Here is a 136584-nt window from a genome sequence, read left to right as displayed (position 1 = left end):
CGCCCCTGGGGAGGGCGGTAGGGCACTGGAGGAGGCTCCTGTTCGGCTAATCGGGTCTTGTAGAGCTAAGGTTGGTGAAACTCTGCACCTTCTATAACAAAGCAATCCCAAAGCTTCGTTTTGGAAGAGTGGATGTCTAGAAATGGACAACAAAAAACATCCAAAATGAAAGGTAACCATTGGAAGTGAAAAGATATTTCTAAACAAGGTTTGAAATAGAAGAAAGAACACAAACTTCACATTACCTAAAAAATAACTAGAAGGCTTCCCTGGTGGCGCAGTGGTTAAAGAATTTGCCCACCAATGCGAAGGACACAGGTTCAAGCCCTGGTCCGGGAAGATCCCACGTGCCGCGGAGTAACTAAGCCCGTGCGCTACAACTACTGAGCCTGCGTTCCAGAGCCCGCGAGCCACAACTACTGAACCCACATGCCACAACTACTGAAGTCCATGTGGCTAGAGCCCGTGCTCCGCAACAAGAGAAGCCACTGCAATGAGAAGCCTGCTCACCGCAATGAAGAGTAGCCCCCGCTTGCCGCAGCTAGAGAAAGCCTGTGCACAGCCAAAAATAAAAATAAATAAAATTTAAAAAACCCAGATCATCTTCAAAAATGCAAAGCAAGAAAAGAGACATTAAAAATATATATAAATAAATAAATGCCCGTGACGCCAGGGCACACCTGCACAGTCACTGTCCAGCCCCAAACATCGGCAGGACACAGTGACCCACAGTGGTCATCTTAGTCCCATTCCGTTAGCCATCCATAGGGCTACACGCATGGGCTCAGGATGTAGTTGTGGCCAGTTGGGCAGGGGGGATCTTCAGAGGGCCCCTGGGAGAGCCCCACAGGAGGAGTAGTTTGTAACTTTTAGTTAAGGAAATAATGCAGGGAAACTAAATACTAGGGGAAAGAAGACAAAATTATATGCAAATGACATGATTGCATAATTTAAAATCCCAAGAAATTCAACCAAAAAGAAACCCTATTAGAACTAATTAGATAATTTGGTAAGCTAGCTAGTGTTAAGCTACGTTATGGACTGAATTTTCTCCACCTTCCAAATTCCTATGTTGAATCCCTAACCTCCAATGTGATAGGATTTGGAGGTGGGGCTTTTGGGCGGTGATGAGGGTTAGATGAGGTCATGAGGATGGGGACCCCATGATGGGATTAGTGTCCTTGTAAGAGAAAAAGACACCAGGGAATTCCCTGGCAGTCCAGTGGTTAGGACTCCCTGCTTTCACTGCCGGGGGCCTGGGTTCGACCCCTCGTCAGGGAACTAAGATCCCACAAGCTGAGTGGCATGGCCAAAAAAAAAGAAAGAGAGACACCAGAGTTTGCTTTCTTAGCCACGTGAGGACACAGTGAGAAGGTGTCCATCTGCAAACCAGGAAGAGAGTCTTTACAAGGAGCTGAATAAGTTGGCACCTTGATCCTGGACTTAGCCTCCCGCACTGTGAGAAGATAAATTTCTCTCCACGGCAGTACACGGTAAGTGCCGATGGGCTCTGACTTACGCTTTTATACTGATCGACACTTTGCAACTATGAGCCAGATAGGCAATCGATGCGAACGTGAACACCCAGGTTTTCGAGTTGGGAGGAAAGTTGGGCTCTGTTCTGAGCCTCTGCAAGTTCCAGAGGAGGGCCTGGCCATCTGGAGTGTCACCGGCTTGCCCAAGACCCAGTGGCCGGAGAGAAGCCAGGACCCTTGCAGCGTCCAGCACCTTCTCTGCACACAGCCCGTTTCCTGGTAGGGACTGACCGTGGGGAATGCCCCGGGTGAGCCAAAAATGCCATCAGGAGGAGGAGGTGGGACAGAGAAACCTAGAGAAAGCAGCTGATTCTAGAAAATTCCCACCTGGCCTGGATTGGGCCATTTTGACGGCTGCCTCGTCCCCAGGAGGTGCTGAAGAATTTGGGTCTGGGGTCTTTTGGTTCCGTGCTAAGTGTTGAATGACTTGGTGAAAAGTGGCGGCACTTCTGTCGACCTTCTCTCTGGTCCCAAGTCTCAATTAGGGACAGTGCTGACACTGTTTATTTACAGTTGCATTTTTTCAGAATGAGGGGCAGAGGAGTCAGGCTCTGGAGGCACGGGATTGGCAAAGAATTCCTTGACTCCTGTATTCGCTCACTGTTGTGGCATGCTAAGATTTTGGAGTTTTGGTGTGCGCCTGTACTTACAGGGTACGCAACATAAATTGAAGAATAAATAACCGTAAAGCCCGAAGGGAGCATGATATACTGCTGTGTGCAAGCCGCTTGTCTGTGACAAATGGCGTACCAGGCACCGCGGGACCACAGGAAGCCTTAATCAATGGAGGTAATAGCCACCAATGCATCAGCCGTGCGGGTGTCACTGAGGGACCGACGCTGGAGAAGAATCAACGGAACGTGAAAAAGGAATTGTTTGTAAATACAATCAACAATTTTGTGTTCATGAGAAAGCCATTCATCATTCGGAAACCACCTTTAGTAAAAGATGCGCCTGGCTCCTCCGTGAGACGGGCCATCAATCCCACCCAAGTCACGGGGCCAGCTCAGGGCTGTCAAAGGCCCAGGGAACAGACACACATGTTTATTCTTATTTGAAGGCAAGTTGACAGTCATTTGGGGAAAAAAAAAAAAAAAAAGAGCCACTGAGAGCATTGGCTGCAGAGGGCACCTGGAAAAGCCACCTGGGAGCAGAGAGAGTGCCTTAGAAGAGTCTCCTTCAGGGCGCCCAGCCCAGGGCCCTGGTGGGAGGGGCTCTGTGGGCCCTGAATACCCACCACACTCTGGACCCTTCCCAAGCCACGTCTGTGCTCTCGCCCCTCCTGGACGCAGAGGTGCACGTGGGGAGGGAGGGAGAGGTCTGTCTCCAAGCAAGGACGGTGGCTTCTGGGGAAACGGCACTTTTCGGGAATGAGGTCCAAGGAAAAGGGGTGGGTACAAATCATTGTCCTTATAAGTTTGGCATCGTGGCCTGGCTCCATGGACATTTTTCTGGCCACTTTGGGGAACTAGCTTTATCCTTTGAACAGTGCGAGGTGAGGATGCCCAGGGCTCCCCAGAGCGTGGTGTTTACTGGTCTGATCCCTGGCAGACGGCTGAAGGCACCTGCATGTTCTCCCCCACTGAGGCCTCCCCACGACCTTCTGCAGAAAATCCTGCTGCCGAAGGACCACCCTGGGCTCTGGAGGAGTGGAGGCCAGGTGAGGCCAGGTGGGGAGCGGGCTGCAGGCAGGGCCACGTGTGGAGGGGCAGTCATGGGCAGACAGCTTGGCAGTTCATGGCAGTGCCAGGAAGAGGAGGAGCAGCTGGGCCAGATGCCCCCCAGAAACCTGGGGACGGACACTGTCCGAGGAGCACCCGTGAATGAGGCATCATCCCACATTGCTGATGGTCAGCGGGATAAGGCCAGGGAAGGTGGTGGTGGGTGTTGGAGACCTTGCTGGGGGCCATCTCAGTGGGGTGTGGGGACAGAAGGCTGCCTTAACGGGGATCAAAAGTGAGCCAGAGGACGGGAAGTGGACACACGTCTGGGGAGTTCTGCTCGGCAGGGGGCGGGGGGCAGAGAACTGGTGGGACACGTGCCTGTGGGGTCAGGGGAGGGCTGAGAGCCTTCAACAGAGGTTCGAACAGTCCAACCACAGCGACAGGAGGAGGCAGAGGGATGGCAGACACAGGCAGGGCACACGTGGGGCTGGGAGGATGCGGACACTCCCTGTGCGCTGTTTCTATGTGTCGATGACATAGGGAGCAAGGCCCCCGCTGAGAGTGGGCCGAGGAGGGGTGCTGGAGGTCACAGGAGGCAAGGAGGAGGATGGCTAAGGACAGGGGGGGTGGGGCTCCCTGGTGGGGCGGGGGCCCCAGCTGGCGTGTGGCTGCCCGGAAGGCAGAGGGCTCGGTTTCACCGGGGTTTAAGGGGGTGAGAGGGCGCAGGCAGCCGAGTGACGCTTTGCACACTCAGCCTCACTGATGGGCTGTGACACCTAAGAGAAGGAAAACACCCGTCATTCCAAGGACTCATTCGTGACCCAATCCAGAAAGATTCAGATTCTGGAGGGCGGTAACTCTGATGTCACAACTGAATACCTTGTTGTCAGACGGTTTTGGATATAAGTTATAAAGTGTTTTTTTTTTTTTTCTTCGTGGTACGCGGGCCTCCCACCGCCGCGGCCCCTCCCGCCGCGGAGCACAGGCTCCGGACGCACAGGCCCAGCGGCCACGGCCCACGGGCCCAGCCGCTCCGCGGCATGCGGGATCCCCCCGGACCGGGGCACGAACTCGCGCCCCCCGCACCGGCAGGCGGACTCCCAACCACTGCGCCACCAGGGAAGCCCTATAAAGTGTTTTTGACACCTGCCCAGTCAGTCAACTGACAACAAGGCTCTTACCCCCAATCTGGGACCACCTAGACATAGCTAACCTCGAAAATATATATCATTGGAAAATATGCATCCTTTATTTACCAAGCAAAAAAGAGGCATAATTCAGTGGAACCAAAGCTTCCTTTTCCCTGAAAACCTGTTTCTATTTTCCACGTATGACTAATTTTTAATCTCAGTGACTGAGCGGTAATGCCATTGTCACTGATGCTGACAATGGGGTTTTTAAAGAAGCATATGATGGATGTTGCCTTCATGGTATCCTTTTTTGGTTATCGTTCCGTGGCGTTCTGAATAAAATGAGTTCAGCCTCCGTGGGGCTCTAGCAAATCCAGGCGCAATTGTAGATTAGATGCCATCTTTATGCAAAGCTTCCGCAGCACACACTGGGCTGGCAGTGAGAGGCCGTCGACACGACAGAAGGCTTCCGTCTGGCCATTATTCACCAAAGCAGGAAAACAGCCATTTACCTAACGTCCATTTGTTAAGAAGGCAGGAAAATGGCATCTTTAATAACGTCAAACAAAAGCACCATAACTTATAAAACAACAACCAAATTGTAAAGTAAGGAGCATGTTTGTAATAGCCTCCTCTGTTTTCACCAGAGGTATGTTTTTAGGCGGTTTTCCTGTGATGGGGTTTTAGGGTCAGAGGACAGCCCCACCCACGCAACCATGCAAACTGGAACCCTGGGTGTCATCCTCAACTCCTCTTGTCCCCACCTCCATCATCCTCCGCTGGCCGACCTCATTGCCGTCTCCCAGGAAACCAGGCACTGCGTCTCCCACAGGCCTCTCTGCCCCAAGAACTGTCCTGCCCACTAAGGCTCACTCATCCCTCTAAATGCAATGGGAGCACGCTGTCTTTCCTAACCTGACAGTCCCCGCCCCCCCTCCGCCTGCACCATCACATCCACGCCCCGCCGGTCCTTCCCCAATCCCAGCCCGCGCACGCAGGTGCACGTGCACGCTCACACATGCAAGCTCACACACCTGGGCCAAGATCTCCCGCGGGGCCCTTGACCCTGGGCTGCCCCCTCGTCGCTCCTACCCACCCTGCCAGGGCCCAGCTCTGCGCCCCCCACCTCCCGCGCCGCCTGCGACTGGGAGTTCGCGCCCCAGACCCCCAGCTGCCTTGCCGCGCAGGAGCCCCGCCCCACGCTTGCGCCTCCTCCCTTCCCGGCGGCCCCCGCGGCGCCGAGGCGCGGCACGTGGTGGTGGCGGCGCCGCGCACGCGCGGACATGACGGCAGGAGATGGGGTGTCGGTAGACAGTGCGCTCGCTGCGGAGCCCGAGGCTTCGAGGAGCCGCAGGTGGGACTTCCGGAACGCGCGGCGGGTGGGGCCCGGAGGGGGACGTTTTCCCCAGTCTCCCCTTCTCCAGGGGGACGTTTTCCCCAGTCTCCCCTTCTCCGCACGATCCAGCGTGGCCCGCGGGGCCTCCTGTGCCTGACCAGCTCCCTAGGAAATGGGCGTGGACCGGCGCGGACGCACGCAAATCCCTCGGTGCCCGGGCTCCAGTCCCCGCCGGAGGCCGCCCTGGAACCCAAATATCCGCCTTAGGGCCTGAGTTGCCCTCATCGTGGAGCCGCCCGCCCCATTGCCTGAGTTCTGATCTGCCTTCTTTGTCTTTACCACCTGCTGGCGTTCATCTCGTTAACACCACGAGTTTACAGCTTTCTTTTCCTTTTCCTTTTGGTCTGATGCATCTAAAGCCGTAAGTACTCAGCTGGAATTGGCAAACAGGCTATTTTCAGTGCAGCTGTTGCCTGCCTTCAAGATAGTTAATTGTGACGTTTCAAAATGTAAAGAAGATGATACATAAAACGCGGCAAAATGCTCAGGACCTGTTAACTGAAGCTGTTCTTTTTTTTTTTTTTTGCGGTATGCGGGCCTCTCACTGCTGTGGCCTCTCGCGTTGCGGAGCACAGGCTCCGGACACGCAGGCTCAGCGGCCATGGCTCACGGGCCCAGCCGCTCCGCGGCATGTGGGATCCTCCCGGACCGGGGCACGAACCCGTGTCCCCTGCAACGGCAGGCGGACTCTCAACCACTGCGCCACCAGGGAAGCCCTGAAGCTGTTCTTGGAGATTGTTTCTGTAGTAATGAGGTCAAGAATGACACGCATCTCCTGGCGCGCCTGTTCTATAGAGACCTTGTGAACGGTGGGCCTTTGCTCTTCTCTTAGTCGTGGGTTGATGTGAGTTAGCTGTTGACCTGTTTTAGATGTAGACTCAGCCAGTGGGACCACCAGCCACAGGCATGACAGGCCATAGAATGTCCCTGCACATGGGCCCAGGCTCACCTCCTTTCCACCTGACCTGCTCCTTACCTGGGGTCCTCTTTGGTGCATCTCAGCTCTGTTTTCTCACAGTTGGAGACACGCGATTACAGGGAAAGAAGAGGCTATGGGAGATGGTCAAATGTCCGATTTGAAGCCATTCTCGGTGAAGGGTGAGGTTGCCCTCACAAGGTAACTGAATGTTTTTGGGAAGAAGCGGCCTTTGCTTAGTGGATTGTGATTTTTATTAACGAGCTGGCTCATCTCTTGAAATGCCCTAGTCTAATTGACCCCATCCCTGCACTAGTGGAAAATGGGATGGGAAGAGTGTGTGCGCACAGACATGGCCCAGGTGGTGTCGAGCAAGGAGTCTGGTGTCAGGCTGGAGAGGGAGAGGGCGGGGTGATCCTATCGCTTTTCTGTGCAGTTTGTATTTCTTCAAGCCAGAGACATCGTTTCAATGTTGGCTTTACATTTCCTCCCTTGGGATTTGCATTAAAATTTGTTTTTCATTAAAGGAAGAGGGAGAATACTGACCAGATGAACCTAGAAAACCCGAAGAAACAGAGAGTGAAGGAGCCAAACCAAAAACATCAGGGAAGATGTGGGAAAGACCAGGTTTGAATCTTTCATTTACTGTTAATGTCCTGTTTTTAAACTTAACGGGCTTCAGTAAGTTAAATTCTTCATTTTTTTAAATCTGTAAGCCTTTCTTAGTCTCTCTGGCATTTTGATAGTTTTAAAAATGTACACTTTGTGTGTAAAGTACATTTATTTCTAATTTCGGAAGGTGCGCTGCTTTGTGTTGTGCCTGGGCCTTGGAATCAGTTCTGGGAGGGGTGGGTTTGGTTACGCATTACTCAGAATCCTTTGAGTGGCTGCCACCCTCTTGCTGAGTTCTAAGGACACGGAAGCTGCCGGCTGGGGGCGTCGTGGTGTCCTGGACCTAACTTGCTCACTTCCTGAGGGTCACGTTTGCTCTTCCCGGGGGCCACTTCAGGACACATTGGTGGCGGTCTCTTTAGTGTTTTAACAGAAGTTCTAACCACTACTGCAACATGGAAATGTTCTCAGTAAAACTTTCTGTCTTCTTGTGACTCGTAGCAGTGCCTGAAGGAAGAAAGTACGTTCTCCATTTCAGAAGATATCAGGTAGGGTTTGTTCTGTGTCCCTTTCCTCTGTGCAGGAGGTGAGGTAGGGTGGTGAGGATGCAGCAGTGGGAGGGGCAGCGACATCACCTTCAGTCCTGAGTCCGGCCTTGGCATTGGAATTGGGACCTGCACTCCCTGTTTTTATCCAGTCTTTGCTCTCACTTGAGCAGAAGTGAAGAATCTGGTAGAACCACAGAACGATTGGTAATGGGAGCTGCTGGCTGCCGCGCAGGAAATCAGTCTTTTGCGCGTTCTGTGAAGGCCTTCTGTGAAGGCCGAGGACTGGCCCCCTTCATCTGCTGTCGGTCCTCTCTTTTGTGGTTTTTGTTTTATCAATAAATAAAGGATCTTGTCAGAAATAATTGTAAACTAGGTAACAATCAACGTAACCACATCTTTTTCAAAGAATAGAACCAAAAATTGTTTAAAAGGCATTAGGCATATGGTTGTCTCTGACCTTTCTTTACCTCTCCTGTTTTCTACCACTTTCTTGTCTCAGAGGACAGTATAAATAGCTCTCTTTGTCCAGTAGAACAAAGAAAAAACCTGATGGAAAAAAACCGTGGTAGGTTTTGCTTTTGGAAACTTTGGTGTTGGAAACACGTGTGGCTTGATGACAGGATTTGCGTATCAGTTCATGGTGAAAGGAGTCCAGGCTTCAGAATCAGGCAGTTGAAGCTGTTGTTCTAAATAGTATTTCCAGTTTTGAGTGAAGCACCTGGCCTCGGAGTACAGGAGTAGTTTAACTTGATGTTTTCTCTGAGTCATGTCAAATCATGTTTATTAGTTTCCCGTAATCGGGTGGGGGGGAGTGGGGTGGGGGGAGGGTGGGCCCCTCCCTTTTCTGGCTGCCGTTTGCTCCCTCCCTCCCTCCCTGCTGGACCCCCGCTGTGAGTAGTGGATGAACTTCTGAGCAGGCCCCTGGGTATGCAGCTCACACACCATCGACGTGGGGATCGTTATGGTGAAGCGTCTCAGATGTTAAATGTTGCTGAAATTTTACAGAACTGCTTGGCCAGACAGACAGAAACGTGTGCGACCTAGGTCTAGCTTGTGGGCCTCATCGTGCGGCCCCCGTGCTGTGAACAGAGGCAGGATTTCTCCTGTGCCTGGTGTTCTGTCCCAACTCTTCTTTTTCTCTCATGGAAAATGTCAGAACTTTTGGGAAACTTTCCTTTTGTGTTTGTTTTTGTTGTGATATTCATATAATGTAAAATTCATCATTTTAACCATTTCAGAGTGTACAGTTCCTTGGTACTAAGGACATTCACAATCTTGGGCAGCTATCAGCACGATCTAATTCCAGAATTTTTTCATCACCTCAAAGGGAAACCCCATACCCCTCATTTCCCTCTTCCCCCAGCCCCTGACGACCTCTCATCAGCCTTTTATTTCTACGAATTGGCTTGTCCTGGGTATGTTGTACAAGTGGGTCATACAATATTTGTCCTTTTGTGTCCGGCTTCTTTCACTTAACATATTTTCAAGATTCATCCACATTGTAGCACGTATCAGCACTTCATTTTTATTTATGTAAAAAATGATTTATTTATTTTTGGCTGTGTTGGGTCTCCGTTGCTGCGTGCAGGCTTTCTCTGGTTGTGGCGAGCGGGGGCTGCTCTTTGTAGCAGTGCGTGGACTTCTCATTGCGGTGGCTTCTCTTGTTGCAGAGCACGGGCTCTAGGTGCGCAGGCTTCAGTAGTTGCGGCGTGCAGGCTCAGTAGCTGTGGCTCGCGGGCTCTAGAGCGCAGGCTCGGTAGTTGTGGCACACGGGCTTTGTTGCTCCACTGCACGTGGGATCTTCCCGGACCAGGGCTCGAACCTGTGTCCCCTGCATCGACAGGCGGATTCTTAACCAGTGTGCCACCAGGGAAGCCACAGCACTTCATTTTTATGGCTGAAAATATTTTACTGTTTGAGTGTAGCGCCTTTTGCTTATCCGTTCATCTGTTGATGGACGTTTTGGGTTGCTTCCACCTTTGGGCTCCTGTCAGTATTGCTGCTGTGAACATTCCCTCACAGTGTTTGTGTGAACGCCTAGGAGTGGAGCTGCTGTGTCTCGTGGTAGCTGTGAGCCGCGCTCGGGCACTGCCGCACTGCTTCCCGGGGCGGCTCCACAATTTGACATTCCCACCAGCAGCGTACGAGGAGCTTGAGTTCTCCACACGCCTGCCAGCACTTGTTATTGTCCATCTTTTCGCTGTCGCCGTCCTAGTGGGTGTGAAGTTGGTCAGTCGCCTGGTCGCGGGCCTCCCTTGCCCTCCGTAAGCCAGTGCCCGGCCCCCCAGGGCCTGTCCCCGTGGCGGTGTTTGGCTGGCGGCTGCAGGGGCTGCCCCGCGCTCCTGCTCGGGCCTGTTGTGTCTGATCTCTCTGTTTAGTTTGGGTTTTGTTTCTGAATGTGTTTCTCGCAATTACTGCTTCTTCAAGGCTACTCTTGAAGGACCGTTTTTCTAAATTGATGATTTCCTGGCAGTCGTAGTTTTTTTTTTTTAATTTTTAATTTTTTTGGCTGCGCAGCACGCAGGATCCTAGGTCCCCAAGCAGGGATGGAACCCGCGTCCCCTGCATTGGAAGCGTGGAGCCTTAACCATGGACCACCAGGGACGTCCCGTGGCAGTCACAGTATTGACAGGGGCCGGGGGTGGGCAGAGGTGGACCTGGTGGGTGACAGGGCTGGCTGTGCCATCCGCTCTTTCTGCAGCCCCCGCGGGTCTCCTGTCGGCAGGACGTGTGCCAGGGGTGCTTTTGCAGCTGCCAGCAGCTCCTTAGTGTCAGACTGGAGTTGCGCTCATTCGCCCCCGCCCGCAGATGTCCTGTGAATATGCTCATGTTCACCAAACATGTTGTGAAAAATAGAGAGTCCACTGGAAAGACTGGAGACTCTGTAGTCTGTAATGTAGGTTATTTATCTGTTTTCAAAACGGTAGGCTTCCTAAGTGAGCAGCAGATTTATGCATTTACGTATGGTTTTGTGTTCCAGATCTGCACAGACCGCCAAGCCTGTGAGGACGCGTAACAGTGCAAAGCTTTGCAAGAAACAAGGCCAGGTGACGTCTTCAGGGGTGATTCTCGTGGGCAGCTTTCTAGGCGCTCGTGCTTGCGTGTTTATTCTTGCAAGTGTAAGAAGACAGTGAATGGGGATTTCCCTGGCAGTCCAGTGGTTAAGACTCCATGCTTCCACTGCAGGGGGCACGAGTTCCATCCCTGGTACCGTGCGGCATGGGCAAAAAAAAGACAATGAATGACCTTACTGTCTGACTTGTCTGACTTTCTTTCTTTTTTTAAAAAAATACTTATTTTATTTATTTATTTTTTATGGCTGTGTCAGGTCTTAGTTGTGGCACGCAGGATCTTTTGCTGCAGTGCACGGCTTCTCTCTAGTTGTGGCATGTGGGATCCAGAGCACGTGGGCTCTGTAGTTTATGGCACACAGGCTCTAGTTGAAGCGCATGAGCTCAGTAGTTGTGGCACGTGGCATTAGTTGCCCCGTGGCATGTGGGATCTGAGTTCCCCGACCAGGGATTAAACCCGTGTCCTGTGCATTGGACAGCGGATTCTTTACCACTGGACCACCAGGCAGATCCCCTGTCTGATTCCTAATAGGAATGTATTGTGAAATGAGTCTGTGGAGCCTGGGTGGGGGAAGTGGCATTGGAATAGCTGCTCCTCCTGTGCCCTTTCCCAGTGGGGTTTGTGCCCGGGGGCAGTGCACTGCCCTGGGTTCCACTTCTGACAAGGGCCAGGAGGGCTGAGACACAGAAGCTATTTTCTGAAGCTCCTTTGGAGGCAGTAGAGGCGCACAGTCTGGATTTGTTGCTCCTCTGATGGAAGCCTCTGTGGGGAAGGGCAGGGCAGGATGTGGTGAGTAAAGCAGTCACTGGGGTCTGTGACCTGGGTGGGTGCTGCCTGTGGGGTGTGGCCCACTCACAGTGTGCTCTCTCTCCTGCACAAGGTTCCGAGGCTACAAGGCCCTGGGGACGAGAGGAAGATGGCCCTTGGTGATCTCCAGGTGTCCTCTGAGGATGGGGCACTGCAGGCTGTGCCCAGCGGCCAGGATGGTGGGAAGGCTGTGTGGCCCAGCACCCTGGGAGAGGGAGACAAGGAGCAAGTGGACGCAAGCCAGGGAAAGGATGGGGTGAAAGTGAAAAGCAAACAGAAAAAAGAAAAGGAGAACATATCGGAAGAGCAAAGGCGGGAAGGGCTTAAGGAGAAAGGTGCTGGGAGACAGACCAAGGCTTCGAAGCTGGAGGAGGGCAGCGGGGACTGGAGGGGTGCATGTGGCCACAGCAGGAGGGCGCCTGCGGAGAGGGGGCGCGGGCCCAGCGGGGAGGCGGTGCATGGAGGCGATGGGGACGCGGGAGCCGAGAGAGCCGCAGGGAAGACGCGCAGGCGGAGGTGGGGGGGGGGGACGACGACGTCCACGACGGGGCAGCTAGTCTACACCGAAAAGGTGGGAGAGTTGGTGGGGAGGAAGCAGCTACGAGGGAATGTCGAGGAGGGGAAAGACATGTGGGCTGGAGAAACTAAGAAGAAAATGAAAAATGTGGTGCTGGTAACGAGTCCGCATCAGAGACTGTGGTTTCCAGAAAAGTCAAAAAAAGGAAGAAGGACAGCGTGGGCGGAGCAGGGGCTCCGGAAGCAAAGGAACAGAGACAAGGGGATGGGGAGCTGGGGGGGGATGGGCGGGCGGAGAGGGCCATCAGGTGTGGACTGGGCCGCCCCGGGAAGGACGTACGGTGGGAGAAGCGACGGAGAGAGGAGATAAGTCGGTGTGGCCTGGAGCAGGGCAGAGGCCAAGAGGAGGAGCCGGTCGGTGCAACGTCCCGAGGGAGAGACAGGAAAAGGGACCACGAGGCCACCAAAGGGCCGGAGGAGGAGGGAGAAGGCAGGTGGAGATGGTAAGCCCGCGCCGGCCCCGCCCCCGCCCCGCCCCCACTGCCCATCACCACCCCCTGCAGGCCGTGCCCCGCCGCTCACCCGGTCACCACCCCTGTAGCCCCGCCCCGGGCTCACGGCCCGCCTCTGTCCCACCCCCACCCGCGGTCTCTCACGCCCACGTGTGGGCATAAAGAGAAGGTGGCTGTAAGTGCTGGCTTTTGCTGCGGCTGTGGGCCTGTCGGGGAGGCGTGGTGGGTAACGCCAAAATATTGTAGGGCAGGGGCAGCTTTGAAACGTAGGTGTTACCGGGTGCTAGTGAGAACCAGCGTCCGTGATGCACTTGGCTCTGTGTCTCCATTGCTTTTGGCCAGTCCTTGGCGAGGTAGGTGCTGTTATCTCCACTTACCAGGTTAGGAAACTGAGGTACAGAGAGGTTAAGCAACTTGGCCGTGGTCACAGGGACACTAAGCAGAGGAGCACACATTGGACACCGCCGTCTTAACCATTTCTCCTGGGCCGTCTAGCCTGCAGCCACCAGCCGCGTGTGGCTGTGAGCTCCTGAGATGTGGCTGGTCCCGGTGGGGACATGCTGTGGGTGTAGAGTTCATGCTGACTTCAAATAGTAGGAAAAAGAATGTGAACTCATTTTTTATATTGATCACACATTGTAGTGACAATATTTTAAATATTTTGGTTGAAATTAAGTATATTGCAAAAAATCAAATCGGTTTAAAATTCACTTGTGGCTTGTGTCACATTTCTGCTGGTCAGTGCTGTTTCACACCTTGTGAAGGGGTGCAGCAGAGACCACAGGTGGGGCTGCCAGCTTTGGGATCAGAACGGTCTTTATTGGTATCAGATCCTGCTTTCAGCAACGATATGATTCTGGGGAAATTAGATTTTCTGAGCCTCTTTTTTCTTGTATGTGAAATGGGGTGCTCTTTGTGGAGTTGCTAGTATGAGGAGACATGTGAAGGCTTATGAAGTGGGTGGGTGTGAAGTGGCCTCTCATTGTGGGTTTGATTTGGATTTCCCGGATGGGTAAGGATGTTGAGCATCTTTTGTGCTTATTGACTGTTTGTATATCTTTGGAGAAACGTCTGATCAGTTTCTTTGTCTATTTTTTTTTTAGTTGGGTTATTTGTCTTTTTATTGTTGAGATGTAAGTTTTCTTTATATATTCTAAACGCTAGATTCACCAGATACATGATTTGCAAACATTTTTTCCCTTCCTGTGGATTGCCTTCTCATTTTCTTGATGGTGTCCTTTAAAGCACAAAAGGTTTGAAATTTTGATGAGTCCACTTTAGCTGTTTTATTTTTCCTTTCTTGTACTTTTTTAAAAAAAATTGTTTTATTTTTGGCTGTGTTCAGTCCTTGTTGCTGTGTGTGGGCTTTCTCTAGGTATGGCGAACGGGGTCTACTCTTCGTTGTGGTGTGCTGGCTTCTCATTGCAGTGGCTTCTGTTGTTGCAGAGCACGGGCTCTAGGCTCACGGGCTTCAGTAGTTGCGGCATGTGGGCTCAGTAGTTGTGGCATGTGGGCTCAGTTGCTCTGCAGCATGTGGGATCTTCCCAGACCAGGGATCAAACCTGTGTCCCTTGCATTGGCAGGCGGATTCTTAACCGCTGCACCACCAGGGAAGTCCCTGTTAAATCAGAATGTGAGTCCTCTAACCTTGTTTTTCTCTTTCAAGATTGTTCCGGTTATTCTGGATAGCTTGTATTTCCATGTGAATTTTAGGATTGTTGTCAGTTTCTGCAAAGAAGCCAACCTTTTGATGGGGATAAGGTTTTTCTGTGGATCTCTTTGGGGAATATTGCCATCTTAGCAAAATGAGTCTTCCAGTCCATGAATATGGGATGACTTTCCATTTACTTAGAGCTTCTTTGATTTCTTTTGACATGTTTTGTAGTTTAAAGTGTACAAATACTTTACTTCTTCGGTTAAGTTCACTCCTAGCTATTTTCATTTTTCGGTGCTACTGTAAATGGAGTTGTTTTGTAATTTTGTCAGGTAATTCACTGCAGGTGTAAAGAAAGAAAACCAATTTTTGTATATTGATCTTGTACCCTGCGACTTTGCTGAATTAATTTATTAGCCCTAATAATTTTTTGTTGTTGTAGAATCTGGTGGGTTTTCTATACACAAGATCCTGCCATCTGCAAATAAAGACAGTTTACTTCTTCCTCTCAAATTTGGATGCCTTTTACGTCGCTTTCTTGCCCGTGTGCTCTGGCTAGAACCTCCAGGACCGTGTTGAATAGCAGTGTCCAGTTCTGACCTTGGGGCCATGGCACCTTTGAGTATGATGTAGCTGTGGGGTCTTCAGCTGCTCTGTCTCAGGTTGAGGAGGGTCCCTCCATCCTAGTTTGTTGAGTGTGGCTTTTTGCTTTTATCGTGAAAGGGTGTTGGGTTTTTTTGTCAGATGCTTTTTCTGCATCTCTTTAGAGATTTTACGGTTTTTGTCCCGCCACATTCCCGTTTACAAAATTGCAGTCTGAATTTAAAACACAGTGGCCTCAGCATTCTGTGGAAGGAACAGTGGGCCTGGACTAGAATGTACTTCCTAATTTTAGAAGGATTATAAGAGAGAATACGTGCAAGGCCTCTAAGCACACTCGGCAGAAGGTGGGCCTTAAGGAGTACCGGCTGCTGCAGTCCTAGTGCATATGTCTAGCCAGCAGATGCGCGGCTTATTCCAGAACGGCGATGACCAGCACCATGGCCCGCCTGGGTGCTGAGATCCAGCCCTGGCAGCCATGCAGCTGTGCGCCAGTGCCTCGGCCCCCAGGTGTCAGCGGGGACTGCGGAGTTGGTGGGGGTTGGCGAGGACGTGGGCTTGTCTCTGCTGCATTCCTCTGGCGGCGGGAGGCGCGGCAGACGTGCCTGGGCCGCTGTGTACTCTCTGCGTGGGCACTGACAGGGGTGCACCTGTCCACTTCCCACAGTCCCTAAGCCGCATCTTACAGATGCAGGGGAGTTGGACACCTGCCCAAGGCTGACAAATGGTGGAGCCCTGTCCACTGCTGGCTCAGGGCCCACGGATGGGCATTGTGGCCTGCTCCAGACCGGGACTGGCCCTGGAGGGCTAGCAGCTGGATCGTGCTGCCCAGGGTGGAAGTGCGGGTCAAACCCAGGGACAGTGAGTGTGGGAGGGAGGGCTCAGCTGCACAGGGGTGAGAGGTAGTAAGGGGCTGGTCTGCAGTGATTGTGTTACAGGACTTGCAGGAGGCCGCGTGGGCCTGGATGGAGGCGCCCCTGGTGTTTGCACATCGTATCCTTGCACCGCTTCACTTGTCAGGCCCTCTGACAGCGTGGAAGCGCCCCTCTTCCATGTGTGGCCTGGTGTGCTGGGCGAGCGTGTGATCACAGAGGACCCACCAGGTGCCCTCGGGAGCTGGGGGGCGGAGGGAGGTGGGCAAGCGCTAAAGCCCTGTGCCGGCCCCTCGCGCAGCTCCCAGGCGGCCTTCCGGGAGGAGCCTCGGGCCGGTCATGGGCCAGAGCTTCGGGACGGAGGGGTCGGCGGGACTGGACTTGAATCGAGGGCCTGTCCGCAGTATCAGGAGGCAGGCCTGAGAGCACAGGGAAGCGGGCGGAGGAGCAAGGCGGGGACAAGGGACCGGGCGGAACCACCCTGTGCCGGCCCAGTGCCACTGTGCAGCCTGCAGGAGGCCAGCGCGGTCCTCGTTCATCCACCAAGTCCAAGTGCGCCGGGGCGGGGTGGGGCCGGCCCGAAGATGAGGGGCAGGGCAGGTGCTCCGGGCCTTTGCACATGGGGGGCAGGTTCTCGCTCCCGGGGCTTAAGAGGGCAAACGCAGGGTGCGCCCCGATGCCCCCCACAAGGCCCCCAGACCCGGCGGAGGGTCGTCAGCTGAGTCCAGTAAGGTGGCCGAAGACCCTGGGCGGGGGCTCCGGAAGGGCGCATCCGTGCTCCTCCCAGACATCTGACCGCTGCATTCGGGCGGGATGGGAGTGCAGGGGGAGCGCATGTTGCTCTTCGGTTTCCCCAAAGGGGATCTGAGACCACAGACGCAGCACGTGCCCCGTCTCACGCCTGCTCCCCTGGGGGCCCCCATTTGGGAGTTTCTTCCCCCACTGTTGTTTTGTTTTGGTAAGTTCTGTTGCTCATGTAGCTGGCCTGGCCTAAGCGCCGTAGTGTTTGGATTTGAACTTGATGTGTGTGTGGTCTCACACTGGCCTCTCATTCCATGTTGGATTCTCACTTCCTCCATTTCCAGGAGCTTTGGTCCACTCATTCTGTGCACGGGCACATAGCCCGCGATCAGTTCCCCTTGGTGGCTTTTGTGCTGCGACCTGAGGCTTGCCTCTGCCCACAGCGCTCCCAAGCTCTTTCCTGCGGGATGTGGGCAGAGGCCCTGTGGTCACATGGCGGGTGAGTTGTGGCGGGTGTGGAATAGCGGGAGGGAGGTGGGGATCTCCTGTGCGTGAAATGCCACCTTTCCAAAGAGCAGGCTGGGTTCACACCCTCACGGGGCTGCGCTCAGGGTTCCTGTTGGAGTTCTGACGTCATTAACTGAGTGCTTCCAGATGGCGTCTCACCGCGGTCTAACTGGTCCCCTTCTGTGACCTAAGTCCTATCGGTACTTCCACTTTACTGCCAGGGGCCAGAGATTTGCCATGATCACGGAGTCCCGTCTGCCTCTGGGGGCTCGGGCCCTGCTGGTGGGGGTGGGAGGGACGGTGTCCTGGGAACAGAGGGGTCAGGCCCAAGTGTGGAGCTGGGTTGCAGTGGCCGCTTCGCTGGTGCACCTTCACTAGATGCATTCCAAAAAGAGCTGCAAATTACAGTCGCACAAGATTGGGAAAGTAGGTTGGAGCCAGACCTGGGGACTCTGGGGTGGCCCTGAAGGGACCCAGCTGGGGGAGCCTCTCTGCCCCTTTTCCTCCAGGTCAGGGAGGTGTGCTTGTCTAACAAGAGGCGTGGTCTGAGGTCAGGCAGGGTCAGTCCCCGCACCCCTAGGGGGATGACCCCTCCTGTTCCTTACCTAGCTCAGCTGGGAGGTGGTCACGGGGCGTCCAGAGGGATGTGCGGGGAGGACCTGTGCTCAGGTGTGGCGTGAGAGTCGGAACCGTCTCGTGTGTCCTCCAGGTGGGAAGAGGAGAAGGAGGGCCCAGGCGGCGTGAAGTGGATGCGGCTGGAGCACAGAGGCCCATGGTTCGCACCCCCATATGAGCCGCTTCCTGAGGGAGTTTGCTTCTACTATGATGGTGAGGACTGCATGGGTGACTCAAGTGACTGTGGCCAGGGACCTGCTTCTGCACCTGGTAACTGGCGGCCACCCAGGCCTGCTCCGTTGGTGGCTCTCCCACTGGGGTCTGGGCTGACTCGTGCACCTGGGAGACACTGGCCCTTCGCTCAGGAGCCAGGCTAGGCTGCTTCCAAGTCTGCAGGCTGCTTCCAAGCCTGCAGTTCAGAGGCTCCCTGAGACATCAGGGGGGCCCTCCCACGTGCAGCCTGGCACCCTCTCAGAACTGCCGTGCTTGCGGGGGCGGGGTCTGCACATCCAGTGCCCGATGAACCAGGCGGTGTCCTTGAACTCGCCCAGCTTGGTTCTGCCACCCCTGCCTTCCTGCTGTGCTGGCCCACGTGGGCCTGCATCCAGAAGGACCTTCTGGGGGAGGGCCTGAGTCTCTGGGTCCCTGGGTGCTTGGAGCAAGCGGCCTGCGGGCTCCCAGCTGTTACCGTGGGCATGTGCTGACTGGCCCGACCCCTCACTGCCCCTCCCCTGGGCCCTGGCCCTCTTCCTCTCCACCCCTCTGGTTAGGAGCGTCTGCTTAGTTGTTTTTTTTGTTGTTTATTCTTTTGGCTGTGTTGCTGCACGTGGGCTTTTCTCTAGTTGCAGCAAGTGGGGCTTCTCTTATTGCGGAGCACGGGCTCTAGGCGCGTGGGCTTCAGTAGTTGCAGCGCGCGGGCTCTGGAGCACGGGCTCAGTAGTTGTGGCGCATGGGCTTAGCTGCTCTGCGGCCTGTGGGATCTTCCTGGACCGGGGCTCGAACCCGTGTCCCGTGCATTGGCAGGTGGATTCTTAACAACTGCGCCACCAGGGAAGCCCCTTCTGCTTAGTTTTGTGCTGCTAGTTTGACCTGTTTCCCCCCATTTTCTGCATCTCTGCTAGGGTAAGCCTTCTGAAGGTGGCCCTCCGCCTCTCCTGGGTCAGACCAGGCCCTCGGCAGGGCGTGCGTGGGCACTGCACACAGGCCAGCCTTGGTCGCTGGCAAGTCGTCCCGGCTCCTGCCAGGCGCTGCCACAGGGAGGCCTTTGTGGACGGCAGGAAGGACTGCCTCCCCTCCTTCCCCTCCTCTCTCGCTGGGGCTCTTGTAGTGCTTGTCTCCTTGGGGGATCTGGTGACCCCGTGGGCTCCTGCTGGGTCACACGTGCCTGTCCCTGGGGGACACTCGGCCAGCACACACAGCCACGCTTTTTCTTTGTTCACCGCGACTCCATCGACGTGGGTGTTGGTTTAGAATCTGGTTTTCCGAGCTAGACTAGATTCCGTGACTGTCAGAGCCCGTCCTGTGCCTCGTGGGCACCTGGGCGGCCCAGCCTTGGGGAGGGGGCGCTCACAGGGCAGGAGCTGAGCCCCTCGGGCTTTGGCTGCTCAGCTAGTTCTCTGTCCTCCCGAGAAGCTGGTTTTGGGAAGAATTGTGCTGTTTTATCCCAAGTGCCTTATGCTTACTATCAAAGTAACGTATATTTGTTTTTCCAACGTTTGTGATAAAAATCTTCAAACATACACAACAGTTGAGAGAACTCCGTGGTGAAGCCCCCGCCGGCCTTCGCGCTGCTCTGCTGCCTCCCTGCCGTCCACTGAGCCGTCTCTCATACTGATTCTTGGAGTAAAATGTCGGAAGTCATTGGGCAGACGGGAGGGTGTTTAAAAGGTTGCAGCTGCTACAGTTATTCACATCTTTCTGCTTCGGAGCCCTAACTTTTGTCTTACTTTTACGTTACGTGGCGATGTGTGTCCTAAAACTTCTCGTGTTTTTCTATTTTTTTTTTTACGGTACGCGGGCCTCTCACTGTTGTGGCCTCTCCCGTTGCGGAGCACAGGCTCCGGACGCGCAGGCTCAGCGGCCATGGCTCACGGGCCCAGCCGCTCCGCGGCATGTGGGATCCTCCCGGACCGGAGCAGGAACCCGCGTCCCCTGCATCGGCAGGCGGACTCCCCACCACTGTGCCACCAGGGAAGCCCCTTCTCGTGTTTTTCAACTGTAAATTTCCATGTAAGCGTAGCAGCAAAATAAATCATTAAAGCAGTGTAAACGTGGGCGATTCTGGCCGTTGACGCCTCTACAGAGGCCTGGCCTGTGCTCCAGGATGCTTAAGCCACACCCGTGCGTGGCTGTGCTCGTCTTCTTAAATTTAGAGCCTTCTCCTGAACTAAAAACGCCGGCTATGTTACGATACAATACAACGTGTGTAACCAAGCGTGACTTAAGGGGCAGGACGTTGTGGGTCGGCTCCCTAAATCAGTGTATCTTCCGGCGTCTCCAGGGAAGCCCATGGAGTTGAGCTTAGCAGCTGAGGAGGTTGCCACGTTTTATGGGAAGATGCTGGATCATGAATAAACAACTTCTTTAGCGACTGGCGGAAGGTACGCGCTGCGCGGCCGCGGGCTCTTGGTGTCGGCCTGCTGCTGTTAGGCGCTTGCCCACCCTCACTTCTCTCCAGTGGCTGGAAGGCCAGGCAGAGCCGAGCTTGGAATCCCTAGGAAAGGGAGGTTGCGGGGTGCCAGGAGTGGCATTTTCTGGCCCCTAGGAAACAGAGATGCTCGTTGGCAAGCTATCTGAAGATAAGGTGCTAGTTGCTTTTTCTTTTTCATTAAAAAAACCACAACTGGGTTCTGTGCGCACCTGCACTCATCTTGGCTATACCTGTGGACCCGCCCTCAGAAAGCGCACCCCAGACCCCTTCCGGCTGCTCTGGGCAGGACACCAGCGCCGCGTGTGTCCCCTTCCCGGCTGGCGGGCACCTGGGTTCTGCCGCAGGGTGTGGTGCGGTCTCACACCTATCCCTGTAGGGACCTGGGGGTTGGTGGGGCTGTGGGCTGTGTGTGTGTGTGGCTGGACTGGGGACCACCAAGCACGTGTGTGCTCCACCGCGCGGGGGGCGGTGGGCCGACTTCCCTGGTGGTGAGCGAGGGGCCCCTAGTGCCATGCACGGTCCACGCAGCAGCCAGAGGGGGCGGTTCTTCAGATGCGGCCACGTGGCCCAACTCCGAAGGCCGCTAGGAGGAAGCACTGGGGCCTCAGCTCCCCGCCTGTCCACCTGCACACCTGGGCCACCTGCCTGAAAAGGCTCTCTTTGGGGGACAACTGAAGAGGCTGCTGGTCGGGGTGGCCTTGGCGTCTTTGCCCAGAGTCTGCTCCTCCCGCTTCTGGGATGTTAGCGTTCCCTGTGGAGTGGGACCCCTGCCGCGGTGGGGGAGGGTCCCCGCTGCCCCTGTGACCGTTGCCTGTTGGATGTTGAGAACACGTGTCTGATTTGGGGGCAGGAAATGACAGCAGAAGAGAGGACAGTAATCAAGCACCTGGACAAGTGTGACTTCACGGAAATCCACGGATACTTTGTGGACAAGAACGCCGCCGGGAAGGCCCTGCCCGAGGAGGAGAAGCAGGTCGGGCTGCTCGGGGGTCAGTCTGGCGTGGGCCCCTGGGGCGTGGCGTGGGAGGCTGCTGGTATGCAGAAGACGACCCCTCCTCTCACAAAAGCCGTTCCTGTGTGATTCTTCTAGACGAGACCCCAACAGGGTGTGGTGAAGGGGCCTCTGATTCCGCTCCATTATTCTCAGACACTTTTGAGGTACGTGCCCCTAAACACATTTAAAAAGTGCTCCGTCCACCCAGAGCACGGGGGACAGTGACCCCACCGTGTGAACTAGTGGCTCCGTAGTTCATGCTCCGTGGTGACAGTGGACCAGCACAGCTGCAGCCGGGAGCTGGGGGGCGGGCGCCCCGCCCTGCGCTCGGCCCGCCTGCCTCGCTGGGCCTTGCGGGGTCCCGCAGCAGTGAAGGGGCTCTGACGAGTCTTGTGCACCCGGCAGACGTGGGCACCAGTCTCGTCCTGTCTTCACCACTGATGCTACACGCTGTTCTATGAACGCAGGAGCTCAAAAAGGAGGCGAAAAAACTTCAGCAAGAGTTTGCCTACTGTATCTTAGACGGGCACCGAGAGAAGGTCGGCAGTTTCAAGACCGAGCCCCCTGGGTTGTTCCGGGGCCGCGGCGACCACCCCAAGATGGGGATGCTGAAGAGGAGGGTCCTGCCGGAGGACGTGACCATCAGCTGCAGCAGGTGCGCGCGGGGCGGGGGTGGTGGCGGTGGTGGTGTTTGGTCCTGCCTCTCACCCGGGGGAGTGGGGCCCGATGCAGGGTGTGTCTCCGTCACTCCAGGCTCTGTGGGCCGGGCGGGAGGGCACCTTCCCCACAGATGGACGCTCTGCGGCAGCCCACGTGCTGTTTGCTGAACCAGCTCTTGTCACTCTGCCCCCTGCTTGAGGTTTCACTCCGCCAAGAAAGCGTGTCCGTGTCCTTCCAACACAGTTTTCCGCAGTTCAGGTGATCGAGATGGTCTGGTAACACGTGAGCGTTTGGAACTTGCGGGCCACGCTCCAGCAGGAGCTTCTGTCCCTCCGCTGCGTGGGCCGCGGCCGAGCCGGGTCGGCAGAAGCATCCTGGGAGCCCGGGCCCATCAGGAGCCCAGCGGCGGCTTGTGTCCCGTGGGGCTGCTCAGCTGGCAACGTGTGTGGCCTTGGGGGTGGCCGTCCCGGTTCACGTGTGGGAGCAGCAGCTCTGAGTGAGCCCCTCACACGCCTGGCGACACAGAGGCCGCGCCGCGAGGGTGTGGCCTGGGCGAGGAGGCGCCTGCAGTGCCGGCGCAGTCGCAGGGGGCGGCGGCGTTTGGCCGGTGTTTCAGGGAGCAGGGTCTCGCATTGTCGGGTTTGGGTCACTCTCCTGCTGCAGGGACTCCGAAGTACCCGAGCCTCCGGTAGGTCACCGGCGGAAGGAGGTGCGGTGCGACCGCACGGTCACGTGGCTGGCGGCGTGGACAGAGAACGTGCAGAGCTCCGTCAAGTACATCATGTTGAACCCCAGCTCCGAGCTGAAGGTGAACTGGCTCTGACCTGCCGCCCCCAGCTGGGCCGGGCCGCTTTGGCCGGGAGTCCCTGAGGTCGTGGGCGTTAGCGGGCCAGTTCTGAAGTGATACCGTGTCCAGCGGCCATTTGTCTTCAAAAGCAAGGGCTTTAGAGTCACACTGTCTTTAAATTTCGCTGAGTTTGGAGTCTGCTCCGCGGCCCTGAGCCGAGCGGGTGAGAGCGGGCCCGGGCGGGGGGGGGGTCGGCGTTGCCTGTTTGAAGGGATCTCCGGGGTTTTCTCTGCTACTCGCTCCCTTCGTTAGGGGCAGAGAGACTGGGAGAAGTATGAAGTGGCTTGGCGCTTGAAAGGAGTTGCGGGCGAGATCCGTTCTCAGTACCGGGCCGACTGGAAGTCCCAAGAAATGAAGGCGAGACCATGCACCGCAGCCCTTTATTTCATCGACAAGGTGCGGATGGTTCCAGCTTTCCCGCCTGCTCTTCACAGAGGCTCCAGTGGGTCGCAAAGACCTGGTTGGACGGGCAGCTGGGGGCACCGTGGGGCTTGTGTGTCCTGAGCCGGAGCCTCGGGCAGGTGGAGGGGTGGGTGTGTGCCTGAGTGCGTACGTGTGTGCGCCCGTCTGTACGTTGTGCGCCTGAGGGGCGTGTCCGTCTGTGCCGCTGTGTGTGTGCACCACGCCCGCTGCGAGCCGGGCATGAGAAGGAGGAGGGCGAGACGGCTGACACGGTGGGCTGCTGCTCCCTGCGCGTGGAACGCATCCAGCTGCACCCAGAGGCCGATGGCTGCCCGTACGTCGTGGAATTCGACTTCCTGGGAAAGGACTCAATCCGCTACTACAACAAAGTGCCGGTGAGCGCCTGGTGTGGGCGGTGGGTCGTGCCCCACGCTCGCCCCTGAGATCTGGGCGCTGTCTTTCGGGGGGCATGAGGGGGAGGGCGCAGGGCCACGAGGCCCATTTTCCTGTCCCGTCAGGCTTGGTGGCAAGGCCGAACGCCCGTAGGCTGAACTGGACCTGCCCTCCAAGGCGCCAGCGCCGCCACTACCCTCCTGGTGGGTTAGGGTGGCATTCTAGAGGCCAGGATTCCGAGAGCAGGGTGTTGGCAGGGCCGTGCGCCCTCTGCGGCTCTGGAGGGAAACCTTCCAGGCCCCCTGGCGTCTGGAGGTGCCCGTGCATCCTGGCGCGTTGGCTCGAGGCTGCGGCAGTGCAGCTCTGCCTCCGTTGTCCCCGTGCGTCTGTCTCTCTTCTTGTGAGGACACGGTCCTGTTGGAGTTGCCCCCCCACACTGTGACCTCGTCTTGACTCATTGCATCTGCAAAGACCCTATTTGTGAAAAAGGTCACGTTTTGAAGTTTTGGGAAGGACGTGAATTTGCGGGGGACATTGTTCACCCCAACGCACCTGGGAAGGGTGTTCTGGCCGCTGGGCATGCAGCTCGCTGTGGTCACTCTGGCGGTGTCCCCGGTCTCCCCTCTGTGAACGATGAGCTTCAGGGGTTGAGCCTGCTGGCTGACGGCCATGCCCACAGCGCCTGGCCTCGCCCCTGCCGATGGAGGGACGGATGAAGCTGGGGGGGGGGCGTGGGGGGTTAAGTCTCTGGTTTGCAGAGGGCTCTGATGGGAAATCAGGATTTCCACTCCTTCTGGAGTGACAAGCCCTAGAGTGTCAGTCGCCCTGGCCTCTGTCCGGGTAGGCCCCGTGTCACAGCAACGAGAGCAGACCCAACACTGACCACCTGCAACTTACACACACCTTACACGCAGACATGGCTGCCCGAACACAGAACGGGAAGTCTGGGAAGACCGTCGAGGGTGACGGAGAAACACCCACTCGGGAGGGGCTGCACAGCGTGCCCAGGCATCTGAAATCTGTTCCAGGGCATGAGTTGGTGGGAGCCGCAGGTGAGGAAAGGGGGAGGCTTTCCTTGGGGCAGGAGAAGGGGTTTTAGTAACAAGATAATCACCACATGTCTCAGTTCTGGCCGCCCTGATAGAGTTCCTGGCCTTGGCACCTCGTTAACAGTGTTTCCGTCTCCTGGTCTGGAGGCTGGAGTCGGGGGCTGTGAGCCGGTGAGGCCCCTTCCCGGCGTGGCCACGCTTTCTCACTGTCCTCACGTGGCAGAGGGCGAGGGAGCGCTGGGACCACTTTCCTAAGGCACTAGCCCAGTCAGGAGTCGCGGTGCCGAGAGCGGGGGCTGTTCCGGTCACTCTGGAGCTGGGCACCTGGCGTCCAGCCCCGTGGGGCACACACACAGCTGCACGGAGAGACAGGCCCAGGCTGACACAAGCCGGGAGGACGTTTGCGCTCCCTTAGAAGGACGGAAAGGAAAGGGAGGGTGGAGGGAAATTGGACAAAGGGACCTTGAAGGTCCTCTGAGGCGCTGTGGTGTCAGACGAGTCTGACTGTGGACGTGGGGTCACCTGGAGGGACCCGGCGTGGGTGACGGAGGAAGGAGCCAGGGTGTGCGTTGTGAGGGGACGGCGCCAGCCTCGCGACGGACAGCAGCCTGGACACGTGGCCTGTGACCCTGCGGTGGTGCTGACTGCTCCCTGGGAGAAACCCAGTCTGCTGGTCTCCCAGGTCTGCTGCACAGCTGGCCCTTCGCGCCCCTCATTTACCTCCATCTCCTTGGCCCCAGGAGGCTTCTTCCTGCCCGGGGCACGAGGGGGTCTTTGTAAAGGCTTCTTCTCTCTGCCGCAGGTGTACGAGAATCTGTAGCTGTTCGTGGAGAACAAAGGCCCTGGGGATGAGCTTTTTGATAGACTGACCGTAAGCCTGGGGGGCTCAGAGCAGTGCTGATGGGGTGACCCAGGGCTGCAGCGCAGCTCGGCCTGTCTGCGTCCAGAAGGGCCAGGCTGACGCCACGGGGCGAGCGCGAGCGCCGACTGGCATGTTCTCTTGCACGAGAAGGCTGAGGGCCGTCTGTCTAACCACCAGCTTCCTTCCACCCAAAGGTGTGGGGGGGGGCGGGAAGAGTGCTATGAAACTGTCCCCAAAGGAGACCACGTTTTGAGACCCACCTTCTTCCCCGTGTTCAGATCGCCAGTCTGAACAGGCACCTGCAGGACTTGATGGATGGCCTGACGGCCAAGGTGTTCCGGACCTGCAACGCCAGCCTCACCCTGCAGGCCAGCTGAGAGCACTGACCAGAGGTGAGGGTCCCTGGTGTGGGGACAGGGCGCCCGCTCGTGGGCTGGTGCCCGGCTGCTGGGTTGGTACGGGATGCCTCGTGGCCGGTGTCCAGGGCAGAGTGGAGCTCCCCTGGCCTGCGGGGACGGGTCAGGGATGTGCAGGTCCCCAGGCCGAGCCATCCCTGCGGGGCCACCCGCATGGTCAGGGCCCTGCCCAGTCTCCGCTCCTCGGCAGAGTCGGTTTTGAAGCGCCTGTCCAGCTCTGCGTGTCCCCCCGTTGTGTGCGGGAACCCTCTTCCTGCCACTCCCACCCCCAGGGGGGCTCCTGGACGTGGGCCCGATGCTCTCGGGGGGGATCTGGGGAGGCCTCCTCTCTGCCTCTGTTGGGAGGCCCTTGGACTAGGTGCGGACCCTGAGTCCTGTCCTGTGAGGTCCTTCCTCGGGGCGGCAGCGGCTGTTGTCCTGTGGCTGCCGCTGCGTAACAGGCTCCTGTTTTTAGCTGAAGACAGCGTAGCCGCTAAGATTCTGTCTTACAACCGAGCAAATCGGGCCGTTGCCGTTCTCTGCAACCATCAGCGGGCAACTCCCAAGACCTTCGAGAAGTCGATACAGACGCTTCGGTCGAAGGCGCGCGGCGGGCACGGCGGGAGGGCCTCTGGGGCGACTGCGCGGCTCCCCTCCTCTTCCCTCCCTGGGAGCGCACGGCCCTCGGAGGGGCTTGGGCACATCAGGGCTGCCCGGGGCCAGGTGCTGGCCAGGAGGGAGAACCGGCTAAGGGAGGGCCAGAGGCCATCCTGCACGGCCTTCTGGTGTGGAAGGGCCTCTAGCCCAGGAGGGAGGTCAGCAGAGCAAGGGGGCCGGGTCTGGCTGGAGCAGGTGGTATGTCTGGGGCCGCTTGGCCTCACCCTGTCCCCTGGCCACAGAGTGACCAGTCAGGACCAGCGCTCCAGCACCCTGAATGGGCAGACGGGTACCCAGGGGACCTGGTCAGCTGGGCCCTTTCAGGGCATAGGGCCTGCAGGCTGTGGACGGAGGCCCCTGGGGCTGGACCAGGGTGGGCAGGAGCAGCCCTGACTGGGCCCCTCTTCTTTGCAGATAGAGGCGAAGAAGAAGCAGGTGGCGAGGCCAAGGCAGAGCTGAAGGAGGCAAGGGCCGAGCACAAATGCAGAGGGGACGGCAGGTCCAAGAGGCAAGTGTCCGGAGGCCTCGGCCCATCCAAGTCGTGGGGTTGGCAGTGAGCCTGCTTTTGTCTTCACCAGTTCTCTGGTTTTCTTTTCAATCGTATTTTCTGATTCAAAAGATACAAACTATATTGGCGCCAAAACGTGAAGCAGTGCGGAAGTGCGGGAGGAGAAGCGCCTGTCCTCGGGCCCCCGAGCTCCGGGCCACGTGGTTCTCTCCTTCAGAGGCTCTCGGCTCTGGGCTGCGGGCGAGCGGTTCCGGCTCGTTCACAGAGCTGCGCAGCCATCGTCACCGTACATTTTAGAGCGTTTCCACTGCTGCAAACAAACCCCATCCCCTCCCCCAGCCCCTGGACATTCGCACAAATGGAATCCCACCATCTGTGGACCTTGTCTGGCTTTTTTCGTTCAGCGTAATGTTGCTGAGGGCCACCCGCGTTGCAGCCCGTCAGTGCTTCAGTCGCCGAATATTCCGTGTGTGGCCAGACCACGTTTTGCTGTCCATGTGTCTGGACGTTTGGGTGTTCCCGCTGTGTGGCTTTCATCGTAGAATCGTCGGGTTACTCTGTAGCGCCGAGGTTTTACGAAAGCGCGCTCACGCTCTCACTGGCCGCACTCTGGGGCCCAGTTTCTCCACACCCTGGCTGGCACTGTTCTCGTCTTCCCTCGCTTTGGTTACAGTCCGGCGGATGTGGGTTTGCTTTGCGCTTCGCCGCTGGCTGACGACGTGTGAGGCTCTGTTCTCTGCTTACTGGGCGTTTGTGTGTGGTCTTTGGAGAAATGTCTGTTCAGTCCTTTTTCCGTTTTTCAGTTGAGTTCTTTGGTTTTTTTTACTGTTGAGTTATAAGAGCTCATTATTCACTCCAGATACGAGTACCTTTTCAAATATATGATTTTTTTTTTTTTTTGGCCGCGCCACGTGGCATGCGGAACTTCCCCAACCAGGGATTGAACCTGTGCCCCCTGCAGTGGAAGCGTGGAGTCCTAACCACTGGACCACCAGGAAAGTCCTCAAATACATGATTTGAAAAGGCTCTCTCCCATTCTGTGTGTTGTCTTTTTACTTTCTTGGTAGGGTGCTTTGAAGCGCAAAAATCTTGATAAGTCTAGTTTCCGTTGCTTATTCTTTAGGTATCACGTCTAATAAGGCTTTGCCTGACCCGAGGTCATAAAGATGCATTTCTAGGTTTTCTTGTAAGAGTTTTATAGTTTCAGTGTTTGCATTTAGCTAGTTGATCCATTTTGAGTTATTTTTTGTACATGGTGTGAGGTAAGGATTCCACTTCCTTTTTGCTTATGTGGACCCGGTTTTCCCAGCTCCACTCCCACCAGCTGAATGGTCTTGACACCTTGTGGAAGATCAGCTGATGGCAGGTGTTTCTGGGCTCCGTTCTGTTCACGTTCATCTGTCTGTCTGTCTTCCTGCCAGTACCACTCAGTCTTGATGCCTGTAAGTTTGAAATCAGGAAGTGTGAGCTCTGGTTTGGTTTTCTCATTAAAGATTGTTTGGCTATTCAGGGTCCCTTGAAAATCCAGATGAATTTGAGGGTTGGCTGGTCACTTTCTGCAGGGAAGTCAGCCTGGGTTTTGATTGGGGTGCGGAGCCGCTGGAGGTCCGTTTGGGAAGTACCGCCTTCTTAACAAGGCCAAGCCTTCCAGCCTGTGAGCCCTGGGATGTCTCTTTAGATGCATTGTTCTTCTTTCATTTCGTTTAGCAAAGTTTTGGAGGACGAGTTTTGCACTTTTGGGGGTTAAGTTTATTTGAAAGTGTTTTATTTTCGTTGCTGTTGTAAATGGAATTGTTTCTTCATTTCACTTTTGGGTGGTTCCCTGCTGGCTTTGTTGCATGTCCCCGAGCCCACCCACAGGTTCAGTGATTCACCAGGAGGACTTCCAGGACTCGGCACTGAGCTGAGATCCCTCACAGTGTCAGGACACATGGACGGTTCTCAGGCCCGCGGGACGCTGCACACGACTCATTCCCACTCCCTGGGCTCAGAGCCAGCGCTTCTGCCCTCCTCCCCAGGGACCAGGATCTCAGGAGTGTTCCCCTTGTTGTTACAAAATCATGTTCGTGGTCAGTCATCATAACTTTGCATTGCTTTCTTTCCCAGACCTTTCATCTGGGTTCTGTGCACAAGGGGCAGAAGTGTTGCCACAGAGAAACATTTGCATGCATCTGGGCCAGAAAGACACACCACATCCAGGCGCTGGCGGGACAGACGCTGGATTTTTCACAGAGGTTCTCATGTTCATGTAACGTCTACGTGTGTACGGCTGTGTCCTCCTGCTGATCCAGTGAGCAGCGGAGACAAGATGGGCTGCATCTGGGGGTCCACCTGCCCCACTGGGCTGAGTGCCGGGGCAGCCCCCTCCCCTGCTACGAGCTCCCCTTACCTGGAGAGTCTCAGGTGGAGCGCTGTGGCGTCCCTGGGAGGTGCACCCCCGCCCCCCACTGGTACACATGCAGGATCACAGCCTGGGCCGTGGGCAGTCTCTGCGCCAGAGACACACGGCCCGGCGCCCTTGATTTCTGACTGCCCCGCCAGAAAAACGGGCCTTTTCCTGGGGGCATCTGCAGGTGGCCCCAAGGTCCAGCCAGCAGCTATGTCTGCATGGTTAGGGTCCCACGAAGGGATGTCCTAAATCTGCCAAAACCCTGGGGTCTGAGGTCCAGTCCTGGAGCCTCCGTCCCACTCGCTCTCCTGCTGCAGACGGTGCTGGGTTTCTGCCTAGAGTCAGGCCCAGGCAGCAAGACCCGAGATTCCCAGCAGACCGGTCGCTTTGCTGCAGCAGCAAAGTGGAGACGCCGCAAGTCCAAGTCACAAGGCTTCCCTGAGCCCTCAGTCGCTTGTCCATCCGGAGGTTAGAAGTTGATCTGCTCCAAAGGGCACGCATCAGGCCAGGTCACCAGCCTGGGTCCCATCTCACGAGAGCTCGTTAGAAATCCACCAGCTCTCCAGACTCCAGGACGTGTCTCCCTCTCGGGAGAACCCCCTTCCTCACGTGGACTCCTTCCCCAGAGATGTCAATAGGCAACTCAGAGTAAGAAACCATCGTTTATGGAGATGTGTTTGCTGCACTCAGAGTTTGGATTCTAACCCTCCCACAGGCTGCAGAGCACGGCTGTTGAGTCCCCTTGACACTTTTCCTGCGCATCCTTTCTGATTGGGACGATTTCTCTGGCATTTATGAAGTTACACGGATTTTCCTTCTTCTTTTGGCCGTGCCGTGCGGTGTGTGGGATCTTAGTTCCCCGACCAGTGGAAGTGTGGAGTCTTAACCACTGGACCGCCAGGGAAGTTCCAGCCATTTTACATTTTGTGTCAGCTTTTTACTCTGCGTCCAGATGCGGTAGCCACAAAATACAGAGCCATTGCAAGAACTGTACTGTTTTTCTTTTTCTTTCTTTTTAATATTAATTAATTTGTTTAGGCTGCTCCGGGTCTTAGTTGTGGTACGTGGGATCTTCATTGCGGCACGCAGACTCTTAGTTGCGGCACGCATGCGGGATCTAGTTCCCTGACCAGGGATGGAACCGGGCCCCCTGCAATTGGGAGCACAGAGTCTTACGCACTGGACAACTAGGGAAGTCCCTGTCCTGCTTTTTCTTACTGCTAATTTTTTCAGATCCCTAGCAGGTAAACCTTTACAGGGTTAACGTTACAGCTGCCTGGGAAGATCCCAGCTGGAATGGCGGTTGGGGAGGGAGAGGGGAGAGCAGCAGTCTTTTCTAAAACTTTGTTCCAGGCTTTTCTGCTTGGAGGGGAGAGCCGTGTAAACTTGTAACATTTTTGGCCGATCCAGAGCTCAGTTTTGGGAATCTTTGGGTCCTTTCTCCCACCTGGAGAACAGAAGCCCAGGCATCACCTGAGCTGTATTTTCGCCCCTCACTTCAGCCGTGGTGGTCAAAAGCAGCCTGAGGATCTGAGCCCAGTCAGCTGGGGTTGGACCTGTCATCTCCAGGCTCGCCTTCTCACAGCAGCTCTCCTGCTGTTGCACACTGGGCGAGACTCTGGGCCACTCAGGGGCCAAGGGCGTGTCCTGCCCCAGCCCTTCGTCCTTCCTTTCCAGAACAGAGCTCGTGCCGTGTTTCATGGGTCAGAGTGCCAGCGAGTCCCACTTTCCCGCTGACTCCCCAGACCCCCTGTAGGTTCCGTGATTCCGTAGGACTCACAGGACCCTGCACGGTCACGGCTGGTTAGGGAGGCAGGCGCCCTCTCGACATCCAGCCTCGTAGGCAGGCCTTTCTCTCCAGGGTTGATCGGGCCTGCTGTGTTGACTCGTCCTCTGCAGACCACACAGAAGTAGAGTTGATGCGTGTGGGCTGGCCTCACGCCCTGCACCCCACTGAACTCGCCTGTTAGCCTTAGCAGTTGCTTGGCGGATCCCTTCGGGTTTGAGATCACGTCGTCCTCAAGCAGACAGTTTGCGTCTTCCTTTCCAGCCCGGACACCTTTTACTTCTTCGTCTGCCTGGTGCTCTGGCTGGAACCTCCAGCGCAGGTTGAGGACAGGTGGTGTGTGTGGACCCCTCGTCTTGTTGCCACCGCACGGGCCGAGCTCTGACTGCTGAGGAGGACGTCAGCTGTGGGTTTTCTTAGGTGCTTTTATCAAGGTGAGGACATGCCCTTCTGTTGCTTTTGTCGAGGTTTGTTTTTTTCCTGGAACGTGCTGGATTTTGTCCGATGATTTTTCTGTATCTGTTGAGACGATGCTGTGTTGCACTAGTTGGATTTCGGGTGTCACGTTCTTGCATCCCAGGGATAAATCCTGTTCGCTCGTGGTGCAGAATCTCTTATGCGTCCTGGATTAGGCTTGCTGTTGTCGTGACGAGGGTTTTTGCTTCTGTATTTACACTGGATAATGGTGTGTGGCTTTCCAGTGACGTCTTTGGTTCAGTGTCAGGGTGACGCTGGTCTCGGAGGGACATGGGAAGCGGTCTCTCCTCTTCTGTTTTGTGAAAGTTTGTGAAGAGTTGGAGTTAATTCTTCTTTAACCATTTGGTAGAATTCACCAGTGAACGCCTCTGGGCTTGGGCTGTTCTTTGTGGGAAGTTTTAAAATTGCTGAGTGATCGCTTTGCCTGTGTTCCCCGTCGCGTCAGCACTGGTGGCATGTCTCCCGGGAGCTGGTCTGCCCCACCAGGACACGGTCGTCTGTGGTTTCCCTCATCTTCCTGGTTTCTAGCGGGGTGCCCCCTTTTATTCGCAGCTGCTGTGGCTGTGAAAGCATGAAAGATTCCTCAGGTGCAGGCAGGTGCTTCTTAGTCGTGGGGTGAGTGTGTGAGAAAGTCTGGCCATTAGACCGAAGGGCATTCGTGTTCAGAGGCAGCTGCTGGGAAGGGAAGCCTCCTGTGCCTTCCGGGAGGACTCGCGTGCGCCCCCCGCCCCTCCGCTCTTGGTGGCACCAGCAGCCGCCTGCCGTTTGCCGCTGGCGCCCTGGCGTTCGGTTGGTGCCCTGCTGGCCACTGCAGAGCGGTGCCTGGGGCTGCGGCCCACCCTTGTGCACAGCCTGGGGAGAGACCCCGCCTCACACGCTCCGCTGTAGTGTCTGTCGGGGCCGCTCAGCCTCTGAGAGCGGCGTTTCCTCCACCCGCGGTCCTTCCACACGTGTCCAGGTGGGTTCGGAGCCGGAGTTCCCGGAACAAGGACTGGGGTCGAAGTTCACGTGCACGTGGATGTCGTGGCTGTGCCTGTCCCGTGTCCTCTGCAGGGTGCCCTGTCTGGCGTCTCGGGAAGGGCGTGTGGAGGGTGAAAGGAGGGTCCTGCCTTGATAAATCCGCTTTTCTCTAAGGCAGTGAGGTCAGGACTGAGCATCTTTCACAGGTGTGGAAAGGCTTTTGTATCTGATTCTGTCCTTTGCCCCCTTTCTGTTTGCCTGTGGCCTTTGGGCGCTTCCTGTGAGGTCAGGTCTGGATGGATGGTACCTGCTTCGTGCCCAGGGAGTTCCAGCCTCCGGGGGCTCCCCCGTCACTGGGCTCGCCTGGCCTGAGTGGGGCTGGGGGGTACCAGCATGGGGGCTTGTGCCCCTCCTTCTCTCGCCAGCTTCCTGGAGAAGAGGGGACGGCTGCTGGAGAGACTGCAGGAGCAGCTCAGGAGACTGAGCATGCAGGCCGCAGACGAGGAGGAGAGCAAGCAGGTGGCCCTGGGCACATCCAAGCTCAACTGCCTGGACCCCCGGATCAGTGTCGCCTGGTGCGTGGGCCCAGGCCGCCGCGCCCACTCGTGGCCTCGAGGAGGGGACCGGACCCCTGAGTGGCCCCAGTTCAGTCCCTTTGGCCCTGTGGTCAGCACAGGTCCTTCCTGTGATGGGACCCGACTGGCTGGTGTGTTTAATGCTGAGTCCTGGGTCACTGGTCCTCTCTGCCCGAGAGCTCTGGGGCAGTGGAAGGCTGGGGTGGGACCCCAAGCCGCATACCAGCCACAGAGAGCCCAGCCTGCCCACTGGGGGTGGGGTGACTGGGTCGCCTGTGTGCCCTGTAAGCGTCCCCTGAGCACCCCGCTCGGAGGACAGCTGGGCTGCACTGGGGGACACGGCCTCCTCCCTGCTGCCCTGGGCTGGTGGCCGTGCTGTGGGTGCTGTGCCCAGGAGGAGCAGGTTGGGTCGCCTGGTGTCCTGACCTCTGTCCCGCTCCTCCCAAGAACCCCGGTCTCCTCTTGGCAGGTGTAAGAGGTTTGGGGTGCCCGTGGAGAAGATCTACAACAAGACACAGAGGGAGAAGTTCGCCTGGGCTCTCGACATGGCAGGCGAAGACTTTGAATTCTAAATGAGCGTCTCTGTGCCTCGTCGGGACTTATTTTTTTTCACCATTAAAGCGGATTGGGGAATTTTGTACAAAGTAGTGTCATCACACAGAAGGTGGCTGATGCCCGGCCGGGTGCTTTCAAGTGTCCCCTCCCCCATCAGGTGTCCCCTGGCCTGGCTGGGAGCTGGCGTGGCAGCGTGCCTGGTCCCAGGCCGTGACTTGGGGAGGGCCCGACTGTCCCGTAGAGGCCTATGCCTCCCCACTCCCAAACTCTGCCCCAGCACCGGGCAGGGACCCCCTGAGACACGCTGCACCTGTTACCTCAACAGATGGGATGGCGGGGGCCCTGAGTGCCCATTGAGCCTGTCTCTCCCTGGTGGGTGGGCGGAGTCCACGTGTCCCCGAGAGAGCAGCTGGCAGCACGTGGGGCTGTCCTGAGTTCCAGGCCAGCAGGAGCTGGGGTGTCTGTGCCCTCAGGCCACCTGGTGCGGTGCACAGGCCCTCAGGGGCTGGTTTTGGAGTCACAGGGAAAGATCTCGGGTGGGTGTGTGGCACTCAGTGGCCAGGGACGTATGGGTGTGGCTGACGATGGATGGGAGTGTCACTGATGTGGGGTGGGAGGGACACCCCTGCCGCAGCCAGGCCTGTGGTCTGCCTGCAGGCTCCTGGAGCTGGAGGTGGGCAGGGGCTGGGAGGTGTCTTTCTTCACGTTCTAGGTTTGGGGGGGCAGGTAATTTTTCTTTGTAGTTTATACGTCTCTGGCTCAAGAGGCATCTCATCTACACCCAGACCAGGTGCAACTCACCAGAGCAGAGCCTTTGGGGGGGACTCCGGGTGCCTGGGGGCGGGCATGTTTCGTGTGGAAGGAAGAGTAAGCAAGCGTGGCTGCAGTGTGGAGTAGAAAGCTCAGTGGCCCCGAGTCTGCAGATCCTTGTCGCTCCCGGGGGCTCCCTGGGCCCTCGCCACTGTCTGCAGTGGACTCCCTGCAGGCCCCACCCACCCCTGTCTCCCAGCTCCTAGTGTGTTAGGGGGTCTTCTTTTTGTGGCCTCCTGAAAAAAAACGTTTCATGAACAGCAGTGAAAAAATTTCAGTTTGCATGTCTGAAAATACTGTCATCCGACTGTCACACTGGACTCACGACTCCATACGTGTAAACTTACAGGTTGCAAATTATTTTCAGTTGTAACTTTCAAAGCATTGTTCCGTTGTCTTCCGACTTGGGACGTGCTGTTGGGAAGTTCCCCGGGATCTGATGCCCAGTGCTCCGTGGGATCTGCCGTCTGGCCTGCCGCCTCTGAGGTCTGCGTCACTGATCCTCGTGTGTTCTCCACGTCGAGACTCCGCGTCATTTTCCTTTGTTGTTTGTGGAGGGACTGGGAGGGGCTTTCGCTCTGGTGATTCATGTCTCTTAGTTCTGGGGTAAAGTTAAGATTATTTCTCTGATAATTTCATTCTCACCATTTTGTTTCCTTTTCTTCCCCCTAGAACGCCTGTTAGTCTTAATCTTTCTGTCTTATCATCCACCTCCTTGTCTTTTTATTCTTTTAAAAAGATTTTCTCAACTTTACCTCTCAACCGTCTTACTAATTTTTAAAAAAATATTTATTTTTATTTGGTTGCACCCGATCTTAGTTGCAGCTCGAGGGCTCCTTAGTTGCAGCATGCGTGTGGGATCTCGTTCCCTGACCAGGGACCGAACCCGGGCCCCCTGCATTGGGAGCACAGAGACTTAACCACTGCGCCACTAGGGAAGTCCCCTAATTTGTGTGTGTGTGTGTGTGTGTGTGTTTTAGATTTATTTATTTATTTATTTAAGTTGTATTTTTGGCTGCGTCGGGTCTTGGTTGTGGCATGCGGGATCTTTCATTGTGGCGTGCGGGCTCTTCGTTGTGGTGCACGGGTTTCTCTCTAGTTGTGGCGTGTGGGTTTTTTCTTCTCTGGTTGTGGTGCACAGGCTGCAGGGTGTGTGGGCTCTGTAGCTTGTGGCATATGGGCTCTAGTTGAGGCGCATGAGCTCAGTAGTTGTGGCGTGTAGGCTTAGTTGCCTCGCAGCATGTGGGATCTTAGTTCCCCGACCAGGGATCGAACCCACGTCCCCTGCATTAGAAGGCAGATTCTTTACCACTGGACCACCGGGGAAGTCCCCCCTAATATGTTTTTAATTTTGCTTATCACATGTTTTTAAGATTTGTTTCCTTATTTTGAATCGTTCCTTTTAAAATACTATTCTGTTCTCTCTTTTTTTTTTTCCTGCAGTGCACAGCATGCGGAATCTTAGTTCCTCGACCAGGAATTGAACCTGTGCCACCTGCGGTGGAAGCATGGAGTCCTAACCACTGGACCACCAAGTAAGTCCCCTATTCTGTTCTCTTTTAGTGGACACAGTTCCTTCTTGATCTCGTTGAAGTTACTACCTACCATCTCGCTCACCTTTTCTACGTTTCTTGCACTATCTCTGTTTCCTCTGAGTTTGTAAAAAGCTCCTTTTCTGGTTTGACCTCGCATGCGCATCGAGAACCTCCTCAGCTGTCTGGTGCTGGCCTTCCATCCATGGGGACGGGGTGGGGGCGTTCTGAACCCAGGGGAGCCTTGCTGCCTCTGGAGCAGCTGAATGTGGTTGCCACTGAGGTTGGTCTTTATGGCAGGACTTTGGTGTTTCTCTGAGATGGTTCCTGTTCTCTGGTGAGGACCCTGCAGACCCGCCGTCTCCAGTCACGGAGCCTTCCCAGAACTTCGCACAGCAAACTGGCGGGCGTCTCACCTCCGGAGGCCCCTTGGCCCCTTGGTGGACTCCTGCCTCTGCCTACTTTATCTTCACAGGTACTGTGGTTCTTAGTTACAGGCTCCTCCTGCCAACCTTACTGTTTTAACTGGACATTGCATCTAGTTAGGTTTACCGTGATTAGGAACCTATTTGGGTGATTTCTGCCATCTTACTCTGATTAGTTTTTTTCAGATTTTTCTTTTCCTATTTATTTTTTAGTTGATATAGTAAGTTTTTGTTCATTTTAAATTATTGCATTTTTTTCTATTGGACTGGAAACATATACACCGTTTATATTTAGTAATTAAGCTTAAAGTATGCTATGCATATTTAAAGTCTAAAATTAAAGTGTGTTACAGCCCTTCCCAACAAAGGAGGATCTTAGGAAGTCCCTTCTGCACCCGTGCAGGGCCCAGTGGACGTCCTCACACACAGTGTGGGTTTACACTCACATCGATCTTCTTCTTTGCTCCAATTCCATCTTGTATCGAAGGCTGTCATTCTGAAATCATTTTCTTTTTCTTTTTTTTTTGTGGTATGCGGGTCTCTCACTGTTGTGGCCTCTCCCGTTGCGGAACACAGGCTCTGGACACACAGGCTCAGTGGCCATGGGCCCAGCCACTCTGTGGCATGTGGGATCTTCCCGGACTGGGGCACGAACCCGTGTCCCCTGCATCGGCAGGCGGACTCTCAACCACTGTGCCACCAGGGAAGCCCTGAAATAATTTTCTTTTTGTAGTACAAATTTTAGAAGTCCTTTCAGTGAAAATTGCTTAATGAAGAACTGCCTCAGATTTTACTTATTTATATTTTACTTTACTTTTATATATTAATATCTTTTATATTATATCATATAATTATATATAATATATATCATATTATATATAATAATATATAATCATATATTTTATATATTATATATTAATATAACTTTTATACTATTTTATATTATATAATTATATATCATATTATATATAATATATAATTATATATAATATATTATATACAATCATATATAATACATATTATATAATTTATGTATTATATATTAATATAACTTTTATATATTAATTCACTTATTTATAAATTACTTATTTATAAATGCCTTATCTATAAAAAATAATTTTGCTGGGCGTGCAGTTCTAGATGGACAGGTATTTTCTCTCAACGCACTGAAGACACGAATCCACTGTCTTCTGTCTCTTACTGTTGCCTTGAGCAGTGTGATAGTGTGACTGTGATGGTGGTGATGGCGTGACTGTGATTGCTGGTGATGGCGTCTTTCTCTGGCTCCTCAAGGTCTTCGTCTTGCTGGTCTGTGTTCTCATTGTGTTGTGTCCAGGTGTGGATTTCTTTTTATTTGTGCTGTTGCATATCATTATACTTCCTGCATCTGTGAATTTATGTTTTTCATTAAATACAGAGAAGCCTTGCTGGAACACCGTGAGTGGGGTGTAAACTGCAGAGTCACAGTACTGTGATTGTGACACAGGGGCCACCAGAAGTTGCGGAAGTCCATCCAAGCAGTCAGGCCCTCCATTCTCAGCTGTAGGTTGGCACGACTTGTTGGCAGTTGTCCACTCTGGCTTAAACACTGAAGATATTGATTCTGGGTCTTGAGAATGGCTGGAACTTCCAGGACATAGATAACAATTTCAACAATCTCTCCTTTAATTGATTGTTTCATTGGCCTGATTTTACGGGGAGACTGGTTGAGGTTAAAACTGGGGATGCAGACACTCATCTTCACCAGATGGGGTTGGCTGTTGTTTCTCTGCCTGGATGGCCTGTGGGAGAGGATCTGCATGCTCACGGGGGTCAGTGTAGGGTTTTGCTGTATCTCCTCTCCTTCACTCTCTCCTCCTGGGATTCTTGTCACATCTATGTCAGACCTTATTATCTTCTACAGATCTTTGAACATTTCCTTCATGTTCCCCATCTCCTCGTCCCTGTGGTATTCTGGGCCTCCCTGCATGTTTCTTCCACTACACTAATGCTTTCTTCAGCTGTGTCTAATCTGCTACTTAACCTACCCATTGAATTCTATTTCAGTGATTATAATTTTCATTTCTAAAAGTTCTACTTTAAAAGCCTGCCTTTTCATGAGTGGTAGTCTCTTACTGCTTTCTTGTCACTGTGTCTGTCTTCTTTTTTATTCCTTTTTTAAAATTGAAGTATTGTTGATTTACAATGCTGTGTTTATTTCTGGTGTATAGCAAAATGATTTACATTATATATATATATATATACACACATATATATTTTTTCATATTATTTTTCATTAGTTTATTACAAGATATTGAATACAGTTCCCTCTGCTACACAGTAGGACCTTGTTGTTTATTTTATATATAGTGGTGTGTATGTTAATCCCAAACTCCTAATTTAACTCCCCAACTTCGGTAACCATAAGTTTGTTTTCTATGTCTGTGAGTCTATTTCTGTTTTGTAAATAAGTTCATTTGTATTATTATTTTTTTTTTAGATTCCACATGTAAGTGATATCATATGGTATTTGGCTTTCTCTTCCTGACTTACTTCACTTAGTATGATAATCTCTAGGTTCACCCATGTTGCTGCAAATGACATTATCTCATTCTCTTTTATGGCTGAGTAATACTCCATTGTGTATGTGTGCATATATACACGTAGATATATATATTCGTTTGGCCAAAAAGTTTATTTGGATGTATGGAAGAACCTGAATGAACTTTTTGGCCAACCTAATACCACATCTTCTTTATCCATTCACCTGCTGATGGACATTTAGGTTGCTTCGATGTCTTAGCTATTGTGAATAGTGCTGTTATGAACATTGGGATGCATGTATCCTTTGGAATTAGTTTTCTCCAGATATATGCCCAGGAGTGGGATTTCTGGATCATATGGTAACTCTATTTTTAGTTTTTAAAGGAACTTCCATACTGTTTTCCACAGTAAGGAAGCCAATTTATAGGCCCACCAACAGTGTAGGAGGGTTCCCTTTTCTCCACACCCTCTTCAGTATTTATTATTTGTAGACTTTTTGATGATGGTCATTCTGACCAGTGTGAGGTATTACCTCATGGTAGTTTTGATTTGCATTTCTCTAATATAATTAGCGACGTTGAGCATCTTTTCATGTGCCTGTTGACCATTTGTGTGTCTTCTTTGGAGAAATGTCTGTTGAGGTCTTCTGCCCATTTTTTGATTGAGTTGTTTATTTTTTCTGTTAATTGAGTTGGATGAGCTGTTTGTATATTTTGGAAATTAAGCCCTTGTCAGTCACAACATTTGCAAATATTTTCTCCCATTCCATAGGTTGTCTTTTTGTTTTGTTTATGGTTTCCTTTGCTGCTCTTTCAAGCTTTTACATTTGATTAGGTCCCATTTGTTTATTTTTGCTTTTATTTCTTTTGCTTTGGGAGACCTAAGAAAACGTTGCTATGATTTATGTCAGAATGTTTTGCCTGTGTTTTCTTCTAGGAGTTTTATGTTGTCATGTCTTATATGTCTTTAAGCCATTTTGAGTTTATTTTTGTGTATAGTGTGAGGGAGTGTTCTAACTTCATTGATTTACATGCAGCCGTCCAACTTTCCCAACACCACTTGCTGAAGAGACTGTCTTTTCTACATTGCATATTTCTGCCTCCCTTGTCGAAGATTAACTGATGGTAAGTGTGTGGGTTTATTCCTGGGCTCTCTATTCTGGTGATCCGTATGTCTGTTTTTGTGCCAATACCATGTTGTTTGATTACTGTAGCTTTGTAGTATTGTCTGAAGTCTGGGAGGGTTATGCCTCCTGTTTTGTTCTTTTTCCTCAGGACTGCTTTGGCAATTCTGGTCGTTCATGGTTCCGTATAAATTTTAGGATTACTTATTCTAGTTCTGTGAAAAAACGTCATGGGTAATTTGATAGGGATCACATTAAATCTGTAGATTGCTTTGGGTAGTATGGTCATTTTAATAACATTAATTTTTCCAATCCAACAGCCTGTCTTTCCATTTTAAATCATCTTCAGTTTCCTTTACCAATGTTTCATAGTTCTCAGCATATGAGTCTTTCACCTCCTTGGTCAGGTGTGTTCCTAAGTATTTTTGTTTATTTTTTTGATGCGATCTTAAAAGGGATTTTTTTTTTTTTTTTTACTTTCCCTTTCCAATATGTCATTGTTAGTGTAAAGCAACAGGTTCCTGTATGTTGATATTGTATTCTGCTACCCTGCTGAATTTATGAGTTCTAGTAGTTTTTGTGTGGACCCTTTAGGGCTTTCTATATACAGTATCATGTCATCTGCATATAATGACAATTTTATCTCTTCCCTTGTAATCTGGGTCTTTTATTTCTTTTTCTTGTCTGACTGCTGTGGCGAGGACTTCCAGTACTGTCTATGTTGAACAGAAATGGTGACAGCGGGCATCCTTGTCTTGTCCAGATCTTAGCGGGAAGGTGTCTGGTTTTTCAAACACTTCATGTGTAACTACTCTCTTGCCTGCATTATCTGGCAATTTCAGTATCTGCAGTTTTTGTGGTTTTGTATCTGTTCTTTGTTGACTTTGTAGACCCCCAGTCAATGAGACTCACCTTCCTGTGTACTTGGTGATTTCTGTAAGCTCACTGCTTTGATCTCATGATCAGGGACACTACAGGGTCTAAGTAGGAAAAATTTTCCTCCAAAGAGCTACCTGCGAGGCACAAACCTGGGCCCTGGCTTAGCATGGGAGCTCCAGGCTTAGCTTTCCACGTTACCTTGGCCCAACAGCTGTGGTGCCTGAATGCACTCTGTGGGCAACTCTGCCCCTACAGGCTGCGCAACCCTGTAGCCTAAGCTCACACCATAAATGAAACAAGGTGCCAACAAGAGCCCTAGAACTGAGCTACTGTTTTGGAAGTCCCAGCCAGCTACAGGACCCAAATAATTCAGTCAGTAGTTAACTAGAGCAGACAGTTCCCACAAAGTGGCACCAAACCACAGCTTGACTAGGACGGATTTGGGTCCTGCAGCTGGACCCCCGGGACTTGTGGCCAGGTGACTGCTCAGATTTGTCTTAGTCATTACAGTAAACTTTCAATAACATGACCTCACTCAATTTGTTACAGCCGTTTTATGACATGTACAGAGTATCATCCCCAACAAAGACACCTGTCGCTTCCTATCTGGCAAATAGCATTTGTAGGTATCTGTAACACTACCGTACTGTGATATGAAATATCAGATCATGAGCAGTGAGCTCACCTAGACTACTGTTTTACATACACTTTTTGTCTGATCTCCCAGCTACGAACTGGAAGGTCCTATGGGTAAGCACACTTCTCATGCTCTTCACAGTCCGCTAGTGTGCCCTTACCTTTGCTTTGTACACATTTAATCCATCTGCTCAGGAATCCCCTCCCCTGGGTGTTCATCCCCGTTTTCCCCTTGCCCCAGTCTTGTTTCCTGCCCTCCTGTGTCACTAGTTCCCTCTATATACTTCTGTTATTGGACTTTTACCTACAGTCCTTGAATGCAGCTAGCACAGTGGCTTTGTGTTTCCTACAACAGTGGCGTAGAGCCTGGACAGCTAAGTGCTTAGGAAATGTCTGTTGGAAGCACAAACATCTTAAACTTGTTTTATCTTATACTACCTTCCTAAGCCTGAGAAGAGTTCTGTATACTCCGAAATGGCATGAAAACAAGTGAATCAATCAGTACCTCCTCCTTCCGACCAAGCCTATGGTCTCTCCTCTATGCCTATCTATCTTTCATAAACTCCCCTGCATATTTCATGTACTTATTTTTTTGTGGAGTGCACATCCTGTATCCGGGGCTGTGCTAAAATAATTTTAGCTACAGGGGCTCATACTTTGATAAAAGACACAGACATAAGCATATAGCTTTGATACAGGGTAGAAAGTGATTCTTGACTTCTCAAAAGAGCTATGAAACTGAAAAAAAAAACACGAAAGAACCCCCCAAAACCTACTGATACATGGATAAACCTCAAAAAACATTAAGCAAAGGGAAAAAGACATAAAAGAGTATAAATTATATCACTATTTATATAACATTCTAGAACAAACAAAACTATAGTGACAGAAACGAGATCACTGGTTGCCTCTCAGGATGAGGGGCTGACTTGAAGGGGCATAAGGAGACTTTCTGGGGTGATGGAAATAGTCTACATCTTCAGAGTGTGGTGGTTGTAAAGGTCAAAGCACATTGTACTGTTGAAACTCATAAAACCAAACACTTAAGATTTATGTGTTCCACTATATGTAAATTATACTTCAGGAAAAAACCCAGTGCTGTGAAAATGAAATAAATTAACTTCCGAGGCACACGTTGCCATCACGTCTCCTTCCCCAAGGCTCCTCTTTCCTTTCCAGTGCTCCTGGCAAGGCGGCGGCAGACAAACTGCAGGCCTCCACGGGCAGGCTTGGAGACCAGCAAGACAGTTTTATCCTCTTCCTGTGGGGCAAAGTACACAAAGCTGGGGGAGTGGGCAAAAAGTGAAGGGTGTTGTACCCACACTCCAATCTTCTTTACTCAATTTTCCACTCCATGTTCACCCCCCAACAGGCTCACTCCGTGCCGTGAACTCGCTGGTGCTGGATAAGATGAAAGCTCAGGCGGAAGGCCCTGCCACACCTGGCACAGTGGAAAGGCTTCTCCCCAGTGTGGATCCTCTGGTGCCGGAAGAAGCCCGACAGGGCCCTGAAGGCGCGGCCACACTCGCCGCACTCGTAGGGCTTCTCCCCGGTGTGGATGCGCTGGTGCTCACTGAGGAAGGAGCTGCGGCTGAAGGCGCGCCCACACTCCTGGCAGGCGTAGGGCTTCTCCCCAGTGTGGACCCGCTGGTGCTGAATGAGGTTGGAGCTCTGGCTGAAGGCTTTCCCACACTCTTTGCATTCGTAAGGATTCTCTCCGTGGTGAATTCTCTGGTGTCGGACGACATTTGAGCTATGGATGAAGGTTTTCCCGCACTCGCTGCACTCATACAGCCGCTCGCCAGTGTGAATTCTCTGGTGCTTAATGGCATCTGACCTCTGACTGAAGGACCTGCCACACTCAGCACATTCGTAGGGCTTCTCTCCCGTGTGGATTCTCTGGTGTCTGATGAGGTTGAAGCTCTGGCTGAAGGCCTTCCCACACTCCTTACAAACGTAAGGCCTCTCCCCGTTGTGAATGCGCTGGTGCCTGACGACGTGGGAGCTGTGGATGAAGGCCTTCCCGCAGTCGCTGCACTCATAGGGTTTCTCCCCAGAGTGAATGCTCTGGTGTTTCACCACATCTGAATAGCATTTGAAGCTCCTGTCGCAGGTGCTGCATCGGTAAGGCCGTCCTTTCCAGTGGCCTCTCCTATCGGCTGTGGAGGCTGCATTCAGGGTGACCTCTGACCTGGACACACTGTCCTCATGGCCATTCTGCCCTCCAGTTTCCTCATAAACAACTGGTCCCCGAGGGGAACCTTTGGGCCTCTCTCCAGCTTCCTCATTCCCACAAGGGTCTGGAAACCGCAGTGTCCGGGGAGGCCCCTGTAACAGTCCTGGCACAGCCTGTCCACGGCGCCCCCCTTCTTCTAAGGTTGCCTGTCGTAGCATCAGCCCTGGGCTCTGAGCCCCTTGCTCAGCCACCAAAGCAGCGTAGCAGGAAGCCGGGCCGCCACTCGGTGCCTGTGCTAGGAAAGCTGGAAAAGGGGGAGAGATGCACAACTTAGAACTCTGCTGACGACACACGGATGGCACGGGAGAGCCACGTGATGATAGGGAACAGTAAGACGCCAGTGGGCAGCAGAAACCCATTATCCCGCCTGTCCTCCTCCTGCCCAGCTCTCCTCCCCGACTTCTAACACCTGTGGTTGCAGGAATGGACAAGGGACTGGGGGAGAGCTAATCAGCAGGCTTCCCTGTGACTCCAGAAAAGGCCCAAGCCTCTAACCGCAGTCTGCCTGGTCTCACGAGTCGGGGGAGACAGACCCCCCAGGCTCTGGTGACACCCTGGTACAGCCTCATGGCCTGGAATGCAGAGAGAAGTGGTTGGCAGCAGAGCAGGCACGTGTGGCCATGTTTGAAAACACTTCCGGTGTCACAGTGGGCAAGGGGCACTCCTGGCACCTAGTGGGGAAAAGCCAGGGAGGCCGCCCCCAACAGAGGCACCTCCAGCCCAAGTGCCCAGAAGGCAGAACCTGGGCTGCCAGACGTCCTAACCAAGAAGCTCAGTCCCCTGGCACAGATGCTGGTCACCACTCTGACACTGGGGCCCAGCCCTCAGCCTCACCTCCCTTCAGGCCGTACATCTCATACTATATGCTCAGGCCAGCAACCCAGACAGGGTGCTTTCTCTTTATTCCTTTTCTGAATGGGATGTTTTTGGTAACCTGGTTTTTCCTCCACACATGGTGTGTATGGTAGCATTTGCTAAAATCTAGCCCCAAATTGTGAGACTGTAGAGTGCTGTCTGGGCCAGATCTGGTCAGGAGTAGGGTCAGACAAGGGAGGGAGACAGTGGCCTGGAAGTACTGGGCCTGAAGGGTGGCTCCATGGCTGCACCTCTGGGTCATCCCCAACTCACACCCTGAGGGATGAGGTGCAGGGACACGGTGGCTGAACCACCCGACACGGGGGTTCTGTGACTTCCTGGGAGAGCAGTTCCAGGTGTGTTTGGGGAGCCACGGTCATGTTCTCCCCAGGCTCCCACTGCTGAACCAGAACCTTAGGGTAGAGTATGATGGGGAAAAGCTTGAAATGGCATGTGTCTTTGCCAAGGGAAGATGGCCTGGTTGTTAGCACAGGTCATGTGACAATTCAACAACAGCAACAACAGGCAACTGAATATGAGCCCTCCCCCAAATGTGGCCTGAAATCTTCAGAACAGAGGGGCCTGGAGCCCGAGAGGGAGGTGGCCAGTGGGCGGGAGGCCAGCCAGATTGTCATCCACCACACACTTCCTGGTCACCAACCCTGAGCCTAGGCCAGTTGACACTGCTGGGCCCTGGTGAGACAAAGCCAAGAATTAATACTCTTGTTCCTCAAAGCTGGAGGCATAACCCTCCCAGACTTCAGACAATACTACAAAGCTACAGTAATCAGAATAGCACGGTACCTACCTAGGGAGACAAAAGACCTGTATGCAGAAAACTATAAGACACTGATGAAAGAAATTAAAGATGATACAAACAGATGGAGAGAGATACCATGTTCTTGGATTGGAAGAATCAATACTGTGAAAATGACTATACTACCCAAAGCAATCTACAGATTGAATGCAATCCCTATCAAATCACCAATGGCATTTTTTACAGAACCAGAACAAAAAATCCTAAAATTTGTATGGAGACACAAAAGACCCCGAATAGCCAAAGCAGTCTTGAGGGAAAAAATCGAAGCTGGAGGAATCAGACTCTACTACAAAGCTACAGTAATCAAGGGACAGTAAGGTACTGGCACAGAAACAGAAATACAGATCAACGGAACAGGATAGAGAGCCCAGAGAGAAACCCACGCACCTACGGTCACCTCATCTATGACAAAGGAGGCAAGGGTATACAATGGAGAAAAAGCCTCTTCAATAAATGGTGCTGGGAAAACTGGACAGCTACATGTAAAATAATGAAATCAGAACACTCCCTAACACCATACATGAAAATAAACTAAAAATGGATTAGAGACCTAAACGTAAGACCAGATGCTATAAAACTCTTAGAGGAAGACATAGGAAGAACACTCTTTGACATAAATCACAGCAAGATCTTTTTCGATCCACCTCCTAGAGTAATGGAAATAAAAACAAAGATAAACAGATGGGACCTAATGAAACTTAAAAGATTTTGCAAAGCAAAGGAAACTACAAACAAGACGAAAAGACAACTCTCAAAATATTTGCAAATGAATCAACGGACAAAGGATTAATCTCCAAAATACATAAACAGCTCATGCAGCTCAATATTAAAAAAACAAACAACCCAATCCAAAAATGGGCAGAAAACCTAAATAGACATTTCTCTAAAGAAGACATACAGATGGCCAAGAAGCACATGAAAAGCTGCTCAACATCACTAATTATTAGAGAAATGCAAATCAAAACTACAATGAGGTATCCCCTCACACCAGTCAGAATGGCCATCATCAAAAAATCTAGAAACAATAAATGCTGGAGAAGGTGTGGAGAAAAGGGAACGCTCTTGCACTGTTGGTGGGAATATAAATTGATACAGCCACTATGGAGAACAGTATGGAGGTTCCTTAAAAACTAAAAATAGAACTACCATATGACCCAGCAGTCCCACTACTGGGCATATACCCAGAGAAAACCATAATTCAAAAAGACACATGCACCCCAATGTTCACTGCAGCACTACTTATAATAGCCAGGTCATGGAAGCAACCTAAGAGCCCATCGACAGACAAATGGATAAAGAAGATGTGGCCCATATATACAATGGAATATTACTCAGCCATAAAAAGGAGCGAAATTGGGTCATTTGTAGAGATGTGGATGGATCTAGAGACTGTCATACAGAGTGAAGTAAGTCAGAAAAAGAAAAACAAATATCGTATATTAACGCATGTATGTGGAACCTAGAAAAATGGTACAGATGAACCGGTTTGCAGGGCAGAAATAGAGACACAGATGTAGAGAACAAACGTATGGACCCAAGGGGGGAAAGCGGTGGTGGGGGTGCGGGGAGGGTTGTGGGATGAATTGGGAGATTGGAATTGACATGTATACACTGATGTGTATAAAATGGATAACTAATAACCTGCTGTATCAAAAAATACATAAAATTCAAAAAAACCCCACAAAAACCCAGCATGGTATTTGCACAAAAACAGACATATGGATCAATGGAACAGAACAGAGAGCCCAGAAATAAACACACACACCTATGGTCAATTAATCTTAGACAAAGGAGGCAAGAATACAATGGTGAAAAGACAGTCCCTTCAGCCAAGTGGTGCTGAGAAAGCTGGAGAGCCACATGGAAGTCAATGAAGTTAGAACACTCCCTCACACTACACACAAAAATAAACTCAAAATGGCTTAAAGACTTAAACATAAGACAGGACACCATAAAACTCCTAGAACAGAACATAGGCAAAACCTTCTCTGACATAAATTGTAGCAATGTTTTCTTAGGTCAGTCTCCAAAAGCAAAAGAAATAAAAGCAAAAATAAACAAATGGGACCTAATCAAACTTAAAAGCTTTTGCACAGCAAAGGAAACCATAAACAAAACAAAAAGACAACCTATGGAATGGGAGAAAATATTCGCAAACATTGCGACTGACAAGGGCTTAATTTTCAAAATATACAAACAGCTTATCCAACTCAATAACAAAAAAACAACTCAATCAAAAAAATGGGCAGAAGACCTAAACAGACATTTTTCCAAAGACATACAGATGGCCAACAGGCACATGAAAAGATGCTCAACATTGCTAATTAGAGAAATGCAAATCAAAACTACAATGAGGTACCACCTCACACTGGTCAAAATGACCATCATCAAAAAGTCTGCAAATAATAAATGCTGGAGAGGGTGTGGAGAAAAGGGAACCCTCCTACACTGTTTGTGGGGATGTAAATTGGTGCAGCCACTATGGAGAACAGTATGGAGGTTCCTTAAAAAACTAAAAATAGAATTACCATATGACCCAGCAATCCCACTCCTGGGCATACATCCAGAAAAAACTCTAATTCGAAAGGATACATGCACCCCAGTGTTCATAGCAGCACTATTCACAATAGCCAAGACGCGGAAGCACCCTAAATGTCCATCAATAGATGAATAGATATGGTACATATATATATAATGGAATACTACTCAGCCATAAAAAGAATGAAATAATGCCATTTGCAGCAACATGCAGCAACAGATTATCATATTAAGTGAAGTCAGTCAGACAAAGACAAATATCACATAATATCACTTATATGTGGAATCTAAAAAAATGATACAGGGGCTTCCCGGCTGGCACAGTGGTTAAGAATCTGCCTGCCAATGCAGGGGACACGGGTTCGAGCCCCTGGTCTGGGAAGATCACACATGCCGCGGAGCAACTAAGCCCGTGTGCCACAACTACTGAGCCTGCACTCTAGAGCCCACGAGCCACAACTACTGAGCCCAAGTGCCACAACTATTGAAGCCTGCGTGCCTGGAGCCCGTGCTCCAAAACAAAGAGAAGCCACTGCAATGAGAAGCCCGCGCGCTGCAACGAAGAGTAGCCCCTCTTCCCTGGTGACGCAGTGGTTGAGAGTCCGCCTGCCGATGCAGGGGACACGGGTTCGTGCCCCGGTCCGGGAAGATCCCACATGCCAAGGAGCGGCTGGGCCCGTGAGCCATGGCCGCTGAGCCTGCGCGTCCGGAGCCTGTGCTCCGCAATGGGAGAGGCCACAACAGCGAGAGCCCCGCGTACCGCAAAAAAAAAAAAAAGAGTAGCCCCTGCTTGCCGCAACCAGAGCAAAGCCTGCGCGCAGCAACGAAGACCCAATGCAGCCAAAATAATTTTTAAAATAAAATAAATAAAAATATGGGGCTTCCCTGGTGGTGCAGTGGTCGAGAGTCCGCCTGCCGATGCAGGGGACATGGGTTCGTACCCCGGTCCGGGAAGATCCCACATGCCGCGGAGCGGCTGGGCCCGTGAGCCATGGCCGCTGAGCCTGCGCGTCCGGAGCCTGTGCTCCGCAACGGGAGAAGCCACAACAGTGACAGGTCCGCGTACCGCAAAAATAAATAAATAAATAAATAAAATTAAATTAAAAAAAATGATACAAATGAACTTATTTACAAAACAGAAAGACACACAGAAAACAAACTTATGTTTACCAAAGGGGAAAGGGAGCGGAGGGAGGCATAAATTAGGGGTTTGGGATCAGCAGCTACACACTGCTATATATAAAACAGGTAAACAACAAGATCCTACTGTACAGCACATGGAACTATATTCATTATCTTGTAATAACCTATAATGGAAAAGAACACGAAAAGGAACATGTACATATAACTGAATCACTTTGCTGTACACTTGAAAGTAACACAACACGGTAAGTCAACTATAATTTAAAAAATAAAATTCTTGTTCTCAGAGGTCTCCAGGTGGGGGGACCAGAGAAAGAGAGAGCAGGGTATAGAGTGTGTCCAGGAGAACAAAGGAGGGAGGGGCTGAGGGAGCACAGCAGGCATGGAGGTGGGGAGCTGTGATGGTTAGAAGCTGTGATGGTTAGTAGCAGCCAGGCAGATGGACTTGGGAGCCCCGATTCCTAAGCTGTCCCCACGTCCCTGACCCCAGGATGGCCCTCTGGGCCTGCCTGCCTCCCTCACCTGTGCACGTGTCCATCAGGGTCGCCTCTCTGGGGCGTTCTGTGGACTCAGGCTGGGGCTCTGCTTGCTGCTTCCCGCAGAAACACCAGTAGTAGGACACCTGCCTGGGAGAAAGAGAAAGGAAGGGTGGGGGTGAGGTCAGAGTGCCTTCAGAGAAGGGAGGCTCAGAGCCTGCCCAGAGGGCCCTGAAGGAGCCACCTCACTATAAAACAAGGTCTGAATAAGCAAACATCCCAGAAACTAGTGTTCCACGGGACACCCTCTGGGAACTGTCTAGGCCATGCTGGCTCCCCCACCCCCGCCCCCCAGCAGATCAGGAGCAGAGATAGATGTGGCAGCACCTGTTACCTGCCCACTGTGGTCTCAGCTCCACCAGGAACCAACGAGCACCTTTAGTCAGTCCTCGGATGTGTGGAAAAATTTCTATGCATTTATATTTTTTCTTGATAATGACAAAAGATCTGAATATAAATATATAAAACCAAAAAAGTAACGATCTGAATGGCGCAATTCTGGATTGAGGAACGCTTTTGCTAAGCTTGCCACCAAAGGTAAAGTGTGACAGATCTAACTACACAAGGATATTTACTGTCAAAAACAAAAAGAAAAAAAAAAAAACGGAGGGATATTTGCAACACAAAGATTCATATCTTCAATATCTAAAAACCCACTATATGTACATGAAAAAGCACGAAAAATCTAGTTAAAGTTATGGACAGGTAACCAGCAGAAGAAAATAAACAAGTAGCTGGGACCTCCCTGGTGGTCCAGTGGTTAAGGAACCGCCTTCCAGTGCAGGGGACACGGGTTCCATCCCTGATCGGGGAACTAAGATCCCACATGCCACGGAGCAGCTAAGCCCGAGCGCCACAAGTACGGAGCCATGCACTCCGGAGCCCATGCGCCCGCAACCAGAAAAGCCCAGGTGCCACAACGAGGGAACCGCGTGCCTCAGCGGAAGTTCCCCCAAGCCACAACTGAGACCCGACGCAGCCTAAAATAAGTAAATATTAAAAAAAACAATAAGGCTTAAAAACAGTGGCACCTTATGAGCATACAGACAATTAGGGGAAACAGGCACCTTCATACACCGCTGGAAGAAGAAAAAGTGCACTGGACGGCGGGTAATTCGATGATTTACAAAGGCCTTAAAATTAAACTGTGATTTCACTTCAGGGAACTGTCTGAGGCTGTCCCGGGGCCTTCACACTGGTCGTCACAATGGGCGGGGAAGGCTGTCCCCGGGGCCGTCACACGGCGGGAGTAGGGCCGCCCCTCGCTTCCGCTCTCCTCCCGGATGTGAGCCCTTTCGCAGGGAGAGCCCAGGACAGATAAGGGCCCCATGCCCCGTAGGGACGGCCCGTCCTTGCGCCCATATTTCTACTTCCCTCGCGGGCGCAGCCCATCGTCTGCCAACCCCTGCCCAAGCCCCGGTCCGCCACCACTTACCCGGAGCCCCCGCCGCCCGCCGGAAGCGCCGCCTCCCTCTCCCGGGCGGCTCGGGCACTTCCGGTGACGTTCTAGGGCGCCGGAGGACCCGCACTCAGCTGCCCTGGAGGCCGCGGGGTGGGGGTGGGGGTGGGGGTGGGGGTGGGGGTGGGCCTGCCTTCGCGAGCTATGCGCGGATTTCCTAGCTTCGCATGCAAGACCCTCGGTTGCTGTCCGGCCACCTTCACACCGACCGCTCCCGCCCCTGCAGGGCTTCACTTCCCGCACCTCTGGGACGCCTCCCGGACCCCCGCCCCGGGCCGCGTGGCCTCCACCAGGTCCAGGCCTGTGGTCCGGGGAGTAAGCCGGGTTAGGTGACCTTGCTGACTGCGGAATAAGCGAATGCACGGACGCATGAAGTCAGCGCCCGTGGAGAAAGGGGGGAGGGGAGGGCGCCCCGAGCCTGCCCGGCCTGGGCGCCAGAGCCTCACAGCGGCTGGTCCTCCGCAGGTGGATCCCCCTCCTAAGCCGGGGGCAGCGCAGTAATCCCCTTCCTCCCGCGCGTCGGGCCGCTGCGCCACATTCTCCGGGTTTCCCTCACCGCTGGTTTTCAGTGACCACACACTTAAGGGCTTGAAGCATCATGCGTTTATGATCTCACGGCTTCCTTGTGTTGCACGAGTCCGGGCACAGCCTGGCCGGTCCTGGGCTGGGGTCTCTCCTAGGCTGCAGGCAAGGTGTTGGCCACGACTGGGGTCTCCCCTGGGGTCTCACGTGGCGGTGGGCAGGATTCAGTTCCCAAGGTCGGGAGTTCTCTGGGCTCCACACGTGACGTGGGGCTGCAGGCTTCCCACAGGAACGGTGGCCTTGGGGTCCTCTGCAGAGTGGGTACTCTTGTGTTTAATCCCGGCTGAGGAACCTTCACAGCGTCTGCCTTAAACACGTGTCGTGGGGCTTAGGCGACGAATGTCCTGTCCCCAGCCCATTGCTGAGTTGTCTCTCCGTGCTCTGGGCACTTTCCTGTAGATGACTCCTGTGGTCTCTCCTCAGCCACCTCATTCTAACCTGCTTCCAGAAACCCCACAGCCCAGAGAGCCCTTGAAGTGACTCCCTGCTCCCTGACAATGTCCCTCCGCAAGAGTCTCCTCCTACGGAGGTCGCCGCGCTGGCGCCCACCCCGGGTTCTTAGCCCAGACAGAAGCTCGGGTGCAGACTAGCACCCTCACAGCTGGGCTGGGCCTTTGATGGTGGCCCAGTGCCCGGATGGCAGCAGACCTTACCTCCATCAGCTTCCACCCACCTGTCCAGTGTCACCTCTTCCTCCAGCTCCCCCCAACTGTGAAACCAGTCACCGCTCCCTGAACACGCCAGGCTCGTTCTCGCCTCCCTCTGAGCTTTGCCCATTCCCTTCCCTTTCCGCATCACTGGACACAGGTCGCACCTCTCCAGCTGGAATCCTGCAACCACGTGTCCTCTGGGCGTCACGTGGAGGGACATGGTGTCCACGGGCTCTTCACTGGCTAGTGACCATTTTGATCACACGGTCAGTGTCCTCTGGTTTTTTGACCATGTGGGCACCATTTTCCCCTTGCAAGTAATAAATCATCTCGGGAGAAAAGAAAGGCTGAGGAACTGCTCCACACTATAGATTCCTCAGGAGACACAGTGACCACAGGCAGGCTAGGATCCCAGAATGGATGCTGGGTTGGAGGGAAAATGCCACGAGCACAACGAGAAGGCTTGCTTTGTTGAGCATTGTATCAATGTCCAATTACCTGGATTTGGTACCTGCACTGTGGTTTTGTAAGAGAATGTCGTTGAATATAGGAAATACACACTAAAGGGTTACGGTACCAAGAGACATAATGGATGCAATCCATTCTAAAAAGATTCGGGGAAGAAATCTGTATAGATATAAAAAAACTAAAAGGTACATTTCTGCCATGTGGTGTGAACTAGTGTGATTTCTTTCTACTTTTCCCATTTCCCAAATTTTCTATGACATATTCTGTTTATATAATAGGGAAAACGGGCTTTGTCAAAAGTTTTCTCAAAAAGTGAAATCTTGACAAACAGCAGTCACTGATGATCTTGTAAAACACGGAGAAAGCCTGTTTTGTTTTTAAGCCCCAAAGCAGATCATAAATTGCATACTGAGTTTGTTTTCCGATGGTGCAGATGAGGCCAACAACCACACCCCAGGACGCAGGTGGCGAAAGGTTTTTTCCTCCAGATGTTCCCACGTGTCCCAGTTTCCTATCACGCACGTGTCGCTTCTACAACCAGGTGCCCGGAGGGAGCTTTCTTGTTCAGAGGCTACGACGACGGCTTCCTCATGGGACACACACTGGCTTTTCTTTTCCGAAAGGTTCAGGGGTGCATCTGGGGGCCTGTGGCTTGCTTCTGCTCGGGACCCCTTCCTTCTGGGAATGCTCCTCTCCCTCTCTTCCCCTAGATCACTCTGGAACCCCCACCACCCGCTTCTCCAGGAGCTGGGGCGAGAGAGGGCGCTGTACTCTGCAGCCCGGGCTGAGATGGTGTCAGATCTGGGGAAGGCAGGTCAGCGGTTGGAGCCCGAGGCCACATGGGGCCTGCAGAGATGAGAGGCAGGGAGGGGCCAGAGACCTCTCTGACAGCCTAGAAAATCCAGATTCCTGGGGGTCCTGAAGCAGCTCCTTAATCCTGCGTGCTGCCCGAGACAGTGCCGAGGGGCTTCTGTCGCTTGCTTTGTTCATGGGTAGTGGACCAGGCCCTGGCCGGTGCCCAGAGGGCCGGACAGGCTTCAGTGGTGCCAGGGCTGAACTCAGGCTGGCCTGAGGCCCCAAGCGCGCATGTGGTCTGTCCCTCCGCTAACAGCCCCAGGGGGACGGTGCAGATGCCACTCAGTCTGCCTGCTCCCAGCCACACTCTCCTTGAACAGCCCTGCACTGTGTTCATCTCCTCTTCTGGTATTAACCCCCAGAGAGGCTGTGTTTCTAGAGGAAGGAGCTGGGACATGGAGAAGGCAATCACCACACCTCATTCAGTCAAGCCTGACTGCGCTGTGCTGACAGATGGGCACTGAATCTCCCCGCTGGAAGCCAGGGCTCCCTGTTCACCACTGGTCAGCGGCTCTGCTCTGCCCGTTTTCCCCCATCCAGGGCCAACAAAACAGGTGCCACTGGAATGCTGCTGCTGGTCGCTGCGGGTGCAGGACAGAAAGGTGGACGAAGCCCGCTGGGTCTTCCCAGTTCCCTTTTACTGCCCTGAGCAGCTGGGGAGAGATGAAGGGCCGAGCACAGTGGACAGGTCTTCCAGCGGGCGGCTGGGTGGCAGCAGCAGGGCCAGGAGGGGAGGAACCAGGTAGTCTGGACCCCCACCAACAGCCTAAACAGTTTTCTCTTTGGGACCAAAACCAGCTTCAGAATGCAAGAGCTGATGCCGGAGTAGCCCTGAGCTTCCTCAGTACCTGCAACCTGCAAGCCGCAACCTTCCCAACTCTGGACTCCCCGCCATCCCCGGGGCCCCTCTGGAGCCTCTCCCGCAATCCCGCCCAAACGGGGCTCCCCGCACCAGTCTCCTGCCAGCCCACCCTATGTGTTGAGGCTTTTCACTGCAGAGGCATCAGTAAACGCTGAGTACATGCCCACCACGCACTGCATTTATTTGTAACAAATTATAAAAATCATAAAGCACACATAAAAATTAAAACATCTTAAAAAGATGATCTAGGGACTTCCCAGGTAGTCCAGTCGTTAAGACTGCGCACTTCCAGTGCAGGGGGCCTAGGTTCGATCTTTGGTCAGGGAACTAGATCCTGCATGCCGCAACTAAGAGCCGGAAAGCCGCAACTAAAGATCTCCCGTGCAGAAACAAAAAGATCCCCCACGAGGCAACTAAGATCCCGTGTGCTGCAACTAAGACATGGCGCAGCCAAATAAGTAAATAAATAAATAAATATTAAAAAAAAAATGATCCAAAAACTAGAAATAAGCTTGCCGACGCATCACAAGGGAAAACCTCCAGTATCGTGAGGGCTACTCTTAGCAAAAGCAACACTCCGAAAACGCCAGCCCGACTTCCGCTCCTGAACATTCGCTCCCACAAGCCACGAGGCAGTCGAGGGGACTCACCTGAGCGCAGGCATCCGGAGAGCCACTGCGGCCACTTCCCACGAACGTTATCCATGTCCGGGCCTGTGCTCTAGCCTCTTCTCACGGAACCACAACCAGAGAAAACACCCGCTAGTCTCGAAGCACCACAACCAGAGAAAACACCCACTAAGCTCGAAGCTCCAAACTCTTGAATGGTCTTCTGCTCCTGCAGGGTCGGGCGCCCCCTCGCGGCGCCCCGCCCCTCGCGGCGCCCCGCCCCTCGCGGCGCCCCGCCCCTCGCGGCGCCCCGCCCCTCGCGGCGCCCCGCCCCTCGCGGCGCCCCGCCCCTCGCGGCGCCCCGCCCCTCGCGGCGCCCCGCCCCTCGCGGCGCCCCGCCCCTCGCGGCGCCCCGCCCCTCGCGGCGCCCCGCCCCTCGCGGCGCCCCGCCCCTCGCGGCGCCCCGCCCCTCGCGGCGCCCCGCCCCTCGCGGCGCCCCGCCCCTCGCGGCGCCCCGCCCCTCGCGGCGCCCCGCCCCTCGCGGCGCCCCGCCCCTCGCGGCGCCCCGCCCCTCGCGGCGCCCCGCCCCTCGCGGCGCCCCGCCCCTCGCGGCGCCCCGCCCCTCGCGGCGCCCCGCCCCTCGCGGCGCCCCGCCCCTCGCGGCGCCCCGCCCCTCGCGGCGCCCCGCCCCTCGCGGCGCCCCGCCCCTCGCGGCGCCCCGCCCCTCGCGGCGCCCCGCCCCTCGCGGCGCCCCGCCCCTCGCGGCGCCCCGCCCCTCGCGGCGCCCCGCCCCTCGCGGCGCCCCGCCCCTCGCGGCGCCCCGCCCCTCGCGGCGCCCCGCCCCTCGCGGCGCCCCGCCCCTCGCGGCGCCCCGCCCCTCGCGGCGCCCCGCCCCTCGCGGCGCCCCGCCCCTCGCGGCGCCCCGCCCCTCGCGGCGCCCGGCGCCCCGCGAGGCCCGCGCGTGCCCTGGCCTCAGAGCGCAAAGTGCTCGCTGCCAAGTGTCGGTTAACCCTGTGCATTTCTATGAAAGGGACAAGACTGTTTCGGGTCGGGGATAAGTACCCGTAGTACAAGCCCGCAAATATTTCGTTCAGGACATGTGTTCGTTCGTACATGTCTTTTGGGCATATTAATCCTATTTTTAAAATAACCCTTAACATGCAAGTCCGTTGGTCGCCTGACAGCTGTACACCATCTTCCCTAGTGCCTGAGCTCTCCTGTAGGCCTCGGCCAGGGCTACCATTAGGGGGACCACGGGGCGCTCAGGCCCTACATTTCCCTTCGTGTCTGTCAGCAGCAAAGCCGCTAGGTCTCCCAGGAAGAGAAAGGGCGTGGCCCCTTGCGTCGACCTTCTGTCCCGCCCGCGACCGGGACTCTGTTCGCACTTGTTTCCCTGGGCGGCCCTGGGGCGGCGAGGGCTGGGGGAGCGTGCGGGCGAGCGCCGGCATCTTAACTGGGGTGCAGGGGCCACCTTCAGCGATGGTCCGCGTGCTGCTCTCCCCGCGCCCCCAGCAGCGCGCGGCAGGCATCCATGGTGTCCACAGCGCCCTCTAGTGGAAGGCCGGCTTGGCGCGGCACAGGCCCCGGTGGACCCCTGCGGTCCCAGTCAGCGGAAAGGGTTCTCCCGGGTGAGGACGCGCTGGTGCCAGAAACAGCCCGACAGGGCCCTGCAGGCGCGGCCGCGCTCGCTGCACTGGTAGGCCTTCTCCCCGGTGTGGACCCGCTGGTGCTGAACGAGGCTGGAGCTCTGGCTGAAGGCCTGACCGCACTGCTGACACGCAAGGGGCTTCTTGCTGTTGTGGAACCGCAGGTGCTGCATGAAGTGAGAGCTCTGCACGAAGGCCTTCCCGCAGTGGCCGCACGCGTAGGGCTTCTCGCCAGTGTGGACCCGCTGGTGCTTCACCAGGTCCGACTTGCGGCACTGGGGAGGCTTTTCCCTGCTTGGAGGCTGCCACTGCTCCAGGATGTGGGCCCCTCACGGGGAGGCCTCGGGGCGCACGGCCCGGTGCAGTGCTGCTTCGCCCGCCGGGGCTCCCCACGCCTGCCGGATTCTGAGTGGCTCCTCCAGCTGGGTCGCAGCTACCCGGGCTCCCTCCTGCGCGGTCTTCCTGGCGGGTCACCAGGCTGGCTTCCTCGGGACTTGCCTGGTGCACACAGGCCTTGTGTGGCAGCCCTGCCCGCCCCTGTGAACCCCGATGGCTTCTGCACGGCCCGGCAGGTCCCTGCACCTGTGGCCCGGACCTTAGAACCTTTGTCCCCGGGACACCCTGCGGTTCTGCCCCGGAATCTGCTCCTCACTCTGAACTCCGTCCTCATGGTCTGAAACCAGAAAGGGAGGCAGCAAATGACACCAGACTCTGAACCAGAGCATGCAGAGACTTCGACAAAGGCCGCATCATCTCATTTAAATCAGCGGGGCGGGAACAAGGAAATTAGGCCCTCTGTCTGGGATGGGGTTATGCAGGGATCAAGGTCAGGGAGCAGAAGGGTGTTAGAAGGACACAAACTCCCAAAACACTCTTAACGAAAAAGAAATCTGGGAGCGCTCCTAACCACTTCCAGTTTGGTGCTCTCTGATTCCAAACGATTTTTGCTCAAATAAACTCTTAAAGTTAAGACAAAATTTTAAAAAAAGAAAAGAATTCTGTTAAAACCTGTCCTCCTTGAGGACTAGCCTTCCATTTCCCCTGAGATCCGGGGCCTCGCTGATCCCTGTGGCAAGGCAGCAGCCCTTGGGGGGGGGGCGCTGGGAACAGCCCGAGGAGGCTGCACACTTAATGACAGATGTTAAGGTCAGGATCTGTGGCCCAAGGGACAAAGACTGGGGCTCGAGAGGGGTGTACCATGTCCCTGGGTCCCCGCCTCCGGAAGAGGAGAACCTGGCCCGGTCCCCTCGGCAGGCAGAGTGGGGGTGAGGTCACAGCGGGTGACAGCGCTGCCATCGGTGAGATGAGGATTCGTGCTGATCCGTGGAGAGGTCCTGGGGAAAACACACCCCAGCTGTGCAGATGGGGCCGTGCCCAGAGCCAGATGCTCTCCCCAAGGGCACATTGGCCTGGACTTAGCAAGGTCCACCTGGACACTCCAGGATGAGCTTCTCTGAAAGGGAAACCCGGGCTTTCCCGGGATTTTCAAATCTTCCAGCGGACTCCCTAAAATAAGGAGTGGGAGAAGCATGGTTTGGGAACCTGGCCTGTGGCCGTCCAGGCCCTGGGCCCAGCAGGCCGGGGGCGCCCTCCTCTCGCACGGACGAAGCTCGGGCGCCGGGGGTCGAGGCCGCCGGCCAGGGTACCGAGAGCGGCGGGGGGCGCGGCTGGCTGGTTGTGCTGACGGCGGGAGGGAAGGCCTGAGGGAGCCGGGCGCGACGCCGCGTCCCCCGCCGGCCCGGCTGCAGGGCCCAGCGACCAGCACCGCGGGGCCTCTCACCCACCGCTTCCCGGGCCCCGGCGGGAGAGCCGGAAGCGCGCGCCGCGCCCACAGGGAGCCCCGCCCCGCGCCGCCGGCACTTCCGGGAGCTCTAGGAAGCTCAGGGGACCCTCTCGGGGGTCCCCGCGGGGGGACTCGCCCAGGGGAGCGGCCGGGGGAAGGGCTCCTGGGCCGGAGTTCCGGGTTGAGGCTCGGGGGACCCGGAGAGCCTCAGGGCCGTGGACCTGCGCCCGGAGGCGTGCGCGCGTCCCTGGAGCTGTCCGAGGTGCTGGGCTGCACCGCCGATGGGGCCTCGGAGAAGTCGGCGAGGCAGAGACCTTGGGAGGGAAAGAGCAAGGGGACGCGGCGTGTAGGGCCAGGAAGGCCGTAGGAAGGGCTCTGGGGAGCAATGACGCACGCTGGCTTGGACTGAGGTGAGAACATTACCGTCCATTGCTAAGGCAAGTCCACAAACCCTGCGACCAGCTGAGGGAACTGAGTGCTTAGAAAAGAACCGCAGCGGGTAGATGGACCCTGGCCTGACCACTACCTTCAGATCCTGAGGGTTCTTCCTACCAGTGAGTACAGCCAGGCTACGACAGGCCCAGAGGGCAGAGCTGGGAGCAGCGGGCGGTGAGAGGGCAGATCCTGGCGCAAGGCAGAGCTGTCCAGCAGTTCGGGTTGCCTCTCCAGGTGGTGTCTGAGTGGGGCTTGGACCACTGCCTATGCAGATGCACCTGCTTTGAGGGACTAGATGATACCGGAGGTTCCCAAGCCTGGCACACTGTCAACTTCACTGGGGGTGTCAGAACTAAATCCGGATTCCCTGACTCCACCCCAGGCCTACTGAATCTGTCTTCCCTGGTGTGGGGCCTGGGAATCTGTGTTTTTCAGCAAACTCTGCCCCCAGGAGGAGCCTCTGATACTCTTTCCTCAGGGGTCTGGGTCCGGCATAACCGCTCCTTCAGCTCAGAGACCCCTGAAGAACAGTTTGTCTCACTTTCCCTAGTGGAGTTGGAAAAGTCTGGCCAGATCTGATTTAGCCTGCAGCCTTGGGTTTAAAAGATAAAGTCAGGGGATCTGACCATTGATACACTTGGGTGACCCCAGTGACTGTTTAACCGTGCATCAGTGCACAGGCCGCCACCGCGCTGCGCACCGAGGACAGAGTTGGGTGTGACGTGCTGTGTGGAAAAGCAGCCTCCTAGATGGGCACATGCACAGCCCAGAGCAGGTGCTCAGAAAGGGTTTACTGAATGAATGGGATGGAAATAAATAAGCGTAATAAACTATCATGAGGGAGGATGTGTATTTTCCAGGTGGGAAGTGGATGTTAACTTCTGCTTCTGGCCTGTGCTCTGCTGGTTCTTCACATGATGGTCTAATTTAGCGCTCACAGAACCTTGTGATGTATTCCATAGAATCACTATCGCCAATTTACCGATGCAGCTTAGAGAGGATACGGACCTTGCCCAGGTGGCATAGAAATGAGCGGCAGAGCTGGGCTACGAAGTAGAGGGAGTGTCCTTAGAAGCTGGATGTGGGGAGAGCCGCCTTCCTGCCCACCTGCTTGGAGCACACGGCACAGGGCAGATGAGTCCATAGACCACGTCTTGGCTTCCACCTCTGGGCCATCATTAATCTGGGGTCTCTCAAAGTCCGAAACCCTTGGGATACTGAGGTAGCCCGATATGGAATGTTGCATAGCAACTGAAAAAGACAAGCGCGTGGACAATACTGGTGTTGAAAACGTGTGCAGAGGACCTTATGGTTCTGTTTGCTCATCCCAGCATCCTGCAGCCAGCCATGGGTGTGACCTTGAATCAGGCTGAATGACAATCTCTGGGCCACCTCCCTGATTACAGCCCTTGGCCCAGGGACGGACAGCAAGTGCACGAGAGAGCCCAGCAGGAACCAGCAGAGCCCTTCCCTGGGACGCTTCCCTTACCGTTCTAGTGGTGAAAATAGATACGAATGGGTCTGGGGCTGCTTTGAGCTCTGCTCTGCGTCACGGGGAGAGAGCACATCCGTATCAGGAGGAATGAGGCCAACCCTGTGGCATTAAGTACAGTCTTATCCTTGCTTGAGACGGTTAATTCTATGCGTCAACTGGACGGGGCCACAGGGCGTCTAGATATTTGGTCAAACGTTATTCTGAGTGAGATCAACATCTGAGGCAGCAGACTGAGTAAAGCAGGTTGTTCTCCCTAACGTGGGTGGGCCCCAGCCAATCAGCTGAACGACTGAATAGGACAAAAAGACAAAGTAATACGGAACTCCTGTCTGACTGTTGAGCTGGGGCGTCAGTCTCACTCTACCTTTGGACTTGGACTGAAACACTGGCTTTCCTTGGGTCCTGGGCCTGCCGGTTTTCAGACTGGAACTATGCCATCGGCGCTCCTGGGTCTCCAGCATCCTGACTGCAGGTCTCAGAACTTCTCAGCCTCCATAATCTCGTGAGCCAATTCCTAAGAATACCTACCTACCTATCTATCTATCTCTCCAATTGAGTCTGTTTCTCTGGAGAGCCCTAATACATCTTTTTCTTTTTCCTAATTAGAAAACAAATTTGGAGACTAATAGCTTGTCCAACCTTACACTTCAGTGTAGAGTTGGGCTTTAAGTTTCAAAGTCGATTCTCTTAACCATCATGCCACACTGCTTATATCATGTAAAAATAAAACTCATGTAAAAATAAAACCCCTTGTATCCAACTGAAAAGTGTCCACATTTAGGCCCAGCTTTGTCGTTATTTCCCGACTCACAGGCACACGCAGCCCGCTCCGCGCCGCACAGAGCCCGAGATGGACTGTCAGCTCCTGGACCCTCTTCCCTGTGCGGGGCCCTGGGAGCTCCTCACAGGGCCACCTTTCTTTAGGGCTCAAGCTCCTATAGGGCTTTTATTTACTTCTAGGGCCGAAAGGAGATACTGCCCCTACACAGGTGACCACTTCCTGGGCTCTGAAACGCACAGGGACCGCTTTCCTGGTGCCTCACTCTGTCTCCCTCAATGTTTACACTCGCCGTGGCCGGCCCTGGCCCCAGGTGGCTTTATGCTGAGGCTGTCCCTTAACAGTGTTCCTGACCTGTCCCTGGTTGTCGACAGAGCCTTTCCAGGAGCCCCTTTTATGGGTTTTTGCTGTGTGCCTGGTGGCGTGCAAAGGATTCTATGGCCATCCTCCCAATCACCCTGTGCGGTGCCAACAGACGGCTGCCCCTATTTCCAGAGGAGGAAACAGGCTCTGTGAGGGACAGTAAGTGCCTGGGCTGGCATCAGGGCAGCCTGGGCAACCCTAACCCTGGTCTCCCGGAGACCAGTGGGTCACTTCAGGGAACAGCATGAGGCTGGCTGGAGCCGAGGACACGGGCCCGGGGGGGAGGGAGCGCAGCCCATGGGGTTGGAGATAACAGGGTCAGCGGGAGGCGAGGGACAGTGGCCGCTGAGCTAGAGACACTCGCAACCAGGGCTGGATAGAGGCTCCAGAGCAGGCCGGGGCACAGAGCTGGAACCGGAGGATGACCATGGCGGGGGAGGAGGGGCGTGACGCCTGTGCCGGACACGAGGCAGGAGGACAGTGCAGAGACTCCGGGCTGTACCCACGTCCCAGGAGCGGTCAGGGGTCGAGAACCATAACGTCCTGTGCAGCCAGATACTGATAAACCTGGGCAGCCACAACGGGCAGAGAAGATGCCCTGAGGAGTCCTTGTCTCGGTCCTGCCGGGCGTTCAGCGTTCCCAGGAAGTGCTGAATGCATCAGACGGAACCCTCGAGAGAGAACCGGTCCCAAGCCGGCAAATGCAAATGCCATTCAGCCCATCTCGGCGGGCCGCACGCGACAAGGGAGGACACAGAGCCTTTGCTGAGAGTTCACCTCCTGGCACCGAGGAGCTGCAGCTGGGGGCGGTTGATTCCACGCTCCCCTCCTCTGGGCAGCCTTCCTAGCTTGCACGCCTGCTGCTCAGTGGCCTGGGAGCTCCCGCCCTGTCCCTGTCCCGTCACCGAGGGTCTGCCGGGCCACCTCCAGGACAGTCTAGGACAGTGTGGAGGACCGCCAGGCTCTGCTCTGGGGCTGCCCGCTAAGTCCGGTTGTGGTGCAGGTATCCGAGTCCAGCCTTGGTGCTGAGGCTGCAGGATGACACTTCTGGAGCACAGGCTGAGCCACCGCTCCCCGGAAAGCCCTGGGGGCTCTGCTCGCCCGCTCCGCGGTCTGGCTGCCCAAGGTGGAAGCTTCACGATACCCAATAGCCACGTGGTATTAGGGACAGGGGGCTGGGGAGAAGGCAGATGTCCCTCATCTTCCAGGGTGTCACAGTGCACCAGCAAAGACGACTCAAGGAGGTGTTCTGACCCTCGTGGGGCAGTCCAAAGCGCTTGATGGCCTCGGGGCCCTGGGAGTGTAGCCTGGAGAGGCGGGGCAGCCCAACCACAGGGCTCTCCATTGGGGTCACTGGGAAAGAGGATGTGGAGGTGAGGCGGAGTTATACCCTGGAGAGGGGCCGGGCAACTCCTCCGTGTGTGGTGCAGGCGGCAGGGGTGGGGGTCCAAAAGCTGTCCAGGAAGGAGCAGGCAGGAAGGCAGACAGAAGGCGCCCCACCCAGCTGGGCTCTCCCCTTTACCACAGGGGCTGGGGAGCTACAGGGCAGTCATGGCAGATCTGAAGCCGGCTACAGCCAATGCCCAGCTGCAGTCGCCCAGACCTGTCAAGCGGGGAACCCCCTGGGGCCCCGGCTTCCTGGGGCTGGAGGCAGCTATGAAGGCTGGGCAGGGCCACCTTCCACTGAAGCCCGCTGGCCTCAGGCAGCCACCAGTAGGTGCAGAGGCAGGGTGAGAAGGCAAACAGAGCAGATCCGAGGGCTTGCTGCAGAGAGAACATGCCACACACATTCTCCCAGATGCATGAGGAAACCAAACCGCCAGAGACTACAGCCCAGGGGGAGAGCGGGCAGCCCGGGCCCCCCCACCCCAATCTGGAAACCACCCGTCCTGGGGTGCCTGACCCCGCCCTGGCTATGGCTCTGGTAAGTCACGACGCCCGCAGGCCTCGGCCGCTAGGGCACGCGGTGGGCTCTGCCGACAGGAGCCCTCAGGGATGGGGGGCAGCCACGTGGCCTTCCTCCCGCGTCCATCAAGTACACAGACTTTATTCGGGACACGCACGAGATGCCGGCTGCGCCAGCCAGGAGGCGCGAAGGCAGGAGCCCTCCGCGGGAACTCGCCTCGACCTCAGGCTGCTGACGCGCGGCCCCGCGCCCGCTACTCCCGGTAGTGCACCCTCTGGTGCTGGATGAGCTGGGAGCTCTGGCCGAAGGCTTTGCCGCAGGCGCCGCAGGCGAAGGGCTTCTCGCCCGTGTGGGTCCGCAGGTGCCGGAAGAAGTGCGAGCGGCCGCGGAAGGCCTTGCCGCAGTCGGGGCACTCGTAGGGCTTCTCGCCCGTGTGGATGCGCTGGTGCTCGATGAGCACCGAGCTCCAGATGAAGGCCTTGCCGCACTGGCTGCAGGCGTACGGCTTCTCGCCCGTGTGCAGCCGCTGGTGCCGCACCAGGTTGGAGCTCTGGCTGAAGGCCTGGCCGCACTCGCCGCACTCGTACGGCTTCTCGCCGTTGTGGATGCGCAGGTGCTGCGTGAAGTGCGAGCTGTGGCTGAAGGCGCGGCCGCACTGGCCGCACTCGTAGGGCTTCTCGCCCGTGTGGATGCGGTGGTGCTGGATGAAGCCCGACCAGCCGCGGAAGCGCTTGCCGCACTCGTGGCAGGCGTAGGGCTTCTCGCCCGTGTGGATGCGCTGGTGCTTCAGCAGCAGCGAGTTGTACTGGAAGCTCTTCCCGCAGGCCTCACACCTGTGCGGCTTCCCGCCCCGCGGGCCACTCTGCCGGGCCCCGAGGCCCGAGCCCCGGCCGAGGCTGCCCGCCAGCTCGTCGGCGCGCCCCGGGCCGCCCTCTGTCCCCGAGGCTCCCTGCAGCCCGAGCGGCCCACGCCAGGTGCCTCTCTTCTGGGGGCGGGGCCCGGCCCCCGGCGGCTGGCCTAACGGCCGCTCCAGGCTGCACTCCTGCCCCAAGCTGTCCCCACACCTGGGTCTATGGGGAAGGCTCCTCAGAAGGGTCCTGAGCACCCGCGTGTCCTGGTCCACCTCATCTTCAGGATTGTGCGGCTGGGGAGACGACGGGGCCTGCTCGCGCTCCAACTCGGGATCTGAGAAACGGGAGAGGCGGAGAGCACTCAGCCGCCCACCAGGCTGTCCGTCCGCGGGGACCCCCGCCCCGTTCCAGATGACAGCACCAGGGTGAGAACACACAGGGTGCGCGCGCATGTGGAAGGGGGAAGCCTGACAGGAGATTCAGACTCAGAGCCAAGCAGAAAAGCCCCTGATCCTGAGGACGCTGCCCACACGGCCCCGGAGCTGCTCCACGGATCCCCAGAGAACACCCCAAGGGCTTCTCTAGGGTAGAGAGGCGGGGGGTGGGGTGGGGAGGGAGAGAAACGAGGAGCTGAGGGCCTGGATGAGCGAAGCCCCAGGGGAAGGGGGTGGGGACCAGAGCTCGATTTAGGGGACAAGTGGAGGTCAAGGGCAGTACACAGGGGTGCCAGGACGACGCCCCGATTGCTGGCCAGTGTTGCCAAGTCGGACACTCTAGCCGGACAGGCAGGTGGATATGGGGGTCTGCGCTGCTCTCACAGCCCAGAAAGTGTCAGCAACAAGACCGGGACTGAACGTGGGGAGGGGCTGTGGGGGACAGAAGTGAGCGCTGAGCCAGGGACAAGTGGGGCCCCGGGGCCTGGCAGCGGTGGTGGGCGCTGCACAGAGCCTGGAGTGCAGCAGCCGCAGGTAAACGCGCTTCTGGGCGGGGCCCCGCGGCAGGTTCCGCTTGCTCACCTGGCCAGCAGGTGTCTCTGCCAGCCTGGACCTCCTCCACGTCCCGGAGATCGTCCTCCTGTGGTGGCTGGGAGAGCACCTCAGGGCTGCAGCCGGGGAAGCCTGAGGGTCACAGCGGGGCTGGGGCTCATCTCCCCCTCCTCTAGAACGGGTTGTACCCCCCAAGACACCTCGTTGCCCTCTGGAGGCTCGCTGAGTGGGACAGAACACATCTACCTGGGCCCTCGTCCTGGCTACCAAGAGCTGATTTGTGTCCTCGACTGTGAGGGGAGTGAGGCCAGGCCTCCTGTGGGACATGGGGCAGGGAAGGGACCCCGGACTCCCTGACGGCTGCGTGTGAGCAGGGTCCAGGGGCACCACACACCGCAGGGCTTGGACATCCTCCCCGACCAGTTGTCGGCTATTTCCACACCTGGACACCCCCAGACCCTGCTGGGGGGCGGAGCAAGGCTGTTGGCTCCATCCCTGCAGGTCCCTGGGGGTCCCCACCCAAACCAGCTTGCCCAGAACTCTGGAGACCATTTTCCTGGCGTGGGATCAAAGGCTCGGAGAGGGAGATAAGGTGACTGACTCCCTCACACAGGCCTGGCCATCGAGGCTTCTTTTTTTGCACCCCTCATCCCCTAAAGAAACATACTCCAAGGGACTGTCTTCTAGGGAGCCACTGCTCACACAGCTCGACCCCTAGCCTCAAGCACTGCTGCCCGAGTCCCGACCCAAGCACCAGGGTGCAGGAGCCCCAGCGCCCAGTGAGCTGCCTGCCCGCAGTGACGGTGCAGGGAGGCAAGTACCATGTTGATGGCCGTGGAGGTGAAGCTGGGCCTCGTGGCGGTGGCAGGCTCCAGGTGTCTCCGGTGACTCGAAAGTGACAGTGGACAGGACATGAGGGGGCTCCTGACTGTCCCCCAGGGCTGCCATCTTCCCCCAAGGCCTGCTGGAGGAGTGCACACCTGGGAGCCGGGGAAACGAAAACCACGGCGAGATGAGGGGGTCAGAGGGATGTGCGGGGTGGGGCCGATCAGCCACAGGTGAGCTGGAGGCTCCTCCCCTGGGGGAGGGACTAAACGCCAAGAGGTAACCTGTGGGGCCCACAGTGCGAGGCCACCGGGGCCCCTGGTGTGTTAGTTCTACCATGTGCACAGCACCAGCGCACCCACACGAACTGAACCCAAGCTCTCCCCCCAGCAATGCCTGCAATGTCCTCCCAACCCAAGGCCTTGCCCATGGAGAGAAGCAAAGCTGGTTCTCCCGGAAAAACCTCCCCCATCACAGCTGGGGGCCGCTGGTCCTGGGGAGAGCAAAAAACTGACTTTGCCTGCAGGAGCAGGAACGTCCTAGGTTAGATCTTAACGAGACATTTCCAGAGAGGAAAACCCCCCTCAGAGGCCGCAGGCTGGGACCCCTCACATCCCAGCCCCGCCTAGGGTTCTCCGAGCCTCCTCTGGGGTCAAAGATACTTTTCTTTAGTCTGGTTTGCAGGAATAGCTTGGTCTAAAATGAGGATTTTTCTTTCACACTTCCATGAAGTAGGAGGCCTTATCTGGGAGTGAAAAGGGGCAGAGGAAGGACGAAAGGTAATGTACATCCAATAACGGTGCTGGCAGTACCTGCTTCAAGGAAGCAGGGAGGCAGACGCCACAGGGCTCCTCACCAGTGGGGGCCTCCTGGGTCAGCCCCCGACCTCAGCCCCTGAAGATGGGAAGGATCACCCACAGCCAGGTAAGTGGACACACGGTGGGTCTGCAGTCCTGACATCTGGGTATGCCACATTTTAAATATCTGGGAAAGGGCACGGTCACCCCTAGCCGGGCTCTGAGGGGAGGTGGCGGTCACGAAGGGACGCCAGTGCAAACGTCTACGCTGCTCCAACAGGCTGAAGGCAGAGGGGACACAAACGGCACCGGCCCAGGAGCAAACCCTCCACCCCGCCTCCCAGCTTGGAGCCTGTGCGCCGCCGGAAAGAGCCCGAACTCGGGGCGCTTGGCAGCGGAGAGCAGGGTGCCCCGGCTGAGTCCGGCCACGGACCTCGGGCCAGGGGCAGCTCTGAGCCTCTTTTCCATCTGCAAAGTGGGCATCACCACAGCTCCCGTCCCTGGGGTTCCGGGCGCGTGGGGAGGCGCCCCGCAAACGGACACCCGCGATCGTCAGGGGCCAGTGTGCCCCCTGCGTCCCGCCGTCCGCGCCCCCCACGCCCGGCCGAGGCCAAGGTCTCGGCGGCTGCGGGGACAACGCGCGAGCGCGGGCTGGGCCGAGGGTGCCCCGCAGCCGCCACCACCGCCGCCCGGCGCCCACTCACCTTCCGATCGGGAGGTGGCCGCCAGTCCGCCCGCCGGCCGGAAGTGCTCCCGCGCCCCGCCCGCCCGGCCTCGCGCACTTCCGGGACGCTCTAGGTCCCCGGCGGACCGGTGCCTTGGTGACCTCGGGGGCTATGGGCGGGGCAAGAGGACACCTCGGGGTTCAGGCAGGAGGGAGACGGGCAGATAGCAGGGGAGAGGAGGGGGGTTGTGATGGAAATGCACACAACCTAATTCTCCTTGGATGTGTCCTCCCCGATGGTGGACAGACCTGAGGGGTTCTAATTACTCCCCTGGAGACTTTTAGCCAATCACCATTTTTCTTCCCACCTCTGCCCCACTGTCAGGGTTACCCGCGCCCCCATCCCCAGGCCCTGCCAGCCTTCTCAGCTTGGACGTGCACCTTGTCAAGTGTGTAGGCTTCTGCCGAAAGCTGCTTCTCCTCATTTTCCAGCTTCTGAAGCCTCCAGCCGACAGCGCTTACTCTTCTCTCTCCGGCCTCGTGAATCTCCTCTTTGGCCCTTCGCCTAAGTCACGGATCTAACTCGGGTCCCCACCCTCAGCATCCTGGGCTCTTTAGGACGCTGAACAGCTTCCCTGCCCCCCGCAACTGACAACAGTACCTCCCCTCAGTGGGGACAACCAAAAAAATGTCCCCAGGTGTTGCCAACGTCCGCTCCTGAGGGCAGAATCGCCCCTCGTGAGAACATCTGCTCTAACAGAGGCAAAGTGAGCAGGGGCACAGAGGGGAGGACTGACAGAGCGCGTCAGAGCTCAGGACCTGAACGGGGTGCTGACAGGGTCTGGGGGCAGGCAAGGTCACGTCACACTGTAGGCATGAAGCAACGACAGGGCCTAACTTTGTTTCCCAGGTAAAAATGTCCCCTGCTTTTTGAAAGTTCTCTTTACACCACTTTGCTTTTACAAGAGACCTACATTAGTACCTGGTTTCCAACAAAGCCAAACAGGATTTTAGCTTTTTTTGAATAAAGGCAAAAAGTGAAAACAGCGCTCAGCATTTGTTCTGCAGCAGCTGCAACCGAGGCAGCGAGAGCGGCCCCTGCCGAGCTCCTGTGGGACTGCACTCAGCACCAAGCTGCCAGGGCTGCGAGCCGCGTCTGGGGGCGTCTGCGCTTCGTCTCGATTTGCCTTGTGCGCCGTGAGCAACACGTGTCCTAACAAGGTAACTAAGTGCCTCTTCGCTTTATGCCATTTCGGCCTTGGAAGGTGTCACAGGAACGCTCTGCTTTTGGATAGCAGGGGAACCTGTATCCAGGCTCAGAGAGGGGGTGTCTATTGAGGGACACGGTATTTTGCTGAAGCAAGGGGTCATGCCCATCCTAAGTTAGCACATTCCTTTTCTGATTTGTGTGTTGGTCTCTTACAAGCTTGGTTAAGATGAGGCGGCCCCCAAGAGACACATCCAGAGGCAGTGACCAGCTGGGCCTCTGGCTCTGCAGGCCTGGGCCAGACCTTGAGCTGGGAGATGGTCTCTCCCTTGAGGCAGTGCCACCTCCCTGGGGACTCTTGACTGTGGGGAGAGCAGCTGAATGCAGTGAACAGGTCAGAACAGATGTTTATTGTAGGAGAAAACAAGATCCAGAGGCAGCAGGACAAGGAAGCACTGACGGATGCCCAGGGCATCTGGGAAGAAACGTGGGGACCAGCGCAACAGCCGTCTGGGTTAAGAGAACACTGCGTGAAAAGCAAGCCCCGGGAAAGCGAGGAGAGAACAAAAGAGAACATCTACCCCAAATGTAGACCACACTTGCTTTCCACGGACTGAAGGATGTGAAAATATAATCAAGTAAAAGTTCAACAAATTTGACTAGTTGGAAAGTTGCATTTCTAGGACTAAAAATAACAGTCAGAAACACTAGACTGGGGAAAGCATCCGCCCCAGCACAGGCCCAAGGCCACCCGCTGTGCACAGGCGTTTGTAGCCCATGGCCACCTCGGTCCACCAGGGGGGCATGAGAAGAGCAGCACCCCCAGTGCTGAAGCTCTCCAGGAAACAAACACGCAGTAACACCAAGAGGCAGGACACTAAAGGCAAACAGGACCAGGATGCTGCGTGGGTGAGGCTGCGGGGACACAGGCCACGTGGGCCCACAGGGAGCTCGCAGGTTGTGTCGGACGTACCTGACACCGGGGCCTCCCAGTGCCGAGATCGCTGTGGGCAGTGGGGCCGGGGCGCCGGGAGCTCATCCCGAGGGACGGCTGTCCTCAGGCCTTGGAAATCCCCGTCCGTGGAGTCCGCAGCGTCAGCCTCGCCCTGTGGCTGGGCCTGGATCCTGTAGGGGCTCTGGTCAAGGGGAGGACCTCCGGCTCCCGGCTTTGCTGACAGGTGGCTGGAGTTTGTGCGCAAGCAGCCAGGAGGCAGTGAACTCCGAGCTCGGGGCAGGGGTCCTTGAAGACACCGGCTGCCTCTCAGAGCACAGCCCTGACCCCAGGCAGTGGATCCCGGGTCACTCCCGCCCTGTCCCCCGCCATTTCCCTCTCTGGTCCCAACACTGCTTCCGTGGGCCTCAAGACACCCCCTTTACCCCGCCATCTTAGCTCACTGAAAACCCCACCCTCACCGTGACCTCTGGCTGTGCTGCTCCAGAGCAAATGCCCAAGTGCCCCAGCACCAGGGGCTTCCACGGCAAGCAGGGCGACTCGGAGCCCTGGCCTTGCCCCCAGGGCCCAGGCCAGCCCAGTGTCACTCTGCAGCGCGTCTTGGTGTCTAGCTCACCGGCAGAAGAAAGGAATGATCACATCTCGGTGCCCAAAATGGGGACAGACATGAGCGGCCATTAGAAATGAAGCCCAGGTGACATGCTGGTGCCCAGAGCCTCCCCAGGGGTGCAGTGGACCTGGCGAGGGCGACCTGGGCTGAAGCCCATCGGCCCCGCCTGCTCCGTGGCCCGCACCGCCAGCTGCCCTCAGAGCACAGGGTCTGGCACGAAGGACCACAGACGTCACGTCCCCGGGACATCCGCAGGTGTCCCCACGTCCGTTCAAGGTCCTCTGTGCCTTCGCTCTGACGCCAGGTCATGCCGTCCCAGCGCCCTCCGTGCTGGCCCCGGCAGCGGGGAGCCTGCGCGGTAACTCAGGTGCCTGACGTGTTTCTGCGGTCGCTGCTTTAACCGTTCTCCTGTGTTCAGTGGGGAGGGGACACCCTGAAGGGCGTTTGCCGGGACAAGCTCCGAGGCCAAGGAGGTTCTGACTTGGCCTGCAGCTCTTTCCTCCTGGAGCCTGTCCTACAGCACTCCTGGCTGAGGGGGAGGGGCTGAGCGCCTCAGAATCTCGAGACGTCTCCCTGCGGTTGCTTCCCCTCTTCATCTCACTGCCTTCACACGGCCTATCAGACGGAACACTTCCCTCCACCTCCACCTGACCCGACGGCAGGCACTGCCCGAGGGTGGAGTGTCTGCTGCCCGGCCACCTGCCCTGCGGTGACAATGCCTGCCCTGTAGTGACAGCGCCCGCGCTGCAGTGACAGCCCTCCGCGCCGTGTCCCCGCACGCCCCTCCTGCAGCCTAGCATGTGGACCGCAGGGGTGTCCTTTCTTACCACGGCCTTTCTCTTCCCTTCCTTCTTGATCTCTGTTCCTCCCTGGAGCTCAGGAACGTGGAAGTTTTGCTAGTTGTGAGGTTCTTTTTCACGCATATTTCATCAGGAACTTCTTGCTTTGGGGCGGATCTGCTTTCACAGCCGAAAAAGGACAGAAATACCTTTTGAATAAATAAAGAAGCGCAATTATCACCTGGTTGATAATTGGGAAATGATCAACAGTTGGGCAATGCCAACGGTGTGAATGAGGCCAGGCTCTGGGCACATGGACACGCGGAGGCTGGTACTTGGTGGGGATAACGGCCACAGGGGCTGGAGGAGAGCAAGGTGGGGAAGGGGGCGCGGGCTGTGGCTCAACCCATGTAACCCACCCTGGGTGGTAACAAGATTTCAAGGAAAGTGCTTCAAAACTTGGGACTTCCCTGGTGGCACAGTGGTTAAGAATGTGCCTGCCAATACAGGAAATACGGGTTCAAGCCCTGGTCCGGGAAGGTCCACGTGAATATTAATAGTGATGGCAGAAACTCTGTACTGCTTGTTTTCAAAGAGAATGCCGTTTAACATTTAACCTTAAGGTTTAATTTGCTATAGACTGTTTTGTTCTTTGATTTTTATTTTATATTGGAGTATAGTTGATTTACAATGTTGTGTTCGTTTCAGGTGTACAGCAAAGTGATTCAGTTATACATACATATATGTGTGGGTATATATATATATTCTTTTTCAGTTTCTCTTCCCATATAGGTCATTACAGAGTATTGAGTAGAGTTCCCTGTGCTCTACAGTATGTCCTTGTCAATTATCAATTTTTATATATAGTAGTGTGTATATGTTAATTCCAACCTCCTAATTTATCCCCCCCCCACCTTTCCCCTTTGGTAACCGTAAGTTTGTTTCCTAAGTCTGTGAGTCTATTTTTGCTTTGTACATAAGTTCATTTGTATCATTTTCTTTTAAGATTCCACAAATAAGTGATATTATATGATACCTGTCTTTCTCTTTCTGACTTACTTCACTTAGTATGATAATCTCTAGGTCCATCCATGTTGCTGCAAATGGCATTATTTCATTCTTTTTTATGGCTAATAGTCCATTGTATATATATATACCACATCTCCTTTACCTTTTCCTCTGTCAATGGACATTTAGGTTGCTTCCATGTCTTGGCTATTGTAAATAATGCTGCAATGAATATTGGGGTGCATGTATCTTTTGAAATTATGGTTTTCTCTGGATATATGCCCCATAGTGGGATTGCTGGGTCGTATGGTAGTTCTATTTGTAGTTTTTTAAGGAGCCTCCATGCTGTTCTCCATAGTGGCTGCACCAATTTACGTTCCCACCAACAGTGCAGGAGGGTTCACTTTTCTCCACACCCTCTCCAGCATTTATTATTTGTAGACTTTTTGATCATGGCCATTCTGACCAGTGTGAGGTGAAACCTCATTGTAGTTTTCATTTGCATTTCTCTAATAATTGGTGATGTTAAGCATTTTTCATCTGCTTTTTGGCCATCTGTATGTCTTCTTTGGATAAATGGCTATTTAGGTCTTCTGTCCTTTTTTTTTTTTTTTTTTTTTTTGCTGTACGCGGGCCTCTCACTGTTGTGGCCTCTCCCGTTGCGGAGCACAGGCTCCGGACATGCAGGCTCAGCGGCCATGGCTCATGGGCCCAGCCGCTCCACGGCATGTGGGATCTTCCCGGACTGGGGCACGAACCCGTGTCCCCTGCATTGGTAGGCGGACTCTCAACCACTGCGCCACCAGGGAAGCCCTGTCCATTTTTTTTTATTGGGTTTTTTGATATTGAGCCACATGAGCTGTTTCTATATTTTGGAGATTAATTCCTTGTCAGTTGCATCGTTTGCAAATATTTTCTCCCATTCTGTGGGTTGTCTTTTTGTTTTGTTTATGGTTTCCTTTGCTGTGCAAAAGCTTTTACATTTGATTAGGTCCCATTTGTTTATTCTTGTTTTTATTTTCATTACTGTAGGTGGATTCAAAAACATCTTGCTGCAGTTTATGTCAAAGAGCGTTCTGCCTATGTTTTCTTCTAAGAGTTTTATAGTATCCGATCTTACATTTAGGTCTTTAATCTATTTTGAGTTTATTTTTGTATATTGTATTAGAAAATGTTCTAATTACATTCTTTTACATGTAGCTGTCCAGTTTTCCCAGAACCACTTATTGAAGAGACTGTCTTTTCTCCATTGTATGTTCCTGCCTCCTTTGCATTGATTAATTGACCATAGGTGCGTAGGTTTATCTCTAGGCTTCTATCTTGTTCCATTGATCTATAAGTCTGTCTTTGTGCCAGTACCATACTGTTTTGATGACTGTAGCTCTGTAGTATAGTCTGAAGTCAGGGAGCCTGATTCCTCCAGCTCTGTTTTTCTTTCTCAAGATTGCTTTGGCTATTCAGGGTCTTTTGTGTTTCCATACAAATTTTAAGGTTTTTTTGTTCTAGATCTGCAAAAAATGCCATTGGTAATTTGATAGGGATTGCCTTGAATTTGTAGATTGCCTTGGGGAGTATAGTCATTTTGACAATATTGATTCTTCCAGTCCAATAACATGGTATATCTTTCCATCTGTTTGTGTCAGTTTTGATTTCTTTCATCAGCATCTTGTAGTTTTTGGAGTACAGGTCTTTCACCTCCTTAGGTAGGTTTATTCCTAGGTATTTTATTCTTTTTGATATGTAGGCAATGGGACTGTTTCCTTAATTTCTCTTTCTGATCTTTTGTTGTTATAGAAATGCAACAGATTTCTATGTATTAATTTTTTATTGTGCAACTTTACCAAATTCATTGATGAGTTCTAGCAGTTTTCTGGTGGCATCTTTAGGATTTTCATGTATAGTATCATGTCATCTGCAGACAGTGACATTTTTACTTATTCTTTTACAATTTGGATCCCTTTTATTTCTTTTTCTTCTCTGATTGCCGTGGCTAGGACTTCCAAAACTATGTTGAATAAAAGTGGCCAGCGTGGACATCCTGTCTTGTTCCTGGTCTTAGAGGCAATGCTTTCAGCTTTTCACCACTAAGTATGATGTTAGCTGTGGGTTTGTCATATATGGCCTTTATTAAGTTGAGGTATGTTCCCTCTGTGCTCACTTTCTGGAGAGTTTTCTTTTTTTTTTTAAAATCATAAATGGGTGCTGAATATTATCAAAAGCTTTTTGTGAATCTATTGAGATGACCATATGGTTTTTATTCTTCAGTTTGTTAATGTCGTGTATCACACTGATTGATTTGCGAATATTGAAAAAGCCTTGCATCCCTGGGATAAATCCTACTTGATCATGGTGTATGACCCTTTTAATGTATTGTTGGATTTGGTTTGCTAGTTATTTTGTTGAGGATTTTTGCATAATATCAGTGATATTGCCTGTAATTTTCTTTTTTAGTGGTATCTTTGTCTTGTTTTAGTATCAGGGTAATGGTGGCCTCATAGAACAAATTTGGAAGTGTTCTTTCCTCTGCAATTTATGTCGTCTATGCATCTCTGAATTTATGTTATCTATGAAAGCAATCTGTCTGGTTAGAGGATTCTTCAGGCTATTTCCTCGAGTTGGCTTCAGTAACTCATCTTTCTTCTATAACCCACTTCATTTCAGTTCTCACATCTCTTGGTTCGACAGTTTATCCTTCTAATCTCTGATGTATCTGCCATTATCCTCCCCTTCTCACTCCTAATGGAGCTCTCCTTCTCACTCCTAAAGGAGCTCCTTTGCTCCTTCCTTCTCTCTTTCTGGATTCCACTGCCAGGGAATGTCAATTTTCATAGTCCTGTCAGAGCACCAACTTTTATTAAAAATGCTCTCCATTCCCATTAGTCATATTAATTTCTATAATTTATTGCCTCCATTCTACTCTGAGTTTATTCTGTTGGCCTTTTTTCACTTTTAAAGTTGGATGCTTAGCTTGTTGATTTCCAGCTCTTCTGCTGGTCACATAAGGCTACAAATTTCCGTTTGGCTTTAGTTACACCAGAATTTCTGGCAAGTTGTATTTTCATTATCATCCAGGTTTAAGTATTTTATAACTTTCATTATATATATATATTTTTTCATTATATATTTTTCTTCTCTCTTTTAAAAAATTTATTTATTCTTGGCTGTGTTGGGTCTTCGTTGCTGTGTGCAGGCTTTCTCTAGCTGCAGTGAGCGGGGGCTACTCTTTGTTGCGGTGCGCGGGCTTCCCATTGTGGTGGCTTCTCTTGTTGCAGAGCACAGGGGGCTTCAGTAGTTGTGGTGCGTGGGCTCAGTAGTTGTGGCTCATGGGCTCTAGACAGAGGTTCAGCAGTTGTGGTGCACGGACTTACTGCTCCGTGGCATGTGGGATCTTCCCAGACCAGGGCTCAAACCCATGTCCCCTGCATTGGCAGGTGGATTCTTAACCACTGCGCCACCAGGGAAGCCTATGTTTTTCTTCTTTGACTCAGGCTACTTAGAAGGTTTTCTTTTTCTGGAATTTGGGTTTCATTTGAAGAGCAATAGAAAAAAAACCCAAAAAACAAAAAACCCATCAAAACAGATTTATCTGAAAGATTTGGGTTCAGTGCTTGGTGGTGATGTGGTGTCATAATGGTTAACTCAGAAGAAATGGGAAATGAGCCTGTCTGTCTGAACCAAAATGACAGGAGGCAAAAAAGACAGTGGACTGATTTTAGTTTGATTGTGTGATTTATTTTCTCATGTCTCTCTTGTTTTCCTGGTTGATTTCATTCTCCTGAGAGAGGGACTGACGGCTGTCTGCTTGCACAGCCGCCTCTCATGCCTGTGGAAAAATGTCCCCTCACTAAGGACACTAACACGTGACTGGAGCTGACAGTGGCTGAACTGGGGGTCAGCATGGCACTGAGGTCACACACAGTCACTGACCAGGCTGAGCACTGTCAATGCCTCCAAGTCATCTCTGAGGAACCATAGGCACAAGGAGGTGAAGGACGGGCCCAAGGTCCCACATCTCCAAGGCACGAGGGTCGAGTCAGTAACCCCTGGCTCCAAAGCCTACACTCTTTGCCACCTGCTTCCTCTCTAGAACTCGAAGACACCAAATTAGAATGCTTCTTCTCTCCCATCAAATTGGCGAGATTAAAACCCACCTGCTACCTGTGCACTGCTGGGGCACTTATGCAGCACAACCTGGGGGAAGGTAATTTGCCAGAATGATCTCCCCGTCAGCTCATTTCTGGCAACCCGTCCTGTTGGCCCTAAATGTGGAGATGTTTACTGCCTTGTTTTTATTGACCTAAACTGGAAACAGCCTACATGCCTTTGTTAGGAGAAGGTTAAGTCAACTTTTTATTTAATGGATCATTACGCAGCCACAAAAAATGCTTCCCATTGGTATTAACGTGGAAACATAATAACATAGAAAATGAGAATTTTTCTATAGTACATGTGATGTGTTGTAATTTACGGTACATTTATACAATATTTTATATATAACAATATATCCATCATGGTATATTATAAACCATCATAAATAAAAACCAAACCAAACCGAAGCAGACGCAGACACCCCTGGAACGTGTCACATACCCTTCATCTGAAACTGGCCAAATCCGGCCCACCGCCTGCTTCTGTAAATAAAGGCTTATTGGCCGTTCCTGTGCTGTAATTGCTATTGCATGTCATGGCTGAGCTGAGTTGTGGCAGAGACCTTATGGCTACAAAGCCAAGAACAGTTATTATCTGTCCCTTAACAGAAAATGTCTGTCAACCTGCCAATCTGCATTGTTGTTATTGCTTCTTTGCTCAGCCTTTGAGAGCAAACTGCAGATGTCATGACCCTGTGGCCCTTAAGACCTCAGCACGCATCTTTCATGACAAGAACGTTGTCTGGGATGGCTGCAGGCCATCAAACCAGGGAGCTTTGACACTGATGTGCCCCCCCACCTCCCCTGTGGACAGTCTAGACCCAACGTTTGCCAAATGTCCCAGTGACCTCCTTTATAGCAACCTTTCCCCATCCAGGATCACAGGTGTGTTTTCCCTGAGCCAGCCCCTGGCACCTGTTTGAACAACTTTGCCTCATCACATCTCCAGTTCCGGGACTGTGAGAGCAGGATCACAGGTCACACCTGGGGCCTGCCTGTCGGGGTAGGAGGAGGGCCTGCCGAGCTGTGAAGCAGAGGTGCGAGCTCAGGTAGAGCTGTTATAACGTCATAGCTTTTAGAAAGAACGAGAGTTAAAATCTTAACCTGGAGGGATGTTTCCACTGGGAGCACTCTCTCCTGTCTCCTGATGGAGGGGCCCCCAAGATCAAGGCCATTATTAGTTTTATGGGTCTAAAGAGCTGAAAATGTAGGTGTCAGCATTTTCCTGATAAAAAGCCCTATTACTACCTGGATAACAGTCACCTCGCCCCTCTTATACTGTGCTGGAATTCTGGGACAAACCACACCCTCGCCCAGGAGAACATGGAGGCCCAGCCAGACCACTCTTGGAGGGAAACCAAGGGCAGGCACAGCATGTGGATGTGAAGCGGGTAGGATGGAAGCTGGGGGCCAAGCACAGAGAAGTGGAACTAACCTGAACGGAGAGCTGGCCCTGGGGGTCAGGCCCACCGTCTTGTGTCTGAAAGGCCGCATGGCAGGCAAAGGCTGCATCCAAGCTGCCGTCAACATCCCGGGGCCTCACACGGCCAGGGCAGGAAGCGCCCACAGTGGCAGCATTTAGTGTCCTGAGTGGTCCACCTGGTGAGTCAAGGCTGCTCAGCTGGGATGATGGCTGATGTGGGAGGACACACAGAGAGCCCAGTTCCTGGGAGCAGGGGCCAAGTTCAAGGAATGGTTCTCCAGAGAGGAGGGAAGGCAGAGGACAAAGCACAGCACCGCCACCACAGCCAGCCAGGGGGACACTGGGGTCCCCAGTGCTCACTGCGGAAGCACTGCCATCCAGCTCAGGGCCACAGGCCTCCTGCCGGGCTGCATGGAGATGGACTTGGGACCCAGTGGGCCAAAGGTCTGCAGCACAGTCTTCAAAGGAGCCGGTGGGAGGGCCGAAGCCAGCATGGGAGTCACAGGCAGAGGTGGCAGTGAGAGGTGCTGACTGTGCTCGGGTCTGAAGCCTGTCCCCTGGACAGCAGTTTGTACACTCGCCTCCCTGGTGCCACAGCTGCGAGGAGCTGCCTTGTTATCATGATGTCTTGCCCTGGAGATTCTCTAGACCAGAAAGGTCTCTGGCCACACCGGTGTTTGGTGACCTGGCTGGGGCGGTTTTCCTGGTGACGGCAGGACCCCCAGCCCGATCAGACGCCAGGGAGGAGGAGCCCCAGGCAGGCCTGCCAGGACAGTTTTCACGGGCACAAAGCTCTGAGTCTGGATGGCTTCCCCACACTCAGTGCTTCTTCCGTGGGTGACGTTTCCGATGGCGAATAAGACATGAGCTGTAGGCAAAGGTTTTCCCACATTCCTTACATTCGTACGGCTTCTCTCCAGTGTGGGTTTTCTGATGTTTTAGGAGATTTGAGCCACAGTTAAAGGCTTTGCCGCACTCACTGCACTTAAAGGGCTTTTCTCCGGTGTGAATTCTCCGGTGCTTGGTCACGTCGGAGCTGTGCCTGAATGTCTTCCCGCACTGGGTGCACTGGAAGGGCTTCTCTCCAGTGTGGACTCTCTGGTGGCGAACGTGATCCGTCTTGTGCTTGAAGACGCGCCCACATTCGCTGCATTCGTAGGGCTTCTTCCTCTGGAAGGGAGTGAACACAGGAACCCCCTCAAAGTCATCTTTAAATGTAGCACTAAAGGCCTCAAACATGTGTTCCTCGTCCTCATGACTCAGGCTGGGTTCCTTACTGTGCTTTTTGGCCAAAGTGGATCTCTGGTTTGGCTTCTTTTTCCTAGATGCTTTATCTTCCTTGGGAGTGTCCTTCTGAACACGCACTTCTTCCTCTGGGGTCTGTGCCTTCTTTTTTTTGCCTGTGGGCTTTTCCATCTTTCTTGTCCCCAGGAGAGAGGAAGCCGGCAAGGGCCAAGGAGAATGACCAGCAGCAAAATTCTCCAGCCTTACAAATTTCCTTGTAACTCCACTTCTTCAGAAAGGTCTTGCTTTGGACACAACACTGTATTTTCCCAAGCTGGTAACTGCAGTTCTGGAACAGAAACTCTGCAACAAAGAGAAGAGCACCAACAACCCTTCTGAGGCTGGAGAGAAACAAGACCACGAACATTAGATTAAACGAGTGTTTGGGAGGAACACAGCCATGAGGTCTTCGAGTGCTGAGTTATGAAGGGGCAGATGGGCAGGGAAGGGGTGGGGGAGGCATGGGAACATGGCCCCATTCCCTTCCCTGCTCACGTATCCCACCTGGACATCTAACGAGTCTCAGGCTGGACATGACCAAACAGAGCACTTATTTCCCAGAAACCCACCCCCCACAACCTCACTGTTCCCAGTTTTCCTCATCTCAGTAGACGGCATCATCGTTTACTCAGTTGCTAACTGAGGAATTCTTTTTTTCTTTAATAAATTAATTAATTTATTTTTGGCTGCGTTGGGTCTTTGTTGCTGCGTGCGGGCTTTCTCTAGTTGTGGCGAGCGGGGGCTACTCTTCGTTGCGGTGCACGGGCTTCTCACTGAAGTGGCTTCTCTTGTGGTGGAGCACAGGCTCTAAGCGCACGGGCTTCAGTAGTTTTGGAATGTAGGCTCAGTAGTTGTGGTGCATGGGCTTCATTGCTCTGCGGTATGTGGGATCTTCCCGGACCAGGGCTCGAACCCGTGTCCCCTGCATTGGCAGGCAGATTCTTAATCACTGCGCCACCAGGGAAGTCCCAACCAAGGAATTCTTATTCCTCTGCCAGGGGCCAGCATCTCCACACCTGCGTCCAGTAGGACTCATGTGTACCATGGACCAACGACTGCCGCGTGGTCCCCAAACTGGAGTTTTCCCAGCCCTTTACTTGCTCCTTCTCCACTTCTTGTATTTGGGGCCAGACAACGTGCTTTTGGAGTTACAGGCTGTGGGAGCCACATGTGACCCTCATGGAAGGTACCTCCCATCACTTGGAGCCTGGATTCTGAGCTGGATGAAACTCGCTCCCACCCTCATCCCAGCCCTCCCCTGGGTCCATCCTCCACAGAGCAGCCAGTGAACCCCCATCACATCTCTGCCCAAATCCCCACTGGCTCCCCTCACACTGCTGCCCCTGTGCTTCCCCCCCGCCCCAGCCATCCTTAGGTTTGCCACACATTCCTTCCTGCCTCAGCACCTGGGTGCTCCTAGAAACAGGTCCTGAGAGGAGGTGTTGGTGGTGCTGGCCCCTCACTCATTCAGAGCTCTGCTCTGAGGGCCCTTCTCAGGCAGTCCTCCCTGACCCCACTCCCTGGTTCCCTTACCCGGCTCCCATTCTCCTTGTGGCACTTAACTGGAGCCAACTCATCCACTGAAGGCCAAAACCCCAGGGAACAATCAACTACGATCTTGCTTGCATTGTCTAAAAAATCTGACATTCTCTGTCTCTAATCCCATCTAAAAGAATTCCAACTTCACCACGAGTTCAAACAGGAATCAGTCGGTTCCAGTGGTAGGTGCTTGTAGAAGCGTCACCAGCATGGCTCACGTCTCATTGGTTAAGAACCTTCATCTATTGCTTTTCTGTATTATTTCTGAGTTTTGTTGACCTGCCTCTTCCCTCAGCGCTAACTAATGCAATTCCAGGATAAAGCCTTGACAAACTTCAGGCTCTTTAACTGCTAGCAAAAGAAATCCTCCACAAGATTAGGAGAAAACACTTTCCAAAGAAAGCAGATCGTGTTCTGAGTCCTCAAGTCATCCCTGAGAAGACCTCCCATGACCTGTGCTGGTCGCCCGATCTACTGGGAGGTCCATCTCCTGACAGGCTGTCTCACCCTAAAACGTGGTGCTCTGGGTGATAATGTCCCAAGTGACATACGTTTTGAGGTACAAATGCTTTGAATTCCCTTTAAGTTAAAGGGGGTACTTGGGCTTTCACCCACTCTCCCATGCACAGAGGCAACGCATAAAATGACTGGACAGGTTTCCCAACTTGACAAGAGTTTGAGAGTCTGGTTTCTTCTAAACGAAAATGCTTAGATACACCTGACTTGGATTCAGGTAAACGTCATCCTCTGAAGGCTCTATTGGAGGTAGCTTCTGGGAGGTAGCATCAGGTGAGAGCCAGAACTGAGGGTGATGGAAGGCCATCTAGGCTGAGGGAAGCATGCACAAATATGGGAGCATCTCTGCCGGGGAGGTAGGCGGAACCAGGGCAGAGGATCACGGCCCCAGTCAGCCAGGCTGGAGTTTGAGCTCAGGTGTAGGAAACAGATGAGAACCAAGAACCAACAGGAAAGTGATATCAGCCCTCTGGCCCACGGCTCCCCAGGGAAGGCGCAAACTCAGCTTGGCTCTGTGCTGACCCACTTGATGGAGAGGGGTGGTCCTTGAACCCCCTGAACCCGACAACTGCCGGCTGTGCTCCAAGAACTGTGCCCCCACCAGGACTCCTGTCACTCCCGTGTGGCTTGTCACTGACGTGGCAGTCTCCCGACGAGCCGAGGGCTCTTCAGGGCAAGGATCGTGTCTTTTTCATCCTTGAATCCCTAGTTACTTGGCTGTAGCCTGCACATACTGCTGCTCAGGAAACATTCTAGATAATCGTCTTGTCTGCCTAACTCAAGCTGGCAGGTGCTTAATGGCAGAGACTGGACGTACTCACTTCTCTAAGTCCCGTGCACACCAAGGAATAAAATATTTAATTATTAAAAGCGGCGTAGACCTGAGGTCATTGTCTTGGTCTTTTCGTTCTAAAGGCCGGGGTGCTGGTACCTGCTGTGCGACTCCAGTGTAGCTCCTTCACTCTCTGTGGCAGGCCTCTTGTAACATGAAGCTTTGGGTATCCCCCTGCAGCAGGATACTCCGTGGTAACCTCACTTGTCCTCAGAAGCCGGGGTCTAAGGGAGAGACTGGATTACTAGTGGTGGGAGATCCAAGGGCAAACGTGCACCCAAGCAGTGTGTGGGCCCGCAGCGGTGTCGAAGCCAAGGAGAGGGCGCCGCCTGACAGAGCCTCGCCAGCCTTGGGTCCGGGGACTCCACCTCGATCCGCACGGAGCTGGTCTTCGAGCCTCGCCCTCCTCCCCGCGGCGCCCAGGAGCCTAGAAAGGAGTGCCGTTGCTCTGGGCAGGGGGCCCACGCGACGCCAGAGGGACGCAGTGAATTCCTGCATGGAGGCTGGGGCGGGCGCGCCCCTCGCAGGGTCCCCGGGCCAGGAGGGACGCCTCGTCCCCGAGCCCCGCCGCTCTCCAGCTGCCCAGCGCCGGGAAGCCGCACAGCCGAGCAACCCCGCCCATGCGCCGGCCGGAAGGGCCCGCCTCTGGCCCCGTCCCTTCCGGCGTCGCTCTAGGAGGCGAGGGCCCGGGCCTCTCTGTGGTGCTCCCGGGAGGGCTCCGCCCCTCAGCTGGTTTCCCGTTTCAGGCGATCCCCGCTGGCCCACCCGCCCGCTCGCCTTCGGTGCCCGCAGGAAGAGCCCGCTCCCAGCCGGCCGTTTCCGGTGCCGCTCTAGGTGGCGAGGCCCCAGCATCTCGGTGGTGCACCACGGTGGACTCCGCCCCCGAGCCACCTCCTCCCACTCCGCTGGGGTCCCACACGCCCCCTCACGCAGCCACCCTCCCATTAGCTGCACCTCAGTCCCCTCTGCGCCCGTTCCCTTACTCTTGTGCCCCCTTCCTCCTGTACTCCATCACTCACTTCAGCCCCCCTCACTCCCCCCGCACCCCCTTCCTTCTTCTTGTGGCTCCCCCCACTCACCCCAGCCCCCTCCCTCACGCGTGCCCTCCCCGCCAGCCACCTGTTTGAGTTCCTTAGAGGCAGCAGGCACGCTGTGGCATGCGTTCAGTTGCACTGGCCACTCCCTCTGCCTGGGACACTTGTCCCCAGCTGTCTGGTTGGCTAACTCGCACTTCCATCTACTGAGAGCTCACCTCCTAGAGGGGACCCCTGACCACTGACTACCCTGTGTGTATTAGTTTCCTGGTTATCACAAGGTTAGCAGCTTAAAACAATACGTGTTTGTTATATCACAGTTCCTGTGGGACAGGAGTCCAACGAGGCTTAGGTGGTCCTCTGCTCAGTCTGGCAAGGCTGCGGTCATGGTGTCCGCGGGCTGTGTTTTCAGCTGGAGGCGAGACTGTGGAAGGATCTTCTTCCACACTCATGTGGTTGTTAGCAGGCTTCCTTTCCTGGTGGCTGTGTGACTGAGGGCCAGCTTTTTCTGGGCTGTTGGGAGGCTGCCCACAGTTCCCTGCCATGTGGCCCTCTTCATGCTCCTTCAGGGTCAGTGGAGAGCCTCTGGCCCGGGTCTGCTGGGGTGGAGTCTCATATGACCTAACGGTAGGAGCAGCCTTCTGTCAGCTCTGCTGTAGTCTGCTGGCTAGGAGCACGTCCTGGGTGCTGCCTGCACTGTTGGGGGTCACATTCTGTAATACCACAGCATTCTGCCTCTTTCTCCACCTTCTGGCCCTCACCCTTCTCTGCATTTTTTTTCATAGCAGTTTCCACTTTCTAACATACTATGTAATTTCCTTATTATTGTGTTTATTATGTCCATCTTCCCTTCCCACGCCAGAAAATCAAGTCTTTGGGGGCGCACGTTTTTGCTTTTCCTGGTGGGGTTTCATTATGTGTGGTGCAACGAATGGGCACTTGACCCTCATGCCACCTAGATACAGCCTTCTCCCACGTATCTCTGTTTCTAGCCCCTGCTGTCCAGCTCTCTCCTGGACTTCACCCTTGCAGGAGCTTTAGATACCTCGATTTCAAAATATTCAAGACCAAACTCAACTCTGCTTCCTTCTTTGTTGCTACTGTCAACTTCAGTAATATAATAATAGCCAGGTATTTTACCAGCAAAAGCAAGTTTATGTGGGAGTAGCCAGAGGAATTGCAATTCAGGAAATGCAAGCTATGGTGGACCATAGGCAAATCTAGAAGGAAGGAAAAGGGGGGAGTTGGGAGGGGCTGGTCCCACAGCACAAGGGATGGGATGCTGGTCCCACACACGCTGGGCGTGAGAGCTCCCCCTACAGGCTTGAGAAGTCCCCTTCCCTTGGCCCTCCAGCGACCTGCTGGCCACCCTCTCGCCACCGCTTGCCCTTCCATGAGACCCTAGCAAGTAGTGCACGTTTCTGCAAGGCCTGGGCTTCAGGCCCCGAGCTCCCCTGCACCTGACATACCCTCCCGCCTTCCGGCACCCGACTGACCTGTCCTCCAAGACTCTGCTCAGTTCAGCCCTCAGTGTGTGCTTCTGTCCTACCTTTGCAACTTTATGTGGAGTTGTTCTGCTTGTGCGTCTGTCCCTACACATTACATACTACCTATGACTCGGATCAGCACCTGCCTTATTCACCTGTGTATCCCCAGGACCCCAAACACGGCCCAGCCCAGAACTGGTGCAGAATCAATATTATTGAGTGACTGATGGCTGGACAGAGAGAATGCGACTGAGAAGAAGCAGCACAGCAGAAAGAAAGGTGTTCTCCTGTCTCTGAGGAGAGACACAGAGCTTGGCCTCCTGGTGGCCCTGGTGGCTCCCTCCAGCCCCCCTTTGGTGGCCGAGTTGGTCCACCAGGAGCTCCAGGTGATGCCAACAGCATTGGTGTGTAAGGTCTGGTCAGAGGCCATTTCCCCGGCCAGGGAGCCCTGCTGTCACCGAGACCTGTCCCCCGCCCCCCACCAGCTACCCTATAAATATGTACAGCAACATTGGGGAACGAGTGAGGAAGGGGGTCCTCCTTCCATGAGGGCAGCCTCTGTGAGGAGAGCTGGGGGACTTGGAGGCTCTTCTGGAACATCCTTTGCTCCAGGCCCCTGCCAGGTGCTCAGAATGCTCACCTTCCAGAATACCGGCTTCCTTCTCGGTGGGGCGCTGTAGCCCGGGCACCTACATGTGTTCTGATGTGGGGATCATGGGTGGGGGGCCAACAGGGAGAAGAGAATTCTAGGACACGAAATGGCACATGGGAGGCAAGCTTGGCTCAGCAGGAAAGAGCTGTGCTCACCTAGATTGAATGTTACCCTAACTTGTACTGTCGCTGATACACAATCAGGGAGATTTCCCGCCTCCTTCTCTCCCACCTCCTCATATTTTAGAAGTTACATTATTTCTACTTGGTCAGAAAATACACATAAAGTACATTCTTCCACTCACTTTTTTTTTGGCCACGCCACGCGGCTTGCGGGATCTTAGTTCCCCAGTTGGGGATTGAACCCAGGCCACAGCAGTGGAAGCGTGGAGTCTTAACCAGTGGATGGCCAGGGAAGTCCCACCACTCACTTTTTTTTTATGTTAGATCCAAGGTCAGGGCATTAAATGATCACACCATCCATCTTTTTTGCTGAAGTTCCTGTCATCTCTTGGTTGGATGAAGCTTCTGGTACATCCCTCATGTTGGGCTCAAAGGTACAGGATCCCTTTGAGGTAAGATCACAGTGTGAGTGGCTACACAACCCTTGGTTCACAGTTTCCTTTCTTGTCTTTTTTGAAACTTCTGCTCCATTGTCGCTTTGCTTGCTGTTGTGGATTTTGAGAAATTTGATGCTGGTCTAATTCTTCTGCTCCTGGAAAGTATTTGACCTTTTTGCCTGGGAACCTTGACCTTTTCTTTATCGTCAAAATCTCATAGTTTTTCTAGGCGGTCTCAGACTTGGTCATCGTGGCTTATGTTTTTCCTGGTACCTCGTGATCCCTTTCAAGATGTAGATTTAGGTCTTCTTTTATTTCCAGAAACTTTTCTTGGATTATAGTTTTAAGTCTTAGTTCTGTTCCATTGTTTTATTTTCTTCAGGAATTCCAGTTTTCCATACATTATCTCTTCCATTTTGATCACTTTCTCTCTAACACTTCTTACTTCTTCATTTTTAAATTCTCTTTGTATTTTCCTGCCCGCCTTATGAATTTCATTCAAATCTGTTCTTCCTTGTGCATCTTGTCATTCAGTCTTCATTTCTGATTGGTTATTGATTTTTCTTCTATGGTTTCCTGAGTTCCCTTATTTCTTCCTGCTTTTTGTTCATTTCTGTTCTGATTCAAGTTTTTTTTCCCTTTGTTTCCATATCTCCAAATACTTGCAGATATTTGATTCAGTTTGGAGTTACAGTTTCCTTCTATTTTGCTATTGGTTATTTTGGGAATTTTCATGAGCTGAATTGTTTGATCCCCATTTTCTCTCCCTTTGTGTAGTGGTTTTAGAGAGATGGTGAGCTCACCCCTGCATTTCTGTGTACAGAGGTATGGGTTGTTTTACAAGATTCCTAGCCCAAGAGGGACCTCTTGTGTCAATGTAAAGAAAAGCATAGTTTCGTTACCTGGTGGCTTTTGTTTGTGGAAGAGGGGCGTCAGTGGGGAAAGGATGTGTGATGTTTGATTTTTGGAAACTTTCTTTTGTCTCACAGGATCTTAAATTCCCCTTCTTGCTTCTTGTTTTGCAGGTAACTCAAGGTTCGGATGTTTTCTGTCTTATAGTTATGCCTAGGGCATGAGTTTTCTGTCGTTTTATTTGTTCTTTATTGATATTTTGAAGGAAATGTTAGAAGATTCAGATTTATGCTGCTGCTATTACTTCAACTATGTGGAATTTCCTCAATACATATTTTTGAATGAACAATAATAGCTGATGTTTACTAAGAGTTTATTGAATGTTCTAAGCATTTTACATGTGTTATCTCATCTAATCCTCACAGCAACACAGTGATTTAGGTACTATAACATCTCCATGACATAGCTAAATAAATTGGGGAACAGAGAAGTCAGACAGTTTTCCAGAGGTCGTAGAGCTAGTGCGTGCAGAGCCAAGCTTCTGACTCCAGAGCTTGTATTCTTAATCATCATACCACACACACACACACACACGCACACGCACACGCACACACACACGCACAATGACTGTCCTCAAGATATTGTTAAGTAAAAAGAAAGCAAGTTTTATTATAAAAGCAAACAATGGCTAAAACAAAACCTATATTCATGTATTTGTTTCTATATGTCCATATGAGAACGGAGAAATGTATGGAAGCCCACACACCAGACTAGGGGCCAGCAAACTTTTTCTGTGGAGGGCCATCTAGTAAATACTTTAGGCTTTTCAGGCCAGATGGCTTCTGTCGTAGCTATTCAGTTTTGCCCTGGAAGTGTGAAATTAGCCATAGACAAAATGTAAACAGATAAGGTGGCTGTGTTTCAGTGTATCTTCATTTACAAAAACAGGGAGCTGGCCGGACTTGGCCTGCAGGATGTGGTTTGCTTCTCTATTAACTTTGGCTACCAGATGGGGTATATGGAGATGAGGCAAAATGAGAGGGAAGGTGAATGGAGAAATAAAGTTGTGCCGAAGTGGAAAAAAGACACACTATAATATTAAAATAGAGATGCAGGATTAACTGTGACTATTCAAAACTTAAGTAAGCATATGGATGCATGAAAACGTAATTTGATTAAGCAATGGGGTTGTGGACATATTTTGTGTTAGATTTCTGTTGTTATTTTAATACTGCTGTGAAATTTAATGAACAGAAACATCATTTAAAATGGAGTCAGGAGGCCAGAAGGGGGAGCTCTCACATCCTGTCACTCCACGTCAGCTGCAGACCCAGCAGGAGAAGGTTACCGCTTACTACCCAGCAGGAGGAAGGAAGATTTTCTCCCCACCGGGCAACAGCTCAGCCAATGAAAAACCACTAAACTTCAAACTCCCAGTTTCCTCCAATGGACTCTGTTTAGAACAGCCCCTTCCAACTCCCCTTCTCCTCTATAAAAGAGTTTCCTCTGTTTGTTCTCCAGACTTGCCTGTGGTTCCCCATGGATTGCAGGTCCCAAATCACAATTCGTTGCTGTTCCCAAGTCAACTCATTTTGCTTGTAAAATAACTGGCTATTTTATTGTTTTAAGTCAACACTGCTTGTTCAGTGAGCAAATAAAAATAACTATTTGGCAACTTAAAATTTGGGATCGTTCATATAAAAATCTGGATTTCTGGGTAAATCTGTATGTTCTGATCTGAAAAAATGAATTATAAATAGTTAGTATTCATAATTAATTGAAAATTTCCACAACACATTTACTATTAATTGAAAAAAACCCAAGCCACAAGGTAATATGTTTAGTAAAATTCTATTTGTGTGAAAGAAACACACACATGTATCTGTTCATATGCACACGTACACACACATATACATATAAAATCCTCGGAAGGGTGAATGTTAAATCTGAGAGTGGTCACCTCTGGTGAGGATAGGGGCAGGACGAGGGCTTTTTACTTTTTGCTCTTACGTATTTCTCTACTGTTTGTATTTCAGTGAATGTATGTTGATTTTATACGTCAGACCCGAAACTGGAAACCTCTGTGTTGCTTTTATAAGTAAGCTAACCCCCTCCTTTCTTCTGTTTGCTCCTATTTCAAACTGACGATATTTGGGGTGTTTCTTCTAAGCATACTTCTATATATTTTTAGCTCAGATATTCCTTCTGAAGTCTGTAAACATGTCCAAAATGAGAGAGGGGAATGGGAATCGATTCTTTTACAGAAGAACAAAGTGGCTGCATAGTAGGGGAAACAATCGCCCCTGGGCTTTGTACCCAGGCCTTTGCATTCCTGGGTCCTCCGGGCTGGCTGTGGCCTGGGAGGGCCAGGGCAGACAGCTGTCAGGGTCAGAGGAACGTGGGGACTCCCGGGTAATGAGGATAGAGCATGCTGCCTGCCCCCGTGTAGCCCCCCCATTGGCACCAGGTTTCTGTCTCTCCCTGCTTGCTCTGGGCCTGCCCTGCCCGGCCCCGTTGGCTGAGTGTTTATCCAACAAGGTGTGGACGGCCCGCTGTGGGCAGTCTCGGGCCGGCACAATCAGCCTGGCTGTAGCTAGCCCTCCTCTCGGGGAGGCGAGCACTGCTCTGTTCCTTACCTAAAACCCACCCCACCCCCTCTCCAGCCCGAGCCGTCCAGCACCAGACCAGAGCCACAGCAGCTTCTGAGCCTCGGAGGAGTCATGGCTGGTACACACTGAGGTGGGCTGTGAGTGCAAACTCACACTCCACATTTGGGAGAATTAATATGAAACAAAGAAAAAGCAATGTAAGATATTTCAGTACTTTAAAAATATTGATTACATGTTGAAATGATAGTATGTTGGATATATTGCGTTAAATAAAAGTAGTTGTTTCTTTTTACTTTTTTAATGTGGCCACTGGAAAATTAAAAGTGACGTGTGGTTCACAGTTCTTGTGGAAAGTTGCTGCCCCCGCCGCGGCCTCTGCTTGACCTCTTCAGAGCAGTGACCACAGTCTGAAAACCATGATATTTATTTACTTATGTCTTTATAAAAATACTTATTTATTTATTTTGGGCTGCATCAGGTCTTAGTTGCGGTACGCGGGCTTCTCTCTAGTTGTGGCACACGGTCTCCAGAACACGTGGGCTCTGTAGTTGTGGCGCACGGGCTTAGTTGCCCCATAGCATGTGGGATCTTAGGTCCCCAACCAGGGATTGAGCCCATGTCCCCTGCACTGGAAGGTGGATTCTTAACCACTGGACCACCAGGGAAGTTCTGACTGTGATATTTATTTCTTTGCTTCTTTACTCTCCCCCAGAATGAATGAACATCTCGGGGTCAGAGACAGGGGTCGGGGCGCTTTTGACCCCAGCAGGCTGACTGCCTTGGAATGGGCCCTGCTGGCCGGAGTCCTGGGCAGTGGGTGCCGTCTTGGGTAAAGACAGCACAGTCTAGTAAAAGCCTTTCTCTCAAACCCCCAAATAAGCTCAGGTCTTACCTCGATCGTCCCCGAAGCCCCCAGGTCTCAGGCCCAGGCCTCCTCCCTTCACTGTTGAGTCAAGGCTATAGACACAAACCCTCCACGGTCAGCTCGGCCACGGCAGCTACACGGGGCCACGCTCTTGGCTGTGAAATGTCTTCCTTTCCATCACCTCCTCTGGCCTCACTGTGCCGCTGGTGCTGAACCTGCTCTCCAGAGGAAACGACTAAGGCTCGCAGAGTTTAAGACTTGCCCAGTGTCACACCACTGGACCCAGACGCCTGCTGCACCGCCAGTCGTGGGCTGGGGATGGTCACTGGTTTCCTGCCACTCGGGGGTGAGGGCTGCGCCGCCCCTGCAGGCAGGTCATGTGCAGGCTGCGCGGGAGAATGAAGCCCTCAGCACAGCCCTGCTGGGAAAGGGCAACTTGCAAGTGAAGAGCTGGGACGGGCGGGATGTGCTGGCTGGTCTGTCCTGCACCCTGGTGGTCCCGGCTCTGGGAGAGGCCACAGAAGTGATCCTTATGTGGCCTATCCACACCGCTGCCTCACATCACGCTCTCTATCCAGTCCAAACCTTCTAGAAGCTTAAAGAATCTTTTCACTGGATGGACCCAACACCTAGTATTTAGAAGGTCAGGCTGGGGCAGAAAGTCCTCTGATCACGCTACTGGATGGGGCAGGATTCAGTCCGAGAAGCCGAGACTTGAGAGTTACATACACCCACACGTACACACACCAGTACACATACCCACCACACACACACATATGTACACATACATACACAGGTGTGTGATTTGATTCGTTCCAGGGATGTGACCCCCATGAGACTGTGGGGCTCGCTGAGCGGCTTTTGCTTCCCGCCTGATGCTGGAGCTGAAGGACTGAGCTGATCACCTCAGCGGGGAGGGAGGGTCTGGCCGCCAACCCCACCCTGCCTGAGCCCTACAGCCTCAATTTTCTCACCTACATGGTGCAGATAGGAACTTGACCTCAGGGGTTCTCCGTGAGACCAGATGAGATCCCTGTGGGAGATGCCCGGCCGTTGGGGGGCAAGGCAGGTGCTGGCGAACACTGGTCTCTTTGTTCCTCGGTTGGCAGGACTGTTGCGTCCTTATTCGTTTTTGTCCCTCTGTGTCATTGGTTCCCAAAGCTGCTCTTCCTCAGAACCACCTCAGAATCTTTTAAAATACCTTTTTTTCCAGGTGCCCTCCAAGAGCTGGTGAAACAATGCCATGGGGGTTAGGGTTAGTGACTCTGGTGGTCAGTCAGGCTTGAGCGGCACCAGAGGGCGAGATCCCCTCGGCGCAGCAGTGGTCACCGTGAGCTGTTCGTTGGGAACACCTGTGAGCGCAAAGAAAGTGTTCCCCCGCCCCCCCGCAGGGGTGCTAATTTGACAGTGGGGTGGGGAAGTGGGCATCTATCATTGGGATTTTTTAAAGCACCCCTGGATGATTCTAGCGGGCAGCCAGCATCCAGAGCTGCTGTTCCCGACACACAGGAGTCGACTGGTCAGTACGATGGTTCTTCCAAGCAACACTGATCTCTGACCTTTTGGCGTGTTCCTCAACTGTGTGTCACAATTTATTTAGAAAAACTAAATAAATAAGCCCCTCAGGCTTACAAGTGATGGTGAGGGGTGGGTGGTAAGTACATCCATTCACAAATTACATAACCTTTCCCACATTCATCTGCTTACAGACTTACTGGGAGATAAATCGCTAGGCATTACCTGAGCCAGGATGGGGACGGGAATGGGCAAGGGAAACCAGACCACAGCTGACATTCCCGTGTCCTTCAGCATAAATTCACCCTGGGCTGAGTCCGTGTTCCGTCTGCACAGCTGCTCTTTCATTGCAGCTGGTGGATCACAAGCCGTCTGGAGCTGAGGGCTTTCCTGCAGCCGCCGCACTCGGGGGCTTCCTGCCCGAGGACGGGCTGAGGCTGGGGCTTCATGGGGCTGCTCCTCTCCAGGACGCCTGCTCTGCAGGGCTGACAGCCCACGTGCCACCGCCTCTGCCACGTACCCTGGGTATTTTCTGGGAGGATTATGAGGCTGAGCAAGGGGACACCCCGAGGGGAGGTTTTTCCACGTTACTCCAGCATAGCCCCCTCCCCAATTCTCCACCTCTGGGTGCCCAGAGCCACCCTGGTCCCATGGGTGAGAGCGGCTCTACTCTTGTCAGCATCCTTGACACTGAAACACATTTCTGCATCCCCAAGTGGGCCTCCCCGCAACCCGCTCTCAGGCAGGAGCCCTTGATGAGTGCAGGTCTGACGTCTTCGAGTGACATCGCTGTGACTCCCCTCCCTTCCGGAGAGTCCCCGGTCAGACTGTGCGCCTAGGAGTCGGCAGTCTCGCTCAGCTCCCGCTGCTGGCCAGTCCCCGAGTCCATCGACTTCTGCAAACCCCGGTGGTCATTGGAGGGCGCCGCTGGGTCTGTCCAAGGCCGAAGGCCGGGAGTCTCTGTCCTCAGGAATGTCCTGCTCTGGGGTCACTGCTGCGTCCTCACCCTGTTCTCATGGTTGCGAACAAGGACGGGAAATGCGACCACGGCCATCTGCTTCCTGTGCTAAGAGAAAGGAAGTCCCAAAGAAAACACCACGTTAAAGGAGCTGGGGCGGGATGCCCAGGACTGCCCACTGGGACAGGACTCCCGCAGCCCCTCGTCCAGCTCGCAGCTCAGCTGAGCCCAGAAGAGAAGGGAACACAGCATTCTGCCTGAGCTGTCTGCCAGCGCCAGGGCTGGGTGGGGACACAGAAGGGGTCCCTCTGCCCACTGGGTTCACTTGTTCCCTTCTCACGGGGGCCAGGGGGTGGGACATGGGCAGGGCACCTGGAAGGGAGCAGGGCGAGTGGGTCCACCCAATGCTGGAAGGAGAGACAGAAAGCCGGCCTCCAAAGGCCAAAGGGCAGGGCCCAGAGGAGCCCTCCCAACCCAAGGGACAGCAGCTCGGAGCTCAGAGCAGCCCCCCAGGGACAGCTCCGGGGTCAGAGCAGACTCCCCAGGGACAGCTCCGGGGTCAGAGCAGTGACCATGGCGTTCACCCCTGGCGTCGGTGGTGCACCAGCGCCTGGCAGCCGGCACCCAGCCAGCCTCCACGGGGATACTAGGAGATGGGCTCCGTGCTTCTGCAGTTTCTTCTCTTTGGAAGAGAGAACTGAGCACAGAGAGGCCGAGCCTCTTGCCAAGGTCCCTCAGCCAGGAAGAGGCCAGTTCAGCCTGGAGGCCCGGCAGGCATCTCACTCCTGTGAGGCAGACTCAAGGTCACCACGGGTGCATGGCCTCTGCAGGGCGAGGCCCCATCCACGTCACACTGGAAAAGCCGGGAAGCCGCAACAGCGTCTGAGCTGCAGGGCAGAGCCCTCACCTAGGGCCACCAGGCTCCGGAACTTTCCAGCATCAGGCTCTCCAGGAGGGCTCTCTGGGGGGCCGAGCGCCTGCACGAGCCCAGGGTGAAGGGCCTGCTCTGGGGGGTCCCGAGGCCTGAGCGCCGAGGCCCGGAGGCTGGCCCACCACCCGGGGCCCTCACGCGCCTGCTCTCGTCCAGAAGAAGGCACCTCACAGGGCCGCTGCCGTCGCGGCCGGGTGTCTGAGGAGCTGCCGGCTCCGCGGGCGTCCCCTCCTGCCTGACCAGTGCGGCTAGAGGCCCTTCACCAGCGCTGGGCCCGTTGGAAGCCCACTTCCTGACTCCTGAGAGCGGGGAGGCGGGGCAGGAGAGGGAGCGGGGAGGGCTGGGGTGAGGGACTCCGGCGAGGCCCCCAGACCTCCATATGGGGGGCCCTCAGCGTGGCGGGCAGGTGGGAGCCGCAGGCCGCGACAGCACGACCTCTGGAGGTGTGAGGCAGGCTCAGGGTCACCACAGGTGCATGCCCTCTGCAGGGCGGGGCCAGCCTGGGGGCGGGGTTTGCAGGGGGGCCGAGGACTGCCTCCGCCGACAGAGAAGGTCTGCACACAGGACCTGGTGCTTGGAGCTTGGCTGCCGCTGCCATGGGGCTCGTGGGGACACAGGCACCCGAGGAGCAGACGGGCCGAGTGCTGAGGAAGCCAGCAGGAGCGGGCGACCCTGCCTGGCCACCAGCTGTGCTCACGAGGGCCGCAGGCGGGGCCCAGGGCTGGGGAGCGGAGTCTTGGAGTTGTGAGCCGTGCTCCAGCCCTCCCCTGCCCACCGCGACCCACCCTGCACCCCGTCTGCCTGCAGGTCCCCCGGCCCTCCTCCCCCACCTCCACCACCCTGGCAAACACCTCCTTTAAATTCAGTTCAGGGCTGTTGCCCCCATCTGGGCCCCCACAGAGCCCTGTCTCAGCCCCTTGCGATGGGCTGAATTGGTGTCCCCCAAATCCACATGCTGAAGTCCTAACCCCATGACCTCAGAATGGGACTGTGCTTGGGGATGGGGTTTTTAGAGGCGATTAAGGTACATGAGGTCACGAGAGTGGCCCCAAGCCAATCTGACTGGTGCCCTTATACGAAGAGGAGGTCAGGACACAGACACGCACAGAGGACTGATTATAGGAATTGGGTCACGTGGTCCTGGAGGCCGAGGAGCCCCGCAACCTGCTCTCTGGAAGCGCGAGAACAGGAAAGTGGTGCGGTAAATTCCCTCTGAGTCCAAAGACCTGGGAACCAGGAGCCCGATGTCTGAGGGCAGGAGAGGATGGACAGCCCAGCTCCAGAAGGGAGAGAGAGCTTGTCCTTCCTGACTTTTTGTTCCATCTGGGCCTTGGATGGACTGGGTGATGGCCACTCACCTGTGGGGTGGTGACCTTCCTTTGTCAGGCCCGCCATTCAAATGTCAAGCTCTTCTGGAAACACTCTCAGAGAAACACCAGAAATCATGTTTTGCCAGCTACGTGGGCGTCCCTTTTAGCCCCGTCAATCTGACCCATGAAACTGACCGTCACAGCCTCCCACGGGGACGCAGCCCCGTGATACCTTCTGACCTCCAGAACCGTGAGATAATTCACGGGTGTGGTTTTAAGCCCCTGAGCTTGTGGTCATTTGTTTCGGCAGCCGTGGGGAACAGGGGCAGTGATCCAGATGGGTATGCCCTCCGCCAGCCTCCTGGGAAGGCGTAGACGCGCTGTGACAAGGCCTGGCTGTGACCGTCTGCTGACACCTCACGCTGGGCTTGGCCTGGGGACCCAGCTGGGTCTTGGCCGCCATCTAGCCAGTTCCAACCTCTGACTCAGGTGCCCTGGCGCCACTGCCCGCCTGGCCCGTGGCCCCCCGGGAAGGCGGCCGCTGTCGGTGGGAAGCCCCCAGCTGGGTCCTGGACCTGCCACCACCAGCTGTGTGACCTTGCGCAGAAGTGTCACTTCCATCGGATGGACTGTTGGGTGCCAGGACAGGGAGCTGGCTGGGCGGCGGGGAGGGGCGGTGTTTTGGGACCGGGTGCTCGGCAGGCACGTCAGGTCCCCGCCCACAGCTGGACCTGCCCGCTCAAGGCACCACTTGCTTCCTCCTGTGCCCTCGGGCAGGGGCAGGTTAAAGCCCCAATGAGGGGTCAGGGCTGTGCTTTCTGCTCCCCAGGGCGGGAATCAGGGGCCCAGCTGCACGCAGTGCGCCCGGAGCCCAGAGAAGAGGCTGTCGCCAAAGCAGGAGCCCAGGGCAGGCCCTTCAGCCAGTGGCTTCGGACTGAGCCCGACCTGGCTCCCTCCTGCTGCCAAGGGCCGTGAAGGAGGTCAGCTCCAGAGGTGCACGGTGGGGCGTCTGCGCACTCAGAGCTCTGGGGGCTTCAGGGCGGAGGGTTGAAGGGAATCCTGTGAATGCGGGTGATGGCGCCGTGTTTCTGCAGCGGGTGGGTGTGGCTAACGAGGCTTCTTGTGATGGTAAAGGACTCGTGTGGGGCGTCTCCCATGAGCTTGCACTCGCAGGTGGCACACAGGGGCGGGGCGTAAGGGTTGCCCTGACAACAGTAGCTTGCTGAGCGTTTACTCTCTGCCAGGCATGGGTACAAGCAGCCCCCTCGGCGGTTCAGTCAGTTCTCACTGCAGACCTACGGGGAGGGGTCTCCTACTTTCCCACTTGGCAGGTGAGGAAGCCCAGCTGCAGGCGAAGGGGCTCACCCGGGGCTGGAGCTGGAGGGTGTGGGCCTAACATTTGAACCCAGGCAGTGTGACCCCCGAGCTCGGCTCTTATCTGCTATGCTTTTGTAGGGACTGTGTGTGCAAACGTGTGTCCACGAGTGTGTGTGCGAGTGGGAGTACGTGTGAATACGTGCATATGCATGAGAGCGTGTGAGAATGCAAGAAACAGAGAAACCCAAAATAACTAGCTTCAAGATGGCAGAGGTTTATTTCCCTCCCAGGTAAAGGGGTCCTGAGCTAGGCAGTGCAAGGCTGGTGTAATGGGTCCAGGCCCCTTCCTCCATGCTGCCCTGCCATTCCCAGTATGCTGCCTCATGGTGCAAGGTGGCTGCTGTGCTCCAGCCATCATTCCAGCCACAGGAAGGAGGAAGGAGAAGAGAAAGATATGCTATCTCTACCTATGGGATTTTCCCCCCATCCTCAGCTAGGCCTTGATGTTTCCATTAGTAAGGAAAGGGGAGAATGGAAAGTGGGAGACTATTCTGCCTGCTGGGATACTTGACAGGCAGGATAGAGTTCTGGGCTTCCCAGCCCAGGGGATGTTGAGCTGGTGGGGATCAGGGGTCCTCTAAGCCTTGTTCTGTACTGCTCTGATGGGGAAACTGAGGCCCAGGCCCAGGCCTCCTCCTTCCCACTCCAGGGCTCTGTCCTGTCACCAGTCAAGAAGGCCAAGTGCCCAGCAGCAAATGACACCAGCCTAGCCAGAGCAGACACTGGGGAAGCCGAGGTTCTCCTACCCGGCCCCCTCCCACTGCTCCCCTCCTCTTCTCCTCAGGAGCCCAGAGGCCATGTCACCCCTCCCTGATACTGGTGGCCTGACCACCCCGTTCACTGCCCCTATGCCCCCGGCACCCACCAGGCTGAGTGGTCGGCTGCAAAGTCCCATCTCAACCACCCCTCCAGCCTCCCTCTCTTTTCTCTTCTTCTTCCAGCCCCTCATCAACTCCACCCTCAAACCCCAGCAGCCTCCCGGGGTGGAGGGCCCTTCCTCCTATGGGCCAAGGAAGCCTTCCTCCCAAAGTCTCCTCCCCCAGATGGGCTGCCCATCACATGGATGGGGGTGTTTTGTTGGTGGGAAGTTGGGGAGCAAGTTGGGGTGGTCTCCCCCCAGGCACATGGTGAGTGTTTTCTCTGCCAGGGGCGGGAGCTGGGTGGACCCATCCTGTGAGCAGCTGAGGCCTGGACCTAAGGCCCACGTGCTGGCCATCGTGCCACACACAGGCAGGGAGAGGAGGCCAGGGTGCTAGATGGGGACACTGAGGAAAGGTAGACGTGGCTGTGAGGAACCAGTGCTGGCCGGATCATTACAGACGCTTCCAGTTTATTCTCCAAAGCTGGGGTGGGGGCAGGGGAGGGGAAGGGAGGGGAAGACAGTGGGCAGAGTGCTGACCAGCCAGGGTATAAGCCGGGCTGGGGGTGGGGGTGGGGGTGGGGGTGGGACACCCCCCACACACACTCAGAACACCATTGCCTGAAGGCTGGCGAGGAGGCTGAACAGGAGGGCGGTGGCCACGGTTGAGGGTCTACCCTGGGGGCCACCTGCCCCGCTTCCCTGGGGGTCCTGCCAGGGCGGGATGTTGCACAGGCTGGCCTGGCAGCAGGATATGGTCGTCAGGGATCCATCCACCGTCCTGCTGATGGGTTGACATGTGTCTGCACACCACCCCGAGTAGGTGGTCCGGGGACCTGACTCTGGGTGGGAAGGGGGTGGTGGAGAAAGTGCGTCACACTGTAGGGACGAGGCCCCGCACAGACGTGGGAGACGGGCTCCTCCCGTCCGGCTGCCCCGGGGTGGCCTGCTCACCAGTATTCCAGTGGGAGATGATGGTTTTGCAGGTCTTGGGGAGGATGCAGCTCTGCATCTGTCTGCAGCTCTCATCCCGGTGCAGGGACTGGCAGGAGTAGCACCGCAGCTGCACTGGGAGGCCAGGCAGGCTCAGTCCCCAGCGTGCCCCGGCTCACCCAGCCCCCCACCTCCGGCCTCTTCACCTCCGAGGCCTTTTCCCAGCTCCTGTCCCACTCACGCATCCTCAGCTGACCCCCACGAACCCTGCGCCCCTGCCTCAGGACTGGCCCCTTTCCCTCCCCTAGCCCGGCCCCACCAGTGCCAGGCTGCTCATGTCTTTCTGAACAGGACTCCACACCAGGGCCTGTGACTCTCCGGTCTCCCCATCCCGGGCTCCGCTGTGCTGCTGTCCTGCCTGGTGAACTCTCTCTAACCTCTCTGCCGCGACACCACTGTTCCTCCCAGGAATGGCTCCTTCTCTAGGCCTCCCTACTCTGGACGGCAGTTGAGGGTCACAGTCAGGGTGAGAAGTGAGGGTGTGCTGAGTGTCAGGGGCCCCTCCTCACCCCTCCCCCCACGAGGGGAGGGACGCTCACAGGCGGAGGCCCTTGCCTGTCGTGTCCTCACCGTCAGCCTTGCGGACCCTGGCCCTCGGCAGTGCCCACGCATGTGTTGGAAAAGGGGGACAAGTGGCCCACCGTGGGGTCGGGGTGGGCATGTACCTGTGCCTCTGCTGCCTGCAGTCACGCTGGCCTCGTCGTCCTCCTCGTCGTCGTCCTCGTCATAGCCTTCAGGTCCAGCGTCCAAGTCATCATCCTCGACCTCCTGCATCCGCCCTCTGCCTGGCCGCGCAGGGACGCCTGTAAACCTCCACTACCCGGGCACAGAGGACACATGCTCGGGGTCCAGTGCCACGCCCCCACCCCTCGATCCATCAGCCCCCTTGCCAGTCCCTCTGTCCTCCCCGCCGCCTCCCAAGCTGGTGAGGTCACTGCCTGGGTCTCCGAGCCCCGGCCCTGCTTCCTTACCTGTGTGTTCCTTACCGGCAACACTAGGGGGTGTGTGCTGGCCCTTTACAGCAGCTGGCCCGTAGCCGTCAGGATGGCCTGTCCATTTCACAGAAGAGGAAACTGAGGCTGGGAGAGGAAAGGGCGCCCCAAAGCCTGCCTCTCTGAGCGGCTGAGCCCGGGGGTGGGTGGGGAGGGAGCCCGTGCCCCCAGGGCCTGGCTGGGCCGGGGCTGCAGGTTCAGGGACTCGTGGGAACCCACGACAGCCCCATCCACCTCCCTGTGGCCTCGGCCTCCAGCTGCATTCCCTCTTTCTTCCCAAGCCATGTCTTGCCCCCAGGCTGGGTGATCCTGGGGGTCCTGTGCGCCTGGACTATGCTGTCCCCCGCGCTGCAGCGTCTCCCCTCGCCCCGAGTACCTTGCTGCCCGCACAGCAGCAGAGCCAGCAGGACAGCCACCAGCACCTTCATCCTGCCGGAGCTGCCACGTCTGCTCACCCGGCTCCTCGCTGGGCCTCTGGATTTGTGGGAAGTGGGACAAAGGACATTGCCGGGGGCTTCCCGGAGGCCCTGGACCCCCCAGCTCCAGCCTCAAACAATGGGCCTCACACTGGCCCCCAGGCCAGGCACTGGGCCAGGGATGGTCATTTCCCTCCTTGACTCCAGGGGCTGGGTGGGGGAGAGGAAGTCGTTGTGGTTGGCCTTGGGGCGTCCCGTCCACCTGTGTGGCTCTGCCCTGGCCTTGAGGCCTCAGCCCAGTAGTGTGGGCCGGCCAGCCCACTGCCCCCCATCTGGACCCCAAGGACCCGGGCCCAGGCCACACAGCTCCAGGAGCCTGGCCTCACGGGCCCTCCAGCTGCAGACCACTGCCCAGGCACCTTCAGCCGTGAGTCGTCATCCACATTCCGGGGGCCTTGTTGAGAGGATTTCAAAGAAAAGCACAGCTGCAGTCCTCCCGCCGGGCCTGCCTGTCCCGCCAGCCCTGCGCTCGCCCACTGGCTGCCGGCTGCCCTCCCTCCCACCTCGGGGCTTCGTCCTGGCTGTTCCCTCTGCCTGGGATGCTGTTCCTGCCAACGTCCACGAGGCTGTCCCACCCGCACAGGCGCTACCTCTTCAGAGAAGCCTTCCCACCATCACCTCACACCCTATCCTCTGGAGGCCCCTGCCCTCCAGAGCTCCACGCCGACCATCCAGGACAGGGTGGGGGCCTCCTGGGGAGCCGCTGGGAGCCTGCCCGTGCTGCGCTGTGTGTGGGCCTGGGCTGCCCCACTCTCCCGTTCCTCCCCTGCGGGACGCAGACTGTGCACGGGGACTGCTGAGAAGCCCCTTCCTGGAGGCCACGGAAAGGAGGGGGCGGGGGCAGGAGGCTAGATTGGGGCCCGGAGCCAGGGACGCGAGCCCGCCCACTGTTTGCGTGGCCCACTCCCTGAATTTGCCCAGCCTGCGTTTCCCCAGTGGGTGGAATATTCTCAGGGACCACCTGCAGCAGAGGTTGAGAGCTGGCTCTGGGGTGAGGCCGCCTGAGCCTGAGCCCAGTCCCCTTTTCCCTGGTTCTGTGGACTTCAGTGCTCTCACAGTGGTCGTGGCCATCAAGAGCCAGTGCCCGCTGGCGTGTAGGACGGCTCCCGTCACAGTCCCCACAGGCCAGCTGGATGACATTTCTCTGAAGTGTCAGCCACCAGGTGTCATCATCCCTCCCCCATTCCTCTGGACCAGTGCACTCTCGCCTTCCAGTGGGCACTGGGCCGGCCTGGCCATCCTCAGCTTCTGCAGGAAGCTGCCCGGCCTCCGTTATCAGCTGCCCCCAGCCCTTCCCCCCCTGGAGGCTAAAATCACTCCCCAGCCAGGGTCTCCCTCAGTCTGGTGCTCACGGCCCTGCACCTGCCCTCTTCATTTCTCAGGCCTGTGTCCACGGCCACGCCACCCAGCTGCCCCCGCAGATCCGGCTTCCTCCTGCAGGTGCTTTGACCTGGGGCCACAGGAGCTGCTCCCAGGAAGGGCTCCACAGGGGTTCCCAGAACTGTTAGGGAGCAGGGAGGCTTCACCCACCGCCTGTCCCCCCAGACAGGCCCAGCTCCTCCTCGGCCGAGGTGCAAATAATACTAGCACATTTAATTCACTAAGTAAAATTAAATGTCATTTTACTTGTCCTCAACAACTCTAGGGCTGGGTAATGTTACCATCACTGCTTTACCAACAAGGAATTACTGCAGAGGTTCAGCCCCACGCCGACTGCCCCTCCCCCCTCCCCACCCACCCCTGCCCCAGGCTGCACCTCACCCCTCCTCCCCCACAGCGGGCGCTGCTCCCTCTGCCACATCCCAGCAAGGGGGCTGGGGGCTGGTCCCGCTCACGAGGACGCAGTCACATGGCCAGGCCTGGCCAAGGCTGGTGGCCCACAGGAGTGCACGAGGCCCCCAGCCCTCAGGTCAGAGTGATTGTGGGGCCCCCCTTCAACCCCCCAGACATTCTGGCTTCAGACACGCCTGCTGGTGGCGCTCTCTGACCCCAGGCTTCTGTGACAAGGGCCACCTCTGAAGCCCCCCGGGGTGGGGACATGGCTCCCTCAGACCCCAAGGGCCAGGGTTGAGGGCAGGTGGCCCTGTGGGCACCCGAGGCCCACTTTAGAGCCTCTGCCCTTCTACGTCAGGGCTTTCACCCTCAGCCTTGCCCACGCGCACCAGCGCTCTTCTTGGGCAGCCTGGGGGCACAGCTTCCTGCCTGCAGACCCTTGCCTGGTGTGGGCCCGGCCTTGCCTGCTCTGCCCTGCTCGGTCGGGCTGGCTCCCGTGAATGGCCCGTGGGCGCAGCGGGTGTGGGTTCCCCCTCCCAGGCCTGGCCTCCCTCTGGCCGAGTGAGTTGAGTGAGTCACCTTGTTCCTCCTGGCTGGCGGAGCACAGCTTTGTCCTCAGACCTTGCTGCCGGCCGTGGACGGGGCACACTGGCCGTCCACACCCCGTCCGGCCCTGGCGGAGGGGGAGGTGGTAGGGGAAGGACATGAGCCCTGATCTCTCTCTGGGGAGCGGTGTGGCCCCAGTCTGCGCTGTGAGCCCACACTCTGGGCCTCTGGGGTCACCACAGTGAACCGGACCCAGACCTGGGGAGGGATGGACAACGCTTCTGACTGAGGGGTGGAGGTTGGTGCTGTGGGTGCAGGAAGGGCATCTGCCCGGCCTGGCAGCGCACAGCCACGGGCCAGCGGGGCCTCTGAAGGCAGATGTGGGCTGCAGATGCGCCGGCCCTCCTGCCCCCCTCCCTGTTCCGGGCTCCTTCCCACCCTCTGTGCAGCCAGCCGTCTCCGCCTCTGGGAGCAGAGGGAGGGCCTTCCTTCTTAGATCAGAGTCCAGACCGTCCTCCCCGGTGGTCAGAGGGCCATGAGGGGTCTCTCGTGGGCTCTCTCTCTGCTTCTGATGGCCCCCCAGTGACTGGCCAGGCAGGCAGCTCCCAGGGACGGTGATAAGGCCCAGCCTCTTTCTTTCCTGAAATCCGTGACTGAGAAACAGGCACGTGCGGGTGGGCTGGCCGGAGGGAGCCGGCTCCAGGGGGGCGACTCCCCTGCGCCCCGGGACCCCGTGAGGAGACACATCAGGGTGTAAGGAGCCATCTGTTGATTCCAGGCCCCCATTCTCCATTTGTTCAAGCTGCCCCCGTCCCACCTCCACACGTCCACACCCCAGGTTGATTTCCTCTAACCCTTGGACACTCTTGGCCCATCCACATTAACCTCGGAGAGTCTCACCTCCCCTTGCCCCCCAAGCCCCACCACAGATCCCTGGTGTCCGGAGCCAGCTGCGGGGCTGCCTGTGGTACCCCCCGCAGCCCACGGTGCCTGTCAGCACGCCCTGCTCCTGCACCCTCAGCTTACCCGCCCCCCCCACTTCTATGAGAAGCCAGGCCTCTGGGGGCAAGGGCCCCGAGGTTGCCGCCCTGCCCACCCTGTGCCCAGCGTCACCCACCTCTGGATGGCCCCTCCTCCGGCCTCCCCATCCCCGGCCTCCTTCTCCTCCCCTGTATCTTCAGCTCCCCTCCCTTCTGTCTCCTGGTTCTTCCTCCCCCCCCCAATTTTTTTTAATTGGTAAAATACACATAATATAAAATTTGCCACGTTAACCATTTTTAAGTGTAGAGTTCAGTGGCATTAAGGACATTCACATTGTTGTCCATCTGCAAAACTGAAACTCTGTCCCCATTAAACACTCATTCCCCCTCCCCCTCCCCTGCGTAGAGTCCTCGAGGGTCATCCACGTTGTAGCTCCCGTCAGAATTTCCCCCCTTTTAAAGGCCGAATAATATTCTGTTGTATGTGGAGACCACATCGTGTTTATCCTCCATCTGCCCGGACTGCCGGGCCGCCACCGTGTGTTAGCCACTGCGAATAATGCCGCTGCGGACACGGGTGTGCAGACAGCTTTTCCAGTCCTTGCTTCCAATTCCTCGGGGTCTGTGCCCAGAAGTGGGATTGCTGGATTGCATGGTGATTCTGTGTTTAATTTTTGGACTGGTTTCTCTCCTTCTGCATGTAAACACACTCAAGTGTCTCTCACTAAGAAAATAAAAACAAGTCCCTGAAAAGCCACCCTTTTCCTTAATTCTCCACCCAAACTTCCTCCCATCTCCTTCCTTGTGCAGCTCTCGGACGGCGATGTGGGGACATCTCCACGTGCCAGGAGCTGCTCTCTCGCCCACGAGTGAGCACTCTAACACCACCACGGACCCCCGGCCTCCGCGCCGGCACGAGGGCCGGAGCACCCAGGCTTGGGCCGAGGCTGCTCTGGCCCCGCCCACCGTCGGCCTCGCCCACCCCTGCCCAGGGCTGCAGGCCTTGGTGTTGGCGCCCCCTGGGGAAAATGTGCTGGCGAGGGGCACATCCTGCACGGCATTTATTTCCCGGCAGTAGGGACCCACCTCCCCTGCGCTGAGCTGTTACTGCTGAAAGTAATTTTGCAGGGATTCTCTGCAGCCGGAGAAAGGGATGAAGAAGCTCTTTGTGTCCTGCATCGGGGAGCGGTTACGCGGGCTAGGCGGGGCTGCGTGGCAAGAGGGGGGATGGGGGGGCTTGGCACTCTGTGCCAAGACCTCACGTCTGCACTGCGCCCGCCCCGCGCTGCCCACCCCGCAAGCTCGGACCTAGGACGCCGGGAAGAAAGGAAAGCCGCTGATGGCTGAGCTCGGGACGGGGGTCTGCACTTGGCGGGGGGGGGGGGGCGTCACTTAAGTCAAACTTGGCGGCAGGGACGCGCCCCCGCGAGAAGCCAGGGCTGCGGCCCAGGGCGAGCAGGCGCCCCTCCCCGGGCCGTGGGCTGGGCCCTCCCGGCCGCAGCGCTTCTCCCGCACAGGGAGAGCAATGGGACCCGCGTCCCGGGACGTCCCACCTGGACTCCCGGCAGGTGTGGTGGCAGAACTTCAGGTATAAGGCTTTTGCCAGCAGTCCTGCTGGGGAAGGGGGTGGTGGGAGAGGGGCGAGGTGAGACCCCTGGGGGGAGTGGGGAGGAGGGGATGGGGGAGCCCATGGGGGGCCGTGTGGATGAGGAATCTGAGACTCAGGGATGGACGGACTGGCCGAGGCCCTGAGCTTGGGGGGGTCGAGGCAGGGAGTGCAGCTGGGGTGCAGGGCCCTGCCCACTGCCTGAGGAGCTCGCTGAGTGGGAGGCTGTGGCTCCAGGATCCGGTGGGGCGGGGATGGGGCAGGGGATTCTGGGTGATGGGGGCCGGGACACAGAGAGCCCCGGGGAAGGTGGAACTCAGGCAGCGAGCTGCTTGCTCCCAGGGAGCTGGGGGTCTTGTTGTGGAGCTGGGCCCTCTGAGCCGCAGGTGAGAGACTCCAGGGCCCAGACTTTGAAGCAGGACTGGGACGGGAGGGGTCAGTCCCCTTAGATCTGCAGGCCCAGGCGAGGTCCCGCCTCTGCTCTTATTTATTTATTTGTTTATTTTTGCGGTACGCGGGCCTCTCACTGTTGTGGCCTCTCCCGTTGCGGAGCACAGGCTCCGGACGCGCAGGCTCAGCGGCCATGGCTCACGGGCCCAGCCGCTCCGCGGCATGTGGGATCCTCCCGGACCGGGGCGCGAATCCGCGTGCCCTGCATCGGCAGGCGGCCTCCCAGCCACGGCGCCACCAGGGAAGCCCCGCCTCTGCTCTTGCTGGAGCCGCCTCCCTCCTGGACTGCCCTCCTCATTCCCCCAGCCTGGTGCCTGTTCTCATTCTGGGCTCACCAGGACCCCCAGGGAATTGGGGCTCTGGGATTCAAACCCAGGCTTGGCTCAAGACTCACATCTCAGTTTAGAGCAGGCACCGGGAGGGTGAAATGAGGAACCTCAGGTGAAGGCTAGCAGGTGCTGGTCCGGCCGCCCCACAGGTTTCCGTCTGGGCACGTTTGGGGAGGGGCGGTTGAGAAACCTGGCCCCCCCCAACTCTCTCCAGGCGCCTCCTGACCCTCCCTACGGTCCTGGCTCGTGAAACAAGAAGGAGGTTCAGAGGGGCTCCCAGCTCGAGCTGGGCAGGCCTCTCCACCTCTCTGCCTTGTTTCTGCACATGGGTGACGAGGTGGCCACAGCCTCTTTCCATCTGCCATTCAGATCGGATTAATGCACGCAAAACAGTTGACCCTGCACAGGAAGGTGCTGTCCTGCCACGGAGCAGGCCCGGCCTGGGTACAGGCACTGGTGAGCCCCTCAGACACTGGCTGGTCAGGAACGGACTCCTACCTGTCCCTCGTCTCCCTCCCTCAGAGCAGGGCAGCGGGGTCCACCTCCTTGTAAAGGCAGGAGTGGGCGGGCCTAGGGGAGGCACCTTGTCACGCCGCTCGGAACCTGTGCTCCCACCCTCTGCTTCTAGATCCTTCTCCAGAGCCCTGCCGAGGCCGACTGGGCAAACACGTTGCAGGGAAGAATGTGCTCAGGACCACTCTCAGAGCTGGAACCAGAGCTTGACCAAGCCCACTGGGGTCCGAGGAGACCCCACTCCAATCAAGCAGTAAGGTGGTGGCACCATGCACCCCTCAGGGCAAGGGGTGACCTCAAGGCAGAAAAGGGGCTTGTGCTGAGGACGGCAGTGACCACCCCTCCTCTGGGCTGGGGAACCAGTGCCCAACCCTTGGCGCTTCTCCACCCATCTGGGTGCAAGGGCAGCACCCACCACTGAAACTCCAAACCTCTTCCCTGTTGTGCTCCATGGTTCCCCCAGGGTCTTCAAAGGGGCAGCGGACGCTGGAGGGGGCTGCTTTGGCCAGAAGGCAGGCTCGGGGTGGGTATTCAGGACGCCCCTGGAACCCTTCGGGTCCTGATCCACGTTCTAACTTCACTTTGAGACTTGGTGGGTGTTGGCTGTTGTAAAGCAGAACCTGCGTGAGCAGCTGCCCCCCACCGTTGGCGCGCTCAGCCCCCAGAAGCAGGAAACCAGCTCCTTTCACCGAAACCCTGGCTCTCAGTCTGCAACACGAGTCAGAGATTTGGGACTTGCCATTCTCCTTCTTCAAGCGTCCAGTGCGTGGAGAGCAGCCACCACATCCGTGGTCCTTGGTTCCACGCGCCCCTCGTGGTGGTGCTGCCTCCGCGGCCCCAGCCTCGCCTTCAGTGGGCTCTTCATGCCAGGTGACCGCTCGGGATCACTGATGTTCTTCTTTGACCCTCGTGGACCCGTAGGCCGCTACAAGAGCCTAGGCCCTGCTTTAAGCCCGCTAGCCCTTTTGGTCTAGTGCTAGGATTCAGCACTCTCACTGTCATGGCCCTGGATTTGATCCCCAGTCAGGAAACTAAGATCCTACTTCAAGCCACTGTACCCTGCAGCCCCTCAAGATCAATAAGAGAAGCCATTTTAGGCCTAAGCTATTTTGTGATCTAAGTCTGGCCACAGTGCTTGCCCTTGACCAGGCCAGGGAAATAACTTAACCGTAACAGAGACAACAGATCAGTCACCAAGACTCCCAGTTCTGCTTCAAAGGCAAAGAATAGCCTGACGCACATTCTTGAGCCATATTACAGGGCTCGAAGCCCCTCGAACAATCAGCCACCAGACTAACTGGGCCAGAAAACTGATGGTGCTGACCTCTGCTGGCTGTCGTGACTTCAGTCAGCTCAGACCTGGCCTCTGCCGACCCAGGATGACTCTTGAATTCAGTGACTCAACAGCATGAGAGTTTTTGCATCTCTTCACTCTGTAATCAGTTTTTGGAATAACGCCCCTCAAGCTCACAAGGTGGCTGCTGCAGTTCCAGACATCACATACAAGCATGACAACCCAGAGAAGAAGGGGACCCATTTTTCATGCCATGATTTTGTTTGTTTTTAGTTATAACCAACAAAGAGAAAAATGCTCCAATCACAAATTCATGCTGATGAATTTTTACAAAGTGAAAATATCCATGTAATCAGCCTCTAGATCAGAAAACAGTTCACTAAGAGCACCTCAGGAGGCCCTGTCCTGTCCCCTTCAGTCACCCCCGAGGGTGAGCAGTATACTGACGTCTGATGTCGTGGATTAGTAGCGCCTGTTTGTATAATTGGAATCATACTCTTCCCTGTCTGGCTTCTTTTACTCAAGGAGGCCTCTGAGATTCATCTGTATTGCCCTGGCTGGATGTCATTTGCCTCTTTCAAGTGCTACACAGTCTTGTGTCACGTGAATATACCACAAGTTATTTATCTACCCTACAGTGGACGAGCTTTGGATAATTTTCCATTTTTGGCTGTTTCAAATAGTACTGCTTTGAACAGTCTTGTAGATGTCTCTTTGTTTCCTTCATGAAAAGAATTGTGATATAATTTACATACGGCTAAGTATATAAACTTTAAGTGTACAGATTGATGAAATTAGATATATATATATAACATACATGTAGCACATATATAATATATATACATAGATATGCAATGTAGCCACCACTCACATCAGGATACAGAGCATTCCAGAAACCCGGAAGGCTCCCTGTGCCCCTCCTGCCCGAATCTATCCCCTGAGGTTCCTCACAAATTGTTCCTTTTTAAACCCTGTATAAATGGCATCAGCTACGTTGTGTCCCACGTCTCCTATCCAGCCTTGCGCTCTGAATCACCCACACAGCTGTACGTACTGGCAGTCCATCCACTCCCATGTTTGTTGCTGTGCTGTGTTCCATTGTCCAGAAACACCAGGGTCGTTGCCTAGTCTAATGCTGGTGGCATTTGGCCAGTTGTGGCTTTTATGCAGGACACTGCTCTGGACATACTTTACACATGTTTTGGTGTAAATAAGCCCTCATTTCCATTGGGCAGGTACCAGAGGTGGAACATACGTACGATTAACTTCAGTCGGTATTGCCAAATGTCTTCCCAAAGTGTTTCCTCCAGTATTGCAAGACGGTTCCGGTTGCTCCACAACCTTGCCAACACTTGGTATTGTCAGTTTTTAAAAATTTTAGCCCTTCTGGTGCGTGTGTAGTGGAGCTTCATTGTGTTTTTAACTTTCTGGGTGTGGAAATTGATGAACGGATTCTAAAATTTGTGTGAGACCAACCATACATTAGAGGCCTCTCGACTCTCCGGTCTTGTCCTTCCTGCCCTGCGTCATTGCCAGAAGCTCTGCTTGTTTCCTCTCCCGCTACCAGTGGCCTCTCCCTTGACCAGAGCCAGATCCACAGGCTCCCGGCAGCCCCAAGACAGCGGGGGAGGTGGTGATGAATTTTCCGGTCGAGTCTACAGATTTCCCATCTCGGGAATTTTAGTCCCTCTGTCCTTATTGCTTCTCCAGGTTTCTAGTGTCTTAAAAGATGGTTTCTGTGATTTATCTGCCTTTTCTTGTCTTCAGTGGGAGCATGAACCTGCCACAAACGACTCTGTCCTCCTGAGAGCAGGGTCGGCCGAGTTTCTCCTTTATGGTGAGGGACCTTTTCCATAAACCCTCCCTTCAGACATCCTCTTTGGCCAGAATTGCTTTCTAAGCCTTTGACTCAACTAATTACCAACCGATGTTTCACCCCGCCTGGCTGACACTAGGAAGGATTTACCCTGGGTAGAGGTCACCTTCACAGAAAGGTGCGCACCTGGACAAAACTTGGATTCTGTCCAGGAAAAGGGTGGATGGACATTAGGGAAGCAATGGGGCCTAGTGGTGTTCACGGTCATTGTCCAATCAGAATGATGCTAGCCATGCACAACCTCCGCAGCTGGGTTTGCAGATATCTGAGGTGCAGATATGGACAAAGTGTCGGGGAGAAATCATCTGAGCATGTATGAAGCCTGACGTTTTCCTAAGATTTCTACCTGCATCCTCTCACTTAGCCCACGTGCTGACCGCATGCATCAGGGATCCCATCTTTACATGGGAAAACCAAGGGGAGCAGAGAATTGCCCAAGGTCACACAGCTGGTGAGCAGCACAGCTGGGACCCCGGTCCTTCTATGTCTGTTTTATAAGATGCAAAATTTCTTTTGATAGCGGGACCCAGCAGGATGACACCGGGAGAAAGAAAGGCAGAACTCTGTAACTTATAGTGTGGCCACACGGGTTGCACCCAGGCGCGGGGTGCTGCAGGCTGGGGCAGCGTGTGTGGTCTGTGGCTGGGGGTCAGCTGGACCACTGGGCTGTTCCTCACTGCCTGGTACCCGGCCGTGGGGCGGTTAGGGTGGGTGTACAGTGGCCTGGAGTGTGAGCGCTTTAAGGAAAGAGGTTGGGTGTGCACTTAAGTGGCTGCTCAAGAAGGGGAAATGACCGTCTCCAGCCAAGGCCTCAAGACCTGGTCAAGATAGTGCAGTCAAGACTATATTCGCTGACAACAATGATTGCTTTTGTAATAAGAAAAAAAACCCTCTAAAAGTAAAAAGATATACAAGCAAAACAAAACGAACCTGTATTACAGCAGAGCTGGGACCTGAACCCAGGTCCTTCTATCCCCAAACTCCCATTTCCCCCTGTGACCGGTCCCAGTATCCCCTTTTGGGACTCCTAGATCCGGACTAACTTAAAGGAAGACAAATCTAGTTAGTGGCACAAATTTGGGGAATTTAAAAAATCATTCTCATGCAGTCACTGAGCCATATAGGGACAGGGCCCAGCCCCTCACCACGTGCACATTATGGAAAATGCAAACATCTTACTATAAAAATGTCCAAATGTTCACAACAGTAGAGCCTTGTGATACTGTGATTGATAACAGGAAACATATTAGTCTTCACCTGGTCCTGGCACAAATCTCCCCAAACTCTTGGAATTTCCTAAGTGACCAGAGTCTTAAAGGTGTTTCTTGTCATATTAATGAGGTGACTTTTGGAAAGCCCCTCGGTTACCTAAGGAGGGGGCTGGTTGCCAGGAGAATCAACTTTGTGGTTAGAGGGTTCCAACTTTCAGTCCCACCCCCAGATGTCCGGGGAGGGGAGAGGGGCTGGAGGTTGAATCAATTGTCAATGGCCAATGATTTAATCAATCAGGGTCACAGCAATCAGGACAGTGTTGTTTCTGTTTTTGTTAGTCCTTTAGGGTCAGTCCTGTCAGTCCTGTAGGGTCTGCCCCGTCTATTGGGGGTTGTAGCGCTCATTAGGTGTTATATGCCTCTATTTGTGGTTCATCTGAGTCTGACGTTTGGTCATATTGGCCACAGGGCCTGGGGTCTGGGGTCCCTGGGGCTGGCCACGGATGAAACCTCCTGAGTGCATGTATGAGAACAGACCCCCTAAGGAGCGCCCAGGGCAGGGACACCCAGGAGTGTCCACATGGGGTCAACTCCCTGTGACTTGGGGTGTTTTTGTGTGAGGATGAGGCCAAGCGGCTCACCATTCCTTGCACTGGTCTGGTTGGATCCCGGGGTGGGGGGCAGCTGCCTGTCCCTCCCGGACGATCTGAGTGTGAGTGGGAGAGGAGCGCCCTGCTGTCTGCCCAGCCCAGGAGGCGTCCCCGGGGACTCGGAGCTCAGGATGGCCAGCCGGGGCTGGGGGAGGGGCACCTTCTTCTCTCACAGCGCCTATCGCACTCTGTACTGCTTTCCTGCAGCTGCTGCAACAAATCACTCTCTTGTGGCTTAAAACAACCAAGAGGTTCCATGGGAGGGCCCTTCCTGCCCCTTCCAGCTTCTGCGGGCTCCAGGTGTCCCTGGCTGTGGCCTCATCCCTGCGGTCTCTGCCTCCATCATGTGGTCTCTCTCTGTGTCTGTCCCTCTCCTCTATCTTATAAGGACACCAGACATTGGAGATGGGCCCTGCCTTCCAAATCCAGGACGGCCTCATCTCGAGATCCCTAACTGAGTCCCACCCTCAAAGACCCCTTCTCCAAACAGGGTCACCTTCACAGATTCTAGGGGTTGGGAGGTGGACACCTTTTCTGGGGCCACCATTTAGCGCCCAGCACTCAGCCTGTTGGCTTCTCCCCACTATTCTGGGGGTCCTGGGGGCCCAGAGGCTTTCTCTCTCCCCGAGTTCAGCAGCACTGCAGGAAGTGTTCGCTGTGTGAATGTCCCTGTCAACCCTAGGCTGGTCCTCTCCGTGAGGAGGGTGGCTGGGTCACAGCCACACCTACAATCTTGGACGGCTTGGAGGGATTCTGATGGCGTCGGCCAAAATACAAGGCAGAAAACCCTGCAGCACAGCTCAGGTGTTACCTGAACCTTGCCCCTCTCCTGCCAGGGCCTGACCCAGAGGCCAGTCCCCTGCTTCTGTGCGCTTTGGAACTCCAGATGCGCAGCAGCAGCCGGTGGGTGAAGAACGCAAGCCTCTGACGCTGTCCGTGGTCCTGACCACCTGAAGCGGCTCTGCTGTGGGGACAGCTGGCCAGCAATCATCCCGACCCTGAGGAGAGCATGAGATGGGCCACAGCCACATAGTCACCCCAGGCTGTGGGTACTTGTCAGAGGGTCTCTGGGCAGGGTGAGATCCTGGCGCCCCTCGCCAGCATCTGGGCATCTGGGCCAGGTCAGTCTGGGAGGAGGGAGGTCAAGGCCAGCGGTCACCAGCTCCGTGGGGGTGCTGTCCAGACTGAAAGGACCAGGGCCACACGTGGGCACATTCTGCTCTTTCTTCTGCTAATCATGACTGATTGTTATTCTTGTTTGCAAAAATCCTGGTAGGGTGACACCATCCCACGTGCACTGGGAGGAAGGCAGAGTAGCTCAGAAGCCGGGTTAGGGATCTCTGTCCCCCTGGCAACCAAGCCCAGCATGGGGAGAGCAGGGTCTTTGCTCTCTGAGGAGCAGGCCCAGAGCTGCATTCCCCAGCGTTGGCCCCAGACTCCTCGGACATGACTCTTTGGACATCTGGCTTCTGCCCCTGTCATGCCCAATCCAGTCCCTACTCACCTGCTGTCTTTTGTTGCATAACAAATTACCCCCAAACTTAGGGGCTTAAAACAACACCGTTCATGCTCTCGAAGTGTCTGTGGGTCAGGAACCCAGGTGCTGGGACCTCGGGCTCACATTCTCTCACGAGGTTGCTGTCGAGCTGTCGGCTGGGGCTGTGATCTCATCTGAGGGCTCAGCTGGGTGTGTGGGGGGGTCCACTTCCAAGCTCCCTTGGGTGGTTGTTCGCAGGCCTCGGTCCCTCTTTACAGGGTTGCCTTCGAACACGGCAGCCGGCTTCCCCCAGGGTGAGCAATCAGAGAGAGCGAGAGGCAGAGCCCGCATCAGAAGCCACGGTCTTAACAATCCAACCTCAGAAGTGACATCCTGTCACCTGTGCCACACTGTTTTCACTACAAGTGAGTCCAGCCATGCTCAAGGAGAGGGGATGATTCCCTGGCAGTCCGGTGGTTAAAACTCTGCGTTCTCAATGCTGAAGGCCCAGGTTTGATCCCTGGTTGTGGAACTAAGATCCCACAAGCTGTGCGGAGTGGCAAAAAAATAAAATAAAATAAAAAAGGGATGCACGAGGACAAGAATACCAGGGGGTCTCTGGGGGCTCTGGGAGCCTGCCCCACACACCACCTGTCCCAGATGTTGGGGTGGGCTGCCCTGCCTTAGGTCTGGCAGGGATCTTCCAAGTATCTGGACAGAACTTTGGACAGAACTAGAGATTCCTAGTCCAGGAGTAAGTTGGCTGTGATCAGCAGGGACCCCCTCCCCACCGCCCAAGTGCCACCCACATCCACCCTATACCTGCACAAGGAGTCAGAATCCAGCTGACCAAAAGAGATACAGGCTGGCCTCGCGGCAGGGCATCCAGGATGTCTGCCCTGCCCCCAGTCCCATGGGGAGGCTGTGTGTTAACTCTGAAATGCATGTGTCAGTTCTAACAAGGATGACTGGCTGTGGACTCTGCCCAGCCTCAAGCCTTGCCTGGCTCCAGAGCTTTTCGGACAAAATCCAGCCCTTTTCTCTGCTGTGGCCTGAGCCATCCCCACCGCCCCCCTCCCCTCCCCGCTCCCCCAACACTCCTGCTCGCTCTTACCTTGAAGCTTGCCAGCTCTCCTCCTCCACGCTCACCGGCTCCATCAGAGAGGACTTGCCCACACCCCCAGGGCTCTCCCTTTACCGCTCACCCCATTCTGTAGCCCCTGTCAAGCTGCCCAGCTGTCCCCTGCTTGCCTTCCCTCTCACTGGCACGCGCCTTGGGCCAGGTGCACGGTGAGCTCTCTCCCTGTGGGTCTCGTGTAACCCTCACACACTTCCACGTGGTTACTAGCAACACCCTCATTTTACAGACGCAGGAACTGAGGTTCACGGGGGCGGGGGGTGGGGCACGCAGCATACCTGAAGCCACACACCAGTGGGTGGTCCCGGGCTGTCTGCATAAATATTTGTTGGACGAACGAGGGCAGGACTGAAGGACCGACCCCAGCACTTGCAGGGTAGCTTTCGTTTACTCAGCACCCAGCAGAGACCGATTCCAGGCACAGGGGACAGCAGATGCAAAAGCACAGCACGACTAACGCCTGGTGGGACCGGAAGACGAGAGACAAAGCTGAGAAACTGGCCAGAGCAGGCAGCGGAGGACCTTGAACGCCCAGACCAGGATTTGGGACTCGCCCGCTTGAGTGTGGGCGTGGCTGAAGGCAGCAGTCCCTGGGGCTGCCGCTGCTGGTGGGGTCGTCCCGGGTGCTCCGGGGAGGAGAATAGCCTCGAACAATCGAGACCGTGATGGGGCTGGGGAGCGGAGGGCCCAAGGGCTGTGAACAGGGCCCTGTGCTAGCACCTGCCACCCGTTACTCCCTCCCTCCCTCTCTGCGTCTTTGTGCCGTGTCCTTTCCTTTCGCAGTAAACGTTCTTCTTCCGAGAAATTCCAAGGGGCTCTCAGCCAGCAGAGGGGGAAGGGATCCTGCCCACGCCTGGGGGGGGAGGTAGAGGTGGAGGGAGCGCCGGGAACGGGTGGAGGGAGCCCGAGCCGGAGAGGGCTGGCGCGCGCTGGCGAGCGGGGCGCCGGCTGGCCAGAGGGGCCCAGGACGGCCCGGGACGGTGACCCGGCGCTGGCCCTGAGCCCCAGACGCCTGAGTCCTTGAGTCTCCAGCCTCCCCCGCCCCCCCGCGCGGCCCCCGCCCCGGCTCCGCCCCGCCCCTCGCGCGGGGTCCGTGTCTGCGGCTGCGTTCCCCGAAAGACAAGGCTGCACCCGGCTTCCCTTCCACAGGGAGACCGAAGGGCACCTCTCCCCGCGCCGCCCGCGCTTCCCGGAGCCCCGGAGTCGCGACACCCCAGGGATGTGAGTGCGCCCCCGACCTGAGGCCCGCGCTCCACGCTTAGATCCGCGGTGAGAGCTGAGGCTCGCACGGGGAGACGAGGGGAGGAGGCTCCGCGCCGGGTTCCCGGTCCCCCCCGCCCGGGGTGGGGTGGGGGCGAGGCGCCCGCCCTTCCCCCCATTAGCAGGTACTGTCCACTCGCATCTTGTCCTGCCCTTTCCTCTCCGGACGCACCTATCGCTCCCCAGGGATAAGACGCGCCTCCCGACCCACCCTCCTACCCACAGGTGCGGAGCGTGGGGTGCGGGCCTTTCGAGCTGTCACCCTGCCGGAGAGGGCAGACCTATTTTCCCGGGGGGGGGGGGGATGCAGTGATGGTGGATGCTCTGGGGGATGGGCTGGGGGTGGGGCTTTGAGAGCTCCCGGACGACCCCTGGCCCTGGATTCCAGGGAGGAGGTTGCGTTAGGATGCCAGAAAAGGGGAGGGTCCTTCGAGCTGGGCCGGGACTTGGTCTCCTGATCGAGGCTTCTCCCTGCCAGGCCTGTGCCCCAGACGACCCCAGCCTGCAGCCCCCGCGCCTTCCTGAGGCCCGCCTGGAGCATGTTGCCTGCGGCCATGAAGGGCCTTGGCCTGGTGCTGCTGGCCGCTCTGCTGTGCTCTGGCCGCGGTGAGTCTGGGGGCGGCTGGCGGGGGTAGGCCAGGTCGCCTGAGAGCCCGTATGAGGCAGCTCCGGAGAGAACCAGGTGTGGGGCGGCCATCCTCTGACGATGCCCATCAGACACACACCCGCTCCGGAGCCCAGCGACCCCAGCCCAGCGCTCGCCTGTGTGGCCCCTGCTGGCGCTGCCCCAGCTCCAGCGGCGCGGGTCTCTCCTGGCTCCTGAGGGCAGGGGTCCTTTTCCTCCTGCGCCCGGGGCCAGCGGCTGCTCCCGCCTTAGTGCCGGCTTGCTTGGGTTCCATCTCTTCTCAGAGCCCCACCTGGCCTCCCATCAAGTCCTGTTTGGTTCTTCCTCCACCGGAACCAACTAGGTTCTGGGGGATGTGTGTGAGGGGGTAGGAGTGTGCAGGAGGGCACCATAGGTGTGATACTTGTGGCTGTGTGTGCACGCACCGTGCGTGTGTGGGGGGCTTGGGGGGGTGCATAGGGATTTCCGGAGTCCCAGTGGTGGCACCCTCACCCCACCCTGCCCAAAGGCACACAGGTCGTCCCAGCCTGTCCTCCGGGTGCTAGTTTGGCCTGGTCACTCCTGGTCAAGGAGTGCCGGCCTCCTACAGCTGCATGGTTCTCCTAGGACATGCAGCGAGGCAGGTGGGGAGGACGCAAGGGGCTGGCTGGCTTGGACCCCTGTCCCTCTGGTCATCCTCCTCTCTGTGCCCTGCCCAGCTCATGGCCTGTGGTGCCAGGACTGCACGCTGACCACCAACTCCAGTCATTGCACCGCGAAGCAGTGCCCGCCGGCAGACACGGTGTGCGCCAGCGTCCGGATCACAGATCCCGGCAGCAGTAAGTCAGGCTCCGGCCTGGGGTGGGGAGGGGCCGGCGGTGTCATCAGAGTCCCTCTGGCCTCGGACGAGAGCGTGGGTCTGGGGGCAGGGCACTGCCCTGCTGTGTGACAGTCAGCAGGTGCCTGACCCTCTCTGGCCCTTCTGTGGCCCTTTTCATGTAGCTGGGGACAGTGTGGGTGGATCAAAGCCTCAGTTCTGTTGTTCTGGGGTCCTGAACTGACCTGGAGGGTCCCTGGCTTGGGTCCTGGGCACCAGGCAGAAAGGGCCCTGTGGGGCTCGAATCCCAGGCTCCCCTCCCTCCTCCCCAGGCAGGAAGGATCATTCTGTGAACAAGATGTGTGCCTCGTCCTGTGACTTCGTGAAGCGGCACTTTTTCTCAGACTATCTGATGGGCTTCATTAACTCTGGGATCTTGAAAGTAGATGTGGACTGCTGTGAGAAGGATTTGTGCAACGGGGTGGCGCTGGCGGGGCGCAGCTCCTGGGCCCTGGTGGGGGGACTCCTGCTCGGCCTGGGGCCCACCCTCCTCTGGGCTGGGCCCTGAGGTCCCCTCCCTCCCGCAGAGCTTCTGAACTTGTCCCGCCAGACCTGAGCCTGTGGCTGCCCCCTCCCCAGCCTGGCCTGGCTGAAGCTGGGGGCAGCCTTGGCCTGTCCACAGTCTGTGGCCCCCGCCCCTCCCTGTCTCTCCACCAGCTCCAAGTCCCAGCCAGCAGGACATCTCCAGGAATCAGGCGTCCAGCAGGAGGCTGGGACCCTGGGCCTCGGAGGGGAAGCCAGGCTGAGCCAGGCCCCACCCGACAGCCTGGCTGTGAGGGCATCCTCTACGGAGAAGTAAAGTCACTTCTGAGTCCAGAGGCCCGGGCCTGAGTCTGGGTGGGGATTTTTTTTTTGGGGGGGGGTTCCTGGCAGAGAAAGGGCAGGGGGCGGGGGCAGGGAGGGCAGCGTTCGTCCCCTGGGGGCTGTGGTATGGAGCTGCCAGGGGACCGTGGGCCTGGTGAAGTTTGGGAACAGCCTGAGGGGCGGTGAGATGAGCAAAGTCACAGGGTGGGCCTGAGGGCGAGGCCTTGCAACGGTGTGTGCACACACCGGGGACGGGGCCGTGCCCAGACTCACACCTACGCCCGCAGAGGGCACACTCCTCACCCACACCACGCTCTCACGTCGTCACGTGCTCGTGCCCACAGGTGCCCCACATGCCCCCACTGACACGTTCGCGTCACAGCAGACCCTGAACCGGTGTGCCCCAGCGCAGGCAGCTCCGCACAGGTCCACGTGTGCGTGCGCACGGGAACATACAGACACGCCCGTGTGTAGGTCTCCAGCGCTCTCTCCCCGCTGGGTGGTGATCAGCTGCCCTGAGAGCTGTCGGGGCCCCTCAGGCTCACGCGCGGACCTCGAGGGCCCAGACCCAGAAGCAGGCACGCCCCCACCTCCACCCTGAGCTGGCGCCGCCGTGGGTAGGGTCTTGAGGGCCAGTCCCCTGACCAGGCGATGGTATGGCACAGATGGCCTGGGTGCTTCCCGTGGGAGGAGGCTGACCGTGGAGGTCAACCTGAGGCTGCTGCTGCTTTCCTGGCCCTTCCTGCTCCAGCAGGGAGCCCTCAGTTAGCCCCTGCACCCCTGAGTCCAGCCCAGCCTCCACACCCACTGGCCACGAGGCTCATCTTGTGGCCTAGGCTCACCACGGGCGCTCGGCCCCCACTCCAGGCTTTCTCGGCCAGTTCTTCTTCATCCCTCTGTGGCTGACCCAGCCCGAGGTCACTCCTGGGTCCTGGACTCCCTGGAATGAATGATACTTCCTCTCGGAGACGGCCTTGGCATTCCTCCCTGGGCTCCTCTTCCAGAGTGATGGAGAGCGGTCTGGAGGTCCTGGGCGAGTGAACCAGTGGGGAGAGTGGGGTCATTGGAGACTGGTATCAACTTCCTGCTGGTGGAAATGGCCGAGGGACTTGTCGGAGGGTGGTCTCCCACTCCGTTTTAAGTTTGCTCTGCTGCTCTGCGATGTACCCCCCCCGCCCCCCACCCAAACCTCAGTAAAGCGTGCTATCCACCGTGTGCGTCTGCTGCTTTTGGACCGTGGGACCGGGTGCTGCTGGCGGATGACCTGGAAGACCCGTGCGGAGAACCTTGGGGATTCGGAGGAGGCCGGGAGCCAGGAGATCGGGAGCAATGGGAGGCCTGGAGGTGTTGGGAGGATGTGGACGGGCCACCCCAGGGGCATGGGGTTCAAACCAACTTTTACGTCAGTCTTTGCTAAATTTGTTATTTGAGGGAAGTGTTAAAACACAAAAAGACGTGAAGTTCTCTCAGGTCTTTTTTTTTTTTTGCTGTACGCGGGCCTCTCAGTGTTGTGGCCTCTCCCGCTGCGGAGCACAGGCTCCGGACGCACAGGCTCAGCAGCCATGGCTCACGGGCCCAGCCGCTCCGCAGCATGTGGGATCTTCCTGGACCGGGGCACGGACCCGTGTCCCCTGCACTGGCAGGCGGACTCTCAACCACTGCGCCACCGGGGAAGCCCTCTCCCAGGTCTTTTAAGATACACGATTAGGATTGGACGGAGGGGCTTACGGCAGCATGGCCCAGATAACCCGGCCTCGACACCTCAGCTCCCGTTTCCAAGCAGCCAGAGCTGAATGGGTGCCCTGGCCTTCGCGAGCTGCTGCAGAAGGATCGAAGCCCACGGTCCGTGTGACGTGCTCGGCTCCTAGGCACACGCATAGCTCTGATAGGCCAGGGTGCCATGGCCTCCTTTTCTGAACCATTCATCAAGGACACTTTCCTGGGTCAGGGCGTCTAGACGGACCTTTCAGTGTCAGCTGCTGAGTATCTTTTGGACCAGGACTCATTCAGCTTCCCCTTGTCAGTGGGCGCGGAGGTGCCTTCAGTGGTTTTCATCAGCAGTCCTGCCGTGACCGTCCTGGTCCTCATATGGTTATGGGGTCAGGCAATTATCTGTCACATCGATTCTGAGACAGGGGCAGCTGAGCCAGAGAGGACATAGACTTAACAATGAAATAGGTGCTCAGAAAAGGCTGTGTTGGGCTTCCCTGATGGCGCAGTGGTTAAGAATCCGCATGCCAATGCAAGGGACACGGGTTTGAGCCCTGATCCAGGAAGATCCCACATGCCGCGGAGCAACTAAGCCCGTGCACCACAGCTACCGAGCCCGCGCGCCTAGAGCCCGTGAGCCACAACTACTGAGCCCATGTGCCACAACTACTGAAGCCCGCGCGCCTAGAACCCGTGCTCCGCAACAAGAGAAGCCACCGCAATAAAAAACCTGCGCCCCGCAGCGAAGAGTAGTCCCCGCTCACCGCAGCTAGAGAAAGCCCGCGCAGCAACGAAGACCCAATGCAGCCAAAAATAAATTTAAAAAAAAAGGCCGTGTCAAGTTGCAGTCACACCAGCTCTGTCCACATCACTCCCAGAGGGTGTTATTCAGCCTTAGGACTTCTTGCCAGTCTGGCCAGTAGAATCTTACTCTGAGGGCTACTTAAGAAGTGATTAATGAGGTTAGATGTCCCAAGTGTTTGTCAGCCACTTGCGTTTCTTCTGTGATTGTCCAATGGCATCCTTAGCCCATCCTTCTATTGTGGCGTTTGTCTTTCCTTATGATTTGCAAGACCCCTTTGTGTGTTACGGAAACAGTCTTTCCCGTGGTGTATGTTTTGCAAATATTTCCTTGCGTCTTTGTTTTTGGTGTGTCACCGTACATATGCATGTTCTCGAGTTTCATGTGGTCAAATCTAATTGTTCTTTTATGGTTTCTGGGTTTCAGGTCTTAGGAGAACGTCCTCCACCCTTATCTGAGGAAAACAGTTTCTGTATTTTCTTCTAATATTGTCACAGATTTGGCCACCACATTCAGCTATCCAGTCCACCTGGAGTTCATTATGTGGCAGAAGGCAGGGACCTCTTCCAAACACGTGGCCAGCTTTTCTCAATGCCATTTGTTAAACAGCCCGTCTTTCCCTGGTGACTTAAGCACCACCTTGATAACAGGAGGCATTTCTACACGTGTGTGTGTTTCAGGCCTGCTACCCTTGGGGACACCCTCCCTGCTTTGGGTCTCACCCAGCTGCTTGACTCCAGCCAAGTTTCAGCAGTTGATGAGGTGAGAGCCCGTCTTGCTCTTCTTTCAATTTTTTAAAAAAATTATTTATTTATTTATTTTTGGCTGTGTCGGGTCTTTGTTGCTGCGTGCGGGCTTTCTCTAGCTGCGGTGAGCGGGGGCTACTCTTCGCTGCGGTGCGCAGGCTTCTCATTGCAGTGGCGTCTCTTCTTGTGAAGCACGGGCTCTAGGCACACGGGCTTAAGTAGTTGCAGCACACAGGCTCAGTAGTTGTGGCGCACGGGCTTAGTTGCTCTGCGGCATGTGGGATCCTCTGGGACCAGGGATCGAACCCATGTCCCCTGCAATGGTAGGTGGATTCTCAACCACTGCACCACCAGGGAAGCCCTGCTTTTCTTTTTAAAAGACTCTTGCCACTTCTCACAGCTTTTTGTTACCTATGAATTTTAGAACCCACTTGTCTAGTTCCAGAACAACACTCTCAGGGTTTTGACTGGACTTTCACTCATTTGGGGACGAAGTTGGGGAAGGAAGAGGTCTTCCCTGTTGGAAGTTCCCACTCAGAACCTCCATGGATCTCACCATTTGCTTGGTCCCTCCATCCAAGTTCATCATTTTCTTCGTGTGGCTCTTGTATCTTCCTTGCTATATTTATTGCTAAGTAATCTATAGTTTCTGCGGTGTCGTAAGTGGGATTTGATCCCCTCCCCTTTTCATTCACGGTCACTTTTGGTGTGGTGAGCTGACATTTTCTTTGTGACGTTCGTTCCAGAAGTACCTGTCCCCACTAGGCCCCCATTTCAGTAGGATGACGAGGGAAGGGGTTGAGGGGTCCATAGGGGCTGTCAGATGGTTGGCCTCCATGTTTCCAAAATCCTCAACCCCTTGTGCCACGGGCTTCTCTGAGACAGATGTCAAGATGGAGCGAGTCTAAGGAGAAGCTCTTCAAAACACTTCCAGATGCGGTGTTGGAGGAAACTCCCGAAGGTGAAGAAGTGGTGCCCCTGGGCGGAGGGGCTCAGAAGGAGCAGAGGGTGGGGTGGGTCCCAGAGAGAAGCTCCTGAAGGGTGATGCCTCAGAGCGGGATGGGCGAGAGCGGCTGCAGGTGGGCCACAGAGAGCCCTACGCCTGCCAGTTGGGCGAGTGCTGGGACTGAAGCCTGGAGACAAGGTGGGGGGGATTTGTGCAGCCGTGTGCCTTGGTGGCTACGTGAGGACCAGATGGGCTGAGGGGTATTGTAGCAGATGCATCCGCCACTCCTGACTGGACACAGCCCTGGGAAAGAAGACGTGGCCAAGACAGTTGGGTCTCCACCACCTGGTAGAATGGATCTCAAGAGAGAAATTGTTACAGAAAGATTAAAGTTATGCCCCTTGTTTGCCTGAGATTGGGGCTGTGTTCACACACTTGAGTGTATCAGCAAGAGCCCACCTGAGTCTGAAGGGCCTCAGAAGGGACTCTGTTGGGAGGATGCGGGGAGCTACTCCTGGCGGCAGAGCTGGTGGGCCGGGCATTGCCCCTCGCCCCTATGGCGCTCTCTGGGGCTGTCGCCAGGATGCATCTCCCTGGCAGAACCAAAGTCATACAGCGACACCCTAGAGGCCTGGAGGCTGTAGAGTGAGGTTTCTGAATCCCAGAAAAGTGGGGTTCACAATGCAGGGACAATCAACTTGGTGCAGAGGGTGCTGGGATGACTTGGGGTAGCCACGTACAGCACTGCAGCTAGAGCAGGAAAGGCTCCTCATTTTCCAATGCGTATGTCCCTAAATTCTATTACCATCAGAATCCCTTAAATTTTCAAGGCGTACTATCAGATAATCTGCAATGAAGATCATTTTGACTGTGCTTTCCCCATATTTTTATTGCTTATTTCATTTTGGTTTCTATTGCTTTAGCTGGGACCTGCAAAGCACGGTTGAATAATGGCAGTGATCCAGGGCCTCTGTGTTAATGGAAGGTCTTTCCTGTTGTACCTTGAATTGATGTTTGCTTTTGGATTTGAAAGTCAGTCTTTATTCAGCTCAGATTCTTTTATTTATTTGTGTTTCAATTAGATTTTTTTATTAGGAATGGCTGATGAATTTAAAAGAAATACCCTTCACCACCTGCTGACGGAACCATGTTCCCTCATTTAATTAGTAGTTAACGCAGTGGGTTCTCTCGTTCCATGCCCTGATGGTGCTTGTGACACGAACAAACCCCAGTCGGTCACGGCGTAGTATTCTTTTAAACCATTGCCAGATTGCAATCGCCAACATTTGCATCGTGTGACAGTTGCGTCAGATTCAGGGTTGACATTTGTCACTGGTCTGCCTTTGAACCTCTTTGTCGGAGGTAAGCTCAGGATTTCGGCAGCCTCACAGAACACACAGGCCATTTCCCACCACCCACGCTCTGCAGCAGTCTGCTACTGGGGGTCTGTGGGGTTCATCTTCTCCAGCGCCCCCTCGCTGGAGCTGGGGGGCCTCTGGCGCTGGCCCGGGGGAGTTGCAGGATGGCCGGTGCTCTGAGCCCCTCCCTCACTCCCTGCCTGCTGGGCTGTCCCTCTCAGAGCATCTGTCCATCTCCTCCCCACTTGCACCTGATAGCGGTCTTATTATGCCCGCTGGACACCTAGGAAGCAGACTTGGAAGAGGTAACATGCTGACGTACCAAAACCTTCACTGGATCCACAGGAAATGCCTGGATTCAGGTGTCTCTTCTGGCACCTGCTTGCCGTGTGATTTTGGCCAAGTTCTGCTTCCCCTCTGAGCCTGTCTCTGTGTCTGTGAGGTGGGGACACACCCAGCTCACAGGGGGTTTGCACACGGAGGCGGGGCTGAGCCTAGAAGCCAGGCCTCTGGCCCCTTTTGTTCCAGCTGGCAGAATGCTAGTGGTGGAAGTGTGGGGACGTGGGAGGATGAGCACGCCCCTCGGTTCCCTCCTTAGGGCTTGAGACTTCCCCGACCGCTCCCCTGTTCCGTCCAAGCCCCTTCCAGACTTCAGGGCTCTTTGGCAAGGCCCTCCTGGTACACCTTCCCTGACGGCATCTCCCCACCCCCCCTCCTGGCCTGTTCTCCCAGTCCCCTGAGGATGCCCCTGATTCGGTTTCAATCTCATCTCTCTCCCACCCCTCCTGCCCCCTGCCTGTGTCTCCTCCTCCTTCCTCGGGTCCCAGGGCACAGCTGGCAGTGCAGCCCTGCACACGGCACGTGTTGGTAACTGTTGGTGAATAGCGATGAGCTGGACAGAATCCCCAGCTCCCCCTGCTTCTTCATGCTCTACAGCAGAGACTTTTATTTGTGATGTTTCCAGGTACCTCTTACCTTCACCCCACAGTGCAAAGGTCCAAAGGTCCTTGAGTTTTAGGTAGCTGGTGGGAGGAGAGTGGTAACTCCCCTCCCCCCTCCCCCCAGGCAGGAAAGGAAGCGAAGTAGGTGCAGGAACCCCCTCTCCAACCTGTGAGCTTCCCAGGCCGTGGCTCTGGGCACCAGTTCTGAAACCCCAGCAGAGTTCCTTCAGGTGAGGGTTCCAATGCGGACGCCCAGGCCCTGTGCACAGAAATCCCTATTCCAAGTGCCCCAGGAATGTGCCCCGCCTGCACCGCCACGATAAGCTAAGACAGGAGCTGAGGGCTTCATGTGCTTATCTATTCCTTGCACTCCTTTTGGGAGCCAGGTGCTAGGCTCTAGGCCTTGGGGATAGAGCCGGAAGCAAGATAAGTGAGATGGCCCGGGCCTGCCTCTGCGGAGGCTGTCAGGGGCGTCGGAGAGCGAGGCCCCAGCGCTTCCTTACCCTTCCTGGAGGGGCAGCATGGGGCCCCAGTCCCGGGATTAGGTGAGGGGCTCCTCCATAGCTAATACGTTCACGTCAGTAACACAGGTGAGAAATGTGCCCCTCCCCCGCCTCTCTGCCCAGCGCTCCTCTGGGTCCATTCAAGGTGTCTTTATGCAAATACAGGGTCCTCTTCTCCTTGTGTTTTCACACCTCTGATATGTCACCCCGAGGAGCCGTGCAGGTGTCTCCGGGGGAGAGGGAGCCCCACGTTCCTTCTCACAATGCACTGCGTCCCGGACAGACCCCAGCTCCGTGCCGTGCCCTCGGCCTCCACTCACGCCCGGGGAGGCTGCCCTTCGTCTGCTCCTGTCCCAATGCCATGATGTATCTCCAGCAAGTATCTCTGGGGAACCAACCCCAGGATTGGCCTTGCTGGGCCTTTGTCACTGACGGGTGTGGCCATCCTTCCTGCCTGAGGGATGGTACCAGCCCCACTCCCACCAGCTGGATCTGTAGTCGAGGGCAGAGTTCATACTTCCAGAGGGTCCTTCACTCATCCATTCTCTCTGCTGGTGGTTTGCGCATTTGTCCCCAAGACATACACAGAGGATGAGTCACAGTGAAGGGATCCGAGCGAGGAGAGGGAACCCCAGAGCTGGAGCTGGATCTTTCTCGATTCACCACCAGCCGAGGCCACCTTTGAGAGCTGGTAATTCTGCTGAATGAATGAGTAAAATAAAAAATGAGTGAATGAGGGATGAAGAGTGACAGTCGGATAAGTCAAGAATTGTGAATTGATGAGAAGAGGGCGTCTTGAATGTGGAGCGGCCGTGTGTGGCAGAGCGAGTCTCCCCTGGGGCTGCAGCCCCCAGGGTCAGCCTCCCTACCAGTCCCACTGCCCTGATGTCCCTGGGCTGAGAGGAAAACATGGGGGTCCCTGCTCCATCCCTCCAGAGCACAGGGGTCTCATCCCCTAACTTGGGAACCTGGGCTAGCATATGTCTCCAGCTAGGCAACAAGACAGACAGACTTCAAGATGGACAGAAAGACAGGCATTTGCCTTCCTGAGTTGATCCAGGGGAGGCCTCAAAGGGCAGGGCTGGTCCATCCGAGGGAACACAGCTGGGAAGAAGACTTCAAGACTAGCTAATCAGAAATCAAGTGGTTCTTTGTGACTGTCCCCCAGCGTTCCCTGCAGTGATCACCATGGTTACCATGCCTCCAAATCCCCCGAGTCCTTTTGCAGAGCCCTCCTGCTGAAGCCAAGCGTTCCATTTCTACTTTGCGGAGTTCTGCCAGGGCCAAGGAGAGTCCTCAGACCTGCAGAGACGCGCAGCAACCTCAGGGAGCCTGCACACAGGGGAGAGGTCCAGCTTCCGCAGTTACCAGGGAGACGCGGATCTCAGACGCAGCGTTGTAGCCCTCACATTAGCAGATGTTCAGTCCCTGAGGAAGCCCACGTGCACCGCCCAGTCTCCTGCTCCTCGAAGGTTGGAAACTCTCTAGAACAGCTGCCAGGAAAAACAGCCTGTCGTATTCTTGGAGTTGAATATTCTGCTTCCCATAACCAAGCCATCTCCTTCTGGCACGTCACCCGGCGAAACATCTCGATCGTGTGCCCCAGGAGAATGTGTATGGTCGCACTGCTCACAGGAGCAGGAATCCTGAAGCACCCCGAATGCCCACCAACAGGAGAGTGGGCTGATGAGGTGTGACGGGGTATTACACAGCGGCTGCTACAAATGAGCGAGTGTCACAGAACGACATGGGCCCCCGTTAGCAACGTGAGCTTGAGTAGATAAGTCCCAGTAGATCACAGAAAGCTGATATGCATACATACGTTACTTTATACTGTTGTTTTATATAGATGTGATAGAAAATATTGCTTTATAGGTAATAAAACTCTGTATCATCTATCATTTATCCATCTTTATCATCATCATTATTTTGTATCTAACTATCTATCTATCCCTCATCATCATTATCTATCTACTATCATCTATCTATCTATCTATCTATCAACATCCATCTGGACAGCATAAGAAGAGTCAACTCAAGATCCCAGAATCTGATGCTGCTGCCCTCGGATGGGGAGGTGGGGGCACATAGGGGGCCTTAGGGGATTGAGAAGGGTCCCACGGGGAGCAGTAAGGTATCATCAAAGTGTTAGTCTTCCTGTTGGTTGGTGAGTTCATGGAAGGTTGTTATATTATTAAGAAGAAAGGAACGAGGGCCATGTAAGGGACCAACGATGAGTGGGTACCACAGACCAAAGACCATGAGTAAAATTCGATTTTATGCACCTGAAGTATCAGAAATGCCCCCAAATGGGAGAACACAGAGCACCGCCCTCAACACTTGTGTTTGTGCCCTGCACCTCACTTTGAACGCGTGAACCAAAGAACAGCCACAGGAAGGCTCTTTCGGACGTGCCTGCTCTGGGCAGGAGGACGGCAGGGTCTGAGGGGCCCTGGGCCTGCAGAGGTTCAGGGGTAGACGCGGGGATGGGAGATGGGGCCCTGAACTGAGGCAGCAGGGACCACCGATATGAGGGCAGCTGGCCTCGGAGATGGGCTCTGGGGACATATATGCCCGAGTTCCCCCTGAGGTGATGCTTGCTGTAGGAGTTTCCAGGGGCTGCCGTAACAAAGCACCACAAATGAGGTGGCTTGAAGCAACAGAAATCCCCCCACAGTCCTGGAGGCCAGAATCTGAAATCAAGGTGTGCCAGGGCCGTGTTCCCTTTGAGGCTTTCAGGGAGGATCCTTCCTGCCTCTTCTAGCTTCTGGGGGGATCCTGGTTGTCATTGGCTTGTGGCCACATCACTCCCATCTCCCGCTCCCACATCTTCACATGGCCCTCCCTGTGTGCCCTTCCTCTGTTTCTTATAAAGACACTCTCATTAGATTTAGGATCTTCCCTAATCCAGTATGGGCCCGCCTCAATCTTTACCTTAACTGCACCTGCAAAGACCCTGTTTCCAAATTAGGTCACATTCTGAGGTTCCTCTGGGGGACCGCATGTGCCGGTTCTGAGCTGTGTCCTGTGCGCTCTGAGGCAACCCTCGACTTCACACCTGGAATCAGGCTGCGTCTGCTCCTGCTAATCCAGGGGGCTGTGCACCTGCCTGTGGGGACCAGGAGGATGGGCAGCGAGGAGAGGGCGGAGTAGCCGAGGGCTCTGGGGAACTGCAGAAAGTTCAGATTTCTGTGGCTGTGAAGCACTTGGTGGTTGAAGGGCACGTGTCCTGGAGACATGCCTGGCGTTGAAGCCACAAAGTGAGTTTTACACTGTCCTGTGTTTCTGTGATGCGGACGGAGCGGCCTTCGTACGGTGAGTCCAGCGGACTGCACCCGCGGGATGCTCCTTATTTGTGACACTGACGTGTGACGACTGTCCTGCTCTCCATCGTGTGCTCTCCGTCCTCCTACTGGGGTCCCATCAGAGAACTCAAACCAACGTTACTTATTGGTTGTAATAATTCTTGTTTTGTAAATTTAAAAGCCATCTCTATCACCCCCATAACTCTCAACCTCAAAGTTATCCCTAATCCCTTTCTTTCTCATAACCTTACTTTCAGCTGTGCCCAATCCCAGATATTCCCTCTTTTTTTTTTGCGGTACACGGGCCTCTCACTGTTGTGGCCTCTTCTGTTGCAGAGCACAGGCTCCGGTCACGCAGGCTCAGCAGCCATGGCTCACGGGCCCAGCTGCTCCGCGGCATGTGGGATCTTCCCGGACCGGGGCACGAACCCGTGTCCCCTGCATCGGCAGGCGGATTCTTAACCACTGCACACCAAGGAAGTCCTGGAAGCACTGAGTCTTAACCACTGGAACACCAGGGAGGTCCTGCACCATTTTAAGTTGACCAATTTTTAAAAATATAAGTTGTGTTTAAAAAGAAAACTTTATACATTACTACCATAAATGAAAAACATTGTTAAAACAAAAGCTAACCTTAAAAATACAGGCAGGGCTTCCCTGGGTTCACGGGTTCCTGCCCCGGTCCGGGAAGATCCCACATGCCGCGGAGCGGCTGGGCCCGTGAGCCATGGCCGCTGAGCCTGCACGTCCGGAGCCTGTGCTCCACGACGGGAAAGGCCACGACAGTGAGGGGCCCGCGTACGGCAAAAAAAAAAAAAAAAAAAAAAGATGAGCTAGAGAACTGGGGTGGAGAGCTCCGTTAGTCCTTGGGACCTCCCCTGCCAGCCCCTGCGTTGGGGCATCGAGCAGCTGAATGGTTGCTTTCTTCCTGATCGCTCAGTTTTCTTAATAGTTGCCCAAAGATGATCAAAACTTCCAGTGAGAAATGGCGTGTTTAGTTGGGAAGAGTCCCAGCTCCCGGCGCCGATGGTCAGTGTGTGCACAGGGTCCCTTCCAGCCCGGGCTCGGTGGGATGTGCTTGATTCCCCAAGGGTAGAGTGAACTCACTCCTGCACGCCCAGGGGAGGGAGTGCTGCCAGGACTCAGGCCAGCCTGTCCTCCAGCTTCATTACACTTTTATGCTCAGCCCCAATGATTTTTTGAAGATTTTATGTGTGTCAATGGGATCATTTAATTCTGTGTGATTTTCAAAGGCCATATACGCTTCTTTTCCTGTCCAATCAGTTTTCAAAGGTGGTCAACCTGGGTTTCAAATCAGCCTCCCCAGGTGTTTTCTCATCCTGGGGTCATGGTCAGTATCAGCCTGTTTTTTTTTTCTCATTTAATTCTATTAATACATTTATAAACACCTCGTTACACCATGCAACTCTGGCAGAGAGATGAAAATAACGTTTGTTACGTGACACTTAAAATGACAGCCTCATTTCCTTCCTTTGCAGCTGAAACGACCTTCATATACGTTCCCCACGATCCCAGTAGCTTGGTGCTGACGGGAGGCTGCGGTTCACCTCATTCCGCTCTGCTTCTGGCCTGTGGACATAACCGTGTCCCGGGTGGCAGCACAGGTATCTGCAGATTCGGGCTCCAGATGTCCTTACGTAACGCTGGCCGTTGACACCTGCCCGCCCACAGGTGGGAATGTTCAGCCCGCCGGTCCAGCGAGAGCGGAGTAGAGGTTCCTTTATACGTGGTTCTCGGGTCATCAGAGAACAACGGTAGAGCCCACACTGACCAGTGATGTCCAGTAAATACTCCCACCCAACCCTGCCTGGCCACTGACCTTTAAAGCCACAAGATGCCACGGAGACAAGAATGCCCAGAGCCCTCCCGGGTGGCGGGAGGCGGCCCTCCCCCGCGTTGCTGGCGGTGTGAGCTCTTAACTACGTCATTCAATGGCTCTTGTTGGCCTTCCAAGCTAATTTCCAGCCGAGGCCAGTCTCCTGGAAGGGATCTCCCTCTGGTGTCTCTACTGGGGACAGCAAGTCCTTTTCTTCATGATGCTGAGCCTTCAGGAACATTACTTCCGCCTGACTCAGTACCCCAAGACCAAATCCTAAAGTCCCCTGAACTTATGTCAGGGTAGGGCCAGTCCTATCCAGGCCAGTGCACCTGTTCCCGTCACTGAGTATGGGTGGGGTTAGTTCACTTTGGGAAGACATACTTCCAAAAATGTGGTGTGTCCCTGAGGGTAGACTCCCTATAGGCATTTTACCCTGACTTCCGCTCAGCCTGGCTGTGTCTGAGGCTCCTGTGAACCTCCCGGCTGGGCCTGCGGGAGGGGAGGGCGTGCGTGCTCTCAGGCGATTTAGTCACCCACGCTCTGAGTCCCCTCCCATCCACGCCTGTCACGTTTGGAGGAGCAGATGGAGCTCTGACACTCCAGGGAGGCAGCCACCTGCCCGCACCTCCCGCAGGCAGGGGCTCAGCAGACTCCCGAGGTTGTGCCGCTCGGCATTCCCCGGCCTGCGGCTTCATTGGCGTTATTTCCTGCAGGTCGTCGGGAAGTAAGCAGATGGCAAATGCAGCCGCGGATGGTGCACTGAACAGCTCCAGCCGGTGCCAGTTACCAGAGGACCGAGGGATGCTGTTTCACTTACGCGTTCAGACTGTCCAGGTGACGCTGTGAGGCAAGCGCATGAGTCAGCAGGAATCCCGGTCGGATTCCTGCCCTGTTGACCCGAGCAAGCGCGCAGCTTGGTGCCGTGAAGGGTTTTGCAGATATGGCGCTCACCCCAAGATGCACAGGTGTAGGTGAGCCCGCTGAGCCTCAGGCGCCCTGCAGAAGGGGACGTCAGGGAGACAGACACACGAGCACCACTCGGGAGAAGGAACGGGTCTCAAGGGACAGAGCAGGTCTGCTGACCCCCAACAAGGGAAAGGGGGCCTCAGCCCCACAAGGAAAAGAGTTCTGCCACCAATCTGATGAGGAAGAAGAGCCCAGCTCGGCTGATACCTTGATTTCAGTCTGTGAGCACTGAGCAGAGATCCCAGCCAAATCCACCCAATCTCTGATGCAGGAGACCCCTGGGGCACAGGACCTCTGGCCAAGGACTGTGAGGTGACCAAGCGGCCGAGCTGTGGCTGTTGGCAATGCGGTGATGGAAGCCGTTCTGAAGTCCCCAGGGTCCAGCTCCAGGGCTCTCCCAGGTGGGCTCCGGAGGAGCATATCAGGCAACCTTCGAGTCCCAGTCCTAGTTTTGATTTCGGCAAAGGCCCCCGCCTCTCCGGTCCCCGACGCAGACCCTCTAATGCTGCCTGAGCGCTGTGTGGTCTGGTTGAGAGAGCTGCCCGCCATGTCCCCTGAGAGTCCTGACGTCTGATTCTGCTTAGGGCCCTTTTCACATTCAGATTGTTTTCCCTGGTGACTTTGTGATCAGACATCACAGGATTCCTGGATGAGGAATGTGATTTTTCCCAAAACTCAGGCCACCCTACAAGCCTTGTGTTTAGCAGCTGCGTTGGTGCCAGTGGGCGCCTATCTTGGTTAGCGTGCATCTTGTCCCCACCACGCCTCGTGGCCCCCCAGGAGTCAGGTTGCATAAGTTCCTGAGATGAGGAAACCGCCTTTATCACAGCATCCCTCATGTCCCATCAATGGCATTAAGCAGGTGTGTCTCCCTGTTCATCGTGAAGCCCGTCATGTGTGGTTGTGAGCGGGTGGGGCAGCAGGCAGGGTAACCCCCACCCCCATCCCCTGCCCGTCACCCACTGCAGCACCTTAGTAGTTAAACCACCTGGAAGTGTTGCTCACAAAAGTTTGTAGCCCTGTGGAGATTGGTTGTCAACCCAAATAATCACTTCCGTTCACCGGCGTCTAGAATTAGTGATGGACTCACCCCTCCCACTGTGAAAGCGCCAATAAAGAGTCAGCAGACTTCTGCTGTTACTTCTCCCCAAAGCATCCTCCTCTTTCGTGGAACACCTGTGGGATTCCACGGTTACCTGGCACGGTCGTCGACCACAGCATGGCTTTCTGAGTAATCAGTGTTCTTAATTGAATTACTCTTCACCAGAGTGTGGCATCTGTTTAACTGGTCACAAGAGAAAAGACTTTCTGTTGACTAGAAAACTGGTCGGCTTCTTTCCGATTCTCCCAGCTCCTCTACAGGTCTAGCTTTTACCTACTAACAGCAGCCAGAGAATAGACTCTTCTTTCTAATGTCCCTCTGTCTGTCCCCTGGGCAGCTCCATGGGACCCGGGTCTATCTCCTCTGTTTGCCATTGGTAGGACCTGTTCTCTGTAGCTGCCTCAAGACTTGCACTGTTCTGTATCAAGGATGGGTTTTCAGGAATCCTGGCTCCCAGTGCCTTGGTTTTCCCACTCTTTTTTCTCGTCATCATAAAAAACCCAGTCCTACTCACAACACCAGCCAGAGGTAGCACAGGAGTTGGATTGTCCAGTTCACTGTGAGATGCAGGGCAGCACGAGTACCTAGCCATCCTCCCCGTGACGCCTCCCTCTCTGGGGTCCAGGTTGAGGAGTGCTTGGTGGTGTGTGAGGCTGACACCAACACTGGGTGTTTCCATTGTGAAACATTGCCCTTCAAACGCCAATAACCTCAGGGGAGAATCTGACACTTCCCAGGGCCGTGCCCCACAGATCTAGATGTGTTTATCATAAGCTGAGGCAGGCCAAGCTAAGGACACTCCTTTGTTTGCTGGTAAGAACACCAGGAGATCTGAGCAGCAAGTCCACAAGGACATTTGCCTGGTGGCTTCCTTTTCCTCTCTTTATATTTTTCTCCTTCTCCAAGGCATCCCGAGGGGAGGGAGGGAGGGTTGCAACCAGCTGTTAACCCTTCCTTTCCATGTATATACGAGTGTGTGTTACAATTATGCATGTGTGTGTGCATGTATGTGTGAATGTGTGTATATATTTGTATGTATATATGTGTATATTTATGTGAGTGTGTATATGTGTATGGGTGTATGCACGTGTGTAGGTGTGTGTATATGTGGGTATTCATGTGAGTGTGAGCATGTGTGTGTGTGTGTGTGTGTGTGTACACTCATTATAACTCCATACAAGGGTATAAAGGAAAATATGCTTGTAATGAATGAAGGGATAGGAAACCTGAACAGAGAAATAGAAACTATAACAGGATTGAAAGAATTAAAAAGAGAAAAATATTTGAACTAAAATTTCACAAGCTGGGCTTACCAGATGATCAGAAGTGACAGAAGAGTTAGTAACTTGAAGAGAAAACAATACATGTTAACCTATATGAAGAATACACAGAAAAAGATAGACAGGAAAAAAATGTACAAAGCCTCAAGGAACTGTGGAACAATATTAAAAAAGCTCACATAAATGTAATAGGAGTTCCTGAAAAAGAAGAAGAGAGAATTGTTTGAAGAAATAATGGTGAAAATTTTTCCGTATTTGATGTAAGGCATAAAATTACAGATTTAAGAATCTCAACAAATCCCAAGTAGTATAAATATGAAAAAACTACATTTAGGCACAACACAGTCAAACTGTTAACAACCAAAGATAAGAGAATTTTGAAAGCAGGCAGAGGAAAACACCCTTGACTAAGCAGAGAGACAACAACACAATTAACAGTTGACTTCCCATCAAAAAAAATTGAGGCTGGAAGACAGTGGAACAATATCTTTAAAGTGTTGAGGTAAAAATTGATTTTCCCAGAGTTCCGTATCCAGTGAAAGTATTCTTCAAGAAGGAAGGTGAAATAAATACTTTTTTGATACAATAAAAGTATGAGAATTCATTGCCAGCATATCTGCACTGCAAGAAATGAAAAGTTTAAACTATGAGCCTCTCGACAGAATAGTTTTATTGTTCTTTCATGTAAGTACAGAAGGATATAAACTTTGCCCAAACTATCACCCTTCACTGCATCCCAAACATTTTAGGGAGTGGTATTTTCCTCATTCGTCTGTTCTGGGTATTAAAAATATATATATTTCAGATGCTCTCTTTTTAAAGTTTGTGTTAATTTGAAATGTGTTTTTTAGAATTTTACATGTGTTAAAATTGTATGTATCTTTTTGCTATTCATTTCTAACTTAATTTTCCCTAAGTTGGAGACTATGATCCTGAGATATGAGATAAAGAAGACTTTTGAGAAATGATAAAATCTGGACACTGAACAAAACCAAAGCACTGGAAGATCTTGTTCAAGTCTCAGTTCCAACACCTGAGTGCCAGGGGCGGGGGTGTTTAACTACTGCCACAGAGAGAGTGCCTGAGGGAGCCCGTTGAGCTGTTAGTTTTATGGAACATGAACTTAATACAATGAACTGTCCTCTCTTATTTCAATGAATTGACAATAGCAAACTCTCCTACAACATGAGATATTGCACATGGGGCAGCCCTAAATTCTAGAGGATTTGGTCAACTTCTCAGGGCATGAAAAGTGGGCAAGGAATATTTTTGATGCCCCAATTATTTGCCATCTAATTCTAGTTCCACTCATATCCTCTGGTTGATTTGTACCTTTTCAGCAGGTGGCAGGGGAAAGTCAGAGACGGGCTGCCCATCGCGGCGTCTACCTGGGGAGGAACTAGAATAGGCCCTCTTTCCAGACTGAGCTTTACACAGAGAACTAAGCAGGGCCAGGAGGGGACGAAGACATCACAGATCTGAGAACAAGAGACTTGAAGAGTCTTAGAAGGAGGGGGAAAAAGAAAGTTGACAGGGGGACTTCCCTTGTGGTGCAGTGGTTAAGACTCTGGCTCCCAGTGCAGGGGGCCGGGGTTTGATCCCTGGTCCGGGAACTAGATCCCACATGCATGCCACAGCTAAGAGTTTGCATGCCACAACTAAGGAGCCCGCCTAAAAAAAAAGAAAAAGAAAGAAAGTTAACTGGTGTGTGACAATGAAACATGCAAACATGACTAGCCTAGAGATTTACATGCTTGATGGCGGTGGTGCAAATAGGGATCTGAGCTTCCTGGCACTCGAAGCGAAAAAGAAAGATAAGCACGTATGTAGCCATATATACAGACAGACAGGAAAACACCCCATGCCCTGCCAACATGTCCATAAACACAACATTTATAGACGAAAACCCAAAATACACACATTCAATCCCCTTTCGTGTACGTGTCTGTGCAGGACTTTCATGAACAACGCCCATGTGATGTTTTTACGTGCATGTGTGTTGCTTTCTGTAGTGGTTGCTACCTCTAAACCGGCTTCATGACCCACACAGCCTTTCTCAAACAGGGCTCCCTCCTGAGCCCCAGACCCCAGACAGTGCTTTCCGGCTATTTTCTTGGTTCTCTCAAGGACCGCACATGACTCGCCATGAGGGTGCCTCAGGATGCGAGCGGCACCTTCTGGGAAGCGGACAGACCAAGGCTGATGGGGCTCAGGTGTGCCTGGGGGACAAATGTGACCTGTGACCTTGCAGACGCCCCTGTAGCTCTGGGAACCAGCTCTTTCGTCTGTGAGAATCTTCCGCCTGGTGTAAAAGCCAGTTCTGGGCTCTGGCTGTGTCCTGCTGGGACTCAGCCGTGGAGACTTGGCCGGTGCCCAGATGTGGCCCTCGTGGTGGGGGAAGGGCTGCAGTGCCCAGGACCTTCTGCGCCGAGAGGGGTGGGGGGAGGTCTGGCCGCAGTGGATGGGGGAGGGGAGGGCCTCAGCACCTGCAGGAACAGGGACTGGAGAGCCACTCCCCTCCCCCGCACTCGTCTGTGACTCATCTGAAGCCAGAGCTTCACATGCGACACAGGAGGCCCCGGGAGGACAACCCGGACCGCGGGCACCAATAGATCTGGGGCCACCACACGAGGGTGACCGGGGGCTCCATCTGCTGGGAGGTAACCCGGGACACCCCGGGGCTGGGAGCAGCTGTGGTGTGAGGGAGTGGTCGCCACGCGCAGGACTCTCTGCTGGACCGAGAGGTGAATGTGAGAATAATTGGAGGAACGCGGGGTGGCGGCTCCACGGTCTCCAGCCCCTGGATCTCGAAAGGTTCTGACCTTTCCAAGAATCAGAGACACTTGGCCTCACAGATCATGCTTACACACACACACACATACACGCGTGTGCAATCACACAACCTCCTCGACAGAACTGGCAGACCACTCGCACTGCAACGCTGACCAGACAGTGCCCGGTGCCCTCTGACCTGTCCTATCCTGCTCTCCTGCACTGAACAAACAGCTGCGACTTCGGACCTGCCGCAGGCCATTTGCAAACACTGCTCCCCCCCTCAGGCTCCGGCTGGGCCGTGGGGACGGCCCACGGGGGAGAGCACCGGGACATCCGAGCAGCTGCTCTAAACCAGGGGCTACAGCAGTGAATGTGGGGTGCCCTTCACAATCATCACTCAAGATGAGCGATTCTGTTACGTTTACGAGGTAAACCGAGCCATCTTCTCTAGCTGTATATTTCCGTGCGTCAGCTGTCCCCAGAGCCCAGGTTGTTAGGACTCAGCCCCTGTGAGTGGGTGGGTGCCTGCTCGCCTCCCGCCGTGCAGCCGGAGCCCAAGATTCCAGCAGTGCCTCGTGGCGGACACTCGGCTCAAGTCGCCTCGTTGGGACAGCACCCAGGGCCCACGACGGGTCAGGACCGTGACCTGGGTGCTCTGAGGTCAGGGAGGCTTGGGGTGGGGTGTGGTTGGGGGTGGGGGAGGGACGAAGGGGCTTGGCTCAGAGCGCTCCAGCCAAGTGAGAGGCCCCCCTTCGCTGCTGTCACATCTTCACTGAGGGCTGTCCCACGGCTTTGTCACTCACGCCTTGTTTCCCCACCCCTCAAGGCCTCCTTCCTCGGCAATTTATTCAGTGTGCTTCAGTCCTCGCCCATCTCCACCCGACATCCACTCATCACTCAGTTCCTTGCTTGTTTTTGCTTTATCGATCCATGTTCCCATTGCCAGTCAGGCTTCCCTGGGGGACGTGAACTGCAGGGTCCGTGTGGGGACAACTGTCCCCACCCACCTCACTGGCACAGAAGGGACAGGGTTGGCACTTGTCGGGGAGAGGCCCTCTTGGAGTGGACCGCGGAATGCCGGGGCCAGGAGGACAGGTGGGCCTGGACCGGTTCTCAGACTTGCCAGGCTAGGCGGCAGTGAGTCTGCCCTTCCCCCATCGGGGACCCTCATCTCAGAGGGTAGGCCACAGAGAGGGAGGGGTCGGGGTGGGGACCATCATCGAGGCGCCC

At 55.1% G+C, this 136584-nt stretch overlaps 7 protein-coding genes across 26 annotated transcripts; 2 read left to right on the top strand and 5 right to left on the bottom strand.

Moving 5' to 3' along the window:
* Positions 1-17816: 17816 nt before the first annotated feature.
* TOP1MT (DNA topoisomerase I mitochondrial) lies at positions 17817-33942 on the top strand. Its single transcript, XM_060127551.1, is given in 14 exon segments — positions 17817-17910; positions 20198-20266; positions 20269-20297; positions 21198-21320; positions 21809-21996; positions 22665-22809; positions 23101-23246; positions 23474-23669; positions 25495-25563; positions 25833-25933; positions 26411-26559; positions 27027-27114; positions 33152-33301; positions 33771-33942. Coding segments are annotated over 14 exon segments (1635 nt in total). The 5' UTR covers positions 17817-17831; the 3' UTR covers positions 33874-33942.
* Positions 33943-42618: 8676 nt separating this feature from the next.
* On the bottom strand, positions 42619-55557 carry ZNF696 (zinc finger protein 696). Of its 6 annotated transcripts, none has more exons than XM_060127546.1 (3): positions 55439-55557; positions 49899-50002; positions 42619-44264 (listed from the first exon to the last, which is right to left on the bottom strand). In XM_060127546.1, the coding sequence occupies exons 1-3, from the start codon at positions 55450-55452 to the stop codon at positions 43159-43161; spliced, it is 1224 nt and encodes a 407-aa protein (XP_059983529.1). In that variant the 5' UTR covers positions 55453-55557; the 3' UTR covers positions 42619-43158. The 6 variants fall into 6 exon arrangements, with proteins under 6 accessions (XP_059983529.1, XP_059983533.1, XP_059983528.1 ...); XM_060127550.1 differs by having other exon boundaries at positions 49899-49998; positions 55439-55539; XM_060127545.1 differs by lacking the exon at positions 55439-55557 and adding an exon at positions 51928-52414.
* A 1445-nt stretch (positions 55558-57002) lies between these two features.
* On the bottom strand, positions 57003-59255 carry LOC132507990 (zinc finger protein 696-like). Its single transcript, XM_060127750.1, has 6 exons — positions 59249-59255; positions 59047-59139; positions 58827-58988; positions 58585-58722; positions 57663-57715; positions 57003-57350 (listed from the first exon to the last, which is right to left on the bottom strand). The coding sequence occupies exons 1-6, from the start codon at positions 59253-59255 to the stop codon at positions 57003-57005; spliced, it is 801 nt and encodes a 266-aa protein (XP_059983733.1).
* A 4128-nt stretch (positions 59256-63383) lies between these two features.
* LOC132507842 (zinc finger protein GLI4-like) lies at positions 63384-82814 on the bottom strand. 10 transcript variants are annotated; one of them, XM_060127533.1, is made up of 6 exons: positions 78065-78658; positions 71522-71682; positions 70106-70314; positions 66461-66619; positions 65670-65771; positions 63384-64987 (listed from the first exon to the last, which is right to left on the bottom strand). In XM_060127533.1, the coding sequence occupies exons 4-6, from the start codon at positions 66585-66587 to the stop codon at positions 64056-64058; spliced, it is 1161 nt and encodes a 386-aa protein (XP_059983516.1). In that variant the 5' UTR covers positions 66588-66619; positions 70106-70314; positions 71522-71682; positions 78065-78658; the 3' UTR covers positions 63384-64055. The 10 variants fall into 10 exon arrangements, with proteins under 10 accessions (XP_059983516.1, XP_059983517.1, XP_059983521.1 ...); XM_060127534.1 differs by having other exon boundaries at positions 70106-70257; XM_060127538.1 differs by lacking the exon at positions 78065-78658 and adding an exon at positions 68367-68490 and having other exon boundaries at positions 65670-65755; positions 70106-71102; positions 71522-71537.
* Positions 78527-79549, bottom strand: ZFP41 (ZFP41 zinc finger protein). The gene has a single exon (XM_060127552.1). The coding sequence runs from the start codon at positions 79466-79468 to the stop codon at positions 78872-78874; it is 597 nt and encodes a 198-aa protein (XP_059983535.1). The 5' UTR covers positions 79469-79549; the 3' UTR covers positions 78527-78871.
* Positions 82815-96566: 13752 nt separating the features above from the next.
* Positions 96567-100514, bottom strand: GPIHBP1 (glycosylphosphatidylinositol anchored high density lipoprotein binding protein 1). Of its 6 annotated transcripts, none has more exons than XM_060128032.1 (6): positions 100052-100511; positions 99593-99690; positions 99196-99303; positions 98890-99009; positions 98186-98299; positions 96567-98073 (listed from the first exon to the last, which is right to left on the bottom strand). In XM_060128032.1, exons 2-6 carry the CDS (start codon positions 99642-99644, stop codon positions 97838-97840), a joined length of 630 nt encoding a protein of 209 aa, XP_059984015.1. In that variant the 5' UTR covers positions 99645-99690; positions 100052-100511; the 3' UTR covers positions 96567-97837. The 6 variants fall into 6 exon arrangements, with proteins under 6 accessions (XP_059984015.1, XP_059984016.1, XP_059984018.1 ...); XM_060128033.1 differs by having other exon boundaries at positions 100311-100511; XM_060128035.1 differs by having other exon boundaries at positions 99196-99273; positions 100052-100504.
* A 14379-nt stretch (positions 100515-114893) lies between these two features.
* LY6H (lymphocyte antigen 6 family member H) lies at positions 114894-117096 on the top strand. The gene is made up of 4 exons (XM_060127897.1): positions 114894-115020; positions 115274-115401; positions 116119-116238; positions 116549-117096. The coding sequence occupies exons 2-4, from the start codon at positions 115335-115337 to the stop codon at positions 116782-116784; spliced, it is 423 nt and encodes a 140-aa protein (XP_059983880.1). The 5' UTR covers positions 114894-115020; positions 115274-115334; the 3' UTR covers positions 116785-117096.
* The last annotated feature ends 19488 nt before the right edge of the window (positions 117097-136584 follow it).

Source organism: Lagenorhynchus albirostris, chromosome 17 (assembly GCF_949774975.1).
Source record: "Lagenorhynchus albirostris chromosome 17, mLagAlb1.1, whole genome shotgun sequence".
In the NCBI taxonomy this organism is placed as follows: domain Eukaryota; kingdom Metazoa; phylum Chordata; class Mammalia; order Artiodactyla; family Delphinidae; genus Lagenorhynchus; species Lagenorhynchus albirostris.
This window is presented reverse-complemented; position numbering and strand designations above follow the sequence as displayed.

What these genes read in the sequence shown, in the direction of transcription:
- ZNF696 (XM_060127545.1), bottom strand. Translation starts at nt 51,971, where the DNA reads ATGATGCTTCAAGCCCTTAAGTGTGTGGTCACTGAAAACCAGCG. An exon ending in GTGGTCACTGAAAACCAGCG is followed by an intron (nt 50,003 to 51,927) that starts GTGAGGGAAACC and finishes TCTTTCTCCCAG; the next exon opens with GCAGGTGTCCTACTACTGGT. An exon ending in CCTGATGGACACGTGCACAG is followed by an intron (nt 44,265 to 49,898) that starts GTGAGGGAGGCA and finishes CCCCTTTTCCAG; the next exon opens with CTTTCCTAGCACAGGCACCG.
- LOC132507990 (XM_060127750.1), bottom strand. An exon ending in GCGCACGCCTCCGGGCGCAG is followed by an intron (nt 58,989 to 59,046) that starts GTCCACGGCCCT and finishes ACTCCGGCCCAG; the next exon opens with GAGCCCTTCCCCCGGCCGCT. An exon ending in TTCCGGGGCAGAACCGCAGG is followed by an intron (nt 57,351 to 57,662) that starts GTGTCCCGGGGA and finishes ATCCTGGAGCAG; the next exon opens with TGGCAGCCTCCAAGCAGGGA.
- LOC132507842 (XM_060127535.1), bottom strand. Translation starts at nt 66,803, where the DNA reads ATGGTAGAACTAACACACCAGGGGCCCCGGTGGCCTCGCACTGTGGGC. An exon ending in CCTCCACGGCCATCAACATG is followed by an intron (nt 65,772 to 66,460) that starts GTACTTGCCTCC and finishes TGTGACCCTCAG; the next exon opens with GCTTCCCCGGCTGCAGCCCT. An exon ending in CAGAGACACCTGCTGGCCAG is followed by an intron (nt 64,988 to 65,669) that starts GTGAGCAAGCGG and finishes CCCGTTTCTCAG; the next exon opens with ATCCCGAGTTGGAGCGCGAG.
- ZFP41 (XM_060127552.1), bottom strand. Translation starts at nt 79,468, where the DNA reads ATGGAAAAGCCCACAGGCAAAAAAAAGAAGGCACAGACCCCAGAGGAA.
- GPIHBP1 (XM_060128032.1), bottom strand. Translation starts at nt 99,644, where the DNA reads ATGAAGGTGCTGGTGGCTGTCCTGCTGGCTCTGCTGCTGTGCGGGCAG. An exon ending in TGCCGGTAAGGAACACACAG is followed by an intron (nt 99,010 to 99,195) that starts GTAAGGAAGCAG and finishes CTGCGCGGCCAG; the next exon opens with GCAGAGGGCGGATGCAGGAG. An exon ending in CATCTCCCACTGGAATACTG is followed by an intron (nt 98,074 to 98,185) that starts GTGAGCAGGCCA and finishes CTTCCCACCCAG; the next exon opens with AGTCAGGTCCCCGGACCACC.
- LY6H (XM_060127897.1), top strand. Translation starts at nt 115,335, where the DNA reads ATGTTGCCTGCGGCCATGAAGGGCCTTGGCCTGGTGCTGCTGGCCGCT. An exon ending in TCTGCTGTGCTCTGGCCGCG is followed by an intron (nt 115,402 to 116,118) that starts GTGAGTCTGGGG and finishes TGCCCTGCCCAG; the next exon opens with CTCATGGCCTGTGGTGCCAG. An exon ending in GATCACAGATCCCGGCAGCA is followed by an intron (nt 116,239 to 116,548) that starts GTAAGTCAGGCT and finishes CCTCCTCCCCAG; the next exon opens with GCAGGAAGGATCATTCTGTG.